The following is a 144,179-nucleotide window of genomic DNA, read 5'->3' as shown; positions in this document are numbered from 1 at the left end:
TCTACGTCCTCACCACAAAAATCATCGTTTGAACTTTGCAAATGAACATATATCCTGCCTACTGGGCACTTCTACCCCCTTCCTGCCTACAGGGCACTTCTACCCCCTTCCTGCCTACAGGGCACTTATACCCCCTTCCAGCCTACAGGACACTTCCACCCCCTTCCTGCCTACAGGGTACTTCTACCCCCTTCCTGCCTACAGGGCACTTATACCCCCTTCCTGCCCAGGCCAATTTTCAGCTTTCAGAGCTGTCACACTTTGAACGACAATTGCGCGGTCATGCAACACTGTACCCATATGACATTTTTATCATTTTTTTTTTGACAGATAGAGCTTTATTTTGCTGGTATTTAATCACCTCAGGGTTTTTTATTTTTTTGCTAAACAAACCAAAAACCACTGAAAATTTTGAAAAAAAAAAAAGAGTTTTTTCTTAGTTTTTGTTATAGAATTTTGTAAATAAGTGATTTTTCTCCTTCACTGATGTGTGCTAATTAGGCTGCAGTGATGGGCACTGATAGGCTGCACTGATGGACACTGATAGGTGGCATTGATGGGCATTGACAGACATCACTGATGGGCACTGAAAGGCAGCACTCATATATGGCACTGATAGGCGGCACTGATAGGTGGCACTGATAGGCAACACTGACTGGCACTGATAGGCGGCACTGACTGGCACTGTTAGGTGGCACTGTTAGGGGGCACTGATGGGCAGCACTGATGGGCACTGATAGGCAGTACTGACGGGTACTGATAGGCAGCACTGATGCGCACTGATAGGCAGCACTGACTGGTAGCACTGATAGGTAGCACTGACTGGCATTGATAGGTGGCACTGACTGGCACTGATAGGTAACACTGAAAGGCAGCTCAGATGGGCACTGATATGTGGCATTGATGTGCACTGTCAGCTGGCACTGATGGACACTGACAGGTGACACTTCTGGAGCTACACTGATCATCAGGGCACACTGATCATCAGTGCCCTGATGATCTGTGTACATGTCCCCTCTGAGTAATGCAGATTACCGGCTCTCCTCTCCTCTCCTCTGTCAGCTGACAGCTCATGAGGAGAGAAATGCTGATAACCAGCATTTCCCTATTTACATGAGAACAGCTGTGATTGGACGCAGCTGATCACATGACTGAGCCGAAATCTTCGGCTCTTTCTGTTGATCGGTGATCCGCTGTGTCCGAGGGACACAGCGCACTGCCGATCGCCGCACTGCATGCTCCCAGAGCCACGCATGCGTGGTTAGAATGGGAGCACGTCATATCGTGTCCTCCCAGAACGAGAGAACCGCCTTGCGCCCGTCATTTCCTTATATGGTGGGCGTGAGGTGGTTAAAGAGAAAAGGCATGAGCTGATTGGACAATATCAACTGGCATCATGTACATCCAAATTAACAAATGGAATGAGATTTGGATCCATTCCTTATCTGAATCCAAATTATCGAACATGTTCGAAACTTGAATTAATTTCTCCATGGGCCCAAACTACTAACACATCATGTGATGTCATCTAATGAAACAAATGATCAAATACATTTGTTAATTTTGTTATAACTTTTTTCGATTCATTGGAATTCGTTACTTTGTCCATTTGGAGATTTGTGTACTTCAGAATCGCCAAAATTACATTTTCATCTAAAAAGGAATCTAATTGAAATGAAATGCACATGTCTAGCTTTAACTCTATTTGAGATTATAATGTCACCCTCCTCCCTATATAGAGGTTTGTGAGTCACAAAACTGGCTAGGCAGAATCACAAATATTTTAGTAGGTAAAACTGTCCAAATACATGTATTGTAACTGGGTTTTTAAATAGTTTTGTCCATCTTTAAACTCAATTGAACGTTCAGTTTAAAACAGTTAACAACATTAGCCTCCTCGGCGGTCTGATTATTTCAGATTTTTTGTGCTGAAAGCGGTACCATTTTTTTGCATGGAAATATGTAGTTTTTTATTGTAGGCTGTAATTTAGGAATAACTCACTGAAATCTGTCCGAACAAGAGTCTAGTAAACATTCCGGGTATGATAAAACTTGAAACACGAAATCATAAATTATAATATAATAAATAATCATAAAAAATAATAATATAATAATGATAAATTTAATTCAATAATATAATCAAACCAAAAACACTGAAATTAGAAATACAGAGGCAAATTCGCACATCGCTGAGCAAAGTCGCAAAATCGTTTTCAGCGTCTGATGACGAATTTCCCCCACGAATCATTATCACTCAATTCTGCAAGTAGTTCTGATTTACGCTGTTCTAAAACTGCTTTTGACCTAAAGGGACGCTTTTTGGACGCCATGGACTTTTCTAAGTTTCCAGGCAGAAAGAACATTCAAAATGCAGGCAGGGCGCCGGACAAAGCACTCGGGACAAAATGTATGTGAAATGCATTGAAACAGCAATGACAGCAAAAATGACATTTTTTAAAAATTTCAAATTTCCCGCCAGTTCCAGCGCCCGTACGTCCCGACGTCACAGGGACTGGAACCCGGAAGCCAGATGCCGGCATCGGCCGGAGGAGATGGCCGGGGATGCTGCAGGGGACACATCGCGGGAGCGAAGGACAAGGTAAGTGCTGCAGGGACTCCCTGAGCAGCGCCGCATGGTAAGCCCGAGTGTAGCTCGGGGGGGTTACCGCTCTTGGTACTCAAATTTTACCCCGAGCTACACTCGGGAATACCGCCAGGGAGGTTAAAGGATCATTAAAACAAAAGGTTTTCAATGTCTTACAGTCTGGTTTTCATTCTTAAGCAGCCACAGTAGAAAGGTTTGCCCCTGCCAGCATGCCAGAGTGGGACCCTTGCTCTTCATGGGGACACCCTGCTGAGTCAGAGTCAGAGACGTCCAATCAGCAGGAAGCATCAAGTTTGCTGATTACAGAGCTATAAATCTGTCTCAGTGGGGGTTATGCTTGACCTCTGCAGAGAGATCACTAAGGCTTCACGCACACAAGGCATTTTTGCATCTACTTTTAGGGGCATCAGGCATTTTTTAACTGCTTCCAAACAGCCCTCCATGTTATCCTGTGTCCATGCACACATAGCAGAGCCAGATCCAACCTGTCTGATGTGGGGGTGCAGTAAAAAATGTCAGGGGGGCAGAGGATGTGAGTTCAGTGGGGTATAGATAAATGGGGAAACCTCCTGCGCAAAATCCTAATAAGCTAAAGATAAGCTGCTACACCTTATTACCTGAAGTGATAAACCAAACTAAACACAAAATAAGTGCAGCGCTCATAAATAAACTAAATCTCTATATATACACATAATGACATATTAGTGAACAAACGTGAATCACATTGAAGAAAAAAAGTGCAACAACACAATGGTGCTACAAGTGAAGATAACCATTAATAAGCCCCTATATCAGGGGATATATCTAATAATGATAGTGCTCAGTGTCAACACACTCTATTCATCAATATAAATGACTAAGTCACCCTGAGGAAGTCACGTGAGAGGTGACGCAACGCGTAGGTGACGTCATTTCCGGTGCGGACACCATGTTTGGACACCCTAGAGAACCCAGCAAGTACACCCATGCATGAGGTTATATATGCTCTGTACAAGAAGAGGAAAAATGTGAGTGTCCTGTATATGTTATCTTACTGTAACAATAAATGATAATGCACTATGGAGGCTTTTTTCTTTGTGGATTATGTGGGAGCTGATATGTCTGGATAAGAGCCATTTAGGATATTGCTGGTGGATACGCTTTTACCCAGGAGGATCCAGGAGAGATCCATAAGGCATTTAGGCCCTTTTAGGGTCTAAATGCCTTATGTGCTGTGCTGTGTCCTCCCCCTCCTGTCAGTGCAGCATTCCTCCACATAGCACATCACTCAGGATCGCTAGTTCGGGCTGCACTCTACCTCCTCCAAGGACTGCTCATGTCCCTGCAGGAGGAAATGCGTATAGGGTGGGTAATTAAACTGTGTGCAGCCCAAACTAGCGATCCTGTGTGATGTGCTGTGTGGAGGAACGCGGCACTGACAGGAGGGGGAGGATACAGCACAGCCTCTCTCCTGTCTACCGCTGCTGCTGTCTGCTCTTTACTAATCACAGATCACTGCACCAGGCTGCACATTCCAGTGTTTGGATGGGGCAGAAATTCAGCTGGCCACGGGGGGCACAACCAGAATCTAAGGGGACCCAGCCCACTCCAGCACCCCCCTAGATCCAGCCTGGACACATAGATTTTTAGAAGCATTTAATAGCAGTAGCGTTTACCAGCAGGAAAAAAACCCAGGAACAGTGCATCCGGGAGCAGCAGAAAAACGCTAGACGTGTGGAAACGAGTCTAAACGCATGTTAACGCAAGGTGCGTATAGCACTTGAGCATTAATTCATTTCAATGGCCTGAATCAATTATTATTATGGACAATTAAATGGATTAACACCCTAGCGCTTGACGCCTGTAAACATGCTTACACGCTTGGAAAAGCACTAGACACTTTGACAAACGCCAGACATTTTTTTCTGCCAAAACGCTGCTGCCAAGAGGAGGGTTTCCAAAATGTCCTGTGTGCACAAGGCCAACAACTGACTTCAAACCAACATTTAACTTTGTGTTATGTTCTTTAACTAGTAGCCGACTGCAGATAGCCGAATGACGGCTGCACTGCGGCCGGCCAGTTCTGGGTGGACGTCATATGACGTCCTCCCAGAACGCGCTCTCCTGCGTGCCCCAGGGGGCGCGCACCCAGCGATCTCCGTGATCGCTGTGTCCTACGGACACAGCTGATCACGTGATGTGGTAAAAGGCCAATCACAGCGGCCTTTTACCACGTGATCAGCGGTGTCCAATGACACGCTGATCAGAGGGAAATGCAAGTGCCGGTTCTCGGCTGCACTTTCCTCACGCTGTCAGATCGTGAGGAAAGTACTGCCGAGAACCGGCAGTTGTCAGAGCGGGGATCGGCACCGATCATCAGGGCACTGATGATCAGTGCCCTGATGATCGGTGCCCAGCAGTGCCACCCGCAAGTTCCGCCCACCTGTGCCCAGCAGTGCGCCCACTAGCTCCACCCACCTGTGCCCAGCAGATCACCCACCTGTGCCCAGCAGTGCGCCCACTAGCTCCACCCACCTGTGCCCAGCAGATCACCCACCTGTGCCCAGCAGTGCCACCCACCTGTGTCCACCAGTGCCACCCACCTGTGCCCACCCACCAGTGCTGCCCACCAGTGCCACCCACCAGTGCAGCCAGTCAGTGCTACCAGTCAGTGCCCAGGGGTTGTGCCAGTCAGTGCCGCCAGTCAGTGCCCAGCAGTGATGCCAGTCAGTGCCGTCTATCAGTACCCATCATCAGTGCCGCCTATCAGTGCTGCATATTAGTGCTGCCTATCCGTGCCACCTCATTAGTACTGCCTATCAGTGCCCTTTAGTGCTGCCTATCAGTGCCCATCAGTGCCGCCTATCAGTGCCCATCAGTGCTGCCTCATCAACGCACATCAGTGAAGGAGAAAAAATACCTGTTTGAAAAATTTTATAATAGAAACAAAGAAACTTTTTTTTTTTTCAAATTTTTTGCACTTTTTTTATATATAGCGCAAAAAGTAAAGCGCCCAGTGGCAATTAAATACCACCAAAAGAAAGCTCTATTTGTGAGAAAAAAATGATCAAAATTTCATATGGGTACAATGTTGCATGACCGCGCAATTGTCAATCAAAATGCGGCAGCGCTGAAAGCTGAAAATTGGCCTGGTAAATAAGGGGGTATAAGTGCCTGGTAGGCGAGGGGTTAATGATTATTGAGAATAAATAACTTGACATTTTGATATTACAAGCAGCTACAGTTGTGTTGAAAATACTAGCAGTTAGACATCACTAACCGGATCAATCCCTGTTTTTGGTGGAAATGATATTTCTACATGGCAAATAATTTCCTAGCAGGTGTAGTAGAGTCATAGAAATCCAACAGACCCGACAGTCATGACATGCATGCTGCTGATTCTGTGTCATTGAATCACTCATTGAAAGGGGCGTGTTCACAATAATAGCAGTGTGGAGTTCTATTAGTGACGTCATTCATTCTTTGAAAAACAGGTGGCAATGATTGCCCTTATTTAAGGAAGGAAGGCAGCAAATGTTGGACATGCTGGTTACAGTGCATTTCTCTCTGAAATTCTGAGGAAAATGGGTCGTTCCAGACATTGTTCAGAAGAACAGCGTACCTTGATTAAAAAGTTGATCGGAGAGGGGAAAACATATAAAGAAGTGCAGAAAATGATCGGCTGCTCAGCTAAAATGATCGCAAATGCTTTAAAATGGCAACCAAAACCTGAAAAACGAGGAAGAAAGCGAAAAACTACCATTGGAATGGATAGAAGAATAGCCAAAATGGCGCGGACTCAGCCAACAATCAGCTCCAGGAAGATGAAAGAAGGTGTGACGTTCCCTGTGAGGACTCAGCCAACAATCAGCTCCAGGAACGCTATTCCATGCACACATCAACACTGTTGTCTGCCATCTTGATTAATGGTTTCTGGACTGGCCTGCGACATACGCCTATCAGTAATAGGACACATTTGCCATTTACTACTGCATGTAGTACTGCCGCGCTAGCTTTTTTAACCTGTAAAATTAAAAGTCCCGGTTTGATTTGAATGCCCCTCATATTTAAAATGGAATAGGTTATTTTGCAAGGTGAGGGTTTACGGATACTTTATTATGTAAGTTGGGACCAAATAAGTCTGTAAAACAAGTCAATCATTTGTTGCCAAAGAATTAAAATCCACCATACAGTATAAATCACTGTAAGGCTCCTTTCACACTGGTCCACTTTTGCTAAACTTTTCCAGGTTGACAAATGCACATGAAAATGATTCCTCATAAAATCCTATGTAATTGCTCACACTGCAGTTGTGCCGAGCTTTGAAAACTCCTGCATGCTACAGTTTTTCTAAAGTGCACCAAAAAGGCACCATCATTTGTAAGTCAATGGGAATTCATCAAAAGCACATCAGCGTGAAAGGGCCCTTAGAATCTATGAAAACCATGAAGTACAGTATAGCCAAATAACAGCGTCAACCGCTTTCTCTATTATGGTGGAGCAGCTAATATGCAGTCCAAGGCCTGACCCACCCAGGGGTGGACTGACCATTTGGAAACTCGGGAACTGCCCGAGGGCCCGGGGTCAGTAGGGGGCCCCATGAGATGCCCCTGGTACCTTTTTCATAGGCTTTTTTGAGTTTGGGCAAGGACAGGAGCCCCATGATCCCCTATTGCCCAGGGGCCCCATGAGTTGTCAGTCTGCCCCTGCCTGGTACATTTTTCATAGGCTTTTTTGAGTTTGGGCAAGGACACAGGGGCCCCATGATCCCCTATTGCCCGGGGGCCCCATGAGTTGTCAGTTTGCCCCTGCCTGGTACCTTTTTCATAGGCTTTTTTGAGTTTGGGCAAGGACACAGGGGCCCCATGATCCCCTATTGCCCGGGGGCCCCATGAGTTGTCAGTCCGCCCCTGGACCCACCTGACTGCCACAACAGTGAGAAAAGGAAGAGTAGCCAAATATAAAACTAAAATTGAAATCCCCACACGTGACAGAAGCATGAGCATTTAGAAAGGCCAGCATTCCATGTAAAATATGGAATTTTACTGCAAACAACAATCAGTGCCACATTTCAAGGGAGAACATGTCCTCTTTGTCCACTGGCAAGGAAGTCATACATGCTCTTGAAATGCACAATGGTGGTTGCTGTTTGCAGTAAAAGATCGATATCTTACATGGAGTGTTGGCTTTTTTTTTGTTAAGTCTTCAGTGGCATAACAACTGGCAGTGCAAGAGGCAGGAGGTATATGTGTGCGATGAAAACATCTTTAGACCGTACGGCCATCATGACATGAAATTTGCATCTTTAACCCCCCTGGCGGTATTCCCGAGTGTAGCTCGGGGTAAAATTTCAGTACCAAAAGCGGTAACCCCCCCGAGCTACACTTGGGCTTACCATGCGGCGTTGCTCAGGGAGTCCCTGCAGCACTTACCTTGTCCTTCGCTCCTGTGATGTGTCCCCTGCAGCGTCCCCGGCCATCTCCTCCGGCCGATGCCGGCATCCGGCTTCCGTGTTCCGGTCCCTGTGACGTCGGGACGTACGGGCGCCGGGACCGGTGGGAAATTTGACATTTTTAAAAAATGGCATTTTTTAAAAAATGATTATTATATAGTAAAACATTGCTGTTTCAATGCATTTTACATACATTTTGTCCCGAGTGCTTTGTCCGGCGCCCTGCCTGCATTTTGACTGTTCTTTCTGCCTGGAAACTTAGAAAAGTCCATGGTGTCCAAAAAGTGTCCCTTCATGTCAAAAGCGGGTTTAGACCGGCTAGAGAACAGCGATAGTAAATCAGAACCACTTGCAGAATTGAGTGATAATGATTCGTGGGAGAAATTCCTCATCAGACACTGAAAACGATTCTGCGACTTTGCTCAGCGATGTGCGAACTTGGCGCTATATTTCACATTTCAGTGTTTTTGCTTTGATTATATTATTGAATTAAATTTATTATTATTATATTATTATTTTTTATGATTATCTATTAAATTATAATTTATGATTTCGTGTTTCAAGTTTTATCATCCCCGGGATGTTTACTAGACTCTTGTTCAGACAGATTTCAGTGAGTTATTCCTAAATATTACAGCCTACAATTAAAAAAATACATATTTCCATGCAAAATAATGTACCGCTTTCAGCACCAAAAATCTGAAATAATCAGACCGCCAGGGAGGTTAAAGTTTGAAATATGACTATGCTTTCACAAAAATGGCTGCGGTCTTTCTAAAATTACAAACTTTTTCAGGCTATCAATTTTACATCCGAATGGTTCTTCAGAGGTCTTTGGGTATTGTATCCCAGTTCATCATTTCTAGCAATATACAGTATTAGTATTGTGCTCATCTTAATGACTGCAACAGTAAACATCTCCAACAAAAAGCAGTAGTCTTGTGGTTGAACAAAAATAAACACTCACAACATTTGTATGTAGTCCTACAATTTATCATGTCCGCATGCACTGACCCTCTTAAGAAATAAGCTCCACATGTAGCATGCCCTTTTCTGAGTTAAATTAGTTTCTCATGCAGATGGTCTTCATTTCACAAACCTGACGAATTATTCCACCTTCCTAACGAGCCACTAATTTAGCATTTATTCTTTCTAAAATTGCATAACATCAGGGTATGATAAATATCTGTCAAGGTCCTACCTTTCTTCAGAGCTTGTGCATCTCCATGAGCTGGCATCCATCTTGGTTTTCTGCAAAGCATGGTGGGAACCTTTATGCCTTCAGGCTTCTGCGGCTCCTCCTCAGAAGGGTGTGGTTGAGCACATTTAAACCTGCTGTCTGCAAGTGTGCTCTGCACTTGTGTCCTGTATGTTGCCCTGTTGCAAGCTCTTGTGTTGTTCCCATTGCTCTCCTGGTAACCGACTCGGCTTGGACAAGACTACTCTCTACGTTAACCCTTTATCTGACCTTCCATTGCTGAACCCGGCCCGTGACCTGAGAATTCTTTGCCTACCGTCTAGTACTGTCTGCTCCGTTGTTATTGACCCGGCCTGTCTGACTACTCTACTCGTGTTCCCATCTAGCTCCCACCAGCTGTACGCCATTGGCAGCAGTCGTTATCGCAGTTGGGGTCACTCGGGGGCCGCGACCTGGTCTCAGGCTGCGTCAAGTCCATCCCCACCATCAGGGGCCCTGGTGAAGGGTAGCCTGGGGCTTAGACTCCGCGCCCTGAGGGACTCTGGTCTGTGGGTAGTGGCTGTCGTCAGTCGCAGCGTGACCGTACCATAGGCCTGCCTGCCCATTCCAGCGTTCCTGCCCTGACAATATCATACATTAGTTTACATGGTTATGACAACTGCAGATAAAGGTATAGCCTTGAGTTAAAATTTTAACAGAAATAGAGTCAATGGAAAAATGGAGTCTTTGCTTTTTTCAGTTTAGTTCTACTTTCAAATATATTATGGATATTGTGACCGTGTGGCGATCTGTCACTATGTGGAAAGGTCATTTCACCCGGGATTCTCAACAAGGCAGGTTGAGAGGCTCCGGGGTACATGTTTGAAACAGAGGAAAGTGGATTTTCACTTTCTTCATTTGTTTGTAAGGTCCATTTTGGGACCTGGACCCTTGAGATTTCAAAGTGATTTGGGAGGGATGAAATCTCCAATCCTGAGACCAGATTTTGGGAACGGCCAGGAGACTGATTGGGCAGGTGTGCCTCGCTCTCTTCTAGAGTCAGGACCAGGGTTCTGGGATTCTGGGAAGGCGTTTGAAGGATTTCTGGCAGGATCAATAAGTATTAGTCACATGTTTTTAAGATGTAGTATTGTGCATACATTTAGTAAACCTGTTTTTGTTTGTTTTTTTAAGTTTACAGCATAGGAGGAGGGATAACTGCTTTCCATAACATGTGACCTGATTATGGTACACTGGAAGGAAATGCATAACATGGGGAGGAGCTATGCTAATTGTATTTTAAGGGGTAATAGAAGAGACTAAAAGAGTATGTTGGCACCATTGTGTTTAATTCCAATGGAATAAAACCAGTGTTCGACTAGTTTGATTCGAACATCGGGCGTTCATGTGTACGAGGAACACATGAACGGTAAGGGCGTTCAGCGGGCTGTTTGCCTGCCTCGTCCTACAATGCACTGCACCCTGACAGTGCATTGTGATTGGCCAAAACAATGCACCTAACGACAGGTCAGGTGCAATGGTTTGGCAAATCACAGCACATAATGACATCACAAGGGGGCGGGGTGACCCTGCCACCTTGTGACATCATCATAGCATTTAGGAACTGTCACCCCTAATGCAGATTTCAGACCTCGGGATCCAGAGCAGAGCATTTTTTCTTTTTTTCGGGTCGACGGTGGCAGCAGGCATCATGATTAATGTTGGATCTACTTCAGGGGACTTTTTTTATTTTTGTTTTTAATAAAGGACTTGTCAAAGACTGTCTACTCTCATTTTTTATCTGTGACTGAGTAGCGGTACCATGTACCCTATACTCATTCACATGGGAGGGTACCAGCAGACCCCCACAACCATCTGCCACAGTTGTGGGGAAGAGGACCTTGTCCCCATCAACATGAGGACAAGGTGTTTTGAGGGAGGACCCCCCCTACCCCAAAGCAACCACCATGTTGAGGGCATGTGGCCTGGTATGGTTCAGGAGGGGGGGGCGCTCATTCATCCAACCCTTTACTGACCTGCATGGGGGGGGGTTCCCCTTAAAATCCATACCAGACCATAAGGGCTTGGTATGGATGGGGGGGCCCCACACATTTTCAAAATAAAATTTTTAATGCCGTCAATTCTTTTTAAATTCAGCTGTTAGCGGGGAACCTCACTGACAGCTGAAAACATTAAATAATTTTTGCACTACTAAAATACCGCATGACTTAATAATATAATTCATACAGTATTTTAGTAGCTGTGCGATAACTTACCGCATCCTCAGATACTTATAATGGAACCGGACCCAGACCGCACTTGGGTATTCCCGTTATACTCCAGCGTCCCTGTCCGAACACAGATCCCCGGACACCACCGCTGATCATGCAGGAAATAGACAGCACCAGACTCTTCTTAAGACAAGAAGTCAACTGCTTTATTTTAACACAAACACAAAATATATACACAGGGCGGGGAAATACAACCAGGAACAGGAAACACCTCATCAGGCCCTCCCATCAGGGGGAAGGGCTGCAGGAACCACCCCCCACCAACCCAAGACACACAATAGAACAATGGAACAACCACATGGCATTAGACAATACAGGAACACATGCATCCCATAATAGTTTGCTGGCCAGCAAGACACAATAGAACAATGGGATGCAGCACATGGCAGTGAACAATGAACAACCCCCACACCCAACCTATACATGTCTACACAATATCTGGACAGAGCACCCTGTACCCCCTAACAGGCACAGGGTGCCTTTATACATAAGAGGGATTTGGGGAGATGATACAGGGGTCCCCCCACCCCCAAAAATCACTCCCGTCACAATACTGCTTAGAGAATTGCCCCCTCTGTTCTAAGTTTGTTCTTTCATCAGGTTCAAGTGTTCCACCGTGAACTGAACAGGGGGTTGTTCGGCCCATCACTATCCATAACTTTAACAAAAAACTAAAGCTAGCCATAAACCGATAGCTTTCAGTCAGTCCACATATTCCTCCATTCACACTAACAGTGATGACTGACAATTCCCTCTTGCCGGACTATTATAATCTGATGGTCTTCGGTGGCTGTCAGAATACTGGGACAGTGGCTGCATATGACTGGATGCAGCCACTGTTTGGCTGACAACTATCTGCCTGGTTCCTTTGTTTTGTTTTTTTTATCAAAGGATGTCAGGCAGGAGAAGGCCACTTTTTAAGAAAATTCTGGCTGGTTGATCAGGGAATGGCTGAAAGTTGCACAGTGTATGGCCAGCTTAAGGCTTCTTTCACAGGGGGGCGTACTGCAATTTATGCCTATGTGAGACTTTGAATGCACATACAGTGTGTGATTTGAGGGGCTCGCATGCACCTGCACTAACACGGTTATCAAATTGGGAGCAGCGGCTGCATCCATGTGGCCTCTCAGACCCTATTGACATCAACACTCGTGCATCCCTGTGGGGGTAAACACAGTCCCACACGAGGGTACACTGTAGTATGCCCCATGTAAAGAAGGACTAACTTCTACATTAAGATCATTTTGTGTTATGATGCCGATGATGAGGATAATAATTATTATTATTATTATTATTTCTATTATTGCTGTTATTGATACTATTGCTACTAATAAAACATATTAACCCCTTACCCTCCAGAGGATTTACCCCCCTTAATGACCACGCCTCTTTTTGCTACTCGGCGCTGCACTAATTCAACGGATAATTGCGCGGTCATGCAATGCTGCACCCAAACGAAATTTACGTCCTTTTTTTCACACAAATAGAGCTTTCTTTCGGTGGTATTTGATCACCTGTGCGCTTTTTATTTTTCACGCTATAAACAAAAAAAGGCCAAAAATTTTGAAGAAAAACAATATTTTTTACTTTCAGCTATAAAACATATATAGTAAACTCAAAGTTGGTTATAAATTTAGGCCAAATGTATTCTGCTCCATGTTTTTGGTAAAAAAAATCCCAATAAGTGTATATTGATTGCTTTGTGTGGAAGTTATAGCGTCTACAAACTATGGGATAAATACTGCAATTTACGCCATTTTTCTGCTATACAGCGCTGCGCTAGTTTAACGGACAATTGCGCGGTCATGCAATATGGTATATAAATGAAATTTACATCCTTTTTTTCCTCACAAATTGAGCTTTCTTTTGGTGGTATTTGATCGCCTGTGTGGTTTTTATTTTTTGCGCTATAAAAAAAAAGGCTGACAATTTTGAGGAAAAAAAACAATATTTTGGACTTTTTGCTATAAAACATGTCAAGTAAAAAAAAAATGCAAAAATCAAATTTAGTCATAAATTTCTGCCAAAATGCATTCTGCGACATGTCTTTGCTAAACAAAAAAACCAATACGTGTAAATTAATTGGTTTACGTGAAAGTTATAGCGTTTACAAATGGCGGGAAAGATACTGGGATTTTTAGTTTTTTTTTATACTAATAATGGCGGCGATCAGCGAATTATGGCGGCGATCAGTGACTTATGGCGGCGATCAGTGATTTATGGCAGCGATCAGAGACTTATGGCGGGTCTGCGGGACTGCGGCGGACATTCTGACATTGGGGGGTACTGACTGGGGGTCACTGACATCCCCAAAAACACTAATACAGTGATCAGTGCCAAAAAAAAAACACTGACACTGTACTAATGGCACTGGGGAGGAAAGGGTTAACTTTATTTTGCAGGGAAGGGTTATCTGTGTGAGGGGAGTGTTTTACTAGGGGGTGGGGTGTGTGCTGCACGGGACACCGCTGATTGAGAGAGAGAAACTCTTCTGTCCCAATCAGCTTGTCCTGGAGCTGTCAGGGAAGTGACAGACAGCACAGTTACTGCAGCTGTGCTGTCTGTCACTGTTTGCCGCCGATCGCCGGGAAACAGCCGGTAAGGACCGGCTGTGACCCGGCGACTGACATCCGCGGCGGTGATCGGCGGGACAGATAAGGCGGCGGCGCGCCTCGCGCGCGTGCGCCCCCCTATCTGTTTACAAAACACACGTTTTAAAACGTGGTTTTGCCTGCGAGTGCCGCCCTGCCGCCGTATTTCTACAGTGGCAGGGCGGCAAGTGGTTAATATATCATTTAAAAATGTTCTAAGGTTAAAATGTATATGTCACAAGAGAATCAGGATCAAAACACTATCAATAACAACACTATACTTACTACCAAGTGAGCTAACTATGAAAGTTGCCAAAAAAACTTTCTATTTACTCTTTCACTGATTTTCTCATGTTAACATCTCCCAGGAAAGTCAAATGATCAGGACATTTAGCCCATTTAACATTGGCATGATGATGGCACTTGTATTGCAATGCCATAGGATGTAGTCCCTGATAGACTGAAAGTACTGGGATAAAAAAAAAAACACCATGCATTGATTAGAGGTAAGGAATGTTTGCAATTGAACAAAATACCTTGATTTCCACTTTAAATAACTTTGACTTTGGAAACGAATTTATAAAGGGGTTAATTGAAAACTACATAACAAATGTGACAAGTTAAGAGAGAACATACCTCTATCATGTTCCTTGTTTAGCTCCTGTCCAACATTATTAACCCAAATTAAAATGTAGAACGTTTACCAAATGTTTACATTGATTGGACACATCATCAGGCATTGCCAAGGTTAGTTGTTTTAAAGAGCAAGGTCTGATTTAAGTAACTGACCAAGACTCAAAAAAGTGATTGTTAGAGCAAATTTAATTATGTTTTAGCTTAATGGAATGCTGGGGTTAACCTAACTCATGGGTCATATCCCATCATAATGACCCTGACATTAGTAATCTGCGCTGCCTCAAAAAGTCAATTGATTTGAACGTTGATAGTCTCATGGATTTCACTAGTTTGCAAGCCTACAAAACAACATTTTTTGTAGTTTTTTTTTTTTCCTTGTTTTATTTTCTCATCATCAGTAGAGATAATTAGATGTGTTAAAACATGCTGACCTTAAAATCTATAACAATGCTTCTGTCTACATTGTTTAGACCTTATAAAACATCTGTTTATTCTCAAGACAAAATGCCCGTCTCCGAAGGATTTCCTCAGTCTGTGTTTTTACGCTCTTCCAAGCATCTGTTCCATAATGTCCTTTCAAAACAAGGCTTTTGATTATATTCATCTTCACGGAGTCCCAGCCACTGTACTGTACATCCAGCAAAACACAATCCTAGCACTACCGAAGATAACCTCTTGGCCTCACTAAACACGTCACAAAGAAATACATAGCCCAAAATAGTAAAGGGTTATGTCTGCTTTATGTTAGCACTATTTTTTTTCTGGTTGTCAGCTGATGGATTGTTGTTATGCATAATGGGTTTTGGTGATAACCAAGCCATAAAAAAAAGAATGATCCACCCCTATCTTAGGATTTCCCTTGATATTGCGATAAGGGTATCATTAAACTTTCTCAGACAGCCTTGTCTAACATAGAAAGTAGGTATAGTACAGGGGTGGCGAACACGCGGCTCCCGGCCAAAATGAATGCGGCTCTTTGCCTCTTATCATATTTTGTATACTGTGGCTCTTTGCCAAGTTTCATCTTTCTTTTGGGAGGTGGGGAGCGGGTACCTGAATTTGACAGGTACCCGCTCTTACTTCTTTGTTCTTTGACCTTACCTGTTCCTCTATCCAGCGGCGCGCTGTCTTCCGGCTTCTGTAGTGTGGGCGCTGGGCATGACAGCCGGGTGCCAAGTGCGCATGCGCAAGAAGCGGTGCTTTTTGTGAATGGTAAGGCGGTACCTGGGACACATGACAGATCCCAGAAGCCGCCGGACCAATCACAAAGCGCAAGTGCTTCTCGCTCATGCGCACTGGGCACCCGGCTGTCATGCCGAGCGCCATTACAGAAGCCGGGAAGACAGCGCGCCGCTGGATCGAGGAACAGGTAAGATCAAACAAAAACCTCCAGGGTAGTTGATGTGTTAACTCTGGCTAAGTTGCATTTGATGTGTGTGTTGAGGGTAGACACTTACCTTGAAATGAACACATTGTTTTGTAAGGGGAAGAAAGTGTTATGGTGAATAATATGGTTTTAATTATGTGTTTTTGTGTGAGTGTTTGTCTGTCTTGGCAGGTCACTGCGTGGTGTGGCTCTCTGACTTTCACAGTTTAAAATTTTGGCTCTTTGTGTCTAACTTGTTCGCCACCCCTGGTATAGTACCCAAAAAGCTACAATTTGATAGCATAACCCAGGTTTGTGTTAGAGATGGTAACACAGGTTATTTACCAGCGTTATACCCCACAAACAGTATAGGGTGGATGGTTAAAAGAAAACAGATTTCTAATTCATTAAATATTCTATTAAATTCTATTAAATATTAATTCTAATTCTATTAAATATTAAAAAAAACTTGAAAAAAGAAAACATTTAAAAGTGCAAAAAGTGAATGTTTCTTTAATCTAAAAATGTATAAAAAAACACATGCAAGCATACAGAGAGAGATGTGCACTCCCAGTGGGTCATGTACCAATGTAGAAAAAATACTATACAGAGGGAAGAGGGTCTTTAAACCTCCTCGGCGGTCTGATTATTTCAGATTTTTTGTGCTGAAAGCGGTACCATTTTTTTGCATGGAAATATGTAGTTTTTTATTGTAGGCTGTAATTTTTAGGAATAACTCACTGAAATCTGTCCGAACAAGAGTCTAGTAAACATCCCAGGGAGGATAAAACTTGAAACACAAAATCATAAATTATAATTTAATAAATAATCATAAAAATTAATAATATAATAATAATACATTTAATTCAATAATATAATCAAACCAAAAACACTGAAATGTGAAATATAGCGCCAAGTTCGCACATCGCTGAGCAAAGTCGCAAAATCGTTTTCAGTGTCTGATGATGAATTTCCCCCACGAATCATTATCACTCAATTCTGCAAGTGGTTCTGATTTACTATCGCTGTTCTCTAGCCGGTCTAAAACCGATTTTGACGTAAAGGGACGATTTTTGGACGCCATGGACTTTTCTAAGTTTCCAGGCAGAAAGAACAGTCAAAATGCAGGCAGGGCGCCGGACAAAGCACTCGGGACAAAATGTATGTGAAATGCATTGAAACAGCAATGTTTTACTATGTAATAATCATTTTTAAAAGAATGAAATTTTTTAAAAAATCTAGATCTTGCAGGCTCCACCTCTGCAACATCTCCAAGATACGCACATTCCTCACCCCAGACACCACCAAACAACTCGTACACTCCCTCATCATCTCACGCCTGGACTATTGCAACTCCCTTCTCACTGGCCTACCCAAATGAACGCTATCCCCACTCCAGTCTATCGTGAACTCAGCAGCTAGACTCATCCACCTCACCAACCGCTCCACATCCACCTCCCCCCTCTGCCAATCCCTTCACTGGCTCCCGATTGCCCAACGCATCAAATTCAAACTGCTTACTCTCACCTACAAAGCCATTCACAATGCCGCCCCAAACTACCTAACTGACCTGATACCCAAATACTACCCTACCCGTGCCCTTCGCTCCTCACAGGACCTCCTACTCTCTAGCTCCCTGGTCTCCTCCTCCCACGCCCAATTGCAGGACTTCCCCCATCCTCTGGAACTCCCTACCCCAATCCATCAGACTGTCACCTACCCTCTTCACCTTCAGGCGCATCCTGAAAACCCTCCTCTTCAGAGAAGCCTACCCCACCCTCACCTAACAACTAACCTCCTCCACTCCTCCCACCACTCCATCCCCCACAGCCATTTCCTCCTGTACCACTTTCCCCTCCCTCCTAGATTGTAAGCTCAAAAGAGCAGGGCCCTTGAACCCCTCGTGTATTGTATTGTACTGTCTTGTCTCATGTTCTGTCCCCCTTGCTACTGTACAGCGCTGAGCACACCCTTTGGCGCTATATAAATACTGTATAATAATAATAATACTAGAGACAAAGAGTAGACCAGAGATGACACTGCAGTGTAAACTGGCCAACAGTAGGACAATTAGGATAATTCAAATTAGCAAGGCTAGGCCCAATTTATTATAGACAAAGGCTATATATTTACTACAAGAATAAAGAGACCTCAGGTTAAAATTGGCAAGCAGTAGGACAAAGGTAAATAGCAAGGTGTGGCCCAATTTACTAGAGACAATAGCTGTTGCTTTACAACAAGAAGAGCCTGCATTGGCTCCACTTCAAGCTAAACAAATTATAGTGCTCCAATTCCCACAAAAGTAACCAAATCTTGTGCACATTCTTGAACAAAAGTGATCATGCATGGTGGAGTGGACACTAATTATTTTTACAACACGTATTGGAATGTATCTTGCACTCTAGATTTTGCTATCATGCAATTATAGATTTGTTTCTATTGATTTGAACTTTATTGATATATGTTGTCACTATGAATAATAATTTTTAGTATTTTAGGGTTTCTTGGCATGTAAGTAGCACTTTGTATTCTTTATAGTTTTTCCTTTTCAGCGCTGCTTTTATTCATTTCTATATAGTGGTCACTTGATCAGGAGACCAAGGAAACTCTTACAGTAGTAAGGGCCAGTGAGAGCAGGTAGTTAGGGGTTAAGCTAAAAACTTTGAGGATAGTTTCACACCTATGTATTGTGGTAATTCAAAATATGCAGGGCAGTGAGTGGCAGTGAAATTTATTTTGAATGGCACCCCAAAGCGCTAAGGCAATGCATCTGCATTGTAGCATGACGCAACACATAGCATGTCCTAACCTCCCTGGCGGTATGATTATTTCAGATTTTTGGTGCTGAAAGCGGTACATTTTTTTGCATGGAAATATGTATTTTTTTTTATTGTAGGCTGTAATTTTTAGGAATAACTCACTGAAATCTGTCGGAACAAGAGTCTAGTAAACATCCCGGATATGATAAAACTTGAAGCACAAAATCATAAATTATAAATAATCATAAAAAATAATAATATAATAATAATACATTTAATTCAATAATATAATCAAACCAAAAACACTGAAATGTGAAATATAGCGCCAAATTCGCACATCGCTGAGCAAAGTCGCAGAATCGTTTTCAGTGTCTGATGAGGAATTTCCCCCACGAATCATTATCACTCAATTCTGCAAGTGGTTCTGATTTACTATCGCTGTTCTCTAGCCGGTCTAAAACTGATTTTGACATAAAGGGACGCTTTTTGGACACCAGGGACTTTTCTCAGTTTCCAGGCAGAAAGAACAGTCAAAATGCAGGCAGGGCGCCGGACAAAGCACTCGGGACAAAATATATGTGAAATGCATTGAAACAGCAATGTTTTACTATGTAATAATCATTTTTAAAAGAATGAAATTTTTTAAAAATTTCAAATTTGCAGACGGTTCCGGCGCCCGTACGTCGGCATTGTACGGATGCCGGCATCGGCCGGAGGAGATGGCCGGGGACGCTGCAGGGGACACATCGCGGGAGCGAAGGTCAAGGTAAGCGCTGCAGTGAATCCCTGTACAATGCCGCATGGTAAGCCTGAGTGTAGCTCGGGGGGGTTACCACTTTTGGTACTGAAACTCTACCCCGAGCTACACTCGGGAATACCGCCAGGGGGGTTAATGCACATAAACACACCAAAAAGATGAAAATGGACTCATGGTAACACTGTACTACTTGTGGGGGATGATGAAGGTTTTTTTTTTTTTTTTTTTTTTTTTGCAGTGATTGCTTTTACACCCATATACAGTAGGATGTAAAAGCAATCATTTCTCTTTCTCTCTGTCTGCATTCTTGCAGCCATTGAGAACTACTGAGTGAGCTGTGATTGGTCACAGCTTGTCACATGGTACAAGGCTGTTGTGTATATCCTTGTACCATGTGACCTCTGTGATCATTCACAGATTTCACACATAGTAAGCAATGATGTCACAAATGACATCTTGCTTACTACTTTGCATGTGATCACTGATTGGCCAATCAGTGATCAGAGGATCGGGACCTCGTACAGAGGTCCCGTACGACGATCAGTGTTTCACTGTGTCCAGAGGACACAGTGGGCACCGGATCGCGGTGCTGCGTGCTCCCAGGGAGCGCGCACAGCTAGATGAACGGCAACCCACCCCTGGAGTGCCACCGTCCTGCCGTTTATAAACAGCAGGGGGACGGCAAGTGGTTAATAGATTTAGGTATTTTCTCCTGTTTATGTGCTTTGGCAGCACTGACAATGTATTTGGCCTCCTTTCGTTTATTTGAATACACTTATCTGTCAGCTACACCTTCTGTTTCCTTGAATCTCCTATATGCTGATTTTTTTCTTCTTTACTATCCTACTTACCTCTTTAGTGAATATTATTTTTTTTTCTTCTGTTTACTCTTACTAATTTGCTTGATATTATCTAGTTGCCTCCTGGATGGTAGACTTTAATAGTGTCCACTGATTAATGACACGTGGTTTTATTCCAGTTTTTTTGAATCAAGTATTCTTTAATGAAATTTTTCTTTTTATACACACAATCCACAAACAACATTTAGTCACAACATCTAACATAAATATATGTCGACTATTCATAATTAATGCACTACTCTCTTCTCCTTTGTGCATTCTTATATCTCACATTTTCCACAAGTAAACATTGTACTACCTATTCATTATTACCATTTAATAAATTACTTAAATACAACTTATTTAAAATACCCAATATACCTTTGAGCTTATAAATTCCACCATCAGTGTTTTATTCTAATTCAAAACTTCCTCAACCTAATTCTCAGCTAAGCCTTCTACCTATTCTCCCCCATATCTCTAGAGGCTATTCCCACTGTGTCTAACCAGGGTTTCCATATCTTTTCAAATTTCTTTGAACCTTCCCGTTTGATATATAAATTCTTTTTCTTCCATATCGTATCATTAACAGCTTTTACTCATTCCACACAGGTTGGCGCTGTTACCCCGTTGCTACCTGGTGCTCTGCCCCCCTCTACAGTTGCAAGAAAAAGTATGTGAACCCCTTGGGATTACGCGGAGTTTTGCATGAATTGGGCATAAAATGTGCTCTGAACGTCATCTAAGTCACAACAATAGAAGAACACAGTCTGCTGAACATAATACTACACAAACATTAGATGTTGCCATGGTTTAATTGCACATAACATGTAAACATTCACAGTGCAGGGAGGAAAACGTATGTGAACCTTTGGACTTAATAACTGGTTGACCCTCCTTTGGCAGCAATAACCTCAACCAAACGTTTCCTGTAGTTGCAGATCAGACCTGCACAACGATCTGGAGTCATTTTGGACCACTCCTCTTCACAAAACTGTTTCAATGTAGCAATATTCTTGGGATGTCTGGTGTGAATCGCTCTCTTAAGGTCATGCCACAGCATTTCAATGGGGTTGAGGTCAGGATTCTGACTGGGCCACTCCAGAAGGCGTATTCTGTGCCGTTGCAGCCATTGTTTTGTTGAATTACTTGTATGCTTTGGGTCATTGTCCTGTTGCATCACCCATCCTCTGCGGAGCTTCAGTTGGCGGACAGATGGTCGTACGTTTTCCTGCAAAATGTCTTGATAAACTCTGGAATTCATTTTCCCATCAATGACAACAATCGGTCCAGGCCCTGAGGCAGCAAAGCAGCCCCAAACCATGATGCTCCCTCCGCCATGTTTCACAGTGGGGATGAGGTTTTGATGTTGGTGTGCTGTGCCTTTTTTTCTCTACACATAGTGCTGTGTGTTCTTCCCAAACAACTCAATCTTGGTTTCATCTGTCCACAGTATATTTTGCCAGTAGTGCTGTGGAACATCCAGGTGCTCTTTTGCAAACTTCAAACGTGCTGCAATCTTCTTTTTGGACAGCAATGGCTTCCTCCGTGGTGTCCTCCAATGTACTCCATTCTTGTTTAATGTTTTCCTTATTGTAGATGTGTCAACAAAAATGTTAGCATGTGCCAGAGATTTCTGTAGGTCTTTAGCTGACACTCTGGGATTCTTCTTTGCCTCATGCAGCATTCTGCGCTGTGCTCTTGCAGTCATTTTTACAGGACGACCACACCTAGGGAGAGTAGCAACAGTGCTAAACTTTCTCCATTTGTAGACAGTCTCTCTTACCGTGGACACATGAACATCAAGGCTTTTGGAGATACTTTTGTAACCCTTTCCAGCTTCATGCAAGTCAACAATTCTTGATCGTAGGTCTTCTGAGAGCTCTTTTCTGCGAGGCATGGTTCACATCAGACAGTGCTTCTTGAAACCAGTAAAACCTAAACAGGTGTGTGTTTTTTAAGGGCAGGACAGCTGTCAGCAACACATCCAATATCATCACACTGATTGGAGTCAAGGTTGGCTCACTCCTGGCTCCAATGAGCTCTGGGAGAAGTCATTAAGCTAGGGCCTCACATACTTTTTCCTCCCTGCACTGTGAATGTTTACATGTTATGTGCAATGAAACCATGGCAACATCTAATGTTTGTGTAGTATTATGTTCAGCAGATTGTGTTCTTCTATTGTTGTGACTTAGATGACGTTCAGAGCACATTTTATGCCCAATTCATGCAAAACTCCACGTAATCCCAAGGGGTTCACATACTTTTTCTTGCAACTGTATATAACCCAATACACATACACTATCTTTGAATCTAAATTAAGAGATATCCCAAAAGCTAAGTTTATAATTCCAAGAATCTCCTTCCAGTACCTATATAATGTTGGGCACCTCCAAACCATATGTGATTCCACTGCTCCTCTGTTATGTTCCGTAGATCTTCCTTCAATCTACTCCAACTAGGGAGGTCTTCAGTCCCATCTATTGCCACATTACATACACACAGCTCAAAAAAATTAAAGGAACACTTTGAAAACACATCAGATCTCAATGGGGAAAAAATCCTGCTGGATATCTATACTGATATGGACTGGGTAATGTGTTAGGAATGTAAGGATGCCCCATCATTTGATGGAAATTAAAATTATCAACCTACAGAGGACTGAATTCAAAGACACCCCAAAAATCAAAGTGAAAAAATGATGCAGCAGGCTAATTAATTTTGCTGAAATTTCTTTGCAGCAACTCAAAATTGTACTCAGTAGTTTGTATGTTCCCCCATGTGCTTGTATCCATGCCTGACAATGTCGGGGCATGCTCCTAATGAGATGACAGATGATGTCTTGGGGTATTTCCTCTCAGATCTGGACCAGGGCTTCACTGAGCTCCTGGACAGTCTGAGGTGCAACCTGGCGGCGTCGGATGGATGGAAACATAATATCCCAGAGGTGGCCATTCAATGGTATCAATTCCTTCATCCCCCAGGAACTGCCTGCATACTCTCACCACATAAGGCCGGCATTGTCATGCACCAGGAGCAACCCAGGACCCACTGCACCAGCGTAGGGTGTAACAATGTTTCCAAAGATTTCATCCCAATACCTAATGGCAGTCAGGGTGCCATTGTCTAGCCTGTAGAGGTCTGTGCATCCCTCCATGGATATGCCTCCCCAGACCATCACTGACCCACCACCAAAACAGTCATGGTGAACAATGTTACAGGTAGCATAACGTTCTCCCTGGCTTCTCCAGACATAGTTACATAGTTAGTCTGGCTGACAAAAGACAAAATGCCATCCAATTCAACCATTAAAAAAAAAGAAAAAAAGTTATAATTCTACACCCACAGTTGATCCAGAGGAAGGCAAAAGACCCAGCAAAGCACGATCCAATTTGCTCCTGTAGGGGAAAAAATTCCATCCTGATCCCCCGAGAGGCAATTGAATATACCCTGGATCAACTTTACCTGTAAATGTTAGTAACCAGTTATATTGTGTATCCAAGAAAGAATCCAGGCCTTTTTTAAAGCTGGCCAGTACCAACTCTTGAGGGAGTCTATTCCACATTTTCACAGCTCTTACTTTGAAGAAACCTTTTCATGTTTGGCGATTACATTTATTTTCCTCCAGATGTAAAGCGCGCCCCCTTGTTCTCTGTGATGCCCTCAGGGTGAATAGCTCTACACCAAGTTCACTATATGAACCACTGATGTATTTACACATGTTGATCATATCCCCCCTTATGTATTATACATGGAGATCATATCCCCCCTTATGTATTATACATGTTGATCATATCCCCCCTTAATCTCCTCTTCTCAAGAGAGAATAAATTCAGTTCCTCTAATCTTTACTCATGGTTGAGCTCCTCCATTCTTCTTATTAGTTTGGTTGCCCTTCTCTGTACTTTCTCCAGTTCCCCAATGTTCTTTTTGTGTATTGGTGCCCAAAATTGAACTGCATGGGGTATTACTAACGATTTGTACAGGGGTAAAATGATATCTCTCTTTTAATACAAGAGAGGATTTTGCTCGCTTTAGAAACCACAGCTTGGCATTGCATGCCATTATTAAGCTTGTGATCTACCAGAACTCCCAGATCCTTCTCCACCATTGATTCCCCCAGTTGTACCCCCCCCAGTATGTATGATGCATGTATATTCTTATCCCGCAAGTGCATAACCTTACATTTATCACCATTAAACCTCATTTACCACATAGTTGCCCAGTTAAACAGTTGACTTGTAAATTGGGGACATTCTGTAAGGACGTAATTCCACTGCTCAGCTTGGTGTCATCTGCAAAGACTGAAATGGTATTTTTAATCCAAGACCCTATATTGTTTATAAATATATTAAAAAGTAAGGGTCCCAACACTGAACCTTGGGGTACACCACTAACAACCCTAGACCATGCAGAGTATGAACCATTAACCACTACTCTCTGAATACGATCTTTTAGCCAGTTTTCTATCCATTTGCATACAGATTTTTCCAAGCCTGTAGACTTTACCTTACACATTAGCCGTGTGTGGGGAACTGTGTCAAACGCTTTTACAAAGTCCAAGTATACCACGTCCATCTCCACTCCTTTGTCCAAGTATACCACGTCCACCACCACCCCTCTGTCCAAGGTTTTGCTCACCTCCTGATAAAAAGAAATCAGATTTGTTTGACAACTTCTGTCTTTCATAAATCCATGCTGTCTGTTGCTTAACATATTTTTCCAGCAAGAACTCATCTATGTGGTCTTTTATTAAAATTTCTAGTATATTCTCAACTAACAGGTCTATAATAACTTGGTAAAGATTTTGACCCCTTTTTATATTTAGGCACCACATTGGCCTTACACCAATCCAGTGGCACTATGCCAGTCATTAAAGAGTCCCTAAAAATCAGTAACAATGGCTTTGAAATGACATAGCTGAATTCTTTAAGGATCCGTGGGTGTATACCATCCAGTCCAGATGCTTTATTCACCTTTATTCTGTCTAAATATTTCTGGATCATATCAATTGTGAGCCAATGTGGATCATCTGGAGCTGTGTCAATACCACGCCCATTATGGACAAGAGCTCCCCCATGATCCTTTGTATACACGGAGCTGAAGAAGGTATTTAATAAATTTGCCTTTTGTCCCCAGTCATGCACTCTAGATTATTTTGTAAAGGGCCTACATGCTCGGACTTAATATATTTGAAGAATCGTTTGGGGTTTGCCCTGCTATCTTTTGCAATCTGTCATTCACTTTCAATTTTTTGTGGCCTTTATTTCCTTTTTGCATATTCTATTATATTCTTTGTAATGTTTAAATGATGATAGAATTCCTTCATTCTTTTATTTAATAAAAGCTTGTTTCTTCTTTTTAAATGTTGGACATTTAAAAAACAAAATCTACTTCCATGGCCTCTACTAATACATTGTGACAAGTACAAAGTAACATCATGCTTCTATTTGGGTCACCCACTAGGGGTAAATTACATCCTTGTAGGTGCTGTAGCTGTGCCGCAAGAAAATTGCTCGAGGGGTTTGGTAGCACCAGCCCCCTTTATCCTTTGATAATTCTAAGTGTATTGTAGCCAGACCTTTTTTTCATATTAGCTCTCTAAAGATGGTATCTTTTTTCTGAAACCACTGTATAGGTATCCACACCAGCGAATTGTGTAATATTAACAACAGTTCTGGCATCCAGATCATCTTAATTAAGTTACAAGGGGCGGAATGACAACTCATGAGGCCCCCGGGCAATAGGGGATCATGGGGCCCCTGTGTCCTTGCCCAAACTCAAAAAAGCCTATGAAAAAGGTACCAGAGGAATCTCATGGGGCCCCCTACTGACCCTGGGACCTCGGGCAGTGCCCGAGTTTCCAAATGGTCTTACAACGTCCCACCATTGACAGGGGGAGCCAACACCAATTCCACCTTTGTGCTTAAGGCTAACTACCAATGGGGCTATGTTATTAATGATATTTTGTCTAGGGTCTCTCAATATATACTGTATATCCCCAAATATTTAATTTTATTACCTATCTCTATTTAAGATATCCTGGAAGGCAGAGGGTGCTCAAGGGGGAGTCTACTGGTAAATGTACAGATTTATCCCAGTTTATTGTCAAACCGAAAAATTTACCAAAATCTGTGAATATATTCATCACGGCGATCAGGGAAGACTGAGTATCTCCTAAAAATAACAATACATCGTCTGGGTACAGTGCAATTTTTCCCTCTCCAGATGCAAAATTCTTGGACATCTGGTGAGGACCTAATTGCAATAGTTAGTGGTTCTATTGCTAGGGTGAAGAGAAGGGGTGATAAAGGACATCCCTGTCTTGTCCCCTGAGCCAACGGAAACATTTCAGAGCACTCATTGTTTAATCTCACTTTCACCTTAGCTGTCTTATTAAGTAGCCTCACCCAGTTAATAAAAGAAGGGCCAAACAAAGGCCGCTAAAACCTGCCAAAGACAATGCTATTCAAGGCTATCAAAAACTGTAGCAGAGTCAAGGGATAGAATAGCCCCTGATTTCACGTTAACAGTCGGAATTTGTAGATTTAAATACACCTGCCTTATGTTCGTGCTAGTAGACCTATTGGGTATAAACCCAAACTGGTCTGGGTGTATACATTTCTGAATAATTGTATTTAATCTAGCAGCCAGAACTTTTGCTAAAATTACATTTGTACATAATAAGGATTTTGGTTTGTTTGAAGATGGCTTAAGTAAATCTTTTCCATCTTTAGACAAAACAATAATAGTGGTTTCCATCATGGAAGATGGTAAAGTTCCTTCCACCAATGCCCAATTAAACACTTTTAGCAAATCTGGCAACAATATCTCCCCATAGTGTTTATACTTCTCCACTGGCAGGCCATCCGGCCCTGGGGACTTCTGATATTCCATCTCCAATACCGCCACTTGTAACTCTTTCAGGGCTTTAGGGATGTTGATCGCTTCTCTATTTTCCCTAAATAGGCAAGGAACCTTTAGATCTCTAAAAAATTCCCACATCTCCTCCGCTACATCTTCATATTTCGAGATATACAGCCCCTTGTAGTATTCTTTAAATATATTTACAATTTCTGGGGTATATGAAGTAATCCTGCCAGTAGCCGCCATTATAGCAGACATAACAGTAGAGGGTGAGTTCACTCTAACCAAAAGGGCTAGCATATGTCCTACATCTCTCCCTCTCCATAAAAGCACTGTTTTTTAAATAACTGTTTATTTTCTGCCTTCATTAGGCCCACTTTTTTATATTCCTGCTGTTAATTTGACCAGTCAAGAAGCAAAATAGTAGAAGGATCATCCATATACTGTCTTTCTGCCACTTTAACCTCATCCATGATGTATAGTTCCCACTCCTTAGTGGGGCTCTTGATTTTTGATACTTGCTGTATCAGCATTTCCCTAAGGAATATCTTAAGGGCATCAAAGTCATCCCTGGTGGTGCCAAACCAACATTTGTCACAACAAACTTCCTCAAAGATGTCAGCACCCCCGCGGGACCTCCCATTAACTCCAACCAAAAGGGAATAATTTTCCATTCCCCTAGGTGATGATTATCCCCCAGGCAGACTGACATCACCAATGGTGAATGATCATAAAGACCTCTGGGCATGTAGTTTATATTCTTTATAAAGTATAATACATTTTCATTGCCCAGCGCTAAATCAGCTCTGGAGAGTGTGGAGTGAGTTCTGGAAAAACTAAAATATTTTTGGCCCTTTGGGTTTCGCAGACTCCTTATGTCCCACAACCACGCCTCTCCAAGAAATTGAGATAGTGAGTTATCAGATACATTGTCTGCCAGTGCACCTGATGGCGAACACCAGGCTTGTCAGAAATAAACTTTATTAAATGATACAAAAAAAATTCCTCTACCTGCAGCCGTGAGAGGTATAGCACGGCATAAGTAATTTTTAATTGTTGCAGTCTTCATTTGACCTCTGTAAATCTGGCTCTTCTTTTCTGAAGCTCTGGAGAAATATGGAAATTCTAACTCCATTGTAAACTGTGTCCTTCATTTCTCTATCCTTCCAGAGTATAGCAGTTTTGTCTTTGTAATAAAGTAACTTTATAAGAAAAGGCCTAAGCTGATCCTCTGGTAGTTGAAATCTAAAAGGTGCTCTATGCACTCTCTCTATTTCAAACATTGTTGAAAAATAGTCCTTTCCAAAAGTTTCTATTAGCCAGTTCTCTAAAAACTCTATAGGGTCAAAGCCCTCACTTCGCTCAGGGAGGCCCACAGTTCTCACATTATTCCTGCACAATCTATTTTCTATGTCCTCTATTTTAGAGGTATATGCATTTACTATTTCCCTGATCGCTTTTATTTGCTTTTTCACCAGGTTCAGATCATCCTCCTTTCCAGGGCTGTTATTCGTTCACATACAGGCCTCAAAAAAGATATCTTTTTTTATACTTTTAAGTTGATAAAGCATTTCAAATAAAGATGACTTACAAGTGTTGACTGCTTCCAGGACTTCTTCCAAAGATGGTACTCTGTCAAGGCACCAGCTCTAGAAGTTGATGCCAGCATTCCTGCCTCAGCTGTCATTCTGCCTACTAATCAATCCTTAATCCTGTCATAGATTGTGCTGGGTTTTCCTTTAGTGGAGAAACTTTCATCTGGGTTTTAGGTTGCAGCTATGTAGACTGACCTCCTTTTGTGGGTGTATGAACAAATTGTTCCAGTTTGGCTGCTGCCTGGCTTTCCTTGTCTTTTGCAGGGTGCTGTGATTGTGTGCCAGTGGCATCATGTTGCACTGACTCCTCTCCTATTTTCCTCGTCATGAGGACTATGTGCCCTGTATGGACATGCATTTCTCAGCCCCAAGGATGTCTACTAACCCTCCAGGGATCATAACTCCAGTCCTCTCACGCCTTCACACCAGAGCATCACCACAGCCCAGCCCAGCAGGTGTTACTGTCTGCTGGCCAACTATCTTCACTGCCACAGTTCACCATGCTCCCCCCCATCCCTATCACCACTCCAACTTTTTAATTTTTTTTTTTTTTAGAAATTAATCCATTTCAACAAAATTTGACTCCTGGAAATTCAGAACTGTAGCTTTTGAATATGATTTTTAAATTTTAGTTTTAATATCAAACCAAAGACATTGGTGATCACTAGAGTCCACCTCAACATCAGTCATCTAATTCCCATTTGTCAGTACTAGGTCTAGAATATGACCTCCTCAAGTTAGAGTTTTTACTACATTTTTTAGAGAAACCCAATTTAGAGCCATCATTACATCCCTGCTCCTGCTTGTAATTGCAGTTTGAGAAGAGAATTCTAGTTAATGTTAGGCATGTTAAAGTCACCTATAATTAAATCCTTTCCTTTCATTGTCATTTGAGCTACCTCATCAATCAACAAGTAATCATAATCTTAAGACTGTCCTGGGGGTCCGTAAACTACAACAATTCTAAGAGAAGATCCATCTCTGGTTGGAAGGCAAACCCAAAGGGTTTTAAGTATTTCATTTGTTTTTGGAATTACCATTAGCCCTATGCTATACAGTATTTGACATATATGGCAATTCTACATCCCCGCTTTCGTACTCTGTCTTTCCTGCATAGTGTATACCCTTGTATAGATATTTCCCAGTCATTTGAATCTTTGAATTATGTCTCTGTAATCGCAACCAAGTCCAAATTGTCCCTAGCCATAAGAGCTGTCAGCTCACAAAGCGTGTTGCCTAAACTATGAGCATTAGTGCACATGATCAGACAAAACTTGCTATCTTCTGCTGTATTTTTTAACACCAGAAAGGTTAACTGAATTAACTACCCCATCAGCCAAGTCCCTTGCAACACAAATGCTCACATTTGTTTTAACCTGTTGGGCACAGAAATGCTCTTCATCAATTAAATCTCTTCCCCCCATGGAGATTCAAAACTTAAGAGGGAATATGATAGCAATACACTTAAGTCTCTAAAAAAGACACATGACCACATAATGAATTTGGACGAGAAACAATTCAATCTTAAACTGCATAAGGGGTTCTCTACTGTTGGACTGGTAAGTCCCTTCCACAGTTGGTGGTGTCAGCAGAGAGTTTAGATAGGTTCACAAACGTTTAGATGTGTTTTTTAGTGAACACAATGTACAGGGATATAGAAAACAGTAGTCAGAAACACACTTTCAAGTTGAACTGGAAGGATCTGTGTCTTCATTCAACCTTACAAACCATGTAACTATGTAAATTGCCTGCAGAAAAGACCCTATGTCCTTAATGTAACTAAAGACAACAATGTCTTTAATGATCACACCCAATCTACATAGAACTTCATAGTTTTGGGAGGGGTGAAATGTCCACATTGAAGCTTGTCCCATTTTTTCTTCACCACAAGCACCCCAACCATCCTCTTTATACTCTTCATCTTCCTCCTACTGCCTACTCCAGGGATGATGGCAATAGACACAGTTTTCTGCTGTCTCTGAGACAGCACAAAGTCTTCCCCTTTCTTCCTTAAGAAGTGTGTGCTCAAGCAGGAATACTAGAGGAACTATGCTACTAAACCCCACTTAATTCACCATTCTGGTCAGCTCTTCAAATGGTAACAAGATGTTGCACAATTCCTTAATCATAAGTCACTAATTTGTTGAAAAGAACCTCAGCTCCCCCAAATCAGTGCTTGTCCTTTACTTACACAGATGCACATTGATCTCTTACTGGTGCAGCCACTACAGAATGGCCAATGTTCAGTACATAGTTACAGTCAGGTCCATAAATATTGGGACATTTACACAATTCTAACATTTTTGGCTCTATACACCACCACAATGGATTTGAAATGAAATGAACAAGATGTGCTTTAACTGCAGACTGTCAGTTTAATTTGAGGATATTTACATCCAAATCAGGTGAACGGTGTAGGAATTACAACAGTTTGCATATGTGCCTCCCACTTGTTAAGGGACCAAAAGTAATGGGACAGAATAATAATCATAAATCAAAATTTCACTTTGTAATACTTGGTTGCAAATCCTTTGCAGTCAATTACAGCCTGAAGTCTGGAACACATAGACATCACCAGACGCTGGGTGTCATCCCTGGTGATGCTCTGCCAGGCCTCTACTGCAACTGTCTTCAGTTCCTGCCTGTTCTTGGGGCATTTTCCCTTCAGTTTTGTCTTCAGCAAGTGAAATGCATGCTCGATCGGATTCAGGTCAGGTGATTGACTTGGCCATTGCAGAACATTCCACTTCTTTCCCTTAAAAAACTCTTTGGTTGCGTTTGCAGTCTGCTTTGGGTCATTGTCCATCTGCACTGTGAAGCGGCGTCCAATGAGTTGTGAAGCATTTGGCTGAATATGAGCAGATAATATTGCCTGAAACACTTCACAATTCATCCGGCTGCTTTTGTCAGCAGTCACATCATCAATAAATACAAGAGAACCAGTTCCATTGGCAGCCATACATGCCCACGCCATGACACTACCACCACCATGCTTCACTGATGAGGTGGTATGCTTAGGATCATGAGCAGTTCCTTCTCCATACTCTTCTCTTCCCATCACTCTGGTACAAGTTGATGTCGGTCTCATCTGTCCATAGGATGTTGTTCCAGAACTGTGAAGGCTTTTTCAGATGTCGTTTGGCAAACTCTAATCTGGCCTTCCTGTTTTTGAGGCTCACCAATGGTTTCCATCTTGTGGTGAACCCTCTGTATTCACTCTGGTGAAGTCTTCTCTTGATTGTTGACTTTGACACACATACACCTACCTCCTGGAGAGTATTCTTGATCTGGCCAACTGTTGTGAAGGGTGTTTTCTTCACCAAGGAAAGAATTCTTTGGTCATCCACCACAGTTGTTTTCCATGGTCTTCTGGGTCTTTTGGTGTTGCTGAGCTCACTGGTGCGTTCCTACTTTTTAAGAATGTTCCAAACAGTTGTTTTGGACACGCCTAATGTTTTTGCTATCTCTCTGATGGGTTTGTTTTGTTTTTTCAGCCTAATGATGGCTTCACTGATAGTGACAGCTCTTTGGATCTCATCGTGAGAGTTGACAGCAACAGATTCCAAATGCAAATAGCACACTTGAAATGAACTCTGGACCTTTTATCTGCTCACTGTAATTGGGTTAATGAGGGAATAACACACACCTGGCCATGGAACAGCTGAGAAGCCAATTGTCCCATTACTTTTGGTCCCTTAACAAGTGGGAGGCACATATGCAAACTGTTGTAATTCCTACACCATTCACCTGATTTGGATGTAAATACCCTCAAATTAAAGCTGACAGTCTGCAGTTAAAGCACGTCTTGTTTGTTTTATTTCAAATCCATTGTGGTGGTGTATAGAGCCAAAAATGTTAGAATTGTGTCGATGTCCCAATATTTATGAACCTGACTGTATATCACACATACCTGTAAGGTGGTTGGCCAGCAACTTGTGTTGTCAAATGCCTAGAGTTGCCTGCCACAGAACAGGTTTTCTAAGTAGGAATCTCTGTACCACCAGGTTCAAGACATGTGGGTTAGCAACACCATCTCTAGCAGTGCACTGCTTCCTTTTCAGATGCCAACAAATGTATCCACTGGGCTGTGAAGGAAATGTAATGTCCTTCACATGCTTGCTGGACCATGTGTTTGTGGTCAATGAACCCTGCTGCTGACAGCATGGCTCAGCAACATGGATACAGTACATTATTTTCCACAAGACAATGAAGGTCAGGATTGGACTTCTGGGCAAAAAAATGGCATGTGGATATCTGCCACTGTGGCTCCGCACCAAACATAGACTCATGGAAGGGGTTAACTTCACCAGCTAGAATGGGAGCAGCTATAAAGTCAGCAATTTTGCTAAGCTGGTATTGAGATGCTGGGCATTGATGTGAAGCAGCTATGAGAAATTGTCAAGGATCCAGGTATGACCAGAGATGTGTGGACTGACACAGGGAAACGCGGGCTCAAGTATGGTGTAAACAATATAATTTATTAGAGGCTATACAAAAATATAAACGCACTATATAAACAAAACCAAACCTCCAACTGATAACGGAAAGTAAAAGCTCATAGACAAGAGTAGTCAGGGCTGGTGAGGTGGAGTGGTCAGGCAGGCCGGGTCAGGAATCATCAGGCAGACAAGGTACAAAGGAGCAGGCAGAGCGTAGTCAGACGGGCCGGGTCAGGAACAATCAGGCAGACAAGGTACCAGAGGAGCAGGCAGGAGAGTGGTCAGGAATAGCCGGGGTCTGTGCAGGCAGAGTTCTATCAATGTCAGCAATCATGCAGAGGGATCAGGAAGGCAGGCAGATGACAGGATCAGGTTCAGACACAGGGGTTCATGGGAACAATACACCAAGGCACTGATTGCAGGCCTGGTCCTGTTTAAATACACCTCCTGCAATCAGCCTCAGGTGATGGCTTGACTGCAGGAGTGAGATTCTGGCTGCTGAGAGCACCCGCTGGCCAGCACTGGTATTGCAGCCCACAAGGCAGGTAAGTCCCACCACCAGTGGCGAGTCCATTCCTGACAGAAAGACACTTGTCTGGTCAAGGATGCTTCTGAAGATGGCAGAATAGGGTTACTCAGACTATTTTGGCTCTACTCTTGCTGAAGGTAAGCCTCTCAATCAAAATTCCGTCTCTATGCTTCAGGCCACGAATTTTGCTAAGAATATTGTGGAGTAGCGGAAGAAGAGGAAAGTGAGGAATCTGGAGAAGTAAGGGCCTTTTGCTGCTGACCGCTTTAATTGAGGTGCTGCTGTCACCGAAGAAGTACAGATTCATATGTTTCCTCGTGTACCTATGGTTCATGGTCCCCAAATGACTGTTAGTTTTACTGATACACTGCAGACAGAGACTGTACACCACAAAACTGCTATCAGTAACAGGTGTGTGAAAAAGGACTACAGAGTGAGGTAGATCAGTCTTGGGATAGCAGTAGCCTGTACCTGTGAGGCAATGCCATCTGATAGAGAGAAAACAGGTGGCGCACACACCTAGTGCATTATCCAAGGTTTATTGTAGGAATGAAATAATAAAAACATACTCACAGACGAAGCATGTATCTAAAAAGCATAGAAAAATGACAATGGCCACAACGGCGGGCAAGGTGTTCCCACTGTCAGTGCGGTCAAATGGCTGATGCGTTTTGAGGACAAATCCCTTTCCTCAGAGCTGATGACCAACCTCTGATGCTGATGTATGGTGTATGGACAGAAAGGCATCAACAGCGAGGCTCTTTCTTTCCATACATCAGCATCAGAGGTTGGTCATCAGCTCTGAGGAAAGGGATTCGTCCCCGAAACGCGTCAGCCATTTGACTGCACTGACAGTGAGAACACCTTGCCCGCCGTTGTGGCCATTGTAATTTTTCTATGCTTTTTAGATACATGCTTCGTCTGTGAGTATGTTTTTATTATTTCATTCCTACAATAAACCTTGGATAATGCACTAGGTGTGTGCGCCTCCTGTTTTCTCTCTATCCAGTGGCTGATTTCCCCGTCTGAGGAGGGCTGCACCCCTGAAGCATTTCCTTTGGTATTCGCTGTCCTGGTACCCTTGGCTTCCCTTTTGGCTGTGCATATCCTGAGGCGCTGGAGAGTACATACGATATCCAATGCCATCTGATGGATTAGGATGGCCCCTTCCTATAGTGCTCTACAAGCTGTCCCTGCCCTTGGAAGAAATGTTCACTTGGCGCTGTTCTGCCTCTCTCTTACGTTCCTCCTCTGCAATCTCTGGTACCCACGTACAGTCTGCCACCTTGTCATCTCCACTCACCTCATAGCTTGAGCCCACCTAATAGTAAGCTGCAGCTGTACAAACATCATTGGCAATTGCTGCTCCCTGGCTGATTTACACACATAATCCTGGTGCTTTCTTTCTTAGTATTTAATAACATGAATTCTTGAACATCCTCTTGTAACAAGCTACCAACAGTGTGCTTAAATAATTCCGCCAACTCCACTATACCAGTGTAAGGGGCTACAAAGGGAATATCTGTAGAGGAGGAAAAGAAAACAAGGAGTACGAGGAGATATTTTCAGCTGTTATAATTGTCCGCTCTGCGCCAGAAAGAAACAAAAGTGAAGAAGGCATTGTGAGCCATTCAACTACCTCCTCTGTGTTCGCTGGCAGTTTAGCACAGCTACTTTGTGAAAGAAATGGGCGGCATGCCCTCCCTCTCGATGCCTCTCCATGCTGTGGCTCAACGAACACTTTGTCCTACAAATGTAGAAACTGCTTGCCCCCCTACAAAGTGTATGTGCAGAGCCTCTGCCTCTCCCTTTAGATCTGCCTGACATTATAAATAACTGTATTACCAGCTATGACAGGTGCAGGGGCGGACTGATAACTCATGGGGCCCCCGGGCAATAGGGGATCGTGGGGCCCCTGTGTCCTTGCTCACACTCAAAGCACACCAAAAAAGCCTATAAAAAAGGTACCAGGGGCATTTCATGGGGCCCCCTACTGACCGTGGGACCTCGGGCAGTGCCCTAGTGCTTGAATGGTAAGTCCGCCCCTGGACAGGTGCTTTGGTGTACTAAAGATTATTATTATTATACAGTATTTATATAGCGCCAAAGGGTTTGCTCAGCGCTGTACAATAGCAAGGGGGACAGAACATGAGACAAGACAGTACAATACAATACACGAGGGGTTCGAGGGCCCTGCTCTTTCGAGCTTACAATCTAGGAGGGAGGGGGTAGTGGAACAGAAGGAAATGGCTGTGGGGGATGGAGTGGTGGGAGGAGTGGAGGAGATCAGTTGTTAGGTGAGGGTGGGGTAGGCTTCCCTGAAGAGGTGGGTTTTCAGGGTGCGCCTGAAGGTGAGGAGGGTAGGTGACAGTCGGATGGATTGGGGTAGGGAGTTCCAGAGGATGGGGGAAGTCCTGGAGAAATCCTGCAATCAGGCGTGGGAGGAGGAGACCAGGGAGCTAGAGAGTAGGAGGTCCTGTGAGGAGCAGGGGCGGAAACTCGGAAATTTGGAAACTCGGGCACTGCCCGAGGGCCTGGGGTCAGTAGGGGGCCCCAGGAGATGCACCGGGTACCTTTTGCATAGGCTTTTTTGAGTTTGGGCAAGGACACAGGGGCCCCATGATCCCCTATTGCCCGGGGGCCCCATGAGTTGTCAGTCCGCCCCTGGTGAGGAGCGGAGGGCACGGGTAGGGTGGTATTTGGGTATCAGGTTGGTTAGGTAGTTTGGGGCAGCATTGTGAATAAAGATGTAGTGATTTGGTGCATAAACCTGTACTGCACAAGTGTGTGGTGATGTGCTGCAGAGTGCAGCTTTGCCTGCATCACTCATGAGTTTACTCTGTGAAAAGAATGTAATGAGCACAAAAGGAAGAAATTATACCAGCAGCTAACACAGAAGGACAACCCACTTCATCCACATAAACATAAAAAGAGAGAAAGTGCAGTGCTAACATGAGTATCATAAATGACATAAAGGATTATAACATAAAAATTGGTGACAAATTATAAGTGATTGTAAAATTAACAATAAATTCACAAACAATATATATATTATAGCTATTATCAATAAAACAATTGATATATATCGATGTTGAGCACGACCTAAAAAATATTATTAAAAGGGGTTACAAGGGTAACATTACAAACAAGAAGGAGAGAGAATTTCTGTGTCCCTCCGTGCCTCATTTACAGTACCTTTTCTGTACTGTCTTCCCAAAATCCATTAGGACCAACAACACCGATAGTGAGTTGTATTGGGTCTTTGTGCTCTAGGGTGGGGGGATATATACAGTGGGGCAAAAAAGTATTTAGTCCGCCACCAATTGTGCAAGTTCTCCCACTTACAAAGATGAGAGAGGCCTGTAATTGGCATCATAGGGAGACCTCAACTATGAGAGACAAAATGAGAAAAAAAAATCCAGACAATCACATTGGCTGATTTGGAAAGAATTAATTTGCAAATTATGATGGAAAATAAGTATTTGGTCAATATGAAAAGTTCATCTCAATACTTTGTTATATATCCTTTGTTGGCAATGACAGAGGTCAGACGTTTCCTGTAAGTCTTCACAAGGTTGGCACACACTGTTGCTGGTATGTTGGCCCATCCTCCATGCAGATCTCCTCTAGAGCAGTGATGTTTTGGGGCTGTCGCTGGGGAACACGGACTTTCAACTCCCTCCAAAGGTTTTCTATGGGGTTGAGATCTGGAGACTGGCTAGGCCACTCCAGGACCTTGAAATGCTTCTTACGAAGCCTCTCCTTCATTGCCCGGGCAGTATGTTTGGGATCATTGTCATGTTGGAAGACCCAGCCACATTTCATCTTCAATGCCCTTGCTGATGGAAGGAGGTTTGCACTCAAAATCTCACGATACATGGCCCCATTCATTCTGTCCTGTACATGGATCAGTCATCCTGGTCCCTTTGCGGAGAAACAGCCCCAAAGCATGATGTTGCCACCCACATGCTTCACAGTAGGTATGGTGTTCTTTGGATGCAACTCAGCATTCTCTCTCCTCCAAACACGACGAGTTGTGTTTCTACCAAACAGTTCTATTTTGGTTTCATCTGACCATATGACATTCTCCCAATCCTCTTCTGGATCATCCAAATGCTCTCTAGCAAACTTCAGATGGGCCCCGGACATGTACTGGCTTAAGCAGGGGGACACGTCTGGCACTGCAGGATCTGAGTCCCTGGCGGCGTAGTGTGTTACTGATGGTAGCCTTTGTTACGTTGGTCCCAGCTCTCTGCAGGTCATTCACTAGGTCCCCCTGTGTGGTCCTGGGATTTTTGCTCACCGTTCTTGTGATCATTTTGACCCCACGGGGTGAGATCTTGCGTGGAGCCCCAGATCGAGGGAGATTATCAGTGGTCTTGTATGTCTTCCATTTTCCAATTATTGCTACCACAGTTGATTTGTTCACACCAGGCTGCTTGCCTATTGCAGATTCAATCCCAGTCTTCCCAGCCTGGTGCAGGTCTACAATTTTGTTTCTGGTGTCCTTCGACAGCTCTTTGGTCTTCACCATAGTGGAGTTTGGAGTGTGACTGTTTGAGGTTGTGGACAGGTGTCTTTTATACTGATAACAAGTTCAAACAGGTGCCATTGATACAGGTAATGAGTGCAGGACAGAGGAGCCTCTTAAAGAAGAAGGTACAGGTCTGTGAGAGCCAGAAATCTTGCTTGTTTGTAGGTGACCAAATACTTATTTTCCACCATAATTTGCAAATAAATTCTTTCCAAATCAGCCAATGTGATTGTCTGGATTTGTTTCTCATTTTGTCTCTCATAGTTGAGGTCTACCTATGATGCCAATTACAGGGCTCTCTCATCTTTGCAAATGGGAGAACTTGCACAATTGGTGGGGACTAAATACTTTTTTGCCCCACTGTAGATTTTTTTCTCCAGCCACTGGTATCTTCCATCCCTTCTTTTTTAAAGGAGCCACTGGTATTTTAGATATTGGCATTTGGTTTATGTAGACCTTGCCCTTTATATTTTCAATTGGTATAATATAGCTGATTACTGTTTGCTATGTGATCCTGTATATGGTTGCGGCACTTTGTCTTCTTTAAGATGGTGCCCGTCCATTCCGGCTATTTAAACCCATGCATTGTTATGGCGTCAGTAGGAGGCGGGTCTCTTTGATAACGTGCGTGTGCAAGAAACGCGTCAGTGAGGAGCCTACGTACTCAGAAACGGCCTCAGAAACGGCATTTTTGATGTCATCCCCACAAGTTTTCTATTGGATGAAGATCCAGGGATTGGGCTGGCCACTCCATAACGTCCATCTTGTTGGTCTGGAACCAAGATGTTGCACGTTTACTGGTGTGTTTGGGGTCGTTGTCTTGTTGGAACACCCATTTCAGGGGCATTTACTCTTCAGCATAAGGCAGCATGACCTCTTCAAGTATTCTGATGTATTCAAACTGATCCATGATCCCTGGTATGTGATAAATAGGCCCAACACCGTAGTATGAGAAACATCCCCACATCATGATGCTTGCACCACCATGCTTCACTGTCTTCACAGTGTACTGTGGCTTGAATTCAGTGTTTGGGGGTCGTCTGACAAACTGTCTCCGCCCACTAGACCCAAAAAGAACAATCTTCCTTTCATCAGTCCACAAAATGTTGTGCCATTTCTCTTTAGGCCGGTCAATGTGCTCTTTGGCAGATTGTAACCTCTTCAGCACACGTCTTTTTCCCAACAGTGGGACTTTGCGGGGACTTCTTGCAGATAGCTTGGCTTCACATCGGTGTCTTCTAATTGTAACAGTCCTCACAGGGAACGTCACACCTTCTTTCATCTTCCTGGAGCTGATTGTTGGCTGAGTCCGCACCATTTTGGCTATTCTTCTATCCATTCCAATGGTAGTTTTTCGCTTTCTTCCACGTCTTTCAGGTTTTGGTTGCCATTTTAAAGCATTTGCGATCATTTTAGCTGAGCAGCCGATCATTTTATGCATTTCTTTATATGTTTTTCCCTCTCAAATCAACTTTTTAATCAAGGTACGCTGTTCTTCTGAACAATGTCTGGAACGACCCATTTTCCTCAGAATTTCAGAGAGAAATGCACTGTAACCAGCATGTCCAACATTTGCTGCCTTCCTTCCTTAAATAAGGGCAATCATTGCCACCTGTTTTTCAAAGAATGAATGACCTCACTAATAGAACTCCACACGGCTATTATTTTGAACACGCCCCTTTCAATGAGTGATTCAATGACACAGAATCAGCAGCATGCATGTCATGACTGTTGGGTCTGTTGGATTTCTATGACTCTACTACACCTGCTAGGAAATTATTTGCCATGTAGAAATATCATTTCCACCAAAAACAGCGATTGATCCGGTTAGTGATGTCTGACTGCTATTATTTTGAACACAACTGTATATATGCAACATATAAATTTGAATGCTAATATATGCACCAGTAAAAAGTGATGCTGTAATATATGAAAACACACTGTTCTCAGACAATTATTGCTTTCTCAACAGGATTAAGTAGATCTCGACTAGTAGGTTGAAAACAGTGTTCAAAGGTAACATTGGGTGAACATGGATCTTTGGAAAAAACTTTAAAACAATAGTGACTTCTCCATATGACATCCCACCAGGGGCGGACTGACAACTCATGGGGCCCCCAGGCGATAGGGGATTATGGGGCCCCTGTGTCCTTGCCCAACTCAAAAAAGCCTATGAAAAAGGTACCAGGGGCATCTCATGGGGCCCCCTACTGACCCCGGGCCCTCGGGCAGTGCCCGAGTTTCCAAACAGTCAGTCCGCCCCTGCATTCCACATATGTAATTGAAATGGCAGGGCCCTGCCAATATAGTGCAGGGATTCTTCACCGCCAGCATGCGGACTAGATGCCTCCCTTAACCTCCCTGGCGGTCTGATTATGTCCATATTTCTGTGCTCAAAGCGGTATATTTTTTTGCATGGAAATATGTATTTTTTTTATTGTAGTCCTGTAATTTTTAGGAATAACTCACTGAAATTTGTCCGAACAAGAGTCTATTAAACATTAGGATAAAATTTGAAACACGAAATCATAAATTATAATTTAATAAATAATCATAAAAAATAATAATATAATAATAATACATTTAATTCAATAATATAATCAAACCAAAAACACTGAAATGTGAAATATAGCGCAAAGTTCGCACGTCGCTGAGCAATGTCGCAAAATCGTTTTCAGTGTCTGATGATGAATTTCCCCCACGAATCATTATCACTCAATTCTGCAAGTGGTTCTGATTTACTATCGCTGTTCTCTAGCTGATCTAAAGCCGCATTTGACCTAAAGGGACACTTTTTGGACGCCGTGGACTTTTCTCAGTTTCCAGGCAGAAAGAACAGTCAAAATGCAGGCAGGGCGCCGGACAAAGCACTCGGGACAAAATGTATGTGAAATTGGTTGATACAGGAATGTTATACTATGTGATTTTAGTGATTTTAGTGAATGTCACTTTTTGTCATTTTGAAATTTCCTGCCGTTCCATCCCCCGTACGTCCCGACGCTCGCAGGGGACGGAACCCAAAAGACAGACGCCGGCATCCGCTGGATTACATTCCCGGGGACACTGCAGGGGGGACATCGAGGGAGTGCAGGACAAGGTAAGTGATCGAGGGATCCCTATGCAGCGCCGCATGGTAAGCCCGAGTGTAGCTCGGGGGGGTTACCGCTTGTGGTACTGAAACTTTACCCCGAGCTACACTCGGGAATACCTCCAGGGAGGTTAATGCGTAGCTGCTGTGGAAGTAATGTGGATATCCACACTGTATGTACATGTAGGGGCAGATAAAAAAGTCAAATGTTTGACAGCTGCAGCATGCATGAGGCCTTATAGCAGTGGTTCTCAACCTGTGGGTCGCGACCCCTTTGGGGGTCGAACGATTCTTTCACAGGGGTCCCCTAAGACCATCAGAAAACACATATTTCCGATGTGTAAAGAGCAGCTACTGTGTTGAAAGCAGCTATTCTGTTAAAAGCAGCTACTCTGTTGAAAGCAGCTACTGTGTTGAAAGCAGCAGTATTGGAGGTAAAACGACACTCATGAATTATAATTACTGGGTAAATAATTTTATGGTTGGGGGTCACCACAACATGAGGAACTGTATTAAAGGGTCACGGCATTAGGAAGGTTGAGAACCACTGCCTTATAGTGAGGGGACTGACACATAAGAAAACCCATTTTTAGCCCTTCTAAGTCACCTAACTGAAGTGTAAATGCCAAGAAGTGCGTTATTGGTAGTTTGTTACCAAAGACTGCATTAGTTCACCGCGACCTCAAAGTTAGGATGAACTGGTTCCACCTTGGACCTATGCTTGACCTAAACCCAAAACTCATCCCTACTTGACAGCACATAGACCAACGTATTCATGTCTGTGGCAGTAATGTGCAATTTGCTGCAGCAGATAGAAGTGAATTCTTCCTCTAAGGACACACCACTTCAGCCCCCTGTTATACTGAAGTAGTCTGATAACTTTAGTGGAAACATGTCTGTAAAATATCTGTCACTGAGGACATGGAGTTTGCATTACTTGGCAAAACCTAAGTGTGTAAGTGGCAGCTTAGAGAGTTAGATAAAAAGGTAAGAGATCATCTATGAAGCTAAGCCTTGGCTGGATGCATGGTGCCTGAAGTCATTTATCTGTCATTATTCCGAGGCTTGTTTGACATCTGACTGTTTTAGGTATTTAATGGGTAATGTGGGGTAGTTGAAAGATTTTCTCTTAGCAGCCTCTCTGCAGTCACTTAAATAAGACCAGGGAGTCATCTGCAGAATGATACTTTAATAGGTTATGGAAAGACATTAGTTCTTGTTGTTGTCAAAGGAGTCAATGATCATACATTGAAGAATGTTTTATTATGTTTATGTAGTAGTAGTAGACCTAAATTCAGTGCTTTACAGTGAAGGTAATAATGATAATATCCCAGCCACAGCACCTCCTGCCTGGAGTTTGCATGTTCTCCCTGTGCCTGCGTGGGTTTCCTCCGGGTACTCCGGTTTCTTCCCACACTCCAAAGACATGCTGGTAGGTGAATTGGATTCTGTATAAATTGGCCCTAGTATGTGTATGTATGAATGTGAGCAGGGGTGGACTGACCATTTGGAAACTCGGGCACTGCCCGAGGGCCCAGGGTCAGTAGGGGCCCCCATGAGATGCCCCTGGTACCTTTTTCATAGGCTTTTTTGAGTTTGGGCAAGGACACAGGGGCCCCATGATCCCCTATTGCCTGCCGGTCCCATGAGTTGTCAGTCCGCCCCTGATAGGGGAGTAGGTTGTCAATATTTTCAAAACTGAAAAAACACCTTACATAAAAATTCAAAGCAACCTAATCTATCTAAACTATATAAACACTGACAAATCAACAGAAATGAGTTCATCTGTACATATATTCAAGGTACTCACTTATTTCCCTCTGGAATGGCAGGGACAAGACATGTTCAAATAACATACAAACTAATGTGATTATTATTAAGTAAACAAGTAGCAGAAAGTTTTCCCACCTGTGTGAGGGCACATTTTTATTTTTACGAACTATATTTATAGAAAAAACCTTACTATTGATAATTCTTTGTCTGTGCATTTAACAGAAACCTATCTAGAACCAGGGGCTGACTGACCATTTGGAAACTCGGGCACTGCCCGAGGGCCCAGGGTCAGTAGGGGGCCCCATGAGATGCCCCTGGTACCTTTTTTATAGGCTTTTTTGAGTTTCGGCAAGGACACATGGGCCCCATGATCCCCAATTGCCCGGGGGCCCCATGAGTTGTCAGTCCGCGCCTGAATGTGAGTTAGGGACCTTAGATTGTACACCCCTTGAGGGTTAGTGACTGATGTGAATGTACAATATATATGTAAAGCGCTGCGTAAAGTGACGGCGCTATATAAGTACCTGAAATAAATAAATAATATGTGTCAAAGTACAGGCAGTCCACGGATTACGAGCAAGATAGGTTCTGTAGGTCTGTTCTTAACCCCTCGCCCTCCTGAGGATTTACCCCCCTTAATGACCACGCCTCTTTTTGCTACTCGGCGCTGCACTAATTCAACTGATAATTGCGCGGTCATGCAATGCTGCACCCAAACCAAATGTACGTCCTTTTTTTCACACAAATAGAGCTTTCTTTCGGTGGAATTTGATCACCTGTGCGCTTTTTATTTTTCACGCTATAAAGAAAAAAAGACCAAACATTTTGAAGAAAAATGATATTTTTTACTTTCAGCTCTAAAAAATATATAGTAAACTGAAAGTTGGTTAAAAATTTAGGCCAAAATGTATTCTGCTCCATGTTTTTGGTAAAAAAATCCCAATAAGTGTATATTGATTGCTTTGTGTGGAAGTTATAGCGTCTACAAACTATGGTATAGATACTGCAATTTACGCCATTTTTCTGCTATACAGCGCTGCGCTAGTTTAACGGACAATTGCGCGGTCATGCAATACGGTACATAAATGAAATTTACATCCTTTTTTTTCCCACAAATCTTTCGGTGGTATTTGATCGCCTGTGCGGTTTTTATTTTTTGCGCTATAAAAAAAAAGCTGACAATTTTGAGGAAAAAAAACAATATTTTGGACTTTTTGCTATAAAACATGTCCAGTAAAAAAAATTTAAAAATCAAATTTAGTCATAAATTTCTGCCAAAATGCATTCTGCGACATGTCTTTGCTAAAAAAAAACCAACACATGTAAATTAATTGGTTTACGTGAAAGTTATAGCGTTTAAAAATGGCGGGAAAGATACTGGGATTTTAAATTTTTTTTATACTAATAATGGCGGCGATCAGTGACTTATGGCGGGACTGCGGCGGACATTCTGACACTGGAGGGGTACTGACTTGGGGTCACTGACATCCCCAGTGACACCAATACAGTGATCAATGCAAAAAAAACCCACTGACACTGTACTAATGGCACTGGGGAGGAAGGGGTTAACTTTTTTATTCACTGAAAGGGTTAACTGTGTGAGGGGAGTGTTTTACTAGGAGGCGGGGTGTGTACTGCAGGGAACACCGCTGATCGGGAGAGAGAAACTCTTCTCTCCTGATCAGCCTGTCAGGAGCTGACAGGGAACTGACAGAAAGCAGAGCTACTGCAGCTGTGCTCTCTGTCAGTGATTGCCGGTATTGACCGGCTGTGACCCGGCGACTGACATCCGCGGCCAGGATCTGCAGTGCAGGTAGGCTGGTGGCGCACCTCGTTTGCGCCCCCTACCTGTTTTGCAAAAGCGCATTTCAAACGTGCTTTTGCCCAGGCGTGCTGCCCTGCCGCCGTATTTCTACAGTGGCTGGGCGGCATGTGGTTAAAGTGTTACTAAACCCACAACAGTAAAATCAGTCTGTATATGCAGTAAAGCATGCTTGTTATAGTTAATGTTGAACCTAATGGGTTATTCCTCTCCATTGTGTAAAAAAGGATGTTTGATCATATTTTCTCTGATCCTCCCCTTCTTCTATTGTCCTCAATCCATCTGCTGATAGAACAGAGCATTGGGGGCAAACTGCATATGCTCAGTTTAGTGTGTATTGCTAGAGAATTTCTTTTTAATTTGGGAGGGTACATGTAATTGGCACAGGGCCAAAGAACATGGTCCAGACAGAGGGTCAGGGGTCATGCAGCCTCATAGGACAGTCAGCGCAGAATGAAAACTCCTACAAGCTTTAACCAGTGCTCATCTGAGCACTGATAGAAGTCCCAAGACTGCTATATACTGCTGATGAGAAAAAATATTTAGCAGTTTATATTTACTAAAATAATTGCATTTCCATGTTCTGTGTACTGTGGGAGATCAGATCAAACTACTAACACAGACATACAAAGCCATTCATAACGCTGCCCAAAACTGCCTCACCGACCTGATACCCAAATACCACCCAACCCGTAATCTTCGCTCCTCACAAGACCTCCTACTTTCTTGCTCCCTGGTCTCCACCTCCCACGCCCGACTGCAGGACTTCTCCAGGACTTCCCCCATCCTCTGGAACTCACTACCCCTACCCATCAGACTGTCGCCTACCCTCCTCACCTTTAGGCGCACCCTGAAAACCCATCTCTTCAGGGAACCCATACTTCTCTTTTAACCACTTGCCCTCCAGAGGATTTACCCCCCTTTCTAACCAGGCCATTTTTTTGCATTACAGCACTGCATTACTTTAACTGACAATTGCGCAGCCATGCAACACTGCACCCAAATAAAATGTATGTCCTTTTTTCCCACAAATAGAGCTTTCTTTCAGTGGTATTTGATCGCCTGTGTTTTTTTTTTGCGATATAAACAAAAAAAGACCGACAGTTTTTTAGAAAAAAACAATATTTTTGACTTTTTGCTGTTAAACATGTCCAATAAAAAAAATAAAAACATTTCTGCATAAATTTAGGCCAAAATGTATTCTGGTACATGTCTTTGCTAAAAAAAAATCCCAATACGTGTAAATGAATTGGTTTACGTGTAAGTTATAGCATTTACAAATGACGGTATATATACTGGAATTTTTTTTCTTTCTACTAGTAATGGCGGCGATCAGCGACTTATAGCATGACTGCGGCCCATGCCCAGGGATCCTTTCCTCAGATCCCAGTGGTGGAACACCAGGGCCCGACCTAAGTGACCCTGGTAGCTCCACCGCTGCTGTCAGTAGGTTTTTATTTTTATTTTATTTTTTACAATTTTATGAAAGAAAGAAAGAAAGAAAGAAAGAAAGAAAGAAAGAGAAAAAGAAATAGAGAGAGAGAGAGAAGGAAAGGAAAGGAAAAAAGAAAGAGGAGAGAGAGAGAAAGAAAGAAAGAGAATTGAAATTAAGGAGAATGAGAGAGAGAAAGAAGGAAGAAAGGGCAGAAAGTAGGAAGGAAAGAAAGAAAGAAGAGAGAGAGAAAGAGAGAGAGCGAGAGAGAAAGAAGGAAGGAAGAAAGGAAGGAAGGAAGAAAGAAAGAAAGAAAGAAAGAAAGAGAAAGAAAGAAAGAGAGAAAGAAAGAAAGAAAGAAAGAAAGAAAGAAAGAAAGAAAGAAAGAAAGAAAGAAAGAAAGAAAGAAAGAAGAGAGAGAGAAAGAGAGAAAGAAAGAAAGAAAGAAAGAAAGAAAGAAAGAGAAAGAGAGAGAGAAAGAAAGAGAGAGAAAGAAAGAAAGAAAGAAAGAAAGAAAGAAAGAGAGAGAGAAAGAGAGAGAGCGAGAGAGAAAGAAGGAAGGAAGGAAGGAGAGAAAGAAAGAAAGAAAGAGAGAAAGAAAGAAAGAAAGAAAGAAAGAAAGAAAGAATAGAGAGAGAAAGAGAGAGAAGGAAGGAAGGAAGAAAGAAAGAAAGAAAGAAAGAAAGAAAGAGAGAAAGAGAGAAAGAAAGAGAGAAAGAGAGAAAGAGAGAAAGAGAGAAAGAGAGAGAAAGAAAGAAAGAAGAGAGAGAGAAAGAGAGAGAGCGAGAGAGAAAGAAGGAAGGAAGGAAGGAGAGAAAGAAAGAAAGAAAGAGAAAGCGAGAAGCAAAGAAAAAAGAAGGGGGGACAGAAGACACAAGACTGCCGGGGAGTGTGGGAGAGGCAGACACAGGAGGAGAGGGTGGGAGAAGGAGGGGCCAAACCAGCTTTCTCTACCCTTCCCCATTTGTGGTGGTGGGGTAACTGTCAGTATTGGGGACAGTCTATCCTGACAGATCCCCGCAGCAGCTGCGGGGGGGGGACCCGGCGGCAGCGCTGCAGGAGATGAGTGATGGCGGCTACTGGGGGAGCATACAGAAGCCCAGGGCAGCAGGAGATGATAGGAGGGGCAGCCAGGCAGCACATAGAGGAACCGGACCATGCATTTCTCTGTGCATGGTTCGGTTCCTCTATGTGCCGCCCAGCCACCCCTCCTATCCAGGCAGCCAAGGCCCACTGTACCCTATGGCCAGTTCTGGCCTGGTTTCCATTGACAGCATTAATTCTGAAGACCCTATTGAAGATCATCAGAGAAACAGAGAAAGTGATTGCTTTAGTGTCATATTGGCCAAGGAGGCTTTGGTTCCCTCTGTTAACTCAAAAGATGATGGAACCTCCTTATCAGTTTCCATGCAGGAGAGATCTGTTGCTACAGAAACATTGGCATCATCCCAATTCACAGAGGCTGAGCCTGACTGCGTGTTGAAAGGGAGAGACTGGTAGCTTCTGGTCTACTAATCTCAGTAATAGACCATGCTTCAAGCTTGAACACCTTCACAAACAATACTTACCAATGAGTGTGGAAGACGTTTTTTCATTTGCTAAGAAAAACTAATTCAATCCAATGGCTGCCAGCACCCAGGTACAGGTACTGTATCTGCCTTATCATCTCTAACTGGAGAAAGATGGGCCAAAGATTTATTAGTGCCAGAATTTCTTCATGCAGCCATGAAATGGATGCCACAAACCATGCTTTCCATCTTGGGACTTGCCTTTAGTACTAGCGATCCTTAGAGGACCTTCTTTTCATCCTGACGAATCCTTTTATATCGAACATTGATTTTGGAAAGTGGCTTTCCAAACAGCAATTACTTCAGCTTGAATTAGAACTAAAGTCTCTTTCCTCTAAAGAACTTTAGTGTGTCATACATTTGAACAAGGTTTTTGCGTTATCCCTCTCCAGAATTTAGTCCTAAAGTATCTATCTCTTCTCTTATCATTTCAATATATAACATATCACCAGGTGCACAAGATCCAAATAATTTTTCTACCCTAGATATGGTCAGTCTGATGCGGATGTACCTCCTGAGAACCAAAGACTTCTGTATGGATAGAAATCTTTTTGCATATCCAAAGGGTCTGAAGAAAGGAAGAGCAGTTTCTCCTAGGATTATATTTATTCCGTCAAGGGCTTTCCACCACCACAAAAAATTAGAGCTCATTCAATGAGGGGAGTAGCAACCTCTTAACCCTCGCATGAAAAGGTGTCTACAGAAGTGATATGCTAGGCAGCCAGCTGGAGTTCAGCCAATATGTTTATTGAGCACTATAAACTTGACATTCTGACAGCCTCTCACAGTCAGTTTGGGAAAATGATTCTTTCTGCTTGTTCCCAAAAGTAAACCAATTAATTCACTATTTCTGTCTATGGTGTTTTTTATTTTTGTATTTTGTTTTTGTTTTGATTTTCCTTCCATTTTTAATTATTATTGCTAGTTACTTCCCAAGGTATGCTCTTATGAGGAGAACCAGGAATATGGAAAATTGTTATTAGATACTTACCATAATTTTCCTTTCCTGGCATTTCCTCATGATAACATATCCCCTCCCAGTGTCCTGTCACAAGGCTAATGATGGAGTGCTGGGGAAAGTATGTTAAACCTTTTTTATTTAATATATGCACCAGTAAAAACTGATGCTGTAATTTATGAAAACACACTGATCTCAGACAATTATTGCTGTCTCAACAGGAATAAATAGATCTTGACTAGTAGGTTGAAAACAGTGTCCGAAGGTAACACTGGGTGAACATGGATCTTTGGAAAAAACTTTATAACAATAGTGACTTCTCCATATGACATCCCACCAGGGGCGGACTGACAACTCATGGGGCCCCCGGGCAATAGGGGATCATGGGGCCCCTGTGTCCTTGCCCAAACTCAAAAAAGCCTATAAAAAAGGTACCAGGGGCATCTCATGGGGCCCCCTACTGACCCCGGGCCCTCGGGCAGTGCCCGAGTTTCCAAGTGGTCAGTCCACCCCTGCTCACATTCATACATACACATACTAGGGCCAATTTATACAGAATCCAATTCACCTACCAGCATGTCTTTGGAGTGTGGGAAGAAACCGGAGTACCCGGAGGAAACCCACGCAGGCACAGGGAGAACATGCAAACTCCAGGCAGGAGGTGTTGTGGCTGGGATATTACCATTATTACCTTCACTGTAAAGCACTGAATTTAGGTCTACTACTACATAAACATAATAAAACATTCTTCAATTCTCTCAGTGCCCAAGTTTCCAAATAGTCAGTCCGCCCCTGGGTAGAGCTGACCTATGGTATGCTGCATGGTATGCATGAGGAGATGCCAAGTAAGGAAACTTTTGGAAGAATATGATAGCAATTTTCCATATTTTAGGATTGCTTTTTGCTGATATATATATATATATATATACATTGTTTTGGTTTTTTTTTAATTCATTTTCAGGTATCTTAGCTCACTTAATGGGAATTAATATAAAAAGATTTTATTTGAGTCATTCTCTTATCACAAAACATTAATGCTAGAGATATAAGGGAAGCAAATAACTAGTAAACCAATATTTAAAATATGTACTCAACTAATACGGAACACATCTGTAATTGCAAGAATTCTTAACACATTAAAATATGAAACATTCCTACATGGTTTATTTTTCTGGTTTTATTATCATGTAATACTTGGATGATAGAGATTAAAAGACTTGTTGAAGGAGAGCTGAAAACTTACTATAATATCAAGTATTTTGAATACTTTATTGAAGAACAAACTCAACACATAATGAAAAGAGCCCAAAACCTTTTTTCTCCGCTCTTCTTTTAATGATGTGAAATCTGAGCATTGTGGTGAAATTTCAACATGCTGTTATTTATGTGGGAATATGTTGAGCATGGGCAGATAAGGTAACACTATCAGATTTTGCTTTGTCCTAGCAGATAGAAGTGCTATGCATACCTCTTTTTGTTTGTGTTTCCATTACTTTTGACCAGTCACATGAAAAAAGAAAAACTGTTTGCTCTGTAACTTCATCCTACCTATGATCTCCCAACACATTTGTAACTTTTTTTTTTCTTCTGTCGAAAAGCATACAATTGAAATAAATGCAAAATTATTTTGCTATCTGCTGCAGAATAAAAAGGACAAAGAGCAAAAAATGTAAGAACAATGGATCACTGTTTTGCTGGTATCTTCCAATCTAGGTACTAACTCGCTCAGTGGCCAAAGCAGAAGCAGATAATGCATTTCACTAATTGCTTTGGAGAGGAAGTTATATTCTGAGACTATAGTGAATTGAGGTATTGTGCCTAATTTGCTGAAGACCAGAATTGCAGAATCACTAAAAACAACTGCTGGAAATGCAGCCCTGTTTCTAATCCATAGATGTACAATAAAAATCATTGTTTTATGAAATATACATTGAAAATACAGGTTCTTATTTTGGATAGCTAACAATCCACCATGGAAGTTGTATGCATGCGTTCAGCTAGGCACATACCATGCAGCTAAATGTGCTATTCATTAGCTGTATTAACATGCTCTTTAATCAACTGTTTTGACTACCCCATCATTCATTTTTATGTACCGTATGTTCCGGCGTATAAGACGACTTTTTACCCCTTGAAAATCCTCTCAAAAGTCGGGGGTCGTCTTATACGCCGGTATACGACACACTGACACTTTTTAGGGGGGCGGTGCGGTGCCCCATGATTGGTGTCAGTGATACTAATGATGGGGCATTATTCCTCCCACTGACACCAACGATGGGGCACTATTCCTCCCCCCCCACTGACACCAACGATGGGGCACTATTCCTCCCCCCCACTGACACCAATGATGGGGCACTATTCCACCCCCCACTGACACCAATGATGGGGCACTATTCCTCCCCCCCACTGACACCAATGATGGGACACTATTCCTCCCAATGACACCAAAGATGGGGCACTATTCTTCCCACTGACACCAATGATGGGGCACTATTCCTCCCACTGATACCAATGTCGGGACACTATTCCTCCCACTGACACCAAAGATGGGACACTATTCCTCCCACTGATACCAATGATGGGGCACTATTCCCCCCACTGATACCAAAGATGGGGCACTATTCCTCCCACTGATACCAATGATGGGGCACGATTCCTTTCACTGACACCAATGATGGGGTGCTATTCCTCCCACTGACACCAATGATGGGGTGCTATTCCTCCCACTGACACCAATGATGGGGCACTATTCCTCCCACTGACACCAATGATGGGGCACTATTCCTCCCACTGACACCAATGATGGGGCACTATTCCTCCCCCTGACACCAATGATGGGGCACTATTCCTCCCACTGACACCAATGATGGGGCACGATTCCTCCCACTGACACCAATGATGGGGCACGATTCATCGCTCTGACACCAATGATGGGGCACTATTCCTCCCACTAATACCAATGATGGGGCACTATTCCTCCCACTGACACCAATGATGGGGCACTATTCCTCCCACTGACACCAATGATAGGGCACTATTCCTCCCACTGACACCAATGATGGGGCACTATTCCTCCCACTGACACCAATGATGGGGCACTATTCCTCCCACTGACACCGATGATGGGGCACTATTCCTCCCACTGACACCAATGATGGGGCACTATTCCTCCCACTGATACCAATGATGGGGTACTATTTCTCCCACTGACACCGATGATGGGGCACTATTCCTCCCACTGACACCAATGATGGGGCACTATTCCTCCCACTGATACCAATGATGGGGTACTATTCCTCCCACTGACACCGATGATGGGGCACTATTCCTCCCACTGACACCAATGATGGGACACTATTCCTCCCAGTGATACCAATGATGGGGCACTATTCCTCCCACTGACACCAATGATGGGGCACTATTCCTCCCACTGACACCAATGATGGGGCACTATTCCTCCCACTGACACCAATGATGGGGCACTATTCCTCCCACTGACACCAATGATGGGACACTATTCCTCCCAGTGACACCAATGATGGGGCACTATTCCTCCCACTGACACCAACGATGGGACACTATTCCTCCCACTGATACCAATGATGGGGCACTATTCCTCCCACTGACACCGATGATGGGGCACTATTCCCCCCCCACTGACACCGATGATGGGGCACTATTCCTCCCACTGGTGTGCATTGGAAGAGGGGTAGTCTTATACGGCGAGTATAGCCCAAACACTACATTTTAGCAGGAAAAGTAGGGGGTCGTCTTATACGCCGGAAAATACGGTAGATAAAAATGTCTATAAAAAAGCAGAAAATCTTATATGCAGCACATACTTGTTCATGTTTCAGTAAGTACCTGTGTGCGGTGACCTGCGTTTTACCACACTGGATGAACGCAGGCCACTGCTAGGACACACAAAAAACAAATGTTTTCTATGTGTCCTATTTACACTCTAACACACTGCAGAGGTGTGTTGCTGTGAGCTGCGATAAAAAGAAGACATGTTGCATTTTATCACAGCATACAAAACAGGATTGCAGGTCACTGTACAGCAGTGCAACCCACCGTGCTGCTGTACAGTGACATGAATAAAGTATCGCTTCTGTGCACATCAAATAAAGTTGGTACAAAAAAAAGTCCCCTACAACTGGCTCACTACAGCTGAAATGGGCACACTAAGCCACTGCAGTTTAGTGTGTGGCAGTTGTCCAGGGCAGTGTGAACGGGCCCTAAATCAATGTACTGAAACAAGAAGGTCAACATGACGGGAAATTAGCATTTTTTTGCGGAAGAGATCAGCAATGGCAGCTTCCAGCAAAATGACTGCACAGAGGTGTGACATACACTCACCTGCCACTTTATTAGGTACACCTTGCTAGTACCGGGTTGGACCCCCTTTTGCCATCAGAACTGCCTTAATTCTTCCTGGCATAGATTCAACAACGTGTTGGAAACATTCCTCAGAGATTTTGGTCCATATTGACATGATAGCATCATGCAGTTGCTGCAGATTTGTCGGCTGCACATCCATGATGCAAATCTACCGTTCCACCATCCAAAGGTGCTCTACTGGATTGAAATCTGGTGACTGTGGAGGCCATTGGAATACAGAGAACTCATTTTCATGTTCAAGAAACCAGTTTGAGATGATTTGAGCTTTGTGACATGGGGCATTATCCTGCTGGAAATATCCGTCAGAAGATGGGTGCACTGTAGCCATAAAGGGATGGGCGTGGTCAGCGACAATACTCAGGTAGGCCGTGGCATTTAAACAATGCTCAATTGGCACTAATAAATATATAATATATTATATATAATATATATTATATAATAAAGCTATCATAACCCCCTGATGAAGCCACGTGACCTATGGTGTAACGCGTAGGGGTGGGGCTACGACGTCACTCGGCCCCAGAGAGAGCAGACGGTAGACGGCAAGTACATGCCTTGGCGGCCGACAGAGGCTTTAATGACACATTGGGGTTTATTTACTAAAGCTGGAGAGTCCAAAATCAGACTCCCTTCTGCATAGAAACCAATCAGCTTCCAGGTTTCATTGCCAAAGCTTCATTGAACAAGCTGAGGTTAGAAGCTGATTGGTTTCTATGCAGAAGGGAGTCTGATTTTGGACTCTCCAGCTTTAGTAAATAAACCCCATTGCGTTTTTAATCCATTGTAAATAGGAACAAATAAAGAGGAGTAAAGCAAGTGATCTCTAACAGCTGAAGGAGGGATTAATCCCTGCAGGGATATCCAGCAAACAAGGGACTAGCCTTGTCATCCATAGGAAGGACCTCACATCCATTCTATACTGCAACTATTCTGGAAGGTTCCAGGTTCTGTGAACCACAAGCGTATATAGCCAATTTTATAGGCATAGAAGGAGGTGAGCGCACATTTTTACTGGTTGGAGGATTCACGGAAAGTCACCAATTGATGGTTTATGAATCACTATATCACTATTATTGGACTGTCTATTGATTGATGGGACTATTATTAAGAATACTTTGCTAACAATCACATTTTTAGTGTTTGATTTTTAATCACTGTCACTTTATCTGTCGCATTTAATTTTGAATTTATGGTGTATGCCAGGGGTCTGCAACCTTTAAGACATAAAGAGCCACTTGGACCCGTTTCCGAGAGGGAAAAAAAGACTGGGAGCCGCAAAACCATTGCAACATTTAAAACAAATCCGACACTGCATATATTGCAAAAAACGCTCTGGTCATGAAGGGGGTTTAAGGGCCCAGTAAGCAAAGGGTTAATCAGGGCCACAGTGTATCTTCATAATCACAATCATAGCCTTAGGTCAGTGGTGGGCAACCTTTTTTTTCGACTGAGCCAAATCTCGCCAAAACCACGATTGAAATTTATTTTGAGAGAAACATTTTTAAAACTGAAAATACATCCCCCATATAGTAATTCATCCCCCATAGTAATTCATCCCCCCTATAGTAATTCATCCCCCCTATAGTAATTCATCCCCCATAGTAATTCATCCCCCCTATAGTAATTCATCCCCCATATAGTAATTCATCCCCCATATAGTAATTCATCCCCCGTAGTAATTCATCCCCCATAGTAATTCACCCCCCTATAGTAATTCATCCCCCCTATAGTAATTCATCCCCCATATAGTAATTCATCCCCCATATAGTAATTCATCCCCCTATAGTAATTCATCCCCCATATAGTAATTCATCCCCCCTATAGTAATTCATTCCCCATATTGTGTGAATTCACTTACCTTTGCTCCGCGCGTTCCTCTCGCTGGGTTCCCGCGCCGTTCTGGTCTTCAGGGCGGACTGTGAGAGGAGAGGAGTTCGTCACGCTGCCCCACCTACATCCGGGCTGCCCCGCCTACATCCTGACAGCCAATGTTTGCCAGCGGGCGCCCGGCACACAGAAGAGCTGCATTAAAAGAGCCGCGGCTTGCCGACCCTATTGCCTGTCACCTGGTGGGCAGTGTGCTCCGGAGCCGCAGGAAAGGTGAAAAAGAGCCGCGGGTTGCCGACACCCGGTGTATGCTATCACAGATGGAATCATATATTTATTTATTATTGTGGTATTAGGGAGCGCTACATTTATAGGTATACAATTAGTTTGCACAGTTATGTGTTAAATATTGGCGATCCATTGAGGCACATTTTAAAAAAATGTTTGGCTCACAAGGTATACATATATATATATATATATATATACACTAATAAATATATATTCTTTTATATATCTCAGCTGCATTTTCATGTTTATTTGTTTTTTTGCCTTATTTTCACCATGTGATTCTGTCAGTAATACTGCCTGTTCCAAAGTAACTGCAATCCCTCACTGTACTGTAGGCAGTATTGCCACCCTAGGTTTGGGAGTGGGTTAGATTTACAGAATACCTCCACTTCTCCTTATCTGAATAACTTTGGGTGAGGTGTTCTGTAGAACACAAAGATGAATTGGGCAGAGCTGATACTACTGGGCTCTATAAAGTGCTTAGGGACAGAACTGGATTTCTGTTAGGATCTATATTTTGCACTTGCAGAACAGATTTAACCAAGTACTTTCATAGGCATATTTAACAAAAAAGAAGCAGGTAAGAAAAGATCATTGTTAGGGTTTACATGCACTATAAGTGTCAGTAATCCCAGAGATCACCATGGGTACAGTGTTGCATGACCGCGCAATTGTCATTCAAAGTGTGACAGCGCTGAAGGCTGGAAATTGGCCTGGGCAGGAAGGGGGTAGAAGTGCCCGGTAGGCAGGAAGGGGGTAGAAGTGCCCGGTAGGCAGGAAGGGGGTAGAGGTGCCCTGTAGGCAGGAAGGGGGTAGAAGTGCCCTGTAGGCAGGAAGGGGGTAGAAGTGTCCGGTAGGCAGGAAGGGGGTAGAAGTGCCCTGTAGGCAGGAAGGGGGTAGACGTGCCCTGTAGGCAGGAAGGGGGTAGAAGTGCCCTGTAGGCAGGAAGGGAGTATAAGTGCCCTGTAGGCAGGAAGGGGGTAGAAGTGCCCTGTAGGCAGGAAGGGAGTATAAGTGCCCTGTAGGCAGGAAGGGGGTAGAAGTGCCCTGTAGGCAGGAAGGGGGTAGAAGTGCCCTGTAGGCAGGAAGGGGGTAGAAGTGTCCTGTAGGCAGGAAGGGGGTAGAGGTGCCCTGTAGGCAGGAAGGGGGTAGAGGTGCCCTGTAGGCAGGAAGGGGGTAGAAGTGCCCTGTAGGCAGGAAGGGGGTAGAAGTGTCCGGTAGGCAGGAAGGGGGTAGAAGTGCCCTGTAGGCAGGAAGGGGGTAGACGTGCCCTGTAGGCAGGAAGGGGGTAGAAGTGCCCTGTAGGCAGGAAGGGGGTAGACGTGCCCTGTAGGCAGGAAGGGGGTAGAAGTGCCCTGTAGGCAGAAAGGGAGTATAAGTGCCCTGTAGGCAGGAAGGGGGTAGAAGTGCCCGGTAGGCAGGAAGGGGGTAGAAGTGTCCTGTAGGCAGGAAGGGGGTAGAAGTGCCCTGTAGGCAGGAAGGGGGTAGAAGTGTCCTGTAGGCAGGAAGGGGGTAGAAGTGCCCGGTAGGCAGGAAGGGGGTAGAAGTGCCCGGTAGGCAGGAAGGGGGTAGAAGTGTCCTGTAGGCAGGAAGGGGGTAGAAGTGCCCTGTAGGCAGGAAGGGGGTAGAAGTGTCCTGTAGGCAGGAAGGGGGTAGAAGTGCCCAGTAGGCAGGAAGGGGGTAGAAGTGCCCTGTAGGCAGGAAGGGTGTAGAAGTGCCCTGTAGGCAGGAAGGGGGTAGAAGTGTCCTGTAGGCAGGAAGGGGGTAGAAGTGTCCGGTAGGCAGGAAGGGGGTAGAAGTGCCCTGTAGGCAGGAAGGGGGTAGACGTGCCCGGTAGGCAGGAAGGGGGTAGAAGTGCCCTGTAGGCAGGAAGGGGGTAGAAGTGCCCTGTAGGCAGGAAGGGGTAGAAGTGCCCTGTAGGCAGGAAGGGAGTAGAAGTGCCCTGTAGGCAGGAAGGGGGTAGAAGTGTCCTGTAGGCAGGAAGGGGGTAGAAGTGTCCGGTAGGCAGGAAGGGGGTAGAAGTGTCCGGTAGGCAGGAAGGGGGTAGAAGTGCCCTGTAGGCAGGAAGGGGGTAGAAGTGCCCTGTAGGCAGGAAGGGGGTAGAAGTGCCCTGTAGGCAGGAAGGGGGTAGAAGTGCCCTGTAGGTGAGGGGTTGAACCAGCTCGTGCAATGCTCACATTGCTGTATGGTCTTCATTCCCTGCTCGTCTGTTCCTGCCTGAGATACCTTGTTGCCGACCCTGCTTGATCCTGACCTCTGCTGACCGTCTCCTGCTCTGATCCCTGGCTTGTCTGACTATTCTTTTGCTTACTCCTGATTACCTGACCTCCTGTTGCTGACACCTGGCTTGTGACCCGACTACTCCCTGTCTGCTGCTCTGTACCGTTCTGCCTCTGCTGTTACTGATCCGGCCTGCCTGACTACGCTACACGTACTCAGTCATCCATCCATCCTGCATGGATCCGGTCACCACTGCCCAGGTCTGCCAGCCTCTTCACATCAGGCTCTCTTCCGATACATACTTCCGGTGGTTCCCTCTACCACAATCGGGTGCACTCAGGGGTCGTGACCTGGTCTCAGTCTTCTCCAAGTCCATCCCCACCATCAGGGGCCCTGGTGAATAATCAGATTGGGGCTTAGACCCCGCGCCCTGGGGAATCCTGTTCTGTGGGTTGCTAGAGATACCACCTGGTGGATCGTGACAATAAGTATGAATACTGTGGTAAAATACTGGAAAGCTAATGTACAGTATAATTTGAGTTTTGTGGAAGTATTTGATTGTTTTGCAATATAGTATATTAGTTTACTTCTCTAAATTTCACAGTATTAAAAGTCTCTTTTTACATGTACTGTATGTTGTATGTATGTGTATATTATTATTTTTAATAAACACATCTGAATAAACCATTGAGGATTGCAAACAAAGCAAGGTGATGCCTTGCAAAACAAGCAATTGAGACTTATACTAGGAAGTGTGTAGAAATTGTATAATTTGAAAAGTTGGCACCAAAGTCCAATTTTGCACATGGTGCTATGCCCTCCAAGGATGGGCCCTAACAACAGTGCATGGTAATTACATTTCTATTTTCCCATAGATAATATTTCTTGGAGAAGTGATTTTCCATTCAATGTACAGTATAATGTTTGAATAAAAATTAACAACATGTCAAAAAATGTTGCAATCTCCCTGTTTTCATGAATATATAAAATCAGGATGAACCTAATGAATCGTGACGTGCGAATGCGGTTTCCATTTTTTATGGGTGGATGAATGGATGAAATTTTGGAAACCAGAATTTAGAGGCAAGTTGCTTTGAAGGCTGAATGGGGGGGATCTTGGTGTTAAACTCTATCCATTGTTGGCTAATAGGCAAATTTTCATTAAAAACAAACAAGGGAAGCTGGGTGCAAATGTAAAAAAAAGAAAATGACAAATTACCATTCAGCAAGAAGAGGATCTTTTCATGAGGCTTTGAGGGCAACATTGAAAATACACAATGGGGTTGATTGACTAAAACAGGAGAGTGCAAAATCTGATTCAGCTTTGCATGGTATCCAACCAGCTTCTAAAATCAGCTTGTAAAATTAGGCCTTAACAAAAAAATGAAATATGATTGGTTTCTATACAAAGCCACACCAGATTTTGCACTCTCAAGTTCTAGTACTAGTCATAGACAGTCTTAGCAACAGGTACATTGGCAGCACATATTTGGCTGAGGCATAAATGTGGCAGCACAACAGTGGACTTTATGCCATGCTGCCAAATAAATGTATACTGTTGGTGATGCTGATTCGTCTAATTAGTTTCAGTTTGAAAAAAAAAATTTCAGGTTGTTTCAGCAGCAGCAAAAGCTTTTTCATCAAATAGTAATAGACCCATTTTGACAAGCAGAAAAGATATGGCCAGTAGTTTGCTGTGGCTGTCACTGTTCCTGGCCAGTTTTTATCCAACTTTCATCAGGAATTAGGACTTCACCATGATACAGCAGTGTAAAATTGGCCAGCAGCAGGGCAATTTAAAATAGCGAGGCCAAAATTTACTAGAGACAAAGGATACAGGCTTGGGCGGCTTTACTACAAGAATTAAGGTATTGCAGAGGAAACAGCAGTGTAATACTGGTCAGTAGAAAGACAGTTTTATTCTGACCTACAAAGCCATTCACAACACTGCCCCTACCTACCTCACCAACCTGATTTCCAAGCACCACCCTACCCGTACCCTTTGCTCCTCACAGGACCTCCTTCTGTCTTGCTCCCTGGTCTCCTCCTCCCCCGCACGACTGCAAGACTTCTCCAGGTCCTCCCCCATCCTCTGGAACTCACTACCCCAATCCATCAGATTGTCGCCTTCCCTCCTCACCTTCAGGCGCTCCCTGAAAACCCACCTCTTCAGGGAAGCCTACCCCACCCTTACCTAACAGCCGTCCTCCTTCATTCTTCCTACCACTCCACCCCCCACAGCCACTTCCTCCTGTACCACTACCCCCTCCCTCCTAGATTGTAAGCTCGAAAGAGTAGGGCCCTCTAACCCCTCGTGTGCTGTTTCTTGTTGTTGTACTGTTTCATGTATTGTCCACCCCCCCTCTATTGTACAGCGCTGAGCAAACCCTTTGGCGCTATATAAACTCGATGTAATAATAATAATAATAATATTCAGGGATAATAGGCAAAAATGTAGAGACAAAAAGTACATACATTTTTTTTCTACAAGTAATAAGAGATGGGACAGCAGTGTAAAATTATCCAGCAGGAGGACAATTTTAATGACCAAGGCTAGGCCTAAATTTACTAGTGCAAAAAGTTATATATGTCGTGAGGTGGTTTAGGTGCTCTGTTCTTGTACTGTATTTGTTTTCTTTCAAACGAAGCAACAGTGTGCTGCAAACAAAGAGCCAAGTGCAGATGGTTTGTAATTTTAAATGCTCCACTTTAAGCACCACAAAAAAAGGCCCTAGCAATATAAATAAAAATTAGCACAAAAGAAATGAGAACCACAGAATATCACCCCTGAAACAAATGCTAATGTTTTATAAAGTTAAGCTTTACAGAAAAAAAGCTGTTTGACTTATAATAAAGGCATAAAATAGAAATCAATATAACCTCAAAATAAATGAAAACCCCAAGATATCACCACCTGAAACAAAAACTCTCTTTGCCTTGCAGTAAAAAAAAGACCTTTGCTGTGGACAATACAGCAGCTAAAAATAACTTTTGACTTCTAATCAACCACAAAATAAAATTAAAGACAAAATAACCCCCATACAGCGCATTATGGATTTTAAAAATCCTGTACGGATCAGCCCGTAAATTATCCTCGAAACCTGATTTGCACAGTACAGCGACTCCGTTTGGAAAAAAGCGGCTGCACAAGTTACACAGACTAAAGTTTGTCAGTAACTGTATTAATTTCCAATTACACAGCTGCTCTCAACGCTATTAGGACAAGCTGACAAGTTTTATGTTTTAACCTCCCTGGCGGTATTCCCGAGTGTAGCTCGGGGGAAAGTTTCAGTACCAAAAGCGGTAACCCCCCCGAGCTACACTCGGGCTTACCATGCGGCGTTGCTCAGGGATTCCCTACAGCGCTTACCTTGTCCTTTGCTCCCACGATGTGTCCCCTGCAGCGTCCCCGGCCATCTCCTCCGGCCGATGCTGGCATCCGGCTTCCGTGTTCCGGTCCCTGTGACGTCGGGACGTACGGGCGCCGCATCCGGCGGGAAATTTGCAAATTTTTAAAATTTTTAAAAAAATGACTTTTTTTTTAAAACGATTATTTCATAGCAAAACATTCCTGTATCAAACCATTTCACATACATTTTGTCCCGAGTGCTTTGTCTTGTCCCGTCTGCATTTTTACTGTTCTGTCTGCCTGGAAACTTAGAAAAGTCCATGGCGTCCAAAAAGCGTCCCTTTATGTCAAAAGCGGTTTTAGACCGGCTAGAGAACAGCGATAGTAAATCAGAACCACTTGCAGAATTGAGTGATAATGATTCGTGGGGGAAATTCCTCATCAGACACTGAAAACGATTCTGCGACTTTGCTCAGCGATGTGCGAACTTGGCGCTATATTTCACATTTCAGTGTTTTTGGTTTGATTATATTATTGAATTAAATTTATTATTGTTATTTTTTATGAGTATTTATTAAATTATAATTTATGATTTCGTGTTCAAGTTTTATCCTACCCGGGATGTTTACTAGACTCTTGTCCGGACAGATTTCAGTGAGTTATTCCTAAATTACAGGCCTACAATAAAAAAAATACATAGTTCCATGCAAAAAAATGGTACCGCTTTTGGTACAAAATTCCTGACATAATCATACTGCCAGGGAGGTTAAACACACTATTTATATACAAAATACACCAACAAAAAGAAAGAAAATTGTTTACTTTAATCCAAAAGAATAAAAGTAAAATGAAACTGTTAAAAACCTAATTTCAGCTGTACTCCATATGGATACATTTTATTCCCAGATCCGGACTTAGGCCTGTAACCTCTACAACAGGTAATGAATCCAATATATAATGTTTAGTAAATGCTTTACTCTTGCAGTCTTTTTTATCAAGGTTGGATATCCTTCTGTCCAATTTCATTTAGGCAATACACGGGTTTTTATCTACAAATTCTCAAATATGATAAATTCTGATAGTACAGCCTATGTCTGTAGGGCTGCAGGTATACTGAGCCCCACCAAGCTGCCTTGCTGTTTGAATGAAAATATTTAGCGACAGAGGCACAGGTTACAATTTGACTTCCACACTTACAAAAGGAGAGACAGCCAGCTGGTGCCCCCTTTAATGTTCCTTTTTGATGAGTAGAAACATAAAGATAGTACTGAGACATTATTTCACCATGATGTTATCAGGGATATCATTTCTGTGTGAGCATTTATTATCCCCGTGTACTGTTTTAAAGCATCCTTTTCTCAAACAAATTATAGCTTGTGCAACCAGATCTCAAAGTCTTTCATCAAAGACTTGTCAACACCTGAAAAGGGGGAATCAGCAAGTTTACATAGTGAAGGACTTTTGACACTTAAACGAAAAGATAAATGGGATGTTTATATTATTTCATCTATCCACCCAGGTAACTCGATTCAAATTTAGAGAAGTGCTGAAATGGTCCAAATACCATTTTGTGTTCATGAATGCAAGATGCATATGGGGGCATATGAGCCCTGAGAAGTGTTTATTTAAGTTGGCCATCTACTTTTTTATTTCATTTATTATTTTTGCAGGGATACCTGTCTTATTCCTAAAATATCAAGAAGAAATCAATATAGCCCTAACATAGCAGGAGCACCAGAAAATCTTTAATCTGATACAGTCATTAGGCAGCATAATAGGCACTTACCTGATGTTAACCCTTCTACCTAAACAAACAAAACACCCTCAAAAATGCTGTGAACAAAGATGGCATAAAGTGTGACTCCCGTTACTTTTATTGTATACTGTCCCTTACAACCTGGACCAGGGGCGGACTGACAACTCATGGGGCCCCCGGGCAATAGGGGATCATGAGGCCCCTGTGTCCTTGCCCAAACGCAAAAAAGCCTATGAAAAAGGTACCAAGGGCATCTCATGGGGCCCCCTACTGACCCCGGGCCCTCGGGCAGTGCCCGAGTTTCCAAATGGTCAGTCCACCCCTGACCTGGACTATGCATAAAGGACTGCGTTCATCCCTACAATACCTCTTGTGATACACAAAATACATTTTCAGAGACTTAATCAGTCAAAACTCTGAAAAAGGTCTCAAAAAGTATCCCCGTACTGAACTGATTGCAATCAGCATCTCTATATTCTGGAGGAGGAGTATAATGCTTTCAGATTTGATTCTAAGTACTATATGTCTATGCTGTGTATGAGAAATATCTTATTAAATGACAACTTTGTGAACAAAATGCATTTCACTTTCCAAAAATCAAATCTTAAAAAGTCTTTGGGGTGTTTGATTTTCGATATGAGGTCTTTTTGCAGATATTTATTCTATCCCACACTATTGCTTATTCTATCCCAATGTTTATTGTATCTAGCACTTTAGGACCTCTGAAAATGTGATAGGCAGCCTTTAAATCAGATACCTTATTTATGCTCCTTGACAGCCCAAAGCCCTCCATACTCAGGAGAAATAGAAGAATGTGTATTGGGGTGTAATTACAAGAAGGTCCATGCTATGAGTGAGAAATACAGTATTAAATTACAACTTTTGTTCTTCATTTTCCAAAAACCTGTGACAAAAAAATTAAACCTCCAAAATTTTCATTATGCCCCTTAACAAATATCTTTTGTTTTTTGCTTTGACCGGGGTGAGGTCTGTGTCTGTGGTTTTGACTATGTTTTTACTGTTCTGGTACTGTAGAGCCTCTGAAAATCTAATAGGTAGTCAGTAAATCAGATGTTTAATTTATGCCCCTTGAAAGCCTGAAGGTGCTCCTTGGATTATGGGTCCCTGTATGCAGCTAAGCCATGAAAAAGTCTGGCACATGTAATATAATCATACTCCGGAGAAGCAGAATAACATGAGTTGTGGTGTAACTGTAATTATGCCTATGTTATGTGTGAGAAATAACTAAAATGCCAAATTTGTACAAAAAAATTTAATTGTATTCACTTTGTGCATTTTCCAAAAATACCTAGCAAACAAAGATTTTCAAAACACTCTGCCTTTTACCAAATGTCTTGGGGTGTTTACTTTCTAAAATGTGTCATTTTGGAGGTGTTTGTACTGTTATGGCATATATAAACCATGAGAAATTCAATAGCAGCACAGCCAGGGGTAGCATTGGCAACTATCATCATGGATAAAGTATTGATCTTGGATTAAGTATAGAGCATTGCACTTCGGCTCTGCATCATCTGAATAATTCTTCTCTATCCCATCACAGGTAAATGTCTGCTAGCAATATCCATCTGTACTATCGCCCATGCCATGTATGAATGCTAATTCACACTGCACTGCTATATGGTAAATGTCTGCTAGCAATATCCATCTGTACTATCGCCCATGCCATGTATGAATGCTAATTCACACTGCACTGCTATATGGTAAATGTCTGCTAGCAATATCCATCTGTACTATTGCCCATGCCATGTATGAATGCTAATTCACCCTGCACTGATATATGGTAAATGTCTGCTAGCAATATCCATCTGTATTATCGCCCATGCCATGTATGAATGCTAATTCACCCTGCACTGATATATGGTAATCTATTACTGCTTTTAAAATCCACCTGTAACTGAAGCTGATTCATAACTATCAATGTTCTTATTGGTCATTCTTACTGCTTCAAAAATCTTTAACTCTGGTCCATATTACTGTGGTGCTTATGTTGCTCCTATTGTCTAACCCAAATTTATGAGCTGATCCTAATCTTTCAACTCTGCCCTCCTGCTCTCTTGTTGTCTCTTATAGTCCTCCTTTGGTGTGAGAAGTTTGCCCTGCTAGCAATGTGTCTCTGCTATGCATTTCTAATTGAGTAATTGTCAATACCCCCACCCAACTCAGTAAAAATTTAGGCCTTCCTTAGGGGAGGCACAGCCAGGGGCAGCACAGCCAGGGGTAGCATTGGCAACTATCATCATGGATAAAGTATTGATTTTGGATTAAGTATTGATCATTGTACTTCGGCTCTGCACTTTAGTGAATGCACAAAGTGAGAAGCAGATAACTTCAAATACTAATCAGACTTCAGGTGACCTGTTTCCCCATCCAGCTCTTTCATCTCTTATCCAGTGTGCTTCATCTCACCACTCTGTAACATTTACTTCCTACTCCTCCTTACAGTTGTGTCCTCTCTCTACAAACTCTTTCTCCTTCACCCCTCTTCTCCACCCCACAGCTTCTATATATTACTCTCACTCCTGTCTTCACCTTACTACTGTACTTATCAACTCCTGCTAATTCTAAACCCACACTAATAAAACCTCCAGGACACTGGAACCTGTCCCTCCATATAAGTCATACTCCCATATTACCTCCCTCACCCTTCTGCTAACATCTGGAGACATTTGCCCAAATCCTGGGCCGTTATCTTTTTCCTTTGATCAACACACCCGGCACACCCTATCCTCCAACAGCAGCACTCCACACAATCTAGTTACTATTCCTCTTCTTCCTAGAACCAGCCTCCCCTTTTCCTGTGCCCTCTGGAATGCCCGCTCTGTCTGTAACAAACTCACCTCTGTTCATGACCTTTTCATCACAAACTCCTTTAACTTGCTTGCAATTGCGGAAACTTGGCTTCATGAATCTGACTTTCTCTCTCCTGCTGCTCTCTTCCATGGTAGTCTCCTCTGGACTCACTCTCCCAGGCCTATTGGATGGAAAGGAGGTGGTGTTGGAATTCTCCTATCCCATCAAAGCACTTTTCAGGTCCTTCATTCACCTCCCTCTCTGTCCCTCTCCTCATTTGAAGTTCACGGTATTCGTCTGTTCTCTCCAGTTTCTTTAAGAATTGCTGTGATCTATCGGCCTCCTGGACCGGTATCAAGCTTCCTTGATGACTTCTTTGCCTGGCTGCCTTACTTTCTCTCTTCTGAAATTCCCACTATCATTCTTGGTGACTTCAACATCTTAACACTCCTGCTACCTCTAAACTTCTGAGTCTAACCACTTCTTTTGACCTAAAACAATGGACACATGCTTCTTCTCACGCGAATGGTAACTGCCTTGACCTTGTATACTCCTACCTATGTATTCCTTGCATCCTCACCAACTTTCCTTTTCCTCTCTCTGATCATTCCCTTATTAGCTTCACTCTCTCTTTGGCTTCCTCCTCCTTGTCTTCCAACCAACAGACAGTTACCGGTAGAAACCTTTGTTATCTTAACCCTTTTCATCTTTTCTTGGCAACAGATTGTCTCTATGACAAAATCTCAGCCCTGTCCTGCCACAACCTGGACACTTCTGTTTTCCAATAGAGTTTATTCTTTTTTTCATAAGAAATTACAAGTCAGTACAGAAAAGATATACATACACCCCCCCCCCTCCCCCCCTCCATCCCATACAAACTGCAGCCCTTTCGGGCCAGAACTGGCAATGTGCAAAATACAATGTTGCAATAAGAAAAATAAATGTCTGTTTATGGTAACCGATTGGGTCCCTTAGGGACCTATAGATGGAAGATGTTCAAATCCAGGGAAGGGAAATGTTATTAGGTGATAAACTCGATGCCACAGCTCCAATTTGTTTTTTTCCCACATAAAAACAATTGCAGTCACCTGTGAGTAGATAAATCACACCCTTGGTTTTGCAATTACCATAATGTTTAGGAGTGAATTTCTCCCCATTAGGCAATATGATGGATTTCTTGGTTTTCTATCTCTAGGAAGGGAAAGAGGAGGTGAGTTAAAGTAGAAAGGGAAGAGTGAGAATAGAGATAGGGAAGTAAGGGAAAGAAAAGAGGAAGAAACAAACATTTCATGAATCAAAAATTGCACTTTAGGGAAAACGCCCCCATGAAGCCCTAATGTATGACGACCTAGGGGGTACCTAATGTTATTAGGTGATAAACCCAATGCCACAGCTCCAATTTGTTTTTTCCCCGCATAAAAACAATTGCAGTCACCTGTGAGTAGATAAATCACACCCGTGGTTTTGCAATTACCTTAATGTTTAGGAGTGAATTTCTCCCCATTAGGCAATATGATGGATTTCTTGGTGTACTATCTCTAGGAAGGGAAAGAGGAGGCAAGTTAAAATAGAAAGGGAAGAGTGAGAATAGAGATAGGGGAAGCAAGGGAAAGAAAAGAGGAAGAAACAAAGGACGTTTGTTGAAGAAAGGTCCGACCAACAGTCAGGTGCGGGGAGCAAGATGGTTTATGGTTATCGACATCCCATGTCAAGTATCCTCCATCCTAGGATGATGCTGAAAGACATTGCATCCAAGGTTCCCAGGTTTTTTCAAAATATACCATCCTGTCTTGAAGAATAGTGGTCAAACGTTCGTTGACTATTATCCAGTTCAACTTAGCCTTCAGAAGATCAAGGGAGACCAAGGTTGATCACCAAGAGCGTGCAATAGATATCCTGGCAGCAGTAAATATAAATGCGATCTGATGTTTCACATGTCTGGGTACCCCCTCCACCGGCTTCCCTAGGAGAGCCTGGAGCAGTGATTTGATAAGATTAACCTGAGTCAGTGAGTATATAAAGTTGTATGTGTGAATCCAAAATCGCTTGACTTTGCTACATGTCCACCATTTATGGAAAACTGTGCCCTCCTGTCCGCAACCGTGGAAACAGACGGAGAAAGCACCCCGAACAAAGGAAGCCAAGCGGGAGGGCACCAGATACCACAACATGAAGACCTTATAATTAGAATCAATCAATGAAGTATTGATTACATTTTTAGGGCATATTATTAAGGCAAAAAGTGTTTAAATAAACAACAATATTGTAAAAATATATACAATGCATATACTATAAATGTGCAAAAAAAGAGGGGTGGATTGGAAAGAAAGGGAAAGGGGTGGGGGGATTTGGAAAGAATCACAGATCCTTTTCACAACTACTTGATACAAATCCCTCTAGGAATGGCTTGAAGGACATGGATTCGTTCAGTCCTGGAAAAGAGGTTGCATTTAATTTGTGAATTCATCTGAGCTCACACTGGAGAAAATTATTCTTCCAGTCAAGACCCCGTGGGCTCGGATGGATCCTATTCAGAATCAAAAATTGCACTTTAGGGAAAACGCCCCCATGAAGCCCTAATGTATGATGACCTAGGGGTACCTAATGTTATTAGGTGATAAACCTGGCGCCACAGCTCCAATTTGTTTTTTTCCCACATAAAAACAATTGCAGTCACCTGTGAGTAGATAAATCACACCCTTGGTTTTGCAATTACCATAATGTTTAGGAGTGAATTTCTCCCCATTAGGCAATATGATGGATTTCTTGGTGTTCTATCTCTAGGAAGAGAAAGAGGTGGTGAGTTAAAATAGAAAGGGAAGAGTGAGAATAGAGATAGGGGAAGTAAGAGAAAGAAAAGAGTAAGAAACAAAGGACGTTTGTTGAAGAAAGGTCCGACCAACAGTCGGGTGTGGGGAGCAAGATGGTTTATGGTTATCGACATCCCATGGCAAGTATCCTCCATCCTAGGATGATGCTGAAAGACATTGCATCCAAGGTTCCCAGGTTTTTTCAAAATATACCATCCTGTCTTGAAGAATAGTGGTCAAACGTTCGTTGACTATTATCCAGTTCAACTTAGCCTTCAGAAGATCAAGGGAGACCAAGGGGGATCGCCAAGAGCGTGCAATAGATATCCTGGCAGCAGTAAATATAAATGCGATCTGGCATTTCACATGTCTGGGTACCCCCTCCACCGGCTTCCCTAGGAGAGCCTGGAGCGGTGATTTGATAAGATTAACCTGAGTCAGTGAGTATATAAAGTTGTATGTGTGAATCCAAAATCGCTTGATTTTGCTACATGTCCACCATATATGGAAAACTGTGCCCTCCTGTCCGCAACCGTGGAAACAGACGGAGAAAGCACCCCGAACAAAGGAAGCCAAGCGGGAGGGCACCAGATACCACAACATGAAGACCTTATAATTAGATTCAATCAATGAAGTATTGATTACATTTTTAGGGCATATTATTAAGGCAAAAAGTGTTTAAATAAACAACAATATTGTAAAAATATATACAATGCATATACTACAAATGTGCAAAAAAAAGGGGGGGGGGGAATGGAAAGAAAGGGAAAGGGGTGGGGGGATTTGGAAAGAATCACAGATCCTTTTCACAACTACTTGATACAAATCCCTCTAGGAATGGCTTGAAGGACATGGATTCGTTCAGTCCTGGAAAAGAGGTCACATTTAATTTGTGAATCCATCCGAGCTCACACTGGATTCAAATTATTCTTCCAGTCAACACCCCGTGGGCTCGGATGGATCCTATCCAGAATCAAAATCGCACTTTAGGGAAAACGCCCCCATGAAGCCCTAATGTATGATGACCTAGGGTACCTAATGTTATTAGGTGATAAACCTGACGCCACAGCTCCAGTTTGTTTTTTCCCACATAAAAACAATTGCAGTCACCTGTGAGTAGATAAATCACACCCTTGGTTTTACAATTACCATAATGTTTAGGAGTGAATTTCTCCCCATTAGGCAATATGATGGATTTCTTGGTGTTCTATCTCTAGGAAGGGAAAGAGGTGGTGAGTTAAAATAGAAAGAGAAGAGTGAGAATAGAGATAGAGGAAGCAAGGGAAAGAAAAGAGGAAGAAACAAAGGACGTTTGTTGAAGAAAGGTCCGACCAACAGTCGGGTGCGGGGAGCAATATGATGGATTTCTTGGTGTTCATATATTGAACAGTAATTGCACTGTCCGCAAGTAAAATCCCCCGGAAATTTACAGGGATCTTGGTGCTTTTGAGGTTGATATTCACTCTGTACCAAATAGTCTTTTACCGAGTTGACTCACTTAAAAGTAAAATTCGGGGTATCCAATACAAATGGGTTAATGGTGGGATCAGTTGTCAGAAGATGCCAATATTTCTGCACAATTTGCTTGAGTTGAGTGTGTTGATTAAAAAATGTACTTATTAACCGAACTTGATTGCTTTCTTTTTTACTTTTAGTTTAATATAGTAAGGAATGTCTAGAATTGTTATACAGTTGTGGCCAAAATTATTCAACCCCCAATGCTGTAAAGGGGTTTAGGGACTATAGTGTACATTTGGAATTGTATTCAGAATCAAATCCTACAAGGACGTTGTAACTACCCAAATGCAACTAAAATGACATCAATTGTTTATGTAATACAGTAGTAAATGGTTCTTATGTGGTTTCTTCATTGCCACAATTATTCAACCCCTTAAAGACTACCACTCTGAAGAACAGAGGTTCATACAGGTGCTTTCCATCAGGTATTGAAAACACCTGTGGATGTCACCGAGCAGCAATCAAGCATAATAAGCACCAATTAGGCAGCTTTAAAATGACTGTGATACTCAGCTCCTTCTAGACATTTACTGGTGTGGTTACAAACATGGTGAAGGCAAGAGAATGGTCCAGGAAGACAAGAGAAGAGGTGATTTCTCTTCACAGGAAGGGCAATGGCTATAAGAAGATTGCAAAGATGTTAAACATACCAAGAGACACCTTAGGAAGCATCATTCGCAAATTCAAGGCAAAGGGCACTGTTGAAACGCTACCTGGTCGTGGCAGAAAGAAGATGCTGACTTCGACTGCTGTGCGCTACCTGAAGCGTAGAGTGGAGAGAAGTCCCCGTGTGACTGCTGAGGAACTGAGAAAAGATTTGTCAGATGTGGGTACAGAAGTTTCAGCCCAGACAATAAGACGCACACTGCGTAATGAAGGCCTCCGTGCCAGAACTCCCAGGCGTACCCCCTTGCTGTCTCCAAAGAATAAGAAGAGTCGACTGCAGTATGCCAAAAGCCATGTGGACAAACCACAAAAGTTGTGGGATAGTGTTCTGTGGACTGATGAAACAAAATTAGAACTGTTTGGGCCCATGGATCAACGCTATGTTTGGAGGAGGAAGAACAAGGCCTATGATGAAAAGAACACCTTGCCTACTGTGAAGCATGGTGGAGGGTCAATCATGCTTTGGGGCTGTTTTGCTTCTGCAGGTACAGGGAAGCTTCAGCGTGTGCAAGGTACCATGAATTCTCTTCAGTACCAGGAGATATTGGATGGAAACGTGATGCAGTCCGTCACACACCTGAGGCTTGGGAGACGTTGGACCTTTCAACAGGACAATGATCCCAAGCATACCTCCAAGTCCACTAGAGCATGGTTGCAGAGGAAAGGCTGGAACATTTTGGAGTGGCCATCGCAGTCACCAGACTTAAATCCGATTGAGAACCTCTGGTGGGACTTAAAGAAAGCAGTTGCAGTGCGCAAGCCTAAGAATGTGACTGAACTGGAGGCCTTTGCCCATGAAGAATGGGCGAAGATACCCGTAGATCGCTGCAAGACACTTGTGTCAAGCTATGCTTCACGTTTAAAAGCTGTTATAACTGTAAAAGGATGCTGTACTAAGTACTAAGATTGAATGTCACTTGGGGGTTGAATAAAACTGATAATGCTGTGAGCACAGAAAAGACATTTGTGGTTATTTCATTATAACTGTTATGTTATATTTGTCTGACCTACAAGTGCCTCTTTAATGTAAATGTAAGCAAGATGACTGAATGATCAAAAGCAATGTCAAACTGGCCAAAACACTCAATTTCAGTGGGGGTTGAATAATTTTGGCCACAACTGTATGCTTTCTTATAGGCTTTTCTGAGGCAGGTAGAAGAATAGCCCCTTAGCAAAAGGCGTTGCCTCAATTTATCTGCTTCCTTTTTGTAGGCTATGTCATCAGAGCAATTACGTCTGATGCGTAAATATTGACCATGTGGAATAGATTTAACTAAAGTCCCGACACTTTGAATAGCGATCTTTTCCGTAAGGCAATTGCAGGTAACACCATCCTACATGCCACTAGCTTTCACCCTAATTCTTTAGTTAAATCTATTCCATATGGCCAATATTTATGCATCAGACGTAATGGCAGACAATATTGTTGTTTGATTAAACAATTTTTGCCTTAATAATATGCCTGGACTGCCACTCATGTCCTCTTATTGCATGATTCTTTTAATTGTTTTTTAGTTTTTTTCTCTGCTAATGTTTTTTCCCTGTTTTTCTATTCACTAATATGTCCCTTCTTTCAGTTTTTTCTTTCCCTCTTCCTTTTCTTCTGTTCCTCCTGTTTGCCTCTGGTTTTATGTCTCTGCTACTTTCGCATTTCCCCGGCGCACGAGGGCAAGGATCCCCGCTTACCGGGGTCTGCGGCTGAAATGAGTGGGCATGGGAGGTGAAGCAGTATTGATCCATCAGAGAGAGGCTTGATTGCACTCTCTTTTGGCCGCTCCCCTCCCTGATTGAGTTCCATGCGGCAGTGCGACGCATGACATCGTCACGCCACGGCGATGTGGTGACGCCTCGTGCCTTGCGGCTGGGGAGGGGCTGCTGTCATTGGCCAGGCACTTTGATTCATCCGTTCCTGGACTTTAACTCTCCACCTCAAGCCCATTGGAGCATTTTCAAGTCCCCTAGTGGATATATAAGATGGCCAACAATCAGCAGATGGCTGATGCAGCCTGGCATGTCCATATACTACAAGAACTGGGTATGATATTATTATTATTATTATTATACAGTATTTATAAAGCGCCAATAGTTCGCTCAGCGCTGTACATTACAAAGGGGGACAGAACATGTGACAGAACAATACCAATACAATGCAAAACATGAGGGGATCGAGGGCCCTGCTCCTTGGAGCTTACAATCTAGGAGGGAGGGGATGGTGGCACAGGAGGAGATAGCTGTGGGGGATGGAGTGGTAGGAAGAGTGGAGGAGATCGGCAAGTTAGCAGGGGGTGGGGTAGGCTTCCCTGAAGAGATGGGTTTTCAGGGTGCGCCTAAAGGAGAGGAGAGTAGGTGATAATCTGATGGGTTGGGGCAGGGAGTTCCAGAGGATGGGTGACACCCTGGAGAAGTCCTGGAGGCGGGCATGGGAGGAGGAGACCAGGGAACTAGAGAGAAGGAGGTCTTGTGAGGAGCGGAGTGTGCATGTTGGGTGGTACTTGGATATTAGGTCAGTGATGTAGTTCGGGGAAGTATGGTGGACGGCTTTGTACGTCAGTGTTAGGATTTTGAATCTGATCCATTGCGCAATCGGAAGCCAGTGGAGGGATTGGCAGAGGGGGGTGGAGGACACTGAGTGGAGGCCAGTGGAGGGATTGGCAGAGGGGGGTGGCGGAAATGGAGCGGTTGGAAAGGTGAATGAGTTGGGCAGGCGTATTCAGGATCTGATATGACTTATACACTCTGCTGGACAATTTCAGTGACATATTCAAAGGCACAGTAGGGACTACATTCGCTGGATATTTGATCTTTGAACCTTTTTAAATATTTTTGCCACTGTTTCTACTTATTATAGGCAAACAATCCAGAAGTGGTCTCTCTCTTTTCTTGATAAATTATTTTTGGAGTTTTTTGAAGTTAAGTCATTATCAGCCCCCTTTTTTCCCCAGTAAGTGGATTTATTACTAAAAAACGCTCAGTGATGCTTTACTTCTGTTGGTATATCTTTATTACCTATATTTACATGTGTTATCATCTATTTTATACAGCACCACCTTATCAGTATCATGTGCAGACCAACATTGGGTTCCCCACTGGTATGGTTGACATAATAAACTTAACCCCTTCCTCCCCAGTGCCATTAGTACAGTGTCAGTGGTTTTTTTTTTGCACTGATCATTGTATTGGTGTCACTGGGGATGTCAGTGACCCCAAGTCAGTACCCCCCAATGTCAAAATGTCTGCCGCAGCCCCGCCATAAGTCGCCGATCGCCGCCATAAGTCACTGATCTCCGCCATAAGTCGCTGATCTCCGCCATTATTAGTGTAAAAAAAAAACTAAAAATCCCAGTATCTTTCCCGCCATTTGTAAACCAAATTTCACGTAAACCAATTAATCTACACGTATTGGGTTTTTTTTTTTTAGCAAAGACATGTTGCAGAATGCATTTTGACAGAAATTTATGACTAAATTAGATTTTTTAATTTTTTTTTACTGGACATGTTTTATAGCAAAAAGTCCAAAATATTGTTTATTTTCCTGAAAATTGTCAGCCTTTTTTTTTATAGCTCAAAAAATAAAAACCGCACAGGCGATCAAATACCACCAAATGAAAGCTCAATTTGTGGGGAAAAAAAAGGATGTAAATTTCATTTATTTACCATATTGCATGACCACGCAATTGTCCGTTAAACTAGCGCAGCGCTGTATAGCAGAAAAATGGTGTCAATTGCAGTATCTATACCATAGTTTGTAGACGCTATAACTGTCACACAAAGCAATCAATATACACTTATTGGGATTTTTTTTACCAAAAACATGGAGCAGAATACATTTTGGCCTAAATTTATAACCAACTTTGAGTTTACTATATATTTTTTATAGCTGAAAGTAAAAAATATCGTTTTTCTTCCAAATTTTTGGCTTTTTTTGTTTATAGCGTGAAAAATAAAAAGCGCACAGGTGATCAAATACCACCGAAAGAAAGCTCTATTTGTGTGAAAAAAAGGACGTACATTTCGTTTGGGTGCAGCATTGCATGACCGCGCAATTATCAGTTGAATTAGTGCAGCGCCGAGTAGCAAAAAGAGGCGTGGTCATTAAGGGGGGTAAATCCTCAGGAGGGCAAGTGGTTAAAGTCCCACCAACAAGAGGACTTCTCTATTGTTTGTTTTCATGGATGGTGGCACCTCTTGTATTGTATCCCTCCTCTTTTCCCTTTAAATACGGACAAAAGCAATTTCTAGCTGTCTCAAAAAAAACTATATAAAATTAATTTGGGAACATTATTGTGTGACCAAGTAATTTTCAGTCATATTAATGAAGGTGATATATTGAATTGAAGGCTTCAGCGATATTGCACGTTGTAATAATATTTTTGGGGTATTGTATGTCTGCCACACCGAGTTGGGTAATTATATTTATGATTTTTACACATTATTTGGTTTAAAACACATAGTGGTGGTTACTTGACAGCTACTCAGCCTACCCAGACAGTACCTCAAAAGGAGGATTCTCAAAAATTATTCAGATCTTTAGGTAATGCTTTAAGAAATTGACTTGAAAGAGAATATTTTTGAAAGGAGATTGAGGTGGGATTTGGCTCCCCAGGATGGGTTCAGGAAATTGACTTGAAAGAGAATATTTTTGTAAGGAGATTGAGGTGGGATTTGGCTCCCCAGGATGGGTTCAGGAAATTGACTTGAAAGAGAATATTTTTGTAAGGAGATTGAGGTGGGATTTGGCTCCCCAGGATGGGTTCAGGAAATTGACTTGAAAGAGAATATTTTTGTAAGGAGATTGAGGTGGGATTTGGCTCCCCAGGATGGGTTCAGGATGAGTGGCTGGAGTTCTCGATATGTCTGGCAGAGAGCTCCAGTTCCTCATCTTAAACAGAAAGAAGAAAAAAATGAAAGTGTTACTAAACCCACAACAGTAAAATGAGTCTGTATGCAGTAAGGCATGCTTGTTACACTCACTATGGAAGTGGTTAATCCTTTGCATTGTATAAAAAAAAAGTTGCATCCTATCTTCTCCGATTGTCCCCTTCTATTGTCCACAATCCATCTGCTGATAGTTCAGAGCTTTAGGAATCACTCTGCACATGTTCAGTTTGGTGTGTGTTGCTAGAGAGGTTTTTTTTGGGGGGAGGGGTGCATGTGATCAGCACAGGGCCAATCAACACTGTCCAGACAGGGTGTCAGGGGTTATGCAGCCTCATAGGACAATCAGAGCAGAATGAAAACCCCTCCTGCAAGCTTTAACCAGTGCCCATCTGGACACTGATATAAGTCACAATACTACTATATACTGCTGATGAGAAAAGGTATTTAGCAGTTTATATTTACTAAAATAATTGCATTTCCATGTTCTGTTTACTGTGGGAGTCTAGATAGTAAATGCGGGGTCCTGGGATTAGTAACAGTTGAATAATTTGGAGGCTAGGGGCACTGGTCATGTGGCAACCAGATATAATGTCAGCGGTGGTGCCTGAAGTGGCGTATTTTAAGTGACGCAGCAGATATAAGGTAAGAGCAGGACTGCGGTTTGTTGTTCCTTCTGGAACAATACTTAACCCTTTGAGGACCGTAAGATTTTGGAACGCCAAAAGAATCAATTTTTTTGTTTTTAAAGTTCGTACACTTCAGTTGCTGTAACTAAGCCATTTCATGAAATAATTGGCAAAAAGCTAGATACGTTTGTTGTTTGTTGATAAGAATTAATATTTTGACTCAAACCAAAAAAAAAAAAAGAGTTTTAAGTTCTTAATCAGATGATACAATTAAAAACATGGGACAAATACGTCCCTTGGTCCTCAAAGGGATAATCCAGACTGAGTTACTTGAGTAATGCTGGATTGTTTTGGTTTCTTGTGTGTTTTTAACACAGATAAAGTGTAAAGTGTTTTTTAGGTAAAAGGTTTTACACTATTGGAGCCCCTCTTTTCTTTCATGTTTACCATATGGGGAGTTCCACAAGAGAGGAGAGTCAGGACCGGAGGCCATATTAGATGGAATTCATCTGTATACTCGTTATATGCCAATCTGTAAAAAGAGAGGCATTGTTGTCTGGTGAGTTCTAGTGCTGGGGAGAGAACTTTCTATTCACGGTGGAGAGATTGAACTTTCTCGAGATGTTTATTTAAACTGCTGCAGGATGGACTAGCCTTTACTTTAGCACTTGGGAACTTTTTATTCACGGTGGAAAAATGTAACTTTCAAGATTATTTAGAACTGTGGCAGGAGGGACTAATCTTTATTTGTCATACACATGGTCACTTTGGTTTTTAAAGTGGTGCTTATTTTATATAAAGCAGATTTTATGTTTGCAGCGCCTTTTTTATTGCTATATTGTGTTACATATTTTGGGGATATTGAATTGAAGGCTGCTGTGATATTGCACATTGTAATAATGGGTTATTGTATGTGGTCTATGCCTCTCTGCCATGCATATTAGTGCATTTTGTAGCTCCCAATCACCCAGCCACAAGGACTCCTTCATGGCCTTCCAGAACTTCCAGCACCAAGGCGCCGCTCCACCGTTTCCAGTAGAATGGCATCATCGTGCTGGAGACTATAAGTACATTATTGTGCCTGGCCCCCTTGTAAGCCGTGTACCGGGGTGGGCTCCCCAGGATACAGTGAAGTCACGAACGAGGAAAGCAACCCCAACACCAGCTTTTACCACAACAGAATTTTACTTAGATGTGGCAAATAAACACAACTACAAATGCTGGAAATATACAATAAATTTACATACACCCAGCCCAAAGGCTGAGACCCTTGTGCTGCACAGCAGGGCGCCTCCTGATGGATGAAGGTAGAAAGTGAAGTAATTTACCTACTGGGGGGCACAACTAAGCTGCCACACCTTACCCGTTATTACCCTACAGAGCAGGAATCAGTGTATGGGGGTACGGTATGGGCTAGCCTGCGGTGCAGCACAACAGCTTACAATCTTACACAAATCTACAGTATTCCCTCTCCCATAACTGGTCCTGTAGCACGTGCCTGAGTATTCCTTCTGAGCAAAACGCCAGTCTGGCTTGAGTTTGTGGGATTTTATCAGCTCTCCAATGTGAAATGTCACTTTAAGTTGTGGAGTCCTTCCATTGATCAGTAACAACACTTGTGGCCTGACACAAACAGGGACCCTAACTAACTAACTATAGGCCTGGACTCAGTCTCAAGGCGCCAACACTGAAATGAGGTGCGTTCACGATCTTACCGACCCGGGTCTGCTTTGCATCCACTGGTGACTCTGAACAGAACAAATGTCTCTCCAACAAGCATGCGGTCTTGCCGTATATGTTGCTTAGTTCCTCTGTTCTCATCAGCCTTCCAGGCAGCAATCTCATCAGCATTCCTGGCAGCAATCTCATCAGATTCCTGGCAGCAATCTCATCAGCATTCCTGGCAGCAATCTCATCAGGTTCCTGGCAGCAATCTCATTAGCATTCCTGGCAGCAATCTCATCAGGTTCCTGGCAGCAATCTCATCAGCATTCCTGGCAGCAATCTCATCAGGTTCCTGGCAGCAATCTCATTAGCATTCCAGGCAGCAATCTCTGGTTACTGAGGGACGCTTTCACACCTGGATGTCATCGGATTCTCAGCTCACACGGCACATTATTCACCATGCTCCAAAACATGGCTTCTCCCTCTCCTTCCTGTTCTCTCCAACTCTGTGTGCAAAACCCCACCTCTTCATGAATATACAAATATCTTTGCAGTCTGAGGCTGTGTTAGAAAAACAGTGACATCTTGTGGCTAAACCACAGAATGTCAGTCAAAACATTAATTTACTTCCACACAAACAGTGTTCAAACAATGAGAGCTGTTTCCCCATCTCACACCCTGACATGGAAATCCAAATAGGGGCAAGGCTTGGATGACACAACACGCACAGAGTGCAAAACAAGATCTTCCTATGTAATTACATGTTATGTTTTCCTCTGAAGATTCTTATTGCTGTATAGGATGATTTACTCTAGTGTAAAGCACCTTTTAATTTGAGTATAAATCTTAAGGGGTTTTTAGAATAAATATATTTAAAAAGGTAAAACACTATCTAGTGTTTTTTGTCTGTATGAGGTTGGCTGAAGAATTCAAGCACTAGAGACTTGTATACCATAAGTGGAGGAGAAGGGAGGAGCCAGTTTCTAATTGAGCGGCATCCAGTTTTAAGTGTTTTGATACAGCAGAGGAATGTATGAGGATCCCATTTAAAGGGGACAAATGCCTTTTTGACCTATCATATATTTGCTGGTCAAATTCACCAGGAGAGAGTACATCTGCTGGGGGGAAAACTGTGGTGGGAAGTAGAAACACTTGGCACTATGGGGTTGATTTACTAAAGGCATATAGACTGTGCACTTTACAAGAGCATTTGCTCCAAAGCTTAGTAAATGAGCAGAAGACCTACTCTCTTCTAATCATGTACAAGCAAAAATTCTACTTCTTATATTTTCCTTGCACGTGATTGGGTATTCTTTGCAAAGCAAAGCTTTACCTCATTTACTAAGCTCTGGAGCAACTGGACTTGCAGAGTGCAACTGCACAGCCTATTTGCCTTTACTAAATCAACCCCTATATATTTTGTGTAAAAGAACATTTTCATATGGATGAATATTATTTTTATTTGATCTCTTTATTTTTCATTTTTATTTATGTACATTTAGATGTAATATATAGTACATGATAACACATTAGTACACTGGATGGTTAATGGTATTTTGCTTGGTGAATTAATTAGCGCCACTCTATATAGTTTTTTCATTACAAACAGTAGGTTAATCCTTTAAAAGTGATACCTAAAAGCAAATTATTATTATTATTACATCGAGTTTATATAGCGCCAAAGGGTTTGCTCAGCGCTGTACAATAGAGGGGGGGGGGACAATACATGAAACAGTACAGCAACTACAAACAGCACACGAGGGGTTAGAGGGCCCTACTCTTTCGAGCTTACAATCTAGGAGGGAGGGGGTAGTGGTACAGGAGGAAGTGGCTGTGGGGGATGGAGTGGTAGGAAGGAGAACGGTAGTTAGGTGAGGGTGGGGTAGGCTTCCCTGAAGAGGTGGGTTTTCAGGGAGTGCCTGAAGGTGAGGAGGGAGGGTGACAGTCTGATGGATTGGGGTAGTGAGTTCCAGAGGATGAGGGAGGACCTGAGAAGTCTTGCAGTCGTGCGTGGGAGGAGGAGACCAGGGGGCAAGATAGAAGGAGGTCCTGTGAAGAGCGAAGGGTACGGGTAGGGTGATACTTGGGAATCAGGTTGGTGAGGTAGTTAGGGGCAGTGTTGTGAATGGCTTTGTAGGTCAGAGTGAGTAGTTTGAATTTGATGCGTTGGGCGATAGGGAGCCAGTGGAGGAAGAGGCAGAGGGGGGTGGCAGAGGTGGAGCGGCTGGTGAGCTGGATGAGTCTAGCCGCTGAGTTCAGGATGGTCTGAAGCGGGAAGAGCCTGTACTGGGGTAGGCCGGTGAGGAGGGAGTTGCAGTAGTCGAGGCGTGAGATAATCAGGGAGTGTACTAGTAGTTTAGTGGTGTCTGGGGTAAGGGAGGTGCGTATTTTGGCGATGTTGCGAAGGTGGAGCCTGCATGTGTTTGTAAGTGATTTGACATGAGGTTGGAAATGCCACTAAATTACAGATCCCTGCCCCCTCTTCCCTAGCCACCCAGGCTGCATGCCTGGATAAGGGCCTGGTATAAATATTGGGGTGAACCAAGCTATTTATTTTAATGTGTACTGTCCGTTTAAAAAATGGTGCCGGGTTCCTTTAAAATTCATACCAGACCCTTATCCAACAATACACTTGCTGCCCACCTTCCCCTTTCCTGGTCACATAGGCTGCATGTCTGGATAAGGATCTTTAATTCATTTTCAGAGGTTCCCACAGTATGGGGACAGTACACATTGTTCACATAAAAGCATACTCTCCCTTTAGGAAAAAAAACAAAAATGGTTTGGAGTCCCCCCCAAAAAATAATAAGGGACCCATAATAAGACATGTAGCCTGGGTGGGCAGGAAAGGAGGGACAACATTAAAAAGGTCCAATGTTGAGTGGACAGAGACCTCATCCCTACATCCTGTCCCCTAAAAGGGATGAAGAGAGTTCATGGGGGGAGTTAATGGAATCTGGAAGTCCTCTCTAGAATAAGGGGGCCCCCAAGTATCCACTACCACCCTCAGATGAATGAGTATGGGATACTACTTGTACCATTTGTTACTCTTTCACAAATATGTAAAAAAATAAATAAAAACACCCACACTGTAAAAAAAAGTGTTTTATTGGAAAAAGAGAATAAACAATATCCTCTTATGTAAATCCAACATCAATCACACTGTCCAATGATGTAAATCCCCATCTATCATGTTGAACCTCCACCCAACGATGTTAACCTTCTGACATAATGACCTACAACCTGACGGTGTTCACCACATCACAGACCATCAGCACACGGCAAAACAAATTTATCAAACATGACTGTAATAATGATAAACTGTTTTGTTTAAGGTCTCTGAAGACGTGTAACCATAATTTGAGATTAGATGTGTAACACACTGCATTGTTACTGATTGCAAATTGTTAAATGGCCACAAGATGGCAGTGCTTGTGTCAGGGCTCGGGGTATGACCAGAGGTGTGTGGACTGACACAGGGAAACGCAGGCTTCAGATATGGTATAAACAATATGATTTATTAAGACTAACAATACATACAATGCAAGAGTCATCAGGCAGGCCGCGTCAGTAGCAAACGGGCAAACGGAGTACCAGGAACAGGCGGGAGAGTGGTCGGGGTCACAAGCTGGGTTCAGTAACTCACGGGCAGCGCGGTGCAGAGGGTCAGGCAGAGAATGGTCAGGGTCACAAGCCAGGGAGCCAACAGGAGAAGTCAGCAGAGGTCAGGATCAGGCAGGGTCGGCAACAAGTCAGGCAGAAACAGGAACAGGAACACAGGATACAAGATACAGGGGCCCATGGAAAAACACACACCAAGGCCCTGACTGTGAGTCTGGCCATTGCCTAAATACAACCCCTGCAATCAGCTTCAGGTGTTTGGCTGACTGCAGGGGTGAGTCTCTGATTGCTGAGAGCACCCGCTGGCCAGCCCTGGTACTGCAGCCCACAAGGCAGGTGAGTCCCGCCATTATTGGCAAGTCCATTCCTGACAACTTGTATGCTTCAAACGGGTTTTCTTTATTCTGTTTAGCAGACATAGAACTGCAAATCCCAAGTGAGTGAGAAAAGGGGCAAGAGCATATAAAAGAGGAAAACATGGGAGAAGAGGAGAAGACTGAGAGAGAGAGAGAGAGAGAGAGAGAGAGAGGGGCAGGGTATGTGTGAGAAGAGAGTGCCAATACGGTAGGCCTCAGGCTGGATCAGACTGAGTTGGAGGACGGAGAAGGGAATTTCCAGATTGCTGCTCATGCTGAAAGGCAGGATAGTCGATCCTGCATGCAGGTGGATCAGTGCAATAACCTATCTACACCAGTAGCCCATATATTGCGCACAGTATATGAGCCTTAATAGTTCTATTTCCCTGATTGACAGGAATTGTAAAAAACATATTACTTCAGGCCTCAGGCTTTTCTACACAAAGAAGCAACAAGTTCCACCAGCCAAGTCTCGCACTTAAAGGGACTTCTGCGAAAGTCTGCTCCTACTCCTCCTCAGTCTGAATAACCACCATACCCTTTCTGACACATTCAATGTAAACTCCCAGCTTCTTGCCTTTATTAAAGGGGAACTCTGCTTGCTATGTCATCATCTTTAGGGAAGTGTATTTTCTCATAAAAAAAGGGATTACACCTCCACTGTGCACCCACATAAAGAGCTCCGCCAAAGCCAGCAGAAGAGTCTTTCCCACATTGTGTGATGGGACTTTTCACTTGGCGAAACCTTGAGAGGGTTAAACACTGGCTCTGGTTCTGGTTCTGGTTACTGAGAGCCCACAAGCAAGTTAGCTTAACATTGTTAATCTCTCCTTCTCTACTCCTTTGGGGAAAATTCTTTTTGGTAGCAGAGCTCTACTGGACTATTGGGACTATTTAAAGTGGTATTGTGCTGTACTCTGTTGTATATTTCTCCTGTTTGGTTAATTTGCTAATTTGACTCTAATACAGATGAATTTGCTGTTCATCAAACGCTGCATGGTTATTGTGTGTTATAGGTAAGGGGGACACGTGGCCAAGGTATTATAGTGGTGTCAGCAGGGGTTGTGCTCCAGCAAAATACTCAGCGGCTCTTGTAGTTGCACTACAGATGGTTAACCTCCCTGGCGGTATTCCCGAGTGTAGCTCGGGGTAAAGTTTTAGCACCACAAGTGGTAACCCGGAGCTACACTCGGGAATACCCTGCAGCATTGCTCTGAGATCCCTTCTGCGCTTACCTTGTCCTTCGCTCCTGCGATGTCCCTCCAGCAGCGTCCTCAGCAATGTCCTCCGGCCGATGCCGGCATCTGTCATCTGGGTTCCGTTCCCTGCGACGTCGGGACATATGGGCGGCCGATGCCGGCATCTGTCATCTGGGTTCCGTTCCCTGCGACGTCGGGACATATGGGGGACGGAACGGCGGGAAATTTAAAAATGTCAAAAAGTGACATTCACTAAATACACTAAAATCACATAGTATAACATTCCTGTATCAAACCATTTCACATACATTTTGTCCCGAGTGCTTTGTCCGGCGCCCTGCCTGCATTTTGAATGTTCTTTCTGCCTGGAAACATAGAAAAGTCCATGGCGTCCAAAAAGCGTCCCTTTACGTCAAAATCGGTTTTAGACCGGCTAGAGAACAGCGATAGTAAATCAGAACCACTTGCAGAATTGAGTGATAATGATTCGTGGGGGAAATTCATCATCAGACACTGAAAACGATTCTGCGACTTTGCTCAGCGATGTGCGAACTTGGCGCTATATTTCACATTTCAGTGTTTTTGGTTTGATTATATTATTGAATTACATTTATTATTATATTATTATTTTTTATGATTACTTATTAAATTATAATTTATGATTTCGTGTTTCAAGTTTTATCCTCCCCGGGATGTTTACTAGACTCTTGTTCGGACAGATTTCAGTGAGTTATTCCTAAAAATTACAGCCTACAATAAAAAAAACAACATATTTCCATGCAAAAAAAATGTACTGCTTTGAGCACAGAAATAATGACATAATCAGACCGCTAGGGAGGTTACGGAGGTTCTTTTCTATAAGAACAGGGAAATGTGGAATTCCTTTCCCAGGTATTGTGTTGATAAATTCAAAAACTCAAAGATGTCTTCCTAGGTAAGCACAACAAATATATGTATTTCAGTTCTACATTACTTAAAATTACGCACACTGAACTATATGTGTTTGTGTCTTATTTCAATTTTATTGGAGAGTGTGCCTTGCCAAGGACCACCTTGGCAAAGTACCTTGTGTCCATGTGGATTTAGAATAAAGTTCTAGGTAATAGTGATAATATAAGGGCCTGTATGATTTACCCTCATTTAACCACTTGCCGCCCTGCCACTGTAGAAATATGGCAGCAGGGCGGCACGGGCAGGCAAAACCACGTTTTAAAACGTGTGTTTTGTAAACAGATAGGGGGCGAGCGAGGCGCGCCGCCGCCCTATCTGTCCCGCTGATCACCGCCGTGGATGTCAGTCGCCGGGTCACAGCCGGTCCTTACCGGCTGTTTCCCGGCGATCGGCGGCAATCACTGACAGAGAGCACAGCTGCAGTAGCTGTGCTTTCTGTCACTTCCCTGACAGCTCGAGGACAAGCTGATCGAGACAGAAGAGTTTCTCTCTCCCGATCAGCGGTGTCCAGTGCAGCACACACCCCGCCCCCTAGTAAAACACTCCCCTCACACAGATAACCCTTTCCCTGCAAAATAAAGTTAACCCCTTCCTCCCCAGTGCCATTAGTACAGTGTCAGTGTTTTTTTTTTTGCACTGATCACTGTATTAGTGTTTTTGGGGATGTCAGTGACCCCAAGTCAGTACCCCCCAATGTCAGAATGTCCGCCGCAGTCCCGCAGTCCCACCATAAGTCGCTGATCGCCTCCATAATTCGCTGATCTCCGCCATTATTAGTATAAAAAAAAAACTAAAAATCACAGTATCTTTAACGCCATTTGTAAACGCTATAACTTTCACGTAAACCAATTAATTTACACGTATTGGGATTTTTTTTTAGCAAAGACATGTCGCAGAATGCATTTTGGCAGAAATTTATGACTAAATTTGATTTTTAAAGTTTTTTTTTACTGGACATGTTTTATAGCAAAAAGTCCAAAATATTGTTTTTTTTTCCTCAAAATTGTCAGACTTTTTTTTCATAGCGCAAAAAATAAAAACCGCACAGGCGATCAAATACCACCGAAAGAAAGCTCAATTTGTGGGGAAAAAAAGGATGTAAATTTCATTTATGTATGTATTGCATGACCGCGCAACTGTCCGTTAAACTAGCACAGCGCTGTATAGCAGAAAAATGGCGTAAATTGCAGTATTTATACCATAGTTTGTAGACGCTATAACTTTCACACAAAGCAATCAATATACACTTATTGGGATTTTTTTTTACCAAAATCATGGAGCAGAATACATTTTGGCCTAAATTTATAACCAACTTTGAGTTTACTATATATTTTTTAAAAAAAAAATAAAAAAATATTGTTTTTCTTCAAAATTTTTGGCCTTTTTTTGTTTATAGCATGAAAAATAAAAAGCGCACAGATGATCAAATACCACCAAAAGAAAGCTCTATTTGTGTGAAAAAAAGGACGTAAATTTGGTTTGGGTGCAGCATTGCATGACCGCGCAATTATTAGTTGAATTAGTGCAGCGCCGAGTAGCAAAAAGAGGCGTGGTCATTAAGGGGGGTAAATCCTCTGGAGCTCAAGAGGTTAAACAAATGTGTAAATTCAGAATCATCAATGTTTTTTTTTAATTTGCCTATTAAAGTAAAACTGTACTTCACCCATGCAGCACAAAGCAATAGGATCATATGAATAGCAGCCCCACCAGCTCCTTTTGATAAATATTACCTGTACAGGGATCAACTACTGTATGTGTTTGGGCCTATTAAGTGTACAGCTTTTTACTTTTTGTATTTTGTTCTTGAAAAAAAAAAACATTTTAGTTATATTTTGGTTGTTTTGTTTTGGAATTTTTGTAGGGTGGTTGTCAGGAATTCTTTTCTTGTGTAGCTGTACTGTCGTATTGATGCTTCATACTGAATTTGCACACTTGTTTTCTATTTTGTATCGGCGATTCAGGCATTTTTCTTATAAAATTAGCTTCACTGTGTTTCCACAATAGGCTTCCGAGGTTCTTCTAGGAAGACGCCCTAAGCCAGCTGGAATATATAATACCTCCTGTTTGTTTTCCATCTGCCTCCATAGTGCCTACCAATTGAAGTGCTTGGAAGGGTTCCAGTAGGGGTTTCCTTGGAACAAAAGTATAAAATGCCCAAACCACATGAAGAAATAACTCAAAGTGGTAAAAATTCAGGCCTAATTCAGAAGAGCATGTATTTTACATACATTATGTCCAGGCTGTCCTAAATTGTTAACACACACACTTGCGTCTAAACAGGGAAGCACAAGGCAAATACAATTTTAAATGTGAATTAAATACTGTACATCCCTATACATAATGTTACATAAAAAAGACAGTTGAATCAGCAACCAGATCACTACTACCATAAAAAAGTAAAATATTTAAAAGTGATCATAAGATCTCCAGGGTTTTTTGATAGATGTATAGCAAACATCCAGGAACAAGTTTTATGTATCATTTATAATCAGTCAAATACTATAAGAACATGTTAGATAGCTGCTACCCCCCTCCCCCCTTCCCAGTTCACAGAACCCCCTCACTCATTCACAGAACGTGACTTTCTTTGAATGGTCAATGGTGGAGAGGACAAAAAGGGGTGCATGCCCATCTGGACTTTCTTCCATGTACTTCAGTGTTAGACCCAAATCTATTAACCCCATACAATGCCAGAAGTTGAGTTTTGAAGAGGACCGGGCATCACTGAAAAGAAGATTTCTTCAGGAACCATCAGATATTGTTCTATGTACAATCCGTGTTTTATTGATTGCATGGAATATTCTCATTTTCTGAGATTGTGGATTTGGGGTTTTCATGAGCTGTAAGCCATAATCATCACAATGATGACAAATCACGGCTTGAACTATCTTGCTTTGCATGTAATGAGTCTCATATATTAGTTTCACCTTTTAAGTTGCTGCACTGAAATAAATGAACTTTTGCACCATATTCTAATTTTTCGAGTTTCACCTGTATATCTGGATTCAATATATGAACTTCCTATAATCAATACAGAAGCAGTCTTTGCCCACTCAAGTTTGGCTCTTTTGCCAAACATGCAGCTAAGTGAAACTAAGTGGAACTTTTTTTTGTTTTTTGCTTTTATTTTTTTTATTTTATTTTCATGATTGACAATGTGTTCACCATGATCTAAATGTCTACCTTTCTATGATCCATGTGATCTTAATAAAAATAATTGCATCCACTATAATAGTGATTATTACTCCGCGTGGGATTCGGTATATACCGTCTTTATGGCAGGTCTGCTCTTGTCAGCTGCTAATATCTATTAACCTCCCTGGCGGTATGATTATTTCAGATTTTTGGTGCTGAAAGCGGTACCATTTTTTTGCATGGAAATATGTATTTTTTTTATTGTAGGCTGTAATTTTTAGGAAAAACACACTGAAATCTGTCCGAACAAGAGTCTAGTAAACATCCCGGATATGATAAAATTTGAAACACAAAATCATAAATTATAATTTAATAAATAATCATAAAAATAATATAAAAATAATAAAAAATGTAATTCAATAATGTAATCAAACCAAAAACACTGAAATGTGAAATAGAGCGCCAAGTTCGCACATTGCTGAGCTCAGTCACAAAATCGTTTTCAGTTTCTGATGACGAATTTCCCCCACGAATCATTATCACTCAATTCTGTAAGTGGTTCTGATTTACTATCGCTGTTCTCTAGCTGATCTAAACCGCTTTTGACCTAAAGGGACACTTTTTGGACGCCATGGACATTTCTCAGTTTCCAGACAGAAAGAACAGACAAAATGCAGGCAGGGGACAGGACAAAGCACTCGGGACAATATGTATGTGAAATAGGTTGAGACAGCAATGTTTTACTGTGTAAAATGTAAAAAAAAAAAAATGACATTTTTTAAAATTTTTAAATTTCCCGCCGGCGGCGGCGCCCGTACGTCCCGACGTCACAGGGACAGGACACAGAAGCCGGATGCCGGCATCGGCCGGAGGAGATGGCCGGGGACGCTGCAGGGGACACATCGTGGGAGCGCAGGGTAAGGTAAGTGAAGAACACATGCCGGAGCAGTGCCTCAGGGTAAGCCCGAGTGTAGCTCGGGGTTACCGCTTTTGGTACTGAAATGTTACCCCGAGCTACACTCGGGAATACCGCCAGGGAGGTTAAAGGATAAGTTCACCTTAAAAAAAAAAAAGCACCCTTTTTAGAGGTAAAAATATGTATTTATTTTTTTCTTGGGAGCCCTCAAAACACCCTGCCCCTATGTTGATGTGGAAAAATGCCTCTTCTCCACAACACAGACCCTGTGAGACACCTCTAACTATAAGAGGTAACTCAAATACCACCCCCATGTGAATAGTAAGGGGTACATACAGGGGCGGACTGACAACTCATGGGGCCCCCGGGCAATAGGGGATCATGGGGCCCCTATGTCCTTGCCCAAACTCAAAAAATCCTATGAAAAAGGTACCAGGGGCATCTCATGGGGCCCCCTACTGACCCCGGGCCCTCGGGCGGTGCCCGAGTTTCCAAATGGTCAGTCCGCCCCTGGGTACATAGTACCAAAGAGGTTAGGTCTCCCAGGTGACATAATTGGCCAAATATGACCAAATTTGATCAATGTCAATGGCCAAATATGTGCATGTGGCTAAGTTTAGTCAGTGAGATCAAGGAATCCCCGCTTCTTTGTATACATGGTGGGGGATTCCTGGCCTGTAAATGATGGGATGAATAGGGATGGGCTTGAAGTTCAAGTCGAACGTAAGTTCGACATGAACATCAGCTCTTTATGTGTTCGCTGAACACAAACAGTAAGGGCGTCCGGCAGGCTGGTCGCTGCTAAGCACCCCACAATGCACTGAGCTCTTACAGTGCATTGTGAGAGCCATGATTGGCCAAAGCAATGCACCGGTCAGGTGCAATGCTTTGGCCAATCACAGCACAATTGGATGGCGCTAGCACAGACATCACCGCTAGCTCTGTCCATTTGTTTACATCTGACTGGCAAATGTTAGATTGCGGCAAGTGCTCGTCGGGCATCAGCTTTGTTATGGTGAATCATCGTCGTGGTGATGCTGGACGCCATGATTGGCAATCCACCTTGCATATGGGCGAGCTCCCTTTAAACATTGAGGCACTCTCACTGGACAAGAATCTGATAGTTGAACTTGGTCCTGATGCAAAGTGAGTCAAACAGCTAGTAACAAAGTAAAGCTGGTTTGAGAGAGGTGCACTCAGGGCCGGGGCTTTCACTATGCAAACTAAGCAACCATCTAGGGTGCACTGTCACCTAGGGGCACCAAGGGGCAGCACAGGCTGGCACTCTCTCTGCATGGGATACTGCCACATCATGAATGATCCTTCAGCTGAGAGGAGGTATGGAAGAGGGGAGGAAGAAAGGACAGAGGAGGATGCCGGGGTCAGTGTAGCACCTGAGCTGTCACTCCTTTCAGTGTGCCTCTCAGACTCAGTCCCTTACTGCAAGCCGGCTGGCAGCTGCTGATCATTGTGGAGTTCCAGCTCTTCTCTTCCAATTCATCAGTCTAGGCGGAGCTGCACCTGCGGAAGAAGGTAATGTCTGATTCTGATGTCTTGTGTCTGTGTGAGTGTGACCCAACCGGCCGTCTGGCCATCCATCACATGTGCAATGTGTCAGTGAGTGATGACATCATCATAATCCCACAGCCTGCTCTTCTAGTGCCTGCTGGGCCTGCTGATCTGTGTCAGTGTTAGTGGCTGTGTGTTGTGTCGGATCTGTCACTGTGTGTGATCGCTCAGTTCAGCTGCCGGCTGTCAAATCGTTTTATCTCCCCGCATTGCCTGGGGAATTCCAGCCTGGGATCTGTCAGAGTGTGGATCCATCATTCTCCACTCACTGCCACTGCCAGGCACACATACAGTCCATCCGTAACACTGATTTTGTCTTTAATATTGGTGCTGGTGGCATCTTATGGTACATATTTTTGTAAATTCAAAGAAATTTAGCAGTTTCATGTTTTGTTGATTTAATATTTTCTACTGTTTTAAAAAATATTTTTTTTTTGGGGGGGAGGGGGGGGGGCGCAAATAGCTGGTCTTGCCTAGGGCACAAAGTAGTCTAGCATGGGCCCTGGGTGCACTGAAAAGGGTAATACTAATGTCCAGTGGTAGACAGGGCTATTACTATGGCTCACAAGTTCACTATTTTAAATTTTGAATTCTTTATTGAAATTGCTTTACAAACCTTAACCTCCCTGGCGGTCTGATTATTTCAGATTTTTGGTGCTGAAAGCAGTACCATTTTTTTGCATGGAAATATGTATTTTTTTTATTGTAGGCTGTAATTTTTAGGAAAAACTCACTGAAATCTGTCCGAACAAGAGTCTAGTAAACATCCCGGGTATGATAAAATTTGAAACACAAAATCATAAATTATAATTTAATAAATAATCATAAAAATAATATAAAAATAATAAAAAATTTAATTCAATAATATAATCAAACCAAAAACACTGAAATGTGAAATATAGCGCCAAGTTCGCACATTGCTGAGCTCAGTCGCAAAATCGTTTTCAGTGTCTGATGATGAATTTCCCCCACGAATCATTATCACTCAATTCTGTAAGTGGTTCTGATTTACTATCGCTGTTCTCTAGCTGATCTAAAACCGCTTTTGACCTAAAGGGACACTTTTTGGACGCCATGGACATTTCTCAGTCTCCAGGCAGAAAGAACAGACAAAATGCAGGCAGGGCGCAGGACAAAGCATTAGGGACAATATGTATGTGAAATAGGTTGAAACAGCAATGTTTTACTGTGTAAAATGAAAAAAAAAAAAAATGACATTTTTTAAAATTTTTAAATTTCCCGCCGCCGCCGCCGCCCGTACGTCCCGACGTCACAGGGACAGGACACAGAAGCCGGATGCCGGCATCGGCCGGAGGAGATGGCCGGGGACGCTGCAGGGGACACATCGTGGGAGCGCAGGGTAAGGTAAGTGAAGAACACATGCCGGAGCAGTGCCACATGGTATTCCCGAGTGTAGCTCGGGGGGGGTTACCGCTTTTGGTACTGAAATGTTACCCCGAGCTACACTCGGGAATACCGCCAAGGAGGTTAAACACAAGTCTTATCTACAAACTAAAGATAAAAGTGACCTAAAGCCAAAGTCTGGGACAAGTAAATAATGTCTAAATACACGAGACACATGTATTGTTCCTTCAATGTTGGTGGGTTTTGTGTATTTCTTCCAGATCTGTGCTGTAATCCAGTGTAAAATGTTGCCTCTGTGCAGGAGACTTCTGTAATAAAGGCAACTCACTGCTGCTGTCTCTCTCCTTGTGCAGGGTGACTGGTCTTGTCTCCGCCCCCCCGCTAGTTTTCTACAGGTAGCTTGTAGTGGATGAGGTCTGTTGGGTTCCTCCCAGATCTGTGCTCTCAGTATAGGCTATGCACAACACAGTGATAATGTCATCACCACTTTAACCCCTCGCCCTCCTGAGGATTTACCCCCCTTAATGACCACGCCTCTTTTTGCTACTTGGCGCTGCACTAATTCAACGGATAATTGCGCGGTCATGCAATGCTGCACCCAAACGAAATTTATGTCCTTTTTTTCACACAAATAGAGCTTTCTTTCGGTGGTATTTGATCACCTGTGCGCTTTTTATTTTTCACGCTATAAACAAAAAAAGACCAAAAATTTTGAAGAAAAACAATATTTTTACCTTTCAGCTATAAAAAATATATAGTAAACTCAAAGTTGGTTATAAATTTAGACCAAAATGTATTCTGCTCCATGTTCTTGGTAAAAAAAATCCCAATAAGTGTATATTGATTGCTTTGTGTGACAGTTATAGGGTCTACAAACTATGGTATAGATACTGCAATTTAAGCCATTTATTTGCTATACAGCGCTGCGCTAGTTTAACGGACAATTGCGCGGTCATGCAATATGGTACATAAATGACATTTACATCCTTTTTTCCCCACAAATTGAGCTTTCTTTCGGTGGTATTTGATCGCCTGTGCGTTTTTTATTTTTTGCGCTATAAAAAAAAAGGCTGACAATTTTGAGGAAAAAAAACAATATTTTGGACTATTTGCTATAAAACATGTCCAGTAAAAAAAAATTTAAAAATCAAATTTAGTCATAAATTTCTGCCAAAATGCATTCTGCGACATGTCTTTGCTACAAAAAACCCAATTCGTAAATTAATTGGTTTACGTGAAAGTTATAGCGTTTACAAATGGCGGGAAAGATACTGTGATTTTTAATTTTTTTTTATACTAATAATGGCGACGATCAGTGACTTATGGCGGCAATCAGCGACATATGGCGGCGACCAGCGACTTATGGCAGGACTGCGGGACAGCGGCGGACATTTTGACACTGGGGGGGGGAACTGACTTGGGGTCACTGACATCCCCAGTGACACCAATACAGTGATCAGTGCAAAAAAAAAAACACTGACACTGTACTAATGGCACTGGGGAGGAAGGGGTTAACTTTATTATTCAGTGAAAGGGTTAACTGTGTGAGGGGAGTGTTTTACTAGGGGGCGGGGTGTGTACTGCACGGGACACCGCTGATCGGGAGAGATAAACTCTTCTCTCCTGATCAGCCTGTCAGGAGCTGTCAGGGAACTGACAGAGAGCAGAGCTACTGCAGCCCTGCTCTCTGTCAGTGATTGCCGCTAATCGCCGGGACACAGCCAAAAAAGATCGGCTGTGACCCGGTGACTGCTAGAAAAAAGCCTGATAAAAAACGCTAGTAATAGCGTTTTTTAGTAGAGTTTTAGTAGCGTTCAGAAGTGTTTAGGAGTTTTAGTGCTTTATTAGCATTTTTACAGTACATGTAGAAAAAATCTAGAAAAAGTCATTAGGAGCGTTTAAGTAGCTTTGCAACGTTTAGGAGCGTTTAGCGTTTTTTTCTGCTAGAAAAACACTCTAAAAACAACTTTTTTTCATCTCCTAGATGCTGAAGCTCACAAAATGCTAATAACCTAAAGTAGTGTGCATGGACACACAGGATAACACTATTTAGCTTCTAAAAAAAAAATAGCTTCTAGGAGCTAAAAAAAAAACACTAGTGTGCATGGAGCCTGACAAGGTGATATATGGGCTTGTAAAGGCATTTTGGTCCACAGAAAGTGGATTTATATACTTTGTACCCATTGTACCCATTGAGGAACAGATTTGAAATTAAATGTTTTGTCTCTGGAGTTTAACTTTAACTCCTTGATACCGATTGCACGCAAGTCAGTGCCACTCAGCGTCCGGGCCTTGAAGTCGAGCGGCCGCATATTTGCGTGCAATTAGAATTACATATGTGCTGAGAGCGCATCCCAGCACGTGCTGTGACCTTGAAAGAAAAGAAAATTCTTGGCTCCGAAAATTATTTTCTGTAGCAAAATGACGTGAAATTAAAGACTTGGTTGGTCAAATTTCGAAATCAATGGTGGCACCATCAGATTAAAAAATGCACGAAATTTCTGATTTGTTTGGAATTCGACCTATGAATGGCCTGCATTAGCTAGACAAATGTATTGGGATTGTTTAAATTAAGGTCATAATAAAGACTGTTTGCTTAGCAAAGTGAATAATAATTTCAGAAAGTTTTCTTCACAAAATTAAATGCAATTGGATGATTAAAGTAAAGACAGCTTCACCTTATGCACTAAGTTTAGTGAACATTATTGTTCTTAAGTTAGCAGTCTCTAGTTCCTCAGTAAATCATTCCCATTGTGTCCATACTGTCATCACCTCCCAGTTGGTGTAAAGAGATAGATATTTTTGCTTTGGGATTGTTAAGTTAGTCAGCTATTTGAACATGTGATCTATAATGAATTCAGTAAACATACCCTTATGGGTAGTGCATTGTTTTGCTTACTTTTCATTCATGTTACATTGTTGTTTTGTGATGGCTGAGATGTGGAAATTTAAGAAAGATAAGGGTTTCTTTGAGACTCACAAAAACAAGTTCAATATGACACTTAAATCGGCACTGACCTAAACATTTTTATTAAATCTAAAATGCTAGATTATGATCTCAGAGGTATTTATTGTTTTTCTTGTGTTTTTTCTTTTTTGTTTTTTTTCCTATGCAGGAAGCTTATGAAGTCTTTTTATCCTAACCTGCATTGCTTAATTAAACTGAACTCTGGGCAGAACATGAACTTCCTCCTTCCCACCCGCCTCTAAATGATATCTGGAATGAAATAAGTGAACTAATTAAACTTTTTACTTATTTAAAACCATAACAAACTCATGCAGACTCCACCTCCGCAACATGCAGACTCCACCTCCGCAACATGCAGACTCCACCTCCGCAACATCGCCAAAATCCGCACGTTCATAGCCCCAGAAACCACTAAACAGCTCATCCACTCCCTCATCATATCACGACTCGACTACTGCAACTCCCTCCTCACTGGCCTGCCTCGCCGCTGGCTATCCCCACTTCAGTCCATCCTGAATACGGCTGCCAGACTCATTCACCTTTCCAACCGCTCCATCTCTGCCACCCCCCTCTGCCAATCCCTCCACTGGCCTCCACTCAGTGTCCTCCACCCCCCTCTGCCAATCCCTCCAATGGCCTCCACTCAGTGTCCTCCACCCCCCTCTGCCAATCCCTCCACTGGCCTCCAGTCAGTGTCCTCCACCCCCCTCTGCCAATCCCTCCACTGGCTTCCAATTGCGCAACGGATCAAATTCAAAATCCTAACACTGACATACAAAGCCGTCCACCATACTGCCCCGAACTACATCACTGACCTAATATCCAAGTACCACCCAACACACACACCCCGCTCCTCACAAGACTTCCTTCTCTCTAGTTCTCTGGTCTCCTCCTCCCATGCCCGCCTCCAAGACTTCTCCAGGGTGTCACCCATCCTCTGGAACTCCCTGCCCCAACCCATCAGATTATCACCTACTCTCCTCTCCTTTAGGCGCACCCTGAAAACCCATCTCTTCAGGGAAGCCTACCCCACCCCCTGCTAACTTGCCAACCTCCTCCACTCTTCCTACCACCCCATCCCCCACATCTCCTCCTGTGCCACCATCCCCTCCCTCCTAGATTGTAAGCTCCAAGGAGCAGGGCCCTCGATCCCCTCATGTTTTGCATTGTATTGGTATTGTTCTGTCACATGTTCTGTCCCCCTCTGTAATGTACAGCGCTGAGCGAACTATTGGCGCTTTATAAATACTGTATAATAATAATAATAATAATAATAATGACCTCACAATGCTTCAGTCCCGAGTCTTCTTTCCTCTTCTGTTTCCATGAACTGGGGTCCTTCTTCCGTTGTACACTTCACTATCTGCGTGACATAGAATTTTCCTATTGGCTGCCCAACAGTGGAGTTTTTTCAGGATCCAGAAGAGGAGTAACATCAGCATGTGGAGATGGTCGGGGACTGGCCTGCTTCGTACATTAAGAAAAAGAAAAACATTCTGGGTGAGGTAGAGGGACAAAAAGAAAAGAGTAGGAGAGGTTTTACATTTTGCTTTGAGTTGGGATTAGGTAAATTGAATCTTATACATTGAGTTTTATATTGATCTGATTCTACTTAAAGTGGTTGTAAACCCCAAAAAATCAAAATTTAAATGTCTACTATACCTCACAGTGCATAACAGTATAAGTCATTTGTCTGTTGCCTGGCCAAGAAAGGAGCAGCCAATCATCTGAAATTCTCTGTGCTTTCCTATGGTAAAAAAACCTGACACATGAAAAACAAATTGTGCCGCCACACCACCTCTCCTGTGACTGGCAGACTAATTAGAAGTCTCATGCATGAGAGAAATTGCTGAGCTCGGGAATTACTCAGCAGACCATGCCAACATTATGTGCCTATCTCTACTAACAGAAGAGGAGGGGGGGATACATGATTTTACAGGTCATCATTATCAACTAACGTGGGGGGGTTACAAACAGCCTCACATAGATTTAACCCCACAGCTTCCAGGGAGAAAGTCGAGCAGGAGGTTCACAATTAACCCCTCAATGACTGGCCATTTGTACTGTGCAACTATTGGGCATTACTTGAAAGTAGGACACTACAGTAAAAGTGCCCAACCATTGAGGGGTTAATTGTGATCCACGGGAGCTGTGGGGTTAAATCTGTGTGATGTTGTTTGGCTCCTGTTAGTTGATAATGATGACCTGTGAAAGCATGAATCCTCCCCTCTCCTCCTCCTCCAATAGTAGCGATAAGCACATAGTGTCAGCAGGGTCCCACTGAGTAATTCCTGACAGTTGCTCAGCTCCCTCCAGCCTATGAAAGTCTTTAGTCTCTTGTGCCTCAAATGTTGCCCAGTGTTTATGGGATAACTGTGATAACTCCGTCTCCTCAGGCTGGAGCTGACTCCTAATTAGTCTGTCAGTCACAGGAGAGGAGATGTGGTGACACAAATTTTTTCATGTGTTGTGTTTTTTCACTGTAGGAAAGCAGAAAGGATTTCAAATGATTGGCTGCTCCTTTTTTAGCCAGACTAGGGACAGACGACTTCTGCTGCTATGCTGTGTGAAGTAGGCTGATCCAGGGGCGGACTGACCATTTGGAAACTCGGGCACTGCCCGAGGGCTCGGGGTCAGTAGGGGGCCCCATGAGATGCCCCTGGTACCTTTTTCATTGGCTTTTTTGAGTTTGGGCAAGGACACAGGGGCCCCATGATCCCCTATTGCCCGGGGGCCCCATGAGTTGTCAGTCCGCCCCTGGACTGGTCATTTCAATTTTGATTTTGTTGGGGTTTCAACCACTTTAAAGACTATGTAAACCCAACATTTCATATTCCTGAATGTCCCTGCTGTACCATGTATTTGTATGATAAAGTATCCTGTTCTCTTTGTATTGCTTCCTTTGTGTGAAATCCCTAACAGTCCCTCTGATTTACTATTAAAATCTGACTACACTAGGCATGAGAGCACAGCATAGTCATTTTTGTAGCTTTGCTGGGAATTCAGTCTGCTTTTCTCCAGTGATCAAACTTCTGCTGACACTCCTTCCCCTTCCCTGCACAGTCATTCACTGGGAAGATCAATGTAATGCGAGTTCCTTATGTAGCTGAGAACAGAGGCTATGTGATCACTTCTATAACAAGGGTAAAAAAGATATTTATAATGTTTTTTTATATATATACACATATGTTTTGCCTTTCATTTCTGTTTTAATTTGAATGAGATGTTTTACAAAGTGGGGAGTTACATATATTTTAAAATCTTACACAAAAAAATGCATTAAAGCTTTTACTGCTGTCATTAACTAGTAGCCAACCGCAGATAGCCGAATGATGGTTTCACTGCGGCTGGCCAGTTCTGAGTGGACGTCATATGACGTCCCACCAGAACGCGCTCTCCTGCGCGCCCCAGGGGGCGCGCACCCGGCGATCTCCGTGATCGCTGTGTCCTACGGACACAGCTGATTACGTGATGTGGTAAAAGGCCAATCACAGCGGCCTTTTACCACCTGATCAGCGGTGTCCAATGACACGCTGATCAGAGGGAAATGCAAGTGCCGGTTCTCGTGAGGAAAGTACTGCCAAGAACCAGCAGTTGTCAGAGCGGGGATCGGCACCGTTCATCAGGGCACTGATGATCAGTGCCCTGATGATCGGTTCCCAGCAGTGCCACCCGCAAGTTCCGCCCATCAGTGCGCCCACTAGCTCCGCCCACCTGTGCCCAGCAGTGCCCCCACCTGTGCCCAGCAGTGCCCCCACCTGTGCCCAGCAATGCACCCACCTGTGCCCAGCAATGCACCCACCTGTGCCACTCTGCAATGTCACACACCTGTGCCCAGCAGTGCCACCTACCTGTGCCCAGCAGTGCCACCCACCTGTGCCCACCCACCTGTGCCCACCAGTGCCACCCACCTGTGCCCACCCACCAGTGCTGCCCACCAGTGCCACCCACCAGTGCTGCCCAGCAGTGCTGCCAGTCAGTGCCACCAGTCAGTGCCCAGTGGTTGTGCCAGTCAGTGCCGCCAGTCAGTGCCCAGCAGTGATGCCAGTCAGTGCCGTCTATCAGTACCCATCATCAGTGTCACCTATCAGTGCCGCCTATCAGTGCTGCATATTATTGCCGCCTATCCGTGACACCTCATTAGTGCTGTCTATCAGTGCCGCCTATCCGTGCCACCTCATTAGTACTGCCTATCAGTGCCCTTTAGTGCTGCCTATCAGTGCCCATCAGTGCTGCCTATCAGTGCCCATCAGTGCTGCCTATCAGTGCCCTTTAGTGCTGCCTATCAGTGCCCATCAGTGCTGCCTATCAGTGCCCATCAGTGCCGCCTATCAGTGCCCATCAGTGCTGCCTCATCAACGCACATCAGTGAAGGAGAAAAATTACCTGTTTGAAAAATTTTATAATAGAAACAAAGAAACTTTTTTTTTTTCAAATTTTTGGCAATTGTTTATTTATAGCGCAAAAAGTAAAGCGCCCAGTGGCGATTAAATACCACCAAAAGAAAGCTCTATTTGTGAGAAAAAAATGATCAAAATTTCATATGGGTACAATGTTGCATGACCGCGCAATTGTCAATCAAAGTGCGGCAGCGCTGAAAGCTGAAAATTGGCCTGGTAAATAAGGGGGTATAAGTGCCCGGTAGGCAAGTGGTTAAATGTTTTGACATATTTTTCTGTTGAAGAATATATTAATTTCTGAGAACCTCCCCACTGTAGCTATGTGACGTTATTATGTTTATAACCATGCCGATTTTACCATCGATGTGCTCCTTCTTTTTATTTTGTTCTCTTTCAACGTGTTCTTTGTATATGTATATATGTGGAAATCAATAAAAAATTGTTAATACAGAAGAATATATTAATTTGTCCAAGCCTGAACATTTTTTCTGAGCATGAGAGATTAAATAAATGTCTAAAAGTTAGAAATGCCATACTGATAGAACACCAACTTCTTTCTATGCAATGAATCTCCTCTTTTGCCCATTCTCATTCTTGCCCATTAGATTAACTTTAGTAGACACACTGGATCTAAAATGTCAAAGACAAGACAATAGGGATTTATATCAGCTTTATTTTTTTTTTATTTCCCCTTGCTATCTAGGTATAATCTCCAACTCCTGTTACCATAAAATGCATCATTTCAGATGTTCAGAAATATAATGGGACATGTCTAACATAATTGATAAATGCAAATACTCACATCCACAGCACTGCTCAAGGCCTCTTCTCTTATGCTGCATGAACAATCAGGATGCTGACTCCTGTAGCCCACTCACCATCTAGAAATCAATTCAAACTCCAATGTTAGCTCCTCTTGCTTAATAAATACGCTGTATCCACGCTATCTCCACTCAAAAAACAAATTTTCTTGACGTGTTTCACAGCTCCCATGTTGCTCACAAAGAGGAGCAAAGAAGCGTACCAAGGAAGTTTGGTTTTTGGTTGAAGATAGCGTGTATATAGTGGTGCCACCTCCCCTTCCCGCCCCCTCTCTGGCGGGGTCCCCCAAGGTTCTGTCCTTGGACCCCTTCTCTTCTCCATCTACATCTCCTCCCTTGGCAAACTCATACACTCCCACGGCTTCAACTATCACCTCTACGCTGATGACACGCAACCTCTCCAACCCTCACCTCACCCCCGCATTCTCCGCCCGCATCACTCACCTCCTAAACGACATCTCTGACTGGATGTCGCTCCATTTCCTCAAGCTTAACCTCTCCAAAACCGAGCTCCTCATCTTTCCCCCTGCCCATACCCCCCCCCCCATCCTATCCATCACTACCAACAACACCACCATCAATCCCGCCCCGCAAGCCAAAGTCCTTGGCGTCATTCTGGACTCTAACTTTTCCTTCCAACCTCATGTAAAATCACTTCCAAACACGTGCAGGCTCCACCTTCGCAACATCGCCAAAATACGCTCCTTCCTTACCCCAGACACCACTAAACTACTCGTACACTCCCTGATTATCTCACGCCTGGACTACTGCAACTCCCTTCTCACCGGCCTACCCCAGTTCAGGCTCTCCCCGCTCCAGACCATCCTCAACTCAGCGGCTAGACTCATCCACCTCACCAACCGCTCCACCTCTGCCACCCCCCTCTGCCTATCACTTCACTGGCTCCCGATTGCCCAACGCATCAAATTCAAACTACTCACTCTGACCTACAAAGCCATTCACAACACTGCCCCTAACTTCCTCACCAACCTGACTCCCTAGTACCACCCTACCCGCACCCTTCGATCCTCAGAGGAGCTCCTTCTATCTTGCTCTCTGGTCTACTCCTCCCACGCATGACTGCAAGACTTCTCCAGGTCCTCCCCCATCCTCTGGAACTCACTACCCCAATCCATCAGACTGTCGCCTTCCCTCCTCACCTTCAGGCGCTCCCTGAAAACCCATCTCTTCAGGGAAGCCTACCCCTCCCTCACCTAACAGCCGTTCTCCTTCATTCCTCCTACCACTCCATCCCCCACAGCTATCTCCTCCGGTACCACTACCCCCTCCCTCCTAGATTTCAAGCTCGAAAGAGTAGGGCCCTCTAACCCCTCGTGTGCTGTTTGTTGTTGCTGTTCTGTTTCTTGTATTGTCCCCCCCTCTATTGTACAGCGCTGAGTAAACCCTTTGGCGCTATATTATTATTATTATACAGTATTTATAAGGCGCCGATAGTTGGCTCAGCGCTGTACATTACAAAGGGGGACAGAACATGTGACAGAACAATACCAATACAATGCAAAACATGAGGGGATCGAGGGCCCTGCTCTTTCCAGCTTACAATCTAAACTCGATGTAATAATATTACCGATTATTTGTTGATTGTATAGTAAATACAGCAAAAGTTGCTAACATTGAAGTGTGTGTTCTTATGTTTTTGATTTCTTAAAGGAAAATGTTACATTTGTAACAATGGTAAGATTAGCATATTAAACTTAGTCCAACCATAAATAGCAAAATGACATTGAATTTTTCCATGAGTTCTTGTGCAAATTCAAGTGTATGTTTTTCTTAGCATTTTAGTATGTCTATAGCTTCCCTGTTTGTCAGCATTGTCAAACACAATTTACCAAGTGTGCTAAACATACTCAACTTGCATTTAAATATCTTAACATATGCCTGCGGGTTGAACATTATTTGCTAATTATAATGCATATGTAGAAAATGTGTCGGTGTTTAGAAATGCACTCGTGCATTCGGCATATTCCATATACATATGTAAAATTGTATAATATCAGAATAGTTTGTATTAATATGTTGTCTAAACTAATAACTTTCACTGTTTCCATATTGTTTAAGTCTACTGTTGTCATAACTATACAAAAGAACATTTTGTACCTGAGGGCATTTCTGTCATGTACTTAACAGTAAACTAATTGTGGAAATGTATTTAAGGCTCAAGGTGCAGATCCAGAGCAATGCATATAAATTACAGGCCAAGATTATGGATGAGGTTCAGGTTCACTGCTATGATGGGATTGAGGTGAATCCTGAGTATTTGAGGCTTACAGTTCTGCCAATTCCATAGTGCATTTTGTATCGCTAAATTGTTTGTTACTATAATGCACTGCATGGATGTGAATTTATGTTAGCTATCTGACGGGCCAAAAATAGAGGGCAAACTCCCACCACTGCAGGAGCGGACTGACAACTCATGGGGCCCCCGGGCAATAGGGGATCATGGGGCCCCTGTGTCCTTGCCCAAACTCAAAAAAGCCTATGAAAAAGGTACCAGGGGCATCTCATGGGTCCCCCTACTGACCCGGGCCCTCGGGCAGTGCTGAGTTTCCAAATGGTCAGTCCGCCCCTGGTTATGGCTTCTGCTGAAACAATAATGCTTGAAAACTAGAATTCAATCAGCACTTACAGCCAATGGCTGCAAGAGATGATCTATGTATCCTGGCGGAGGAGGAGTCCCCCTTGTCAAAATACAAGTGCGCAGTAAGGGAGATTTCCGCATCACACATCTGGCCATAGCAGGGGCGGACTGACAACTCATGGGGCCCCCGGGCAATAGGGGATCATGGGGCCCCTGTGTCCTTTCCCAAACTCAAAAAAGCCTATGAAAAAGTTACCAGAGGCATCTCATGGGGCCCCCTACTGACCCCGGGCCCTCGGGCAGTGCCCGAGTTTCCAAATGGTCAGTCCGCCCCTGCACCACTGTAATATTGAGGTGTGACAAGGGTTAATAGAACTAAGGGGTTGTGACAGGCACTCCTCAAGAGTGCCTGACTATACTTACCCTTTCCACCCAGCTGCTTCGCTCATCAAATCCATTACTACAGCTACAAGAATCTACAGGTTTACCTCGGTTTACGAACGCCTCGGTTAACGTAAGTTTCGGTTTACAAATGAAAATCCAATGAAAATAATGCCTCAGTTTACAAAGTTTTTACTAATTTTTTTCGCAATACGAAGTGTATGTCGGTGCCGATTTTTAAATGCAATTACCGGCAGTTTTTTCTTCACTATAGCTCACAGAATTAGCTGTCACTTTTCCTGGAGCTAAAGGATACGTTGTTTCTTTTATCTTGGGAAATAAATTAAAAGGAAACATTGTTTCTTTTAACTCGGGGAAATAAACTAAAAGGAAACATTGTTTCTTTTAGCTGGGGGGAAAGTGACAGCTGATTCTCTGAGCTATAGTGAAGAAAAAAAAAAGTCGGTAATTGCATTTAAAAATGGGCACTGACCTATAGTGACAGCGATTTTTTTTTTTACTGTTTTCTGACCTCCAGAACGGATTAATTGGTTTTCAATGCATTCCTGCGGGAAACCGCATTTCGGTTTATGAATTTTTTGCCATACAAAACGTATTAAATTTGTAAACTGAAATACACCTGTATTATTATTATTATTATAATGGATCAGGGCACTGCCCGAGGGCCCGAGGTCACTAGGGGGCCCCATGAGATGCCCCTGGTACCTTTTTCATAGGATTTTGAGTTTGGGCAAGGATACAGGGGCCCCATGATCCCCTATTGCCCAGGGGCCCCATGAGTTGTCAGTCCGCCCCTGTAAAGGATTTATATAGCACCAACAGTTTGCGCAGCGCTTTACAAAATGAAGGTAGACATTACAGTTACAATACAATTTGGTACAAGAGGAATCAGAGGGCTCTGCTCGTTAGAGCTTACGATCTAGGAGGAGGGGTTGAGTGATACAAAAGGTAATAGCTGTGGGGGATAAGCTGATGGAGGAAATAAAAGGCAGTTTACTAGTTAGAAGAAAGATAGGATTCTTAAAAGAGAAAGGTTTTCATGGATCCTCTAAAGGTGGATAGATTAGGAGATAGCCAGACAGATTGGGATAGGGAGTTCCATAGGATGGGAGAAGCTCGGGAGAAGTCCTGGAGATGAACATGGGAGGAGGTGACACGGGAACTAGAGAGCAGAAGGTCTTGGGAGGATAGAAGAGAGCAGTTTGGTTGATATTTTGAGACAGGTTGGTGATTTGGCTGGGGACAGAGTTGTGGATGGCTTTGTAAGTTGTTAGTATTTTGAATTTTATTTGTTGGGGCGAGTGGAAGCCAGTGGAGGGATTGGCAGAGAGGGGTGGAGGACACTGAGTGGAAACCAGTGGAGGGATTGGCAGAGAGGGGTGGAGGACACTGAGTGGAAGCCAGTGGAGGGATTGGCAGAGGGGGGTGGAGGACACTGAGTGGAAACCAGTGGAGGGATTGGCAGAGAGGGGTGGAGGACACTGAGTGGAAACCAGTGGAGGGATTGGCAGAGAGGGGTGGAGGACACTGAGTGGAAACCAGTGGAGGGATTGGCAGAGAGGGGTGGAGGACACTGAGTGGAAACCAGTGGAGGGATTGCCAGAGGGGGGTGGAGGACACTGAGTGGAAGCCAGTGGAGGGATTGGCAGAGAGGGGTGGAGGACACTGAGTGGAAACCAGTGGAGGGATTGGCAGAGGGGGGTGGAGGACACTGAGTGGAAGCCAGTGGAGGGATTGGCAGAGAGGGGTGGAGGACACTGAGTGGAAGCCAGTGGAGGGATTGGCAGAGAGGGGTGGAGGACACTGAGTGGAAACCAGTGGAGGGATTGGCAGAGGGGGTGGAGGACACTGAGTGGAAGCCAGTGGAGGGATTGGCAGAGAGGGGTGGAGGACACTGAGTGGAAACCAGTGGAGGGATTGGCAGAGGGGGGTGGAGGACACTGAGTGGAAGCCAGTGGAGGGATTGGCAGAGGGGGGTGGAGGACACTGAGTGGAAGCCAGTGGAGGGATTGGCAGAGAGGGGTGGAGGACACTGAGTGGAAACCAGTGGAGGGATTGGCAGAGAGGGGTGGAGGACACTGAGTGGAAGCCAGTGGAGGGATTGGCAGAGAGGGGTGGAGGACACTGAGTGGAAACCAGTGGAGGGATTGGCAGAGAGGAGTGGAGGACACTGAGTGGAAACCAGTGGAGGGATTGGCAGAGAGGGGTGGAGGACACTGAGTGGAAACCAGTGGAGGGATTGGCAGAGAGGGGTGGAGGACACTGAGTGGAAACCAGTGGAGGGATTGGCAGAGAGGGGTGGAGGACACTGAGTGGAAACCAGTGGAGGGATTGGCAGAGAGGGTTATCAGACCCTGAACAGTTGGTAAGGTGGATGAACCTGGCATTTTTTTTTTTAGGTAAACGGAGGCTTTAACATTTAGCAATCCATTTTAATAAAAATATTGTTGGCGGTAGTAGGAGGTGATCAGGCTCTGTAGGACAAAGTAGTGGTTGGCCACACCATCTGGAGAAATGGCACATCTGCCTTTTCCATCTCATCCCATTTCATGTTATGCACCAGAGCATACACAGTTTGTACACTGGCTTGCCTTGCAGCTAGTGTGTTGTCTCAAAGGACCTTCAACACAGCAGTAACTTTTTATGGAGAGACAAATCTACTTCTCCTCCAAAAGTGTGGAGAGGCTCACTTTCATTAAAATGTAGAAGTTCTGGATCACCAATGGCCATAAAATCCCTGATGCTAAAGCTACAGAATAAACTTTTAATTGTCATTCACTCCACCCTCTCCCCAAAAAAATATTCATACCACCATTACTAGCTCCTGCCTCCTGCAAATATTTTTACAGCTGGATGAGTAAATCTTGCATTGTAACTCAAAGTTTGCTAAATGTCCTCCTTGGCACTGCCCAGGGGCTTTGATGTAATTTTTAAGGATCTTTGAGACTGAATAACTTTACTGTACATTTGAGCAGCTGGAGAGAAAATTATATATATTTATTTCACTTTAAATATTTTTATTGAAACAAAATGTTGAGTAACAACATATTTCAGGTTTGGGATCATCATTAAGACATAGAAAGTGTCTTACAATACACAAAAAAAGACCAAGAGCAGCATGAGGAGGTTCAAAACATCATATACAGGGATTTGGCAAAAAAGCAAAACATGCTGTATTTTAGATGAGTACTCCTGATACATATAGATGACATTATAATAAGCATTAATCCCTATGTATAATAGAACCCTTGAAGTATAATCACTCATAGGAAGCACAGATAAAATACTCAAGAGAAAAAAAAGAAACAAAGCAAGAAGAGAGAAAAACAGAAAAGGAATAGACCTCCCGAAGACCCTGGAACTGTAGATAAACAAAAAGTCAGCTGGATTTGCATATATTTGGGCCAAAGGTCCCAAGTCTTTTCAAATTGCTTCACCTGATCATTAATTGTGCTGGATATCTTTTCATGGCGCATAATCCATGAGATCTTGTGTTTGACACTTCTTAAGATGTTCCCACTATGTATATTTTGGCATCAAGAAAGATAAAGAAAATTAGTCTTGCTTACTGCAAAAAATATCAGGTACTGGTTCTTTCAGTAAAGCTAAGACAGACCAGTGGCAAGTGGCAGGTCAAGGAAAAAATCATATTCCAAAATTCCTTTACCTTGGGGCATTCTCACTAAATGGACACATAGTCCCCAGTAGTGAGAATCCGCTAAAATAAAATGGAGAGGAGTCAGGATACAGTTTAGCTAAATGATAAGGGACCATCTAGTCAATACTTTAAGATTGGCCTTGATCAGAGAAACATTCAGAATTCCCCTAAATGGAGACTGAAAGTGTTGCCACATATCCAAAATCCAGTTCAACAGAAAGGTCTCTGTCCAAATCTATCATATATGGTAGTTTTTGTATAGAGTTGCATAGGAGCCTGTAGATCTTTGACCCCAGACCTCATTCTTTGGGAGAAGAGGGGGTTCCAAAGTATCAGATCTTAAAGATTTCTATAAGATCTGATCTATAAGATCTGATCTTATAGATCGGATCTTATAGATGCAAAAATCTCAGATTGGGGCATTTCAAGATTTGTAAGGTAGTGACGTATTGTAAAATAGTGTCCAATATGATATAGGCCTTTGTCAAGCTATCATTTGCCATTGCATCCAACCCTGGAGGGAATTTGGGTTATTAAATATATGGACCTTTGGAGTGAACTCCAGAAATAAATAAAAGTTTTATGAGTCCACAACCTATCCCAGAGGGCCAAAGAGATCAACAGCGTTGGAGCTTATCTGTAGTAACGTCCAGCGCTTAGACTAGGTATACAATTTGTAGTTCCCTTCCGCAGTCACATAGAATGTCCTATGCTGGTAATTTCCTTCAGTTCTTCCTATGCTCTCACCAAATAATAAAGCTGATCAAGTTCTTCAATCCATGCGTGAATGTGTGAATCATTCCCTCCTCTTCTCCTAAGATGACTCTCTCACCATGTAAAAATACATACAAAAAAATATAATACAATAAAACATATAGTGCATTATCTGCCTAAATCACAATTCAAAATGTGTATTAAACTCACAGGAAATAAACAAAAATTGTGCCAAACTTAACCACCACGTGATCACACTCTAATATCTGTCATCTGTACACTTACCCTCCAATCAAACATATCTTGAATCAATATAAATCAACTTTGCATCACTCTTCATTTTTCTTGCTTCCAAATCAACTGATGACAAGCTTGTACTCTTACAATCGGGTGTCGTCTTAAGGGGGTTTCCACATTACAAAATCTGTAGTGAAAGATCAAATAGCATGCCTTTCAATAGTTACCCAGTCCAGGGGCAGACTGACCATTTGGAAATTCGGGTACTGCCCGAGGGCCGGGGTCAGTAGGGGGCCCCATGAGATGCCCCTGGTACCTTTTTCATAGGCTTTTTTGAGTTTGGGAAGGACACAGGGGCCCCATGATCCCCTATTGCCCGGGGGCTCCATGAGTTGTCAGTCCGCCCCTGACCCAGTCAGGCTTTTAACATTGAGAATACACCATGGAAGGCTGCATTAGCTGGGCAGCCTGATAGTAGGTCCAAAGATTGGGCACTCCCAGTCCTCCTTGTGATCTGAGGGAAAACAATACCCTTCTCAAAATCCTTTGTCCTTTCCTTCCCCATTTGTAATGTATCCTCTTTTCTTGAAGTTGCATTAGGTCCAAATGACTAATCAACACAGGCAAGGATCAGAAGAAATGAAAATCATGGGTAATTTAGTAATTGTAACTGTATGAATTCTTCTGATCCCAAATATATCAAACGGCGACCAGCTAGATACATATTTTTTTTTTATAAATGTACAACTACCTTCGAAGTGGTTTGATATTTTTAGAAGTAGTGAATTTTTTTTTAGTTTTTCCAGGAGTTGTAAATCCAAAGTGTACCTGTAACATCTTGCACTATAGTAAGCTTTCCAAGGAATACAGAGACCATCAAAGTTTTTTTTTCCTGGAACTCCCAGCAAGTCCAAGAATCTGGATCAGTTTTTTGGATAGATTTCTGATAATCCCACACTGGCTTGCCCATTCCTGATCCTCCCTATGTGCCATCAAGTTCAGTGGAAATATTGTAATGTTCCTTGAAGTAATTTAGGTTTATAATACATTTTACATGAGCTAGTGGGTAACCTGTAAATCACTGTGCATATCAGCAAATTTAAAAACATGGAGGTTTACCAAGATCCAAACATTTCTTAAATAAGAACATACATTTTATGAGTTGGGGTAGGTCATATAAACTTTACTGGAAGATGCCACCTCCAAAGATTCACATGTGTTGATCTGTAAATATATGCACGCTATTATCTGTAGAAGACACATGAAGAAATAGCCAGGATTACATGTAAGTAAACCTGGCTATATATTATTTTCTCTAAATGATACCTAAGACATGAAGCTAGTTATACAAAACTTTGATCAAATACTAAATTTTTTGCTAAAGTTTTGGATAACTGGGAATAATTTAAAGCCAACTGTTGGAACATACCTAATGAACACAACCGCATTAATACCTTGATTCAAAATGACAGTTGATATTGTTTTAGCAATATATTGCTGGTGCTTGAACTGTAAACAATGTAATCAAAATGCCAATAGGATTGTATTATATGTTCAGCCGGGGATTATAATTGCTCTGATATATTTAATTCTGTAGGAGAATGTTATTGTGGGCATGTAGTTAGTTTACCATAGATTTCTCTTACATCTGAGTTTTCCTCGCATGGCAGTAGCATATTTTCAGATTCTTATTAATTTTTAAGTTATAGTAATATAAAAATAGGACACCGGCTAGTGGTATCACCCCATAAATATTTGGTATATAGGCCTGCTCCTCTATATGTCTGGGATATACATGAAAATGGCATGGCTGTGGTCATAGGGTTCTGCCCAGCTGTAAATGGCTAAAGGCCTACTGTTACAATGCTGAAATTCCACACAGTTACAGGTGGAGAAGAGGTCCTGACGTCCACGATGGCCTTCACAGTCTGGGGGTCTCTTTATCCCAGTAACCCAGGCATAGCCTAATGTTGGTTGCAGACCCAATTTTGTAAAAAGATTGTATGACTTGTACATGGGGAGGTATGGATGTTTTATTTAACAGTTGACATACGTGATTCTGTACACTGGTGCCTAAAATTACAATTTCTGTGATAATATGCTGCCTTTTTTAGTTTTTTTACATGGAAGATAAGGCTAATTAGTTGTTAAAGTGGTTCAGACATGAATATGAACAGAGCATATTAAGCACATTAAGGGGTTTATTTACTAAAGCTGGAGAGTCCAAAATCAGACTCCCTTCTGCATAGAAACCAATCAGCTTCTAACCTCAGCTTGTTCAATGAAGCTTTGGCAATGAAACCTGGAAGCTGATTGGTTTCTATGCAGAAGGGAGTCTGATTTTGGACTCTCCAGCTTTAGTAAATAAACCCCAAAGTGTCACTTTTGTTTGCTGCTTCGTACCTCTGCTTTCAGCATGAATCACTTCTGGAAAGTTTTCCTGATGCCAAGAAAACAAAGTTGATAGGGAAAGGACCTCCCGCAGATTGACAGCCTCAGCTCTGTTCCTGGGAGCTGTGTGGAGGATGGAGGGGGGGGGGGTGCCTCTTCCCTTCAAGCAGCTCTCAGAGCTCTACTCACTGAGCTCTACAGTGTGTAATTACAGTTCTCTGCCCGTTGCTTTCTGAGCTCTCAGACAAGCTGTATAAATTCTAGACTTTGAACGGATGTATTGAAGAGAAGACTGCAGATAGACAGGTACAACTTATGTTGGAGGATTTGTTTCATCTCTGTGTATCATGTGAGACCAGTCACTTCACTGGGAATGTGTAAAGTTTTGCAACCATTTTAAAATGCTCAAAAATATTGTGCGAATCCCCCTGCGCTACTATGACGTCTAAATGTTATTAATGCTGCTCACACCCAATCCTCTATCTATGTGTGGACAATAAATGAAAATATACAAAAAATGGTGTGGCGCTATCTCATAAATATACAATAATTAATATTAAATAAAGTGCAAAAAAAATGGCAAAAATACAAATCTATAGTGCCAATGACTAAATAATCACATAAATATATATAAAAATTGTGTAAGATCCTACAGGACCTATATGGTGTTAAACACGTGATAATAAATCAAGCAGTGCAATATAATGGTCCTATACAGGGACCTCTATCACTGACAACAACCTGTCCCCAATGGGACCAACCCAAAAAATAATATTATGTGATGCAAAAATGATTCCCTATACAGGGATATATTACAAATATTGTATGTGATTAGTGTATCACTCCACATATACTACTAAAGTATATACAACTATAACCAAGTGTCCAAACAATGCTGAATATTCAATGACAATTGATGTGTATCAGTGTTATTTCTTCATTAAAGTGCTCCAGTGCTGGTGCAAATGGTGAGTAGAAATCCTAGATGGCAGGCATGCCCCCTCACCTCCTTGATGCGACCCACAAGGTTCAACACGGTTTCTGGATCTCCCTGGATCCTGCAATCAATCTCCAGGCCACTCAGGTTCCACTGCCCCTTACTGGTATCTCCTTCAATGCAAATCACTCCTCCATATACAGGTAACCATATATGTGCCCATATATGCGCTCCAAATTAGGACCATAAAATGATTGAAAACAGATCTCCCATAGTGCAACACTGTATTTTATTACAAAACCATGTAAAAACGCCAAGTTACAACTCACATATATGAAGATTCAATCAGGCTTCTTACACCACTAAGCATGGGTGTAATGTATGTACTCTGCAGTACTAAGATGGCGCTTCACCGGAAGTATGTCACCACGCCGCATCTACGCGTTACGTCACGCCCTCGTGACTTCCTCAGGACCATGTAAAATGCTGTCATCTACTTCATCCTTTCTATGCTCCATAGCCTTCTATAAAAGGGATCAGTGTAAATACAGTTCTTACAGTGCAGTCATGTGATATGGAGGCTCCAGCTCTCCTGTTTCAGAAAGCGTCTGCTTCCAGGGGCAGAAGGGAATGCCAACAACAAACGGGCACTGAGAGACGGATGGCACCACGGCTCCAGGAATTCAGAACCCTTCTTGAGCACTTTCTGACACAGGTGCTTCTTAACCACATGACCACATCAGGGTGGAGTAACCTCCCTGGCGGTATTCCCGAGTGTAGCTCGGGGTAAAGATTCAGTACCACAAGCGGTAACTCCGAGCTACACTTGGGCTTACTATACGGCGCTGCTCCGGGATCTGTTCTTCACTTACCTTGTCCTGCGCTCCCGCGATGTCCTTCCTGCAATGTCCCCGGCAATGTAATCCCCGGCATTTGTCATCTGGGTTCCGTCCCCTGCGAGTGTCGGGACGTACAGGGGACGGAACTGGCGGGAAATTTGAAAATGACAAAAAGTGACATTCACTAAATACACTAAAATCACATAGTATAACATTCCTGTATCAAACCATTTCACATACATTTTGTCCCGAGTGCTTTGTCCTGTGTCCTGCCTGCATTTTTACTGTTCTTTCTGCCTGGAAACTGAGAAAAGTCCATGGCGTCCAAAAAGCGTCCCTTTAGGTCAAAATCGGTTTTAGACCGGCTAGAGAACAGCGATAGTAAATCAGAACCACTTGCAGAATTGAGTGATAATGATTCGTGGGGGAAATTCGTCATCAGACACTGAAAACGATTTTGCGACTTTGCTCAGCGATGTGCGAACTTGGCGCTCTATTTCAAAATTCAGTGTTTTTGGTTTGATTATATTATTGAATTAAATTCATTATTATTATTATATTATTATTTTTTATGATTATTTATTAAATTATAATTTATGATTTCGTGTTTCAAATTTTAACATACCCGGAATGTTTACTAGACTCGGACAGATTTCAGTGAGTTATTCCTAAAAATTACAGACCTACAATAAAAAAAATACATATTTCCATGCAAAAAAATGTACCGCTTTCAGCACAGAAATACTGACATAATCAGACCGCCAGGGAGGTTAAAGAAAATGTATTTCCACCAATCTCTTTTGTAAAAGCTATGCAGCATAAGTAGGAGTAGGGCAGTGTTTCTCAACTCCAGTCCTCATGGACCCCCAACAGGTCATGTTTTCAGGATTTCCCTCAGATGAAACAGCTGTGGTAATTACTAAGGCAGTGAAACTGATCAAATCACCTGTGCAAAATAATGGAAATCCTGAAAACATGACCTGTTGGGGGTCCATGAGGACTGGAGTTGAGAAACACTGGAGTAGGGCAAAGGTACCATTTTTAACAACACGTATAGTCTTTACTTCCACTTTAAGGCCCAATGCTTTGCTGGCATATGTGCATTTCATTCCTTAGCAAGGCAGTTGTTTTTTTACTTTTTAAATATTTAGGTATAATGTTGTTCTTTTTGTGCATTTATTTAATTGTTCAACATGAACAGCAAACTAGGACCACACATGTGCATGAAACATCAGTATATAGGCAACTAGATTTTAGGGATCACAGTTTCCATGTGCATGTATATCTGCATGCTCCTTCAGGCCCAAGATGATTCATCCCTGCTATCATTAATTTGTTTTAGTAAATCAGGCCCAATGCATTAATTTCCCTACCTTGATTTCTATCACAAATAGAAAAGCTTCCATAATAAATAACTTATTCTAAAAATCCACAGGATCCACTTTTCTGACTAGACTGATTTGTTCATTGACCTTTTGAGTTGGTATTCTGATAAATGTTCCTGGATAAGAAGGATTAATACAGTGAAAATAAATTCTCCTTCCTATCAATAAACTGTTTTGTATGGCTTTCATTAACAAAGAACTATCCTTAAGTACCTTTAAAAATAGACATAAGGCGCCCTTTTAAATGGAGCAATAAAGAAACTGTTATCTTTAAGAGCAGCACTTAGCTATGCACTTCTGTATCAAGCTCCATATAGTCTAAACCAATGTATCTGGTACATATCTCTGCAGACAAGGACTGGGGGAAATGATATAAATAGAGCAACACTGGATTTGACATCTAACTAAAAATATGGCTTCATGTTTTAGTTTTGTAATATATAATCCACAGAATATGAAAACGGTATTATTCCAAAATAAAAAATGGAATCAGTTTATAAAAGTCAAAATAGATCTATTACAACAATAACATGGCCCTGGACATTTTTCTTCATTTATTTCATTTATAAAGGGGTCGATGTAATAGTTAACGTTATTTTAGTGCATTTTTACAACTTAGTCACAGTTTGCTGTACAAAAATTATCTAATTTGCATTTGTCCCTCTGCTGTAGGTGAATCCAATTTTTAATGGATATCTTCAACTGGAAATAATAGAGTTTGCCCTGATTAGAAGATCAAGTATACATTAGCTACACATTTGTCACACATTGCCCTCATCTGCTTTTTACTGCCTAATATTCTTCTAGAATTCTTCATTCCATCACACATGTACCACAGACTAGCTGTAAATCCAGTCTGTATCTATTGACTAACATTCATTGAGTACAACATTTATCAAAATCACATTTTCCAGGCTACAAACACTGGGAATGAGCAGTGGATCTAGGTCAACTGAGAGATGCAAATGGGTTTCTAAATGTTTGGATTTGCCTAAGATTTATAGATAGGACCTCAAAATACATTCATAAATACATCCTGATACATAACTGTGTATTCTCACCATAATGAATGAACTATGTACAATTAGAAAAAAGATTGTAGCATCAGATAATACAGAAAAGCATCATTCCATCAGACACCCATTATTAGGTACTATTTTTTTCCTAAGGCCCAGAGCTTTCCTATAAATAAATCTTGGTTTAGCAGGGAGAAGGTTCTTTAGGGTGTTATCCCTAAGTAAAATGGGCCATTGTTTTTTAATCGCATTCTCTACCTCCTTATGTTGCATTTTGAAACCTATTACAAAGGTCAGTTCTGCATTTTGTGAGGCTCTCACCTTAGTTGCTAGTAATGATTTTCTCTCCATGTTAAATGCAAGATTCCTAATCTGTTCCAATTCTTTCTCTTGATAACCTTTTTCCAAAAATCTATCCATTAATACTTTAGACTGAATCCAATAGTCTTCCTCCTTGTCACAATTTTGCCTAATCCTCATGAACTGACCTTTAGGGATTGCTTGTATCCACCTTGGATGTTGACAACTTTTAGTGGATAAGTAGCCATTGTGAGCAGTATCTTTGAAGTGTTTTGCACTAGGTGTGTGCGCCACCTGTTTTCTCTCTATCCAGTGGCTGATCTCCCCGTCTGAGGAGGGCTGCACCCCTGGAGCATTTCCTTTGGTTGTCGCTGTCCTGGTACCCTTGGCTTCCCTTTTGGCTGTGCATATCCTGAGGCGCTGGAGAGTACATACGATATCCGGCTCGGTTGTTTTCTTTTGGGGTCACCGGCTGCCTAGGTCTTGACCAGTCATTTCAAGTTGACAACATGGTGATATCCATAGATGAAAGACTTCTAAGAAGAACTTCTCTAGCCAAGGGGTTCTATAATTCTGTGGACTCTTTTGAAAAAATAGACAATATGCACTAGGTGTGTGCGCCACCTGTTTTCTCTCTATCCAGTGGCTGATTTCCCTGTCTGAGGAGGGCTGCACCCCTGAAGCATTTCCTTTGGTTGTCGCTTTCCTGGTACCCTTGGCTTCCCTTTTGGCTGTGCATATCCTGAGGCGCTGGAGAGTACATACGATATCCGGTTCGGTTGTTTTAGTGCCCACCCTATTTCCATTTTTAAAAATCACTAGGTATAAGTAGCTGATAGGTTCCCCATGCCAATTCCCTGTAAACTTTAAAAAAATCCAAGTGTTCCCATGTACCTTCCCAAATGATAATAACATCATCTATAAACCCTTTGTATAATTTTATTTATTTATTTATAAATATATTTGCTACACTAGAATCATGGCGTGCTCCCATGGCAATTCAAATTGTTCTTTGAAAAAAATACTGCTCTCTGCAGCATTTTTGATCGCCCACCACTGGAGGAAGACAAGGGCGAGTAGAACCAGTGGCTCCACCAGACCAAAGATACCTGAAAAAAAGGTATGCATGTTCATGTGTTTTGTTTAAAGCTGCAAGGGGGTTCAAAATGGGGAAGGAGCAAAGGGAAGGAATGGGGCCTGGTAAGCTTGAGTCCGGTTTTATAACCTGACTATTTATAGTGTCTGAGTTAATATTTGCATTACAGCGCAGCCATATTTTGGTCTATAGGCACATTTAGTAAGCAGATTACTAGTCCTTAGACACAGTAGCCACTTTTATTTTTATTTTTAAGAGTATTTTTTTCTTTGCTTTCACCCAGTAATCCTGCAAATAGCATACTTTTTGTCCCTGGGTGAATACACTTACTACTCCAGTGTATCTATGGAGGGAACCACAGTTTCAGTTCAGGCTAGACTTCAAACATGCAAAGTGAAACAAAAACGAGAAGCGCACCAACCTTGCGCATTACCTCAGTAACCAAAATGTATTAATTAAAGAATGGTACTCACAAACAGCGAATAAAATCAGGCATGTAAGTCCTCAAAGGGACTTCAAAGATAAGGAGCCAGCACAAATCCCATCATGGGGGTGGACACTCAGTACAGCTGACGCGTATCGAAGGCCATGCCTTCTTCATCAGAGCTAGCTAGCAAGAATGCATGGCCTTCGATATACGTCAGCTGTTGTCAGGAATGGACTTGCCAATAATGGTGGGACTCACCTGCCTTGTGGGATGCAGTACCAGGGCTGGCCAGCGATCAGAGACTCACCCCTGCAGTCAGCCAAACACCTGAAGCTGATTGCAGGGGTTGTATTTAAGGAATGGCCAGACTCACAGTCAGGGCCTTGGTGTGTGTTTTTCCATGGGCCCCTGTATCTTGTATCCTGTGTTCCTGTTCCTGCCTGACTTGTTGCCGACCCTGCCTGATCCTGACCTTTGCTGACTTCTCCTGTTTGATCACTGGCTTGTGACCCTGACCATTCTCTGCCTGACCCTCTGCACCGCGCTGCCCGTGAGTTACTGAACCCAGCTTGTGACCCCGACCACTCTCCCGCCTGTTCCTGGTACTCCGTTTGCCCGTTTGCTACTGACCCGGCTTGCCTGATGACTCTTGCATTGTATGTATTGTTATCTGTAGGTGGTTTGGTTTGTTTGCACTGTGTTTATGTTTAGTTTTGCACTGCGTTTTGTATTGTTAGTCTTAATAAATCATATTGTTTATACTATATCTGAAGCCTGCGTTTCGCTGTGTCAGTCCACATACCTCTGGTCATACCCAGAGCCCTGACAGCTGTACTGAGTGTCTACCCCCAAGATGGGATTCGCGCTGGCTCCTTATCTTTGAAGTCCCTTTGAGGACTTACATGCCTGATTTTATTTGCTGTTTGTGAGTACCATTTTCTAATTAATACATTTTGGTTACTGAGGTAATGCGCAAGGTTGGTGCGCTTCTCATTTTTGTTTCACTTTGCAGTATTGGTTGGGCTTCCCCAGCCTTGTTTGGAGCTGCACAACCTTATATGCACTGGTGGTTGCTTTTTCCAGTTCTGGTTCCGTCCATTTGCCACCCGCCTGGGTCCTAGAGCGCAGGAGAAATCGCGTCTAGACTTCAAACATGTCTGCCTTTGATTATCTCCATTACGTGGTAGATTGAAAGGACTAGTCATTTACTTAAGAAAGATAATATTTTGATTTTGTTTTCAGAGCAGCTCACAGGAAGTGACAATGACATTGAATTTCTGGCAAGATCAACAGGTGATTGCTGTACTTGTTGAACATATACTGTACTTGTTGAAACTCACTACTCCAGGGTACCTATGGAAGAAGCTAGGGTTTCCACCCCAGCCTAGACTTTAAACATGTCTATCTTTGTACATATCTATTACAGGGTAGATTTATAGGACTAGTAGTTTACATTAGAAAGATAACATTTTTGTGTTGTGTAGCTTACAGGAACTGACAAGGACACTGAATCTCTTGCAAGATCAACAGGAAATTGTTGTACTTGCTGAAAAATTTCTTAACCCAAAGAAATAACATTAATGCAGCCACCACATTTAAGGATTAGTAATCTGCAATGCATTACATTTTGGGACTAGCTATGCAGAAAATAATTATCCTTTAACCTCCCTGGCGGTATTCCCGAGTGTAGCTCGGGGTAAAGTTTCAGTACCAAAAGCGGTAACCCCCCCCGAGCTACACTCGGGCTTACCATGCGGCGTTGCTCAGGGATTCCCTGCAGCACTTACCTTGTCCTTTGCTCCCGCGATGTGTCCCCTGCAGCGTCCCCGGCCATCTCCTGCTTCCGTGTTCCAGTCCCTGTGACCAGTCCCGATTTTTAAAAATGATTATTACATAGTAAAACATTGCTGTTTCAAAACATTTCACATACATTTTGTCCCTAGAGCTTTGTCCTATCCCCTGCCTGCATTTTGACTGTTCTTTCTGCCTGGAAACTTAGAAAAGTCCATGGCGTCCAAAAAGCGTCTCTTTATGTCAAAAGCAGTTTTAGACCGGCTAGAGAACAGCGATAGTAAATCAGAACCACTTGCAGAATTGAGTGATAATGATTCGTGGGGGAAATTCATCATCGGACACTGAAAACGATTCTGTAACTTTGCTCAGGGAAGTGCGAACTTGGCGCTATATTTCACATTTCATTGTTTTTGGTTTGATTATATTATTGAATTACATTTATTATTATATTATTATTTTTTATGATTATTTATTAAATTATAATTTATGATTTCATGTTTCAAATTTTAACATACCCGGGATGTTTACTAGACTCTTGTTCGGACAGATTTCAGTGAGTTATTCCTAAATTACAGCCTACAATAAAAAAACCTACATATTTCCATGCAAAAAAATGTACCGCTTTCAGCACGAAAAATCTGAAATAATCATACCGCCAGGGAGGTTAAAAAACTCACATTTTGTTGCTTTGCAGCCTGAAATGAAGACCAACCGTTTTTCTTTTATCTGGTTGTATTTACTTATTGCAGTTTATAACATCCAAGTGAAATATATAACACTAACAAGTTGGAAAGCAAAAATCAAAAACAGAATCACTGAGTTGAAAAAGATCACCCCTCTGTGTCAGTATTTTGTTGAACCCTTATTTGCTTTAATTAGAGCTTTTAGTCTGTTGGATTATGTCTCTACTAACTTTGCACATCTAGACTTTGCAATATTTGCCCACTCTTCTTTGCAGAACTGCTCAAGTTCAGTGGAATTTTATGGTGACCGTTTGTGGACTGCAGTCGTAAAGTCATTCCACAGATTTTCAATGGGGTTTAAGTCTGGGCCCTGACTTGGTCATATAAGGACATTTACCACTGTGTGGTCATTTATGCTGTGTGCTTTGGGTCATTGTCATGTTGGAAAGTAAACCTTCCTCCCATTGACAACTTTCTGGCAGAAGACCTCAGATTTTTCTTAAGAATTTGGCAATATTTTGCCCCATCCATTTTTCCTTCTATCCTGACAAGTGCTCCAGTCCCCAAAACACCCCAATAACAGGATAATACCACCTCCGTGCTTTACTGTAGAAATGATGTTATTTGGATGGTGAGCTGTATTGGATTCTGCCAGACATAATTTTAGTCTCATCTGACCATAACACCCTTTTCCTTGTTGCCTCAGAATCTTCAAAGTGTGTTTTGGAAAAGCTCTGCCGTGACTGCATGTGGTCTTTCTTGAGAAGTGGCTTTATTCTGCAACCCTCCCAAGCCACAATTGTGGAGAATTTGTGATATTGTTGTCACATGCACACAATAACCACTCTTTGTCATAAATTCCTTCAACAGCTTCAGAGTTGCTGTAGGCTTCTTGGTAGCCTCTCTGACCAGTTTCCTCCTGGCTCTTTTGTCCAGTTTGGAGTGACATCCTGATCCAGGGAGGGTCTGTGTTGTACCAAACCTTCAACTTCTTAATAATAGACTTCATTCTAGGCATTGATGAAGCCTTTAAAATTTTTTTGTATCCATCTCCGGACTTGTGCTTGTCCACAACTTTATCCTAGATATCTTTTGACAGTGCCTTGCCACCCATAGTTAACTGTTTGCTTCAGTTGCCCTATCAGGGACTTCAATGCTCCAGGAAAGCGCTTTCCAAGCTGAGCTAATCAAACTGATCACAGCTGATCACACTTGAAAGTCAAATGGCTTTGTGTGGCGTTGAGAAGGTGATTAGCTACACCTGATTGAGCTTACAAGTCACTTTAACCTCCCTGGCGGTATGATTATTTCAGATTTTTGGTGCTGAAAGCGGTACCATTATTTTGCATGGAAATATGTAGTTTTTTATTGTAGGCTGTAATTTTTAGGAATAACTCACTGAAATCTGTCTGAACAAGAGACTAGTAAACATCCCGGGGAGGATAAAACTTGAAACACAAAATCATAAATTATAATTTAATAAATAATCATAAAAAATAATAATATAATAATAATACATTTAATTCAATAATATAATCAAACCAAAAACACTGAAATTTGAAATACAGAGGCAAATTCGCACATCGCTGAGCAAAGTCGCAAAATCGTTTTCAGTGTTTAGAATCATCACTCAATTCTGCAAGTGGTTCTGATTTACTATCGCTGTTCTCTAGCCGGTCTAAAACCACTTTTGACGTAAAGGGACGCTTTTTGGACGCCATGGACTTTTCTAAGCTTCCAGGCAGAAAGAACAGTCAAAATGCAGGCAGGGGACAGGACAAAGCAGTAGGGACAAAATCTATGTGAAATGTTTTGAAACAGCAATGTTTTACTATGTAATAATCATTTTTAAAAATCGGGACTGGTCACAGGGACTGGAACACGGAAGCCGGATGCCGGCATCGGCCAGAGGAGATGGCCGGGGACACTGCAGGGGACACATCGCGGGAGCGAAGGACAAGGTAAGTGCTGCAGGGAATCCCTGAGCAACGCCGCATGGTAAGCCCGAGTGTAGCTCGGGGGGGTTACCGCTTTTGGTACTGAAATGCAGGCAGGGCGCCGGACAAAGCACTTGGGACAAAATATATATGAAATGCATTGAAACAGCAATGACAGCAAAAATGACATTTTTAAAAAATTTAAAATTTGCCGCTGGTTCCGGCGCCCGTACGTCCCGACGTCACAGAGACCGGAACATGGAAGCCGGCATCGGCCGGAGAAGATGGCCAGGGACGCTGCAGGGGACACATCGTGGGAGCGAAGGACAAGGTAAGTGCTGCAGGGACCCCATGAGCAACGCCGCATGGTAAGCCCGAGTGTAGCTCGGGGGGGGTTACCGCTCTTGGTACTGAAATTTTACCCCGAGCTACACTCGGGAATACCGCCAGGGAGGTTAAGTAGGGGAGGGGTGATCCTTTTTCCAACTCAGTGGTTCGTTTTTTTTTTTTTTCTGACATGTTGGTGTTATATCGTTCACTTGGATGTTATAAGTTGCACAGGTCTCTATAGCAAAAACTGTGTCTAACTTCATTTCGGGCTGCCAAGCAACAAAATGCGATTATTATCCTCACAAGACTTCCTTCTCTCTAGTTCCCTGGTCTCCTCCTCCCATGCCCGCCTCCAGGACTTCTCCAGGGTGTCACCCATCCTCTGGAACTCCCTGCCCCAACCCATCAGATTATCACCTACTCTCCTCTCCTTAAGGCGCACCCTGAAAACCCACCTCTTCAGGGAAGCCTACCCCACCCCCTGCTAACTTGACCGACCTCCTCCACTCTTCCTACCACTCCATCCCCCACAGCTATCTCCTCCTGTACCACCATCCCCTCCCTCCTAGATTGTAAGCTCCAAGGAGCAGGGCCCTCGATCCCCTCATGTTTTGCAGTGTATTGGTATTGTTCTGTCACATGTTCTGTCCCCCTTTGTAATGTACAGCGCTGAGCGAACTATTGGGGCTTTATAAATAATGTATAATAATTATATAATAATAATTTTAAAGGGGGGTGATTCTATGCCCAATATATATATATATATATATATATATATATATATATATATATATATACTGTATATATTTACTTAATTAATTGAAATAACTATGTGGTCTTGGCTTGCCTGGATGTAATAATTATTACAAAAGTATTTCCAGTTATAAATAATACAATCCTTTCCATAACTTTTGTATTGAGTACTCCCTTCTTACATTAGTGCCTTCAGTTTAGTAAACTTCTGTTTAATGATGACGTGTATAGTTAGAGATCAAATATAACTGGAGCCTCTTAATGTAGGAGAGGGGCTTTAAAAGGACATAAGGTAGATTACAATGTACTGGATTGGCTTGTTTCTTTCGTGTTTCAGTTCAAACGTTGTTTAGTCTTTGGCAAACTCAAATAGTATGCAGTCCGCCAATGGTCTGAAACTCATGTCTGATTCTGCAAATGTTCCTCTCACTTCTTTGAAGTTACTTCCATGTCTGAATTGGAGTTTCCTATCCTTGGTTTCCACAATGAAAAATCTGCTGAACACGTGTCTTAAAAAAAAAAAAGAGACTGGATAATAGCATTTTTCATTTAGTTAATCTACTTCTCATATCACTAATCTTTGTTTTCCTTTTTGTTTTCTAGACAGCATTTTACGCCAGAAATAATAAACAAAACCGCATTATTTAAGCTATTGCATAGTAAAAGCATTGTATGAAAGTTCTTTGCTGACTCGAGAAAGCTATGTTCCCAATAGGACATTTTAGTGCTCCATGAACACAAAGCACATGGCATCTTCTCATTTATAGATAATAACAGGTCTTCAGAAGATCTTCAGACATGTGTTTGCCATTACAGTTTGCATCTGTAAAATCAAAACAATTCCTAATATTGCATCTTAAGTGACATGGCTGCATCCTCTTACAGAAGCTGTACAGAGATTTACATTAGCCCTGTTATGTAACCGGAGCATGTAGCTGTCTGAGCTAATAATGAACAGCTAGAGGATTATGTATTGAAGTCATCGTGTCATTTACAAATGTCTGTTTCTCTTTCAGTTAAGGTCTAGTCTGTATCATCTTTGCAAGATGTAAACTATTGTCGATTATAAACTAGAAATAATTATATTTAGAAAAAAAATACTTGAATCACATGTACCACAAGTGGGTATTCAATTTCATTGAGACATCCCTCCATTATTTGATGAAACTGCAAGTGTGTCGGTTTTCTGCTTATCCATAGACAACTATTTTGACAACTGAAGACCACCTATTTGGTTTCCAATATCAAAACAATAAAATTCCATAGAAACACATGTGCTGCATGTGGCAGACAGGATAGAGATTTTCACATTCAGAAAAAAAAACAACTTTATTTTCTGGTTGGTCTAGCACAGTGGTTCTTAACCTTGTTGGAGGTACTGAACCCCACCAGTTTCATATGCGCATTCACCGAACCCTTCTTAATTGGAAAAATAAAATATGATTTTTAAAATTCAAAACATAGGTATATATTTATACATAGGTGCACAAAATGAACAAAACCGTTAAGAACAAAGAACAAAACCATTAAAACATGATTTTCACACAAAAACATAATAATGAATATTTACTGCACGAATCATATGAGTCGGGTGTGGGTCTTCACCTCTGCCGAACCCGCGAGACTGACTCACTGAACCCCTGGGGTTCGATCGAACCCAGGTTAAGAACCACTGATCTAGCAGTAGTAACAGATAGTAGGCCTGCTTTAACCAATTCAATTCCTGGCAATTTTCCCCCTCCCCCCCAGGCCATTTTTCAGGTTTCAGCGCTCTCACACTTTGAATGACAATTGCGCGGTCATACAACATTGTACCCAAACTAAAATTTTATCATTTTCTTCACACAACTAGAGCTTTCTTTTGGTGGTATTTAATCACTGCCGGGGTTTTTATTTTTTGCTAAATTAACAAAAAAAGACCAAAATTTTTGAAAAAAAAACACATTTTTCTTTGTTTCTGTTATAAAAGTTTACAAATAAATAATTGTTCTTCATAAATTTAGGCCGAGATGTATTCTGCTCCATGTCTTTGGGGAAAATAACCCAAATTAGGATGTATTATTTAGTTTGTAGGAAAGTTATAGAGTTCACAAACTATGGTATAGATCTGAATATTGATCAATCCTGAAGTACTGACGGCCAATCTAATTTCTTGAGGTTCAAGAATGTCAGAACAGTACAGATATCCCCCAAATGTCAGGACAGTACAGATATCCCCCAAATGTCAGGACAGTACAGATATCCCCCAAATGTCAGAACAGTACAGATATCCCCCAAATGTCAGGACAGGACAGATATCCCCCAAATGTCAGGACAGTACAGATATCCCCCAAATGTCAGGACAGTACAGATATCCCCCAAATGTCAGAACAGTACAGATATCCCCCAAATGTCAGGACAGGACAGATATCCCCCAAATGTCAGGACAGTACAGATATCCCCCAAATGTCAGGACAGTACAGATATCCCCCAAATGTCAGAACAGTACAGATATCCCCCAAATGTCAGGACAGGACAGATATCCCCCAAATGTCAGGACAGTACAGATATCCCCCAAATGTCAGGACAGGACAGATATCCCCCAAATGTCAGGGCGGTACAGATATCCCCCAAATGTCAGGACAGTACAGATATTCCCCAAATGTCAGGACAGTACAGATATCCCCCAAATGTCAGGACAGTACAGATATCCCCCAAATGTCAGGACAGTACAGATATCCCCCAAATGTCAGAACAGTACAGATATCCCCCCAAATGTCAGGACAGTACAGATATCCCCCAAATGTCAGAACAGTACAGATATCCCCCAAATGTCAGAACAGTACAGATATCCCCCAAATGTCAGGACAGTACAGATATCCCCCCAAATGTCAGGACAGTACAGATATCCCCCAAATGACCCCTTTTTGCAAAGTAGACAGTCCGACGTACTTCTTAAGAGGAATGGCGAGTTTTTTGAAGTTGTATTTTTTTTGTCATAATTTTTCAGAAAATGAAAAAATTAAAAAAATTATTTTCACTATTTTTTTTTTACATACTGTCACCAGTGCAGTACAGCATCATCATATAACTGGCATGGCGGTGATCAGGGACACTGACTGGTGACAGTATGAAAAAAAATATATATATATTATTTTTTAATTATTATTTTTTATTACATTTTTTTTAATTTTTTAAAAGATTTTTTTTTCATATTTCACTATGTCCAAGGTAGTACAATGTTACCATAGTAACATTGTACTACTTTGGGGAAGTGATCAGTATTTTTTTTTTTTACACAATTTGCTTATAGCAAAGAATTATTTTGCTATAAGCAAGCATTTACCTGAATGACATCGATTCATTCAGGGTTTTTTTTTTTTGTGCTTAGCTGTGATTTGGCCACAGCTAATCACATGACATGTGCATGTGACCTGCTGTGACCATTCACAGCTAGACACTAGTATACAATGGATGGCATGAATGAAGCCATCCATTGTATACAACTGTCATGTGACCTGCTGTGAGCGGTCACAGCAGGTCACATGGTACCGGCAACAGGGGCCTGTACTCAGAACTGGCATCGGCCCTGTCCAAGGTGACAGATCGCGCGGCTGCGTGGCTCTGCAACCGCGCAAACTGCACATGTGTGGGAGGACGCCAAATGGCGTACACCCCAGAAAGCTGATGCATTTTTGCGGCCGCCAAACGGCTATAGGCCGGGCGGCAAATGGTTAAGCAGCAAAAATAGTAACCCCCCAAAAAACCTTTATATTATTTAACATGTAAAAAAATAGTTTTTTTTATCCTTCTCTTTAAACAGAGTCAAGCTTACTTGCAGCAACAGCCCTACATTAAGTGTGGGAAGACACAGGAAGGAGTCTTCCTTAAAAAGGAAAGCCACAGACTTCTAGTATTTTGATGCCAGAAAGGTCTAAATGCAGAGAATATATAATATTAGAGCTACAGCCTTACAGGTATGGATAGGTAATATTTGGCTATTGATACCACAGTTTGATGGTACAGTTTGCAAGCTCTTTTTGTTAAGCAGTACCATTTGCATCATTTTAATGCATCAGAGTAATAAAAAAAATGCTAAAAACCTTTTCCTCAAAAACACTTCACACCATCATCTCACATAGCTGAGTACTGCTTTATCCAATTAGGGTGTGAGATGGGGAAACAGCTCTCATTGTTTGAACACTGTGTGCAGTAAATTATTGTGTGGAGTAAATTGATGTTTTGACTGACATTCTGCGGTTTAGCCACAAGATGTCACTGTTTTTCTCACACAGGCTCAGGCTGCATAGATATTTGTTTATTCATAAGAGGTGGAGTTTTTTCACACAGGGAGTTGAGGAAACAGGAAGAGGAGACTGCAGCCATGTTTGTGGAGGATGCTGAATGAGAGGGCCGTGTGAGCTGAGAATCCGATGACATCCCGGTGTGGGAGCTTCCCTCCGTGGCCAGAACTGAAGCTGGGTGAAGCTGATCGTGTCCAAGACCCTAATCCTGTTCAGAGATAGGAAGATTGCTGCCAGTAATGCTGATGAGAGCAGAGGAACAATGCAGCATACACTGCAAGATCGCAAGCTTGTTGGAGAGACGGTTGTTTTGTTCAGAGTCACCAGCGGATGCAAAGCAGACCCGGGTCGGTAAGATGGTGCACGCACCTCATTTCAATGTTGGTGCCTTGAGACTGAGGCCAGTCCTATAGTTAGTTAGTTAGTTAGGGTCTCTGTTTGTGTCAGGCCACAAGTGTTGTTACTGATCATTGGAAGGACTCCACCACTTAAAGTGACATTTCACATTGGAGAGCTGATAAAATCCCACAAACTCAAGCCAGACTGGCGTTTTGCTCAGAAGGAATACTCAGGCACGTGCTACAGGACCAGTTATGGGAGAGGGAATACTGTAGATTTGTGTAAGATTGTAAGCTGTTGGGCTGCACCGCAGGCTAGCCCATACCGTACCCCCATACACTGATTCCTGCTCTGTAGGATAATAACAGGTAAGGTGTGGCAGCTTAGTTGTGCCCCCCCAGTAGGTAAATTAGTTCATCCCTCATTTCTTCAGTGTTGCTGTCACCATATTAATTATTGCTTCCAGAGTAACAAGTGCTATATGCTGATTTATTCAATAATTAGCATACTACTCTGGTGAGTTTTATTTAACCATTTTTGGTGGTGGATTCACTTGGTGATTCATTATTTTGGACATTATTGATTATTTGAACTTTTGGACTTTTTTCTTTTTTGCTGGATTTCACTTTGATTTAAAATATTGTTTTTTCTCATTTTTTGTTACACTTTTGTATGTATTTAAGCGCAACCTATTTTTTTGAAGTACTATGTTTATCATCATGTTACCGATGTCCATTCCTTTAATAGATATTACATGATTACAAGCAAAATAGTAACAAAGGTCACAGCTATCAGAACCCTGTCATGGGGTGATGTACCCATGGATGGCTCCAGGAGCACACAGATGATGCAGTGGGCAAATAGAATTGTTTTCTGCTACACGGCAGCTGACTTCAAAGTGAAAGTAACATCGAGGAGCATTTTCTGAATATATATATATATTTTTTATTTTTTTTTTTGCATTGTTTACTTAGTGCCACATTGCCTACCCCACTCAGAAATGAAGGTCTAATGTAAAACAAAAAAAGAATGAACACCTCCAAAAAAATTTGTGTGGCAATCAATTTTTTTTAAATGTGGTTACTGAAAGCAGCAGACTTAAATCCAAAATCCAAAATGTAATATAGTGCAACTTATTGGCAAGATGCATTTTAAGGCTTTTCTTCTTTATTTTCACCTGATCAGGCCAGTACCATACTTTCTGATGTATGTTAGGGTGGCTTCTATGGAAAGCAGAAATTCCTGTGTAGTTTTAGATGGACTAGTAGAGTTAGATGGACTTGAGACATAAATACTGTAACTAACAAATTAGAGCCTAGCTCCTGCTAACACTTTGTAAAGCAGTAACAGAAATATATATTTTTTTTCATTTGGGATAAAGGTTTTAGCAAAATCAATGAAAGCTAACTATTGAAAGCACGCCTGTCAGTGTCAGGATTAGATGATTTGTCTCAACTCATCTTTCACTTTTGCTGCACAGCTTAGTCTTTAACCCCTCGCCCTCCTGAGGATTTACCCCCCTTAATGACCACGCCTCTTTTTGCTACTCGGCGCTGCACTAATTCAACTGATAATTGCGCGGTCATGCAATGCTGCACCCAAACGAAATTTACGTCCTTTTTTTCACACAAATAGAGCTTTCTTTCAGTGTAATTTGATCACCTGTGCGCTTTTTATTTTTCACGCTATAAACAAAAAAAGACCAAAAATTTTGAAGAAAAACAATATTTTTTATTTTCAGCTATAAAAAATATATAGTAAACTCAAAGTTGGTTATAAATTTAGGCCAAAATGTATTCTGCTCCATGTTTTTGGTAAAAAAAACCCCAATAAGTGTATATTAATTGCTTTGTGTGAAAGTTATAGCGTCTACAAACTATGGTATAAATACTGCAATTTACGCCATTTTTCTGCTATACAGCGCTGCGCTAGTTTGATGGACAATTGCGCGGTCATGCAATATGGTACATAAATGAAATTTACATCATTTTTTTTCCCACAAATTGAGCTTTCTTTCGGTGGTATTTGATCGCATGTGCGGTTTTTATTTTTTGCGCTATAAAAAAAAAAGACTGACAATTTTGAGGAAAAAAAAACAGTAGTTTGGACTTTTTGCTATAAAACATGTCCAGTAAAAAAAAAATGCAAAAATCAAATTTAGTCATAAATTTCTGCCAAAATGCATTCTGCGACATGTCTTTGCTAAAAAAAACCCAATACGTGTAAATTAATTGGTTTACGTGAAAGTTATAGCGTTTACAAATGGCGGGAAAGATACTGGGATTTGAAATTTTTTTTTTATACTAATAATGGCGGCAATCAGGGACTTATGGCAGCGACCAGCGACTTATGGCGGGACTGCGGCAGACATTCTGACATTGGGGGGTACTGACTTGGGGTCACTGACATCCCCAAAAACACTAATACAGTGATCAGTGCAAAAAAAAAAACCACTGACACTGTACTAATGGCAATGGGGAGGAAGGGGTTAACTTTATTTAGCAGGGAAGGGTTATAGGAGTGAGGGGAGTGTTTTACTAGGGGGCGGGGTGTGTGCTGGGTGGGACAAGGCTGATCGAGAAAGAGAAACTGTTCTTTCTCGATCAGCTCATCCTCGAGCTGACAGGGAAGTGACAGACAGCACAGCTACTGCAGCTGTGCTCTCTGTCACCGTTTACCGCCGATCGCCGGGACATAGCCGCTAAGGAGCGTCTGTGACCCGGCGACTGACATCTGCGGCGATGATCGGCGGGACAGATAGGGCGGCGGCGCGCCTCACACGCGCTGCCTATTTGTTTACAAAACACACGTTTTAAAACTTGGTTTTGCCTGTGAGTGCCGCCCTGCCGCCGTATATGTACAGTGGCTGGGCGGCATGTAGTTAAATGAAATTGAAAAAAAAATGGCAGGATCAACAGGTCTAAAAAAACTTTACAGGTAGGACTGTTGCGTTATTTATAGTAGCATACTGCATCACTTTTCCTTTGGTACCCCTTTAAGTTGACCATATAGGTAGCATTTTCAACTACTTTCCATTGACTTGTAACTGAAAATACAACCACAAATAATTACCCTCTACCCTCACAGGTTTGATTGACCACCAAAATTTGGTTGCGATTTTGGTCAAAACAGTAAAAAAACATGGTAAATTGACAGATTTTAGACAGTTTACTGAAAGATCAAATAAAATGTGTATAATTGGGGCAACCCATCTCATTGCAGTTGATTAAAACCAACATTTTAGGGTTGATTTACTAAAACTGAAGAGTACAACATCTGGTGCAGTTCTGCATAGAAACCAATCAACCTCTAACATTCTTAAGCAGGGGCGGAGGGTTTTGTGGTGTTTTTAGTTAAGAAGGGTCAAATTCTGAATATTTTAAGAAGGTTAAAATGGTTCTAAAGTCAAAAAGATTTTTTACCTTAATGCATTTATGCATTAAGGTTAAAAACCTTCCAGTTCCTGTTCCTTCCCCCACCTCCCTAAATGTTTACCTGAGCCCCGTATCGATCTACGCTGTGCACATCCGCAGTTAATTTGTGATGCAAGAGGTGATCATGGGGATGAGCTGAGGAGTGGAAGGATACATTTGGGTGTCGTTGGTGTAACTGGTCCAGGGAAGAGGTGTAGAGAAAGAATAGAAGGGGCTGTAGAACAGAACACCAACAGAACAAATGAGAGGCAGAGGAAATAGAGTTGTAAGCAGGGCTTTTTTTCAGCAGGAACACGGGGCACTGAATGTATGTAATTGCAAGGGGTGCTGGGGTTTGTTGGAGGGTCTATTGATGCTGGCTGCTAGGGGATCTATTGTCACTGGTGGGAATCTATTTTTGCATTGTGGTCTATTGTTGTTGGGAGGGTCTTATGTTGCTAGGGGGTCAGTTGTTACTGGGAGGGATCTCCTGTTGAGGGATGAGTCTATTGATGCTGGCTGCTAGGGGATCTATTGTCACTGGTGGGAATCTATTTTTGCATTGTGGCCTATTGTTGTTGGGAGGGTCTTATGTTGCTAGGGGGTCAGTTGTTACTGGGAGGGATCTCCTGTTGAGGGATGAGTCTATTGATGCTGGCTGCTAGGGGATCTATTGTCACTGGTGGGAATCTATTTTTGCATTGTGGCCTATTGTTGTTGGGAGGGTCTTATGTTGCTAGGGGGTCAGTTGTTGCTGGGAGGGATCTCCTGTTGAGGGATGAGTCTATTGATGCTGGCTGCTGGGAGATCTGTTGTTGCTGCTGTGCATCTATGGTTGCTGGAGCGGGTCTATTGTTGCTGGGGTGCTATTTTATTTTGAGGGGTCCATTGTTGCTAGGGGGGTCTATTGTGTGGGGGATCTATTATTTCTGGCTGCAGGGGATCTACTGTATTTTACTGTTTTTCTTGTTATCATTAACACATTACATACACATTACGTAGCACCACAAAATGATACTTGATTCTGTATTCTCTAAAAGGGACAGTACTGGGAGGTGGGTAGGGGGCAGAGACAAGGGGTGACTCAAATGGAGGGGAGTTCCTGCACCTATTCTCCTGAGAAAAAAAGCCCTGGTGGTCATTAATGAGTTTTAAGAGGGCAGTTTCAGGGGAATGTTGTGGCTGGAAGCCAGACTGTAGAGAGTTGAGAAGGTTGTTGTCAGTAAGGTAAAAACGTATACAGTTGTGGACAAGGTGTACAAGAAGTTTGGAGGCAAACGGGAGCAGAGAGATGGGTCTTAGGTTGTTTAAAGAGGTGGGGTCCAGTATGTTGTTGAGCTTCTACTAAAAATGACATGCATCCAGTAATACAGGATCTTTTATTTAAAAAAAAAAACAATGAAAGTGATTGTAAAGCTTGTTTCTTTTTTTTCTAGTTATAAATAAATACATTATATATATATATATATATATATATATACTATATTGCCAAAAGTACACCCCTCCAAATCATTGGATTCAGGTGTTCCAATCGCCTCCTTGGCCACAGGTGTATAAAATCAAGCACCTAGGCATGCAGACGGCTTCTACAAACATTTGTGAAAGAATGGGTCACTCTCAGGGGCTCCTTGAATTCAAGCGTGGTATCATGATAGATTGCCACCTGTGCAATAAGTCCATCCTTGACATTTCCTGGCTACTAAATTTTCCACAGTCAATTGTTAGTGGTATTATAACAAAGTGGAAGCAACTCAGCCACGAAGTGATAGACCACGTAAAATGACAGAGCGGGGCCACTATATGCTGAAGCGCACAGTGCGCAGAAGTAGCCAACTGTCTACAAAGTCAATAGCTAAAGACCTCCAAACTTCATGTGGCCTTCAGCTTAGCACAACAACAGTGCGTAGAGAGCTTCATGGAATGGGTTTCCATGGCCGAGCAGCTGCATCCAAGTCTTACATCACCAAGTGCAATGCAAAGCATCAGATGCAGTTGTGTAAAGCACACAACCATTGGACTGTAGAGCAGTGGAGACATGGTCTCTAGAGTGACCAATCACGCTTCACTATCTGGCAATCTGATGGACGTGTCTAGGTTTGGTGGTTGTCAGGAGAACGGTACTTGCCTGCTTGCTTTGTGCCAAGTGTAAAGTTTGGTGGAGGGGGGATTATGGTGAGGGGTTGTTTTTCAGAGGTTGGGCTTGGCCCCTTAGTTCCAATGAAGGGAACACTTAAGGAGTCGGCAAACCAAGACATTTTGGACAATTTCATGCTCTAAACTTTGTGGGAACAGTTTGGGGATGGCCCCTTCCTGTTCCAACATGACTGCGCACCAGTGCACAAAGCAAGGTCCATGAAGACATGGATGAGCAAGTATGAGGTGGAGGAACTTGACTGACCTGCACAGAGTCTAAACCTCTACCCAATAGAATACCTTTGGAATGAATTAGAGTGGAGATTGCGAGCCAGGCCTTCTCGTCCGACATCAGTGCCTGACCTCACAAATAGAAGAAACATTCCCATAGACACACTCCTAAACCTTGTGGACAACCTTCCCAGAAGAGTTGAAGCTGTTATAGCTGCAAAGGGTTGGCCAACTCAACATTGAACCCTATGGACTAAGACTGGGATACCATTAAAGTACATGTGCGTGTAAAAGCAGGTGTCCCAATACGTTTGCAATATAGTGTATATTATACATAAAATAATATATAATATAATATAAAATATATATAAAATAATATATACTATATATAAAATAATCACATTAAACATGTTATACTTACCTGCTCTGTGCAATGGTTTTGCACAGACAAGCCCCGATCGTCCTCTTCTGGGGTCCCCATGCACTCTGGGATCCACCCCCCTGCTGAGTGCCCCAATAGCAAGCTCTGGGGGCACTCATGCTTGCTCGCTCCCAAGCCCTGCTCTTTTTGTCCATAAGACACATAGAACAGGGCTCGGCCCCACTAGCCACTCCTCATCACTGGCTCTTATTGACAGCAGTGGGAGCCAATGGCTCCTGCTGCTGTATCTGAGCCAATGAGGAGCAAGAGAGCCGAAAGTGTCTTGACTTTCGTGCACATCGCTGGATCGAGAACGGGCTCAGTTATGTATTTAGAGGGGGCTGCAGGGGAAGCAGAAGGTTTTTTTACCTTACGGTATAGAATTGCTGTTATTAATGTTTTAAGACAAAAATATACAAAAAAAGAGAAATACACTGTACTGCATGTATAACCTAAAAAATCAGTAGTTTCCAGATCAGGTATCCAAAGTCAACACTATCTCATTCAGCTTGTCTTAAGTGTGTGTGTGTCAATGAACAAAGGCATTTTTCACACTTCCCAGCTTTCACATGAAAACAACATTTTAAATATTTTACCTAGGACACAATATAGAAAATGAAAATAGAAACATTTTGCAGAAGTAATGTTAGGAAACTGAAAGCATAAAACATTTACATGTTCTTTTCTAAGAAATAGGTCTGTTAATAATAATCCTATATGGTTTATTATGTGATATATTTTGCAACTACAGATGAGTGGAATTTTTAAAATCCACTGCTTTGGAATTTGGTACTTGGGTACAGCTACATCTGGTCTTGGAGAACTACAACCTGTGGATCAGTCAGAAAGTGAAAAAGAAGAGTTTATTTTTAAACAATGACTGTGAACCACTAGCTGTATTAGACCCAGGGAACCAGCATGGAGCCTTTATATGGCCTTTGAGAACCTTTACAACATTTCTGTATTCTTGGCCAAATAGTACACACACTTTTGTTTTTTACAAAAAACCCAAGGATGTATCAAATACTCTCACCAGCCACTTTATTAAGTACACCTGGCTAGTACCGGGTTGGACCCCCTTTTATATTCCAATAGTTTTTATTGAACAATTTTTCAAATAACAGGTAAAACAAATGAACAATGTCTGACAAAATACAGTTGCAAGAAAAAGTATGTGAACCCCTTGGGATTACGTGGAGTTTTGCATGAATTGGGCATAAAATGTGCTCTGAACGTCATCTAAGTCACAACAATAGATGAACACAGTCTGCTGAACATAATACTACACAAACATTAGATGTTGCCATGGTTTAATTGCACATAACATGTAAACATTCACAGTGCAGGGAGGAAAAAGTATTTGAACCTTTGGACTTAATAACTGGTTGACCCTCCTTTGGCAGCAATAACCTCAACCAAACGTTTCCTGTAGTTGCAGATCAGACCTGCACAACGATCTGGAGTCATTTTGGACCACTCCTCTTCACAAAACTGTTTCAGTGTAGCAATATTCTTGGGATGTCTGGTGTGAAGCGCTCTCTTAAGGTCATGCCACAGCATTTCAATCGGGTTGAGGTCAGGACTCTGACTGGGCCACTCCAGAAGGTGTATTCTGTGCTGTTGCAGCCATTGTTTTGTTGAATGACTTGTATGCTTTGGGTCATTGTCCTGTTGCATCACCCATCCTCTGCGGAGCTTCAGTTGGCGGACAGATGGTCATACGTTTTCCTGCAAAATGTCTTGATAAACTCTGGAATTCATTTTCCCATCAATGACAACAATCTGTCCAGGCCCTGAGGCAGCAAAGCAGCCCCAAACCATGATGCTCCCTCCGCCATGTTTCACAGTGGGGATGAGGTTTTGATGTTGGTGTGCTGTGCCTTTTTTTCTCCACACATAGTGTTGTGTGTTCTTCCCAAACAACTCAATCTTGGTTTCATCTGTCCACAGTATATTTTGCCAGTAGTGCTGTGGAACATCCAGGTGCTCTTTTGCAAATTTCAAACGTGCTGCAATATTCTTTTTGGACAGCAATGGCTTCCTCCGTGGTGTCCTCCCATGTACTCCATTCTTGTTTAATGTTTTCCTTATTGTAGATGTGTCAACAAAAATGTTAGCATGTGCCAGAGATTTCTGTAGGTCTTTAGCTGACACTCTGGGATTCTTCTTTACCTCGTGCAGCATTCTGCGCTGTGCTCTTGCAGTCATTTTTACAGGATGACCACGCCTAGGGAGAGTAGCAACAGTGCTAAACTTTCTCCATTGGTAGACAGTCTGTCTTACCGTGGACACATGAACATCAAGGCTTTTGGACATACTTTTGTAACCCTTTCCAGCTTCATGAAAGTCAACCATTCTTTATCGTAGGTCTTCTGAGAACTCTTTTCTGCGAGGCATGGTTCACATCAGACAGTGCTTCTTGAAACCAATAAACCCAAAACAGGTGTGTGTTTTTTTAAGGGCAGGACAGCTGTCAGCAACACATCCAATATCATCACACTGATTGGAGTCAAGGTTGGCTCACTCCTGGCTCCAATTAGCTCTGGGAGAAGTCATTAAGCTAGGGCCTCACATACTTTTTCCTCCCTGCACTGTGAATGTTTACATGTTATGTGCAATTAAACCATGGCAACATCTAATGTTTGTGTAGTATTATGTTCAGCAGACTGTGTTCTTCTATTGTTGTGACTTAGATGACGTTCAGAGCACATTTTATGCCCAATTCATGCAAAACTCCACGTAATCCCAAGGGGTTCACATACTTTTTCTTGCAACTGTATGTAGATTATAACACAATGGAAATAACAAGGTTTATTGGACATAAAACATTCAATTGGAGACCAAGGACTCTGAAGAGTCCTTGGATAATCTAGACCAAGGTCCACAACCCTTATCTGACCATATATGTTGGACTGACACAGTGGTAGAGGAAGGGAAGAGGGAGGGAACTGGGAAGGGAACCAGGAGGGGGGATTTGTAGTGGGAGGGAAAGAGGAAGAACCACTGTTCATGGACCTGAAATGACACACAGATTAATTGTCGTTTGAGACAGGACAAATGTTGTAAATGATTGGGTGTAACCCACCCTAACAGACATAGGAGAGAATGATGAAGAATAAAGAAAAGAGAATAAAAAAAGAGAAGGAGAGGGTCAAGTTGGGTGACAATAAGGCACAGAAATATTGAATCCACGGGTCCCATGTTTTGTCATACTTTCTAGTATTATTGTGTAGAATACAGGTGAGTTTGCCATTAATCATAATCCAGTTCAATTTATTCTTAACATAGTCAAGCGGGTAACCGATTGCTTCCAATGTCTAGCTATAGTAATTCTCGCTGCCAACAACATGTAGGTGATCGATTTCTGGGACTTTCTGGGAACGATATCTGGGAATTAATGAAAGAGGCCTATAGATACAGTAGATGCCTTTCTATCTTCTCGAACCAGTCTCTTCTGACTTCTGACAGAAAAAAGGCATTTTTGTCCACACAACTCACTGGATATTTTCTCTTTTCCGTACCATTCTCTGTAAACCCTAGAGATGGTTGTGTGTGAAAATCCCAGTAAATCAGACCAGTCTGTCTGACACCAACAATACGTTACTTTCAAAGTCTCTTATGTACCCTTTCTTCCCCATTCTGATGCTCACTTTGAACTTCAGCAAGTTATCTTCACCACATCTAGATGCCTAAATGCATTGAGTTGCTGCCATATGATTGGCTGATTAGCAATTTGTGTTACCAAGCAATTGAACAGGTGGACCTAATAAAGTGGCCAGTGGGTGTAAATATAGATTTTTTTTACAATGAAGGGGATAGCATTAATTATGCTAACTATGCCAAAAGGGTTACAGTCACCCACCAGCATAACCTGCTTCTACCTCAGACTGGCCGCCATTACTGGAAGGAAAGTATTTTTCTCTGCAAGTTACTTTTGACAACTGAGCATTTGAATGACAGAATAACAAAAAAGCCTAGCAGTTGATCCATCAAAGATCCTGCTGCACAGGGCTTTTTCTCTCAGAGATTAGGTGCAGGAACTCCCCACCTTTTGAGTCACCCCTTGTCTCTCCCCCCTGCCCACCTCCAAGCACGGTCCCATGGTCCCTTTAGAGAATACAGAATCAAGCATTATTTTGTGTAATGTGTATGTAATGTGTTAATAATAAGAAGAAAAACAGTAAAAGACGGTAGATCCCCGCAGCCATAAATAATAGATCCACCACACAATAACAGACTCCCCCCCAAGCAACATTGGACCCACCACAACAAAATACCACCCCAGCAGCCATAGACCCCCAGCAGCAACAACAGATCTCCCAGCAGCCAGCATCAATAGGCTCTCTTGCAGCCAGCAACAATAGACTCTTCCCTCAACAGGAGATCCCTCCCAGCAACAACTGGCCCTCTAGCAACATAAGACCCTCCCAACAACAATAGACCCAAAAAATTAAATTCCCACCAGTGACAATAGATCCCCAGCCGCCAGCATCAATAGACCCTCCAGCAAACCCCAGCACCCCTTGCCATTACGTACATTCAGTGCTGGAGGTGTCAGAGGTGCCGGAACTGCATTCCCCCACGTTCCCACTGAAAAAAAGTCCTGCTGCTACATAACATATCTTTTCTGCATTAACCACTTGCCGTCCGCCTGCTGTTTATAAACGGCAGGACGGTGGCACTCCAGGGGCGGGTTGCCGTTCATAAACAACACCCGCCTTTTCTAGCTGTGCGCGCTCCCTGGACACAGTGAAACACCAATCGTCAGACGGGCTGTGTCCTCACACACACAGTGAAACACCGATCGTCAGACGGGACCTCTGTACGAGGTCCCGATCATGTGATCACTGATTGGCCAATCAGTGATCACATGCAAAGTAGTAAGCAAGATGTCACTTGTGACATCATTGCTTACTACGTGTGAAATCTCTGAATGATCACAGAGGTCACATGGTACAAGGCTATTCACAACAGCCTTGTACCATGGGACAAGGTGTGACCAATCACAGCTCACTCAGTATTTCTCAATGGCTGCAAGAATGCAGACAGAGAGAAAGAGAAATGATTGCTTTTACATCCTATATGGGTGTAAAAGCAATCACTGTAAAAAAAAAAAAAATAAATCTTCATCACCCCCCACAAGTAGTACAGTGTTACCATGGTGACACTGTGCTGCTAGGGTGACAGTATGTAAACAAAAAAACAAAAAAAAACATAAATAATAATATAAAAAAATAAAATATAAATGTTTAAAAATTATAATTTTTGGTTATAGACTAATTTGGCTTATTTTTTTTTTTCTAAAAATATAACGGAATACATTTTGGCCAAGATTTATGATGAAAGATTATTTATTTGCAAAATTTTATAAGAAAAACACTTTTTTTCAAAATTTTTGGACTTTTTTATTTACATAGCAAAAAAAATTTAAATCCCAGCGGTGAATAAATACCACCAAAATAAAGCTTTATCTGTCTCAAAAAAATGGTAAAAAATTCATTTGGGTACAGTGTTGCATGACCGCGCAATTGTCATTCAACGTGTGATAGCGCTGAAAGCTGAAAATTGCCCTGGACAGGAAGGGGGTAAAAGTGTCCGGACTGGAAGTGGTTAAAGATAGAGAAATCTTCTCGCCTGTTACAGTCGGTTCAAATGAAACAATAAAAATATGTAAGCCCTGCTTTGACCCAATATGTAATTATTTTCATAGTTTTTGAAGGCTGGAACCCCCTGCTAGATTATTTTTTTGGTATAAATTGCTGTTGCTGATATTTTCCTCACATACTGTCCGTTAAAACTATGGTCAATGGGACAAGAGGTAAGGGTACATTTCTGCAATGCAGCCCTGGATAGCACTAAAAACCCAAAATGGGTTTAATTATCCCCCACTCTATCCAAGACAAAAAAAATTGCCTTGAGATGCTCCACTGGACAGGAATGATGCTTACCACCTCACACCATTTTACAGTTCCCTCATCTTTTCAGCCTTCTACCATGTCAGTGAAGGACAGAAATATTAGAGAGTGAGAAACCGACAGTACAGTTGTAAGCAGTGTACCGGGGGGGGGGGCTCCCCAGGATACAGTGAAGTCATGAACGAGGAAAGCAACTCCAACACCAGCTTTTGCCACAACAGAATTTTACTTAGATGTGGCAAATAAACACAACCACAAATGCTGGGAACATACAATAAATTTACATACACCCAACCCAAAGGCTGAGACCCTTGTGCTGCACAGCAGGGCGCCTCCTGATGGATGAAGGTAGAAGGTGTAGTAATTTACCTACTGGGGGGCACAACTAAGCTGCCACACCTTACCTGTTATCACCCTACAGAGCAGGAATCAGTGTATGGGTGTACGGTATGGGCTAGCCTGCGGTGCAGCACAACAGCTTACAATCTTACACAAATCTACAGTATTCCCCCTCCCATAACTGGTCCTGTAGCACGTGCCTGAGTATTCCTTCTGAGCAAAACGCCAGTCTGGATTGAGTTTGTGGGATTTTATCAGCTCTACAATGTGAAATGTCACTTTAAGTTATGGAGTCCTTCCAATGATCAGTAACAACTAGAGATGAGCGAATCGAAGTATCCGAAGTGGAATTCGAGTCGAATATCGGAAAAATTTCGATTCGTGCCGAATCCGAAAAACAGCCTAATTCGGACGCGCGAATCGAAATTTTTCCGAAAATGGCGGCTGACATGTGCGGCGACGGAGCGGGGATGTCGGGGAAGGCGCGCAGACAAGGCGCGCTGCCCCATAATGCATTCCTCAACGACATGTGATCGCATCAGCCAATCAGCAGCCAGCCAGCCAGCACTGTGTAATGGTCGAGGTATATATAGCGGCCATTTTGGAAATCTTCATTTGCCTGCAGTCATTGAACAGAGGCAGACCGCTCTGTACTAGGGACAGGGACAGAGTTAGGGCCACAGAAACGAGAATTGGGGACAGAGAGAAGTTACTTAGGGACAGAGAACCATTACTCAGGGACACAGACTTGTTAATGAGGGCCACAGAATCGTTATTTAGGGACAAAGAAACGCTAGTTAGGGCCACAGAATTCATACTCAGGGACAGACAGAATTGTTACTCAGTGCCAGAGAATTGTTACTTAGGGCCACAGAAACGTTATTAGGGCCACAGAATTTTTACTCAGGGACAGACAGAATTGTTACTGAGTGCCAGAGAATTGTTACTCAGGGACAGACAGAATTGTTACTGAGTGCCAGAGAATTCTTACTCAGGGCCACAGAATTCATTCTCAGGGACAGACAGAATTGTTACTCAGGGACAGACAGAATTGTTACTGAGTGCCAGAGAATTGTTACTCAGGGACAGACAGAATTGTTACTGAGTGCCAGAGAATTGTTACTCAGGGACAGACAGAATTGTTACTGAGTGCCAGAGAATTGTTGCTCAGGGACAGACAGAATTGTTACTGAGTGCCAGAGAATTGTTACTCAGGGACAGACAGAATTGTTACTGAGTGCCAGAGAATTGTTACTCAGGGACAGACAGAATTGTTACTGAGTGCCAGAGAATTGTTACTCAGGGACAGACAGAATTGTTACTGAGTGCCAGAGAATTGTTACTCGCACAGACACAAAATTGTTACTTGCACAGACACAGAATTGTTACTCGCGCAGACACAGAATTGTTACTCAGGGCCACAGAATTCATACTCAGGGACAGACAGAATTGTTACTGAGTGCCAGAGAATTGTTACTCAGGGACAGACAGAATTGTTACTGAGTGCCAGAGAATTGTTACTCAGGGACAGACAGAATTGTTACTGAGTGCCAGAGAATTGTTACTCGCACAGACACAAAATTGTTACTTGCACAGACACAGAATTGTTACTCGCACAGACACAGAATTGTTACTCAGGGCCACAGAATTCATACTCAGGGACAGACAGAATTGTTACTGAGTGCCAGAGAATTGTTACTCAGGGACAGACAGAATTGTTACTGAGTGCCAGAGAATTGTTACTCAGGGACAGACAGAATTGTTACTGAGTGCCAGAGAATTGTTACTCGCACAGACACAAAATTGTTACTTGCACAGACACAGAATTGTTACTCGCACAGACACAGAATTGTTACTCAGGGCCACAGAATTCATACTCAGGGACAGACAGAATTGTTACTGAGTGCCAGAGAATTGTTACTCAGGGACAGACAGAATTGTTACTGAGTGCCAGAGAATTGTTACTCAGGGACAGACAGAATTGTTACTGAGTGCCAGAGAATTGTTACTCGCACAGACACAAAATTGTTACTTGCACAGACACAGAATTGTTACTCGCACAGACACAGAATTGTTACTCAGGGCCACAGAATTCATACTCAGGGACAGACAGAATTGTTACTGAGTGCCAGAGAATTGTTACTCAGGGACAGACAGAATTGTTACTGAGTGCCAGAGAATTGTTACTCAGGGACAGACAGAATTGTTACTGAGTGCCAGAGAATTGTTACTCGCACAGACACAAAATTGTTACTTGCACAGACACAGAATTGTTACTCGCACAGACACAGAATTGTTACTCAGGGCCACAGAATTCATACTCAGGGACAGACAGAATTGTTACTGAGTGCCAGAGAATTGTTACTCAGGGACAGACAGAATTGTTACTGAGTGCCAGAGAATTGTTACTCAGGGACAGACAGAATTGTTACTGAGTGCCAGAGAATTGTTACTCGCACAGACACAAAATTGTTACTTGCACAGACACAGAATTGTTACTCGCACAGACACAGAATTGTTACTCAGGGCCACAGAATTCATACTCAGGGACAGACAGAATTGTTACTGAGTGCCAGAGAATTGTTACTCAGGGACAGACAGAATTGTTACTGAGTGCCAGAGAATTCTTACTCAGGGACAGACAGAATTGTTACTGAGTGCCAGAGAATTGTTACTCGCACAGACACAAAATTGTTACTTGCACAGACACAGAATTGTTACTCGCACAGACACAGAATTGTTACTCAGGGCCACAGAATTCATACTCAGGGACAGACAGAATTGTTACTGAGCGCCAGAGAATTGTTACTCAGGGACAGACAGAATTGTTACTGAGTGCCAGAGAATTGTTACTCAGGGACAGACAGAATTGTTACTGAGTGCCAGAGAATTGTTACTCAGGGACAGACAGAATTGTTACTGAGTGCCAGAGAATTGTTACTCAGGGACAGACAGAATTGTTACTGAGTGCCAGAGAATTGTTACTCGCACAGACACAAAATTGTTACTTGCACAGACACAGAATTGTTACTCGCACAGACACAGAATTGTTACTCAGGGCCACAGAATTCATACTCAGGGACAGACAGAATTGTTACTGAGTGCCAGAGAATTGTTACTCAGGGACAGACAGAATTGTTACTGAGTGCCAGAGAATTGTTACTCAGGGACAGACAGAATTGTTACTGAGTGCCAGAGAATTGTTACTCGCACAGACACAAAATTGTTACTTGCACAGACACAGAATTGTTACTCGCACAGACACAGAATTGTTACTCAGGGCCACAGAATTCATACTCAGGGACAGACAGAATTGTTACTGAGTGCCAGAGAATTGTTACTCAGGGACAGACAGAATTGTTACTGAGTGCCAGAGAATTGTTACTCAGGGACAGACAGAATTGTTACTGAGTGCCAGAGAATTGTTACTCGCACAGACACAAAATTGTTACTTGCACAGACACAGAATTGTTACTCGCACAGACACAGAATTGTTACTCGCACAGACACAGAATTGTTACTCAGGGCCACAGAATTCATACTCAGGGACAGACAGAATTGTTACTGAGTGCCAGAGAATTGTTACTCAGGGACACCTAATCGTTGAATTAAATAGTATGTCAGACAACATGCAGAGGAGTGGCAGAGGAGGCAATGTTTTAGGAGCGAGCAGACGTGGCAGCAGAGGAAGGGGTCGAGGCAGCAGTATTCGCAGCCAGAGGCCAGTGCTCCCGGTGTCATCCAGCGGTCGTGTCTCCACCGACAACCCTGCCGTCATTGATTGGTTGGCTCGGTCGTCTTCCTCTTCCCAGGTCACCTCTGACACCTACAGCCAACGGTCGGTGGGTACGTCAGACACAACCGTTAGTTGGCATGGCCCGGGACCAAGCCCACTGAAATCACGTGTCCTCTACCTGCCCCTGTCCTTTGCTGTTCCCTCACCAAGCGAAGTATCGCATGCTGTGGGCTCAGCCCCACTGTACAGTGAGGAAGAGCTAACAGAGGGCGGTCAGGAACGGGGGGAGACATCGGCCTTTTCAGCAGCCAAGCGAACAAGTACTGGCGAGGAGAGTGGCTCGGTAGCCGGTCTAGAGACAGGTCTGTCTCCTGACCCAGACGCAGCCGAGGGGGCTAGTAGTGAGGCGGAGACCCTACTTGATGATGAGGAGGTTGATCGCACTTGGCAGCCTCGTCGTCATCAGGCAATTTCTTCCGCATCATCAGGAGAAGAGGGTGGCAGCTTGGCAGCGAGCAAAACAGTCGGTGGGTTGCCCAGGAGACAGCAGCAGGGTCGCATCAGTGTCAGTGGAGCCAAACGTCCACGGAGTAGAGCACCAGCTCCACTGCAGCCTACCACCACGGCCAGTAGTGGTGCCGGTGCGCACGGAGGAAGTAGCAGTCAGCCAGTGAAGAGTAGCGGGGGCAAAGTTTCCTACTCGGTGGTGTGGCAATTTTTCCTCAAGCCGCCCGAGGAAGTAAACGTAGCCGTATGTCGACTATGTGGCCAGAAATGCAAGCGTGGCCAGGGGGCCCATGTTGGGACTACAGCGTTGCGTCAGCATATGCAGCGTCACCATTCGGTGGCCTGGGAAAACCGTGATAAACATACGGCGGTTCTGCCTGCCCCAGCCCCCGCTCCATCACCCGCTCCGTTACTTGCTCCGTCACCCGACGTCGTCAATCGCCCTCTATCAGCCAGTCAAGGCTCCAACACCTCTGCTGAGGGGAGTTGTCGCTCATTGGCATCTTCCGCTCGTTCAGATGCTCCTTCTCCTGCTACTCCTCTTCTCGGATTCCGTCAACAGTCTTTCTTGGAATCCGTATCCAAGAGACAACAGTTTGCGAGCACGCACCCGACGGTGCAAAAGCTGAACGTCCTCCTGTCCAAGTTGCTGGTGCTGCAGTCCCTCCCTTTCCAACTGGTGGACTCAGCACCTTTCCGAGAAATGATGGCTTGTGCCGCGCCGCGGTGGAGAGTGCCAAGCCGTCATTTCTTTGCCCAAAAGGCAGTGCCAGCCCTGCATTCACATGTAGAAGAGATGGTGGGCCAGTCTTTGAGCATGTCGGTCTCTGCCAAAGTGCACGGCAGCGCCGACGTGTGGAGCTGTAACTACGGTCAGGGACAGTACATGTCATTTACGGCCCACTGGGTGAACGTGGTGCCGGCACAGCCGCACCAGCAACTTGGACAGGTCACGACGCTTTTGCCTCCACGTTTGCACGTCCTTGGTCCAGCAAGCATGTCCGCCTCTACCACCTCTTTTTCCGCCGTGTCCTCAGCCGCCACCCCCGTGCCAAGTCCCATTACCCGACCGGCATATCACATGTGCAGGGCGCAACGGTGTCACGCTGTGCTGCACCTGGTATGCCTTGGCGAACGTAGTCACACAGGGGAGGAACTGCTGAGTGTAATGAACAGAGAAATCGACAGATGGCTGTCTCCGCGCAAACTAAAAATCGGAACCATGTTGACTGACAACGGAAAGAACATGGTGTCTGCTCTGCGTCAAGGAAGGTTGTGCCATGCGCCATGCATGGCTCACGTGTTCAATCTGGTTGTCAAGCGGTTCCTAAAATCCACCATCCCACTGCAAGACATCCTTAAAATGTCACGTAAACTGTGCATGCATTTCAGCCATTCCTACACCGCAAAGAACACCCTCATTGAGCTGCAGCGGCAGAACGGAATTCCACAGCATCGCCTGATCTGCGACGTTGCAACAAGGTGGAATTCAACCCTACACATGTTAGACCGCCTTTACGAGCAGCGAAAGGCCATCACCGATTTCCTGATGTTACAAGCGGATAAAGGTACTCCCCTGTGTAACTTAGATGTCAGCCATTGGCAGCTCATGCGTGACACCTGCCGCTTGCTCAGGCCCTTTGAGGAGGCCACGCTATTCGTGAGTCGGCAGGACTATGGGATGAACGACGTCATTCCTCTGTTGCACGTCCTGGAACAAATGCTGTTAACAATGGCTGGTCAGGGTGCGGTAGACGTGGCGCACAGATCTCAACGCCACATGACCCCTGTGGGGGCAGGACAGGAAGAAGAGGAGGAGGTAGAGGAGGACATTTGTGCTCAGGAATTATTGAGTGAAATGGGTGGTTTTTCCACTCAGCGGACAGGAGTGGAGGAGCAGGAGCATCTGGTAGAGGAGGAGGAGGAGGAGACAGAGGACCCAGACGCACCGTGGCAGTATGCTGTGGAGATGGAGGCAGGGAGTCCCTCGCATTCCTTGGCACAAATGGCCCATAGCATGCTCGGTTGCTTGCGTAGCGACAGCCGAATAATAACCATCAGACAGAGGGATGACTTTTGGCTGTCCACCTTGTTGGACCCTCGCTACCGGTCCAAAATGGTGGCCTTTTTCACACCTGCTGAGAGGGAGGCCAAAATTACGTACTATAAAAACCACCTATGTAGTCAGTTG

This window comes from Staurois parvus, unplaced genomic scaffold (assembly GCF_062004578.1).
Source record: "Staurois parvus isolate SC_StPar_1 unplaced genomic scaffold, SC_StPar_1.0 ptg000554l, whole genome shotgun sequence".
In the NCBI taxonomy this organism is placed as follows: Eukaryota; Metazoa; Chordata; class Amphibia; order Anura; family Ranidae; genus Staurois; species Staurois parvus.
This window is presented reverse-complemented; position numbering follows the sequence as displayed.